Genomic DNA, 143,808 nt, shown 5'->3' with positions numbered 1-143,808 from the left:
GCAATTCTTCTTTCTGTTTATAACAAAGGAGTTTATTAAATCTGTTTTTTTTTTTTTTTTGTTATATTTATTTATTCTTTTGGTGACTATTCTTCCTCTCTTTTTTTCTTGTTTTTTTTTTCCGACTTTTGGTGGGTGACAGACTGGCCTAAGGATCACAGCTTCGAGTTCTTTTAACTAGAATTTGAGGTTATATTTCTGATTGATTGGTTTAATGGTCCTAAATCTCTCTTTGTGCGCATGCGTGCGTGCGTGTGTGTGTGTGTGTGGTCCTAAACCTCTATTTACAAACTATCATATAGTTTCTGCACTAAAAGAAAAGATGTCTAGAAGTAAATATATTTCTTGACCTATATGCCCCTCATAAGGTTAAATTAAATAAATCCATAAATTAAATATATTTTTTCATAAGTGGGTATTTCTTTTGCAGTGTGATGCATTTCTCTTTCCCCAAATATGAGCCTCTGTCGTCTGTAATTTGTATATCAATCTCATGCATGTTCAATACTTATGTATGTGTGTTTGTGGGCTTTAAGTGAACATCGTGTAAATCATATAAGAGCCATGCTGGGGTGAGACAAAGGGAGACACGGTGACACAATGACATGGTGTCATGCACATTACCGTAGGTGCTTTTCCACGAGATATGAGTAAAAAGCATCTACGGTTATGTGTGTGCCACCACATCATCTGTGTCACCCTTGTGTCTCCGTTTGTGTCATTCCAGCATTTTCCATCATATAAATCTTATATTTGTGAACAAATGTGTTATGCTTTTCTATGTATCTTTAATTCTTGTAAATTGTAACTATTGCTTCTCCTTGTTATTTTTCATCTGCATAAAATTATTATATCCAATGAATTTTTTATAAATACACTTTGAAAATTGAATTTTGTATCAGAAATATCCATAAAAAAATTATTATTTTTACCATAATACCCTCAAATTCCAATTTTCAAAGTATATTTATTGCACTTTAACGTATGCCCAAAAGGAGCACATGTTAACAAAACCCATTTACATCAATGGGTACCGTACTAGAAACTGTTTTATGTTTTGGAAGTTGTCCTTTTTGTGTGGCTTTTTGAATAAATTTTAGGGACAATTACCCCAAAGACCTATTTTTTTAAAATATGTATCAAAAAGTCTCTTATGAAAAAATATGAACTCTTTAGTACTAATTTTATCAAATATTATTTGAAGCGAAAATGTCGTAATTACCTTTTCAACGAATTTTGAGGTTGAAAGAAATGTGTTTATTTCTAATCCTATGTTTTAAAATTAATGACATGTCCCTTGACTATGGTCCTCCCTTATATAACTATGTATATAAAAAATATCTAAATGAAAAACAAAATTCATATTTTTTCTTCCCAAAACAAATGATTTTAAACTCACATGGATAATGATGATGATGATGAAGATGAGTATGGTTATGATCATGAACATTAAACTAATTTGATCTATGTATATTATATTATTAAAAAATATAAATAATTAAAACATTATTTTAAAACTAGACTTGAATGTTCATCGAATTGATTCAACCAAAAAATTAGCAACTCTTCTTAAATGAGTCAAATAAAATTATATTTAATTTATAAAAATATTTTAATAAATAAAAATATTTATTTTTTATTTTCATAAAAATTTTAATAACCAGTTAAATTGATCAAGTTTTTTATTTGACTAGCTATATGTTTTTATTAAATCACTTTGTATAATTGTTAAAAGGGTATTTTAAGTATTTTGCGTAAAGAAATCTTCAAAAGATCTTTAATAAGTTTATTAAGTGGGACTTAAATGGTCTGTATTCTTTTTTAGGGGCTAATCAGTATATAATATCAATAAATTGTCTCTCACAGTCATTGTCCCTAAATTTTATGTACCCCAATTGTTGGATTCTGTTTTTCGAGAAATATTAACCTTTAACAAATTTGTTGGAGTGCCCAACGGATACTTAAACTTTGCATAAAGCAAAGCAATGTCTGAGCATTAAAATGGGAATAGATACTTAGTTATTTTGGTAATGGTTATCATGTGAAGTATATGGAACATTTCTCTGGATGTAACACCTAACAGTGGCGCAAAGCATAAAACCTTTAAGCTACAAGAAACCATAATTGCTTTACCATTTGCGTTTGATATGTGATTTTAAAATATTGAACATTTCTCTTTTACCCTCAAAGAAAAAAAGAGAATTTCTTGATGGCATCATGTTTTGATTTTTCAAATTTTAATTTTAAATTTGGGTGCTCGGTAGCTAGGGGCGGATTTGCCCTCACAAGAATTTTCAAAATCTATGAATTAGTGAGCTATTGCGACAAATTTTAATGGTAGATAAAAAATCTACCACTATTGCCCCTATATATATATATATATATATATATATTTATTTTTTTTTTCCTTTCTTAATTGACCTTACAACTTTTTTTTTTTCCACTCGTAGTTATCCCCACAAAAAAAATTTCTACTCTTAGTTGCCCCTACATGGGCAAAATCTAGGCTCCACCCTTATTGGTAGTCATCCATTTTCAAAACCTTGGATCAAACTAAAAAATCTTTTTCTTATTATTTTATTTTATTTTTACTTTTTAATAATGAGTTTTTTCACGAAATCTGGAAAGATGTGGTGTTAGATTACTAATATGCTAATGGATTGCCAATGTGATAATCCATGTGGGCCAAACAAACCTTACTAAGTTTTGAAATATTACTAAGTTAGCAAGGAAAGTGTTTATCTATAAATATTTTGTAAACTACTGGTTGGGTCAAAACCATCGGTTCTCAAGGAATGGTCCTAAATACTCTCCATCAAACAGAGTAATATTCTTTTATAACATAAAAAATAGAAATAAAAATTATTTAAGGATTTTGATGCACTTCATCAAACATACGCACAGCTAAGATGATTGCAATAAGTTATAAGTTACGTTCTTTTTATCTTTTTTGTTTTTTTGTTTTTTTGTTTTTTTGTTTTTTTTTGGTTTTGTGTGTGTGTGTGTGTTGGGGGGGGGGGGGGGTGTTAAACAATTTGAGATTTTTCAATACATACTTAACGTCATCATGATTTTGATAGGTTGGTGTGGTTTAGGAACACCTTAACAGTTGGTAGGGCAGGCTGGTACTGTTGGACCTATCTACTCATACAAGATCTCCAAGTAAGAAAAAACACAGTAAAACATAGTGTAGTGTCATATGATTTTCGTGTTCGAAAGATCGATACTACATGGATTGGAGTCGTCATCATTCATCTTTTTAAAAAATTGTGTGAATGATCATCTGAAAATAATTTTAGAAAAAGTTGATTTTTGTATCGTATTGACTTTCATACGGATAAAGACAATCGGTCTACCTGAAGTCTAGGTAAGGGGTTCGATTAAATATTGGGGAAGATGTTAAGCACTTCTCCTCTCTCTACCTTAGGTGGTAACCTTGAAAACATGATCATTTTAGGAAAAATATAAAAGAAATATAAAATTTGAGAAAATGATGATTTTGTACCTATAAACATAAGAGACATTGATTTTAGCTTAAATCATGAAAATCAATTCATTGAGAGAAAGAATCTTGATCATGATTTTGCCTTAAAATCACAGGTTATGGGCTCACTCTTATAAAATGAGAATGACCCAATTACCTCTAACCTCAAAACGATTTTAGTGGCGGATGCACATACGAATTCAAATCAGGTTCGATACTTTTCTTGGGGAATACTTAATTTCTTAGACACGTGTCTCAATCTTAGGTGAGGACAAAAATGGTCTCCACATTAAGGATTTGATTTTGGACCATGGTTTCAAATTCAACATCTCACCGTGCCTCCCCTTCCATACAAATGAGACAAGTTGGTTAAATACCCATTAAAATTTATAAAAAATTTCTTTGAAAGGATGAATTAGTTAATAAAAGATAATAATTTTATATCACAAAAAATGAAACACTATTGATTAAGATCTACTTGAGATTTTCAAAATATCAAGTGAATCATCTCGAATGAACCAATGTGATGGATGATGAGTGTTTGCAAGTGGAAGTTTGTGGAATTGGATAAAAAGTTCTAAGGGAGAAAATCATGTATGAAATTGGGGAATTGAATAATTTTCAATCTTCACAATTCTTGTTCAGGATACAATCGTAGCAAGGTCACAACACATGATGAAGGTTAATAGTGGTGGTAGTCGCAATTGGAGTAAGGAGGAGGAGAACGTGACATGATGGGCACCTGAAAATGGCGTGGGAAGAGGATTACGATTTTTGGAGAAACTTACTTTGATAGATTTATTATAACTGTAGGCTTAACTTTTTGCACCACCAAACACCTTCACATTTTTGGTGTATTAGTTCAATTTGTATCATTTGGTAATATAACCAATACCAGGACTCATATTCAAATCTTTTATCAAGTATTGTGATTAAGGATCACTAGCAGCTAAGAGTTGGTGTAGACCTACAAGAACATTTCTCGACTCCCAGCCTTGATCGACCATTCGTACTTAAGAGGGCATGGCAACTTATCAACAAGTCACGACCACATTTTTCTATAACATGATACATCGGAGGTGAAGGTTTTATGCTGACGAAGTGATTTAAGTGCCCTTTCGCCTTACTGATTAGAAAACCAAACCATAAAATAGTAACCAACCAAATCCGATACTAGCATCCGTAAGCGACGGTTGCACCAATCAAATGGCTTCATGTGGGTCTATGACTCTTCCAAGACCAACATGATAAAATGTTATGACACCAAAGAGATATGGACTTAACTTTCGACACCACCAACGCCGAGGTATGTTTAGCATATTGGTTAGGGTTCATATGATCCCGTTAGGTCTTAATAAAGAAAGAAAACCATGCACTATTAGTAACCCTGAAATACTAAAACTTATTATCAAAGTTCAAAGTTCAAAAACAACTACATGACAATAATTATTCCCAAACACTCTAATTCAGTTAGAAAGATTAGATGATCTGAACTTGGCTGCACGTATCTTATCATACTTTATCAACTTCTTTGTCTCTGGCATCACCTCCTTCACAGCTTCATCTCCACAAAACCTCTCAACCCACCCCACAAGTCCTGGCGTCTTTGTCTCATCGAGCAACGTTCAATCCACTTATCTGCTCTTTGGCCCTCAACCAACCCATATAACACCCAAAGGCAATATCAAGATACCCAATTCTCTCCCCTCCGAAAAACTCCTTTCCTTTGCTACATTTCTCAAATGCTTCTTCCAACAATCCCAACACAGAAACCACTTGTTCAACCGTTGTTGCCTTAGCCTCCTCTCCTTGACCTCTCAAGATCCCAGATAATGATTTGAACCACTACATGCAACAAACCCACAATCATGTTAGATGAATTAGATCTGGGTTGAGTTGGTTTCAAAACTCAGTTTTATGTCTCGTTTCGAATGATTCAACTTGCATAGACAAGACCGAGTTACCAAACAAGTTAACTCGTCTCAGACGAGATAAACTGTTTAACTCGGTTTATAATGATTTATTCATGTATATCGAAATGAAAATAATTAATAAAATAAGGTACATTAGAACAAGTTCGATTTGAACTTACCGAACAAAATTATAAAAGAAAAACGAAGTTCGTTGATTCAAAATTGTCATTTTGAAAGGTTTTAGTGGGCTTTTTCCATCATCTTTGATGATTAAATACAAAAAAGAAAAAGAAAAATTAAAAATTAAAAAAAATATTTTTTTTTAAATGAAAAAAAAAACCCAAAAACCTAATCTCCATTGATTTAGCCTCTCACAAACTCAAAAGGTGATGAATTTGAAGAAGAAGAAGATTGAGGGAGAGAGAGAGAGAGAGGTAGATGGTGGAGAAGGAGAGAATGGATAGAGAAGCTAGTTTAAAATTTTCAATCGATAGATGAAAAAGATGGTGAGTGTATCTCTTCTTTCTTTTTTAACTTAAGTGGATGCGGAGAGCAAACATGGTGGGTGCCAGTAGCACGACTCTATAGAAAACCATTTTGGTTAGGAGTCCAATGTGTCTTACACGGGACACATGGATCCTCACTCTTGTGAAATTTGGAGCAAAATACAAACCTTGTCATCTATGTAAGCAGCCCAGAAGTGAGCCATGGCACGATCGTAAGGGTCAGAAGGGAGAATAGAGGGTCCAGAAGTCCAGACCTCATCAATATATTGGACGATTACGAGGGATTCACAGATGGATTTATCTTCGTGGATGAGGACTGGGATCTTCTTGTAGACTGGGTTTGATTGGAGGAGGAGATCGCTTTTGGGTCCGAATTTCTGTTCAAGGAAGTCATATTTGATGGATTTGATGTTGAGGGCAATCCGAGGTCGCATCACGAATGGGCTCGGCCATGCACCCAAAAGCTTGACTTCGCTCCCTGCCATGGCTAATTCTTTGATACCTCTCTGGAGAATGTGTGGGTGATAAATATATTGGTGATTGTTTATTGGTAGAAATATCTAAGACTGGTAGCTTTGTATGCAGGATTCCTTTGGCACGCACATGAACTGATTCTTGTTTTTTTTTCTTTTCAAAAAAGGTAATTGATGAAGGATTCCTTTGGCACATGAACTGATTCTTGACGTTTTTTTTCTCTCAAAAAAGGTAATTGAATGGGCCATGGTGGGGACACATTTTAATTTATATTGAAAACATGCATTTAAAAATGATCTCGTGCGAGTTATTATCTCGATATTTATTATTTCAATATTGTCCATGAACAAATAAGATATTCAATGTGAATCATCATGTTAATATATATATATATATATATATAGGGAAATGTTCAGCAACAAACATTTTGGCAAAATATTTTTCAAGACATGGGTTAGAGGTTATGGAATGGGCTGATTTTTGGTGAGGATGATCTCTACGGTGAGGAGATCATCTTCACCAAAAATCAGCCTATTCCAAAACTTCTAGCCCCAGTTTAGAAGCTGAAAAATCGTGGACCGTCCATTTTTTGTAAATCATTTTTTATGGGGTTAGAAAAATTTTGGAATGAGCTGATTTTTGGTGATGATGATCTCCTCACCGTAGAGATCATCCTCACCAAAAATCATCCCATTCCAAAACCTCTAACCCATGTTTTGAAAAATGTTTTGCCAAAATGTTTGTTGCTGAACGGGACCCATATATATATATATATATATGGGCTGATTTTTGGTGAGGATGATCTCTACGGTGAGGAGATCATCATCATCAAAAATCAGCCCATTCTAAAACTTTTAACCCCAGTTTACAAGTTGAAAAATCGTGGACCGTTCATTTTTTGTAAATCATTTTTGATGGGGTTAGAAGTTTTGGAATGGGCTGATTTTTGGTGATGATGATCTCCTCACCGTAGAGATCATCCTCACCAAAAATCAGCCCATTCCAAAACCTCTAACCCATGTTTTGCCAAAATGTTTGTTGCTGAATATTTCCCATATATATATATATATATATATATTGAAACATACATTTAAAAATGACCTCGTGCAAGTTATTATCTCAATATTTATTACCTCAATATTGTCCACGAACAGATAAGATTTTCAATATGAATCATCATGTTAACAGGGACTGAATACATAGAGCCAAGGGGAACTTCATAGAGTCAAAGCAGCCACAACCTTCTAGATTTCATGGACAAAAGGCATACTCAAAAACATAAAACAAAAAATAAAATCTGAGTTTGATCTATGGTGTCGAAAACAGATCGTTTTTGAATTCTCAAATTTAAAATTGAAATCCAATGATGAAAATTATCTTTTTTTTTTTTTTTTTTTTCTTTTTTAATTCTTTCCTGAATAACTTAGTAAGATAAGTGTTATTATTTCTTATCAAACCTTGTATTACAACCCACATCTAAATACCTATAATACCTATGTTATGAAGAACGAAGGGTATTATAAGTATTTATTTGTTTAAAATGACTTAAATCCCACTGAAGATTTGTGGAGTAACAAAGTTGACAAAATAGGGGAGTTTTTGCAATAAAAATGGTCCACTAAATCTCTCTTAAAATAATTCTTTTAAAATTCTAATGAAATGTACGTGAAATATCATATGATTAATATTAAAATTTTCTTTATTTATACATAAATTTATTTTTATTTGAACTAAAAATATGGATATATAACAATGTTGCTGAATTGTAAATTATAAAGTATATAATGTAAATATAATAATAGCACACATGCTCCATGCTTGATGTTTAATGCAATTGTGTATCAAGTTCTCGTGTAGATATCCCACTCTAATATATATGTTCAAGTTCTATATTTATATCAAGTATAAATTGCTTTTAGAGAAAGTCAAGTGTCATGACATCTTAACAAGCATATTTTGACGAAAATATGTAATTGAAGCATGGTTTCAAACCTCGTCCGAGATCGAGATATATCACTCGAGTCTTCTCGATATCAAGCAGGGACGAGATGGACGGGCAAGTCAATATTTTGGATCAGATTTAAAACCCATGTTCATTTTTCAAAATTTTGAATGAGACATCTCAAAAGTATTGAAAAACTCATCCGAGAAGACTCAGTATCTGACATGGACTAAACCAGACGCGAAACCAAGTTTTAAAACCATGGTTTGAAGTGGTTTTCTATTTTTAAATGAGGTCTTATATATAATAAATAAAAAATATTTTCCATTGTTGACTTACTCTAACTGACTCAAATGACAGAAGATAACTATTGTTCATCCAGTCAACCTCAAGTCCTTTAACGATGGTGCTGATGAGGTCTTCCAAACCCTAGGAATCCATGTTTTATAATTTGTTAAAATCCCATAAAAGGGTATGTAAAGGAGAAAAAAAGAACGATGCTTTGAGCACATGTGCACTGGAAAGAATGATTGTAATTCTAATTTAAGAGAAATGCAAGAGCAAAAGGTGAATAAAGACAGATTAAGATGGTAAAATTCATACAAATGCACTTTAATAACAATAGAAGATTTTTTATGACCTCTTCACCTAATCAAAATATTTTAGTTTGATTTAAAAATAAAAATAAAAATTGGCTTTGGCGAGCCTGACGTACCATCTCACCCGGCATATGCACAACAGTTAAATGACCACCTTTGATTCATTTGTTAGTTTTATATTGCAATTTAATTCATTCAAATTGGAGTTAGTCTATAATCGTATATTAAGATCAAGATCCGTTCACAGAAGAAATAACAAATAAAGAAATCAAATTCAGATTCCAATGATCCAAACAACTCGTATCTATGATAAAAATCAGGCTCTATGATTTGGTTGGAAAACTACGTCAATCAACAAAAGCTTCATCCATTTCTATCATATTTCTCTCTACTTCAACTTCAACAAAAACAAGAAATAGGCAAGAATTTTGTTAGGCCACGTTGAGGGGCCTTAAACCAAATCCCAAATATTTGGGATGAGCTGGGGACGTGAGTTGCATACAACAGTGGCTTGGATCGTGGCCTTAACTTGCCTACCTTAATAAAAGCATTGGCTGCTTAAATAAGCAAACCATGTACATATTGTCGAAATAAAAGAGTCCTATCAACTAGTAACAGAAAGCGTAAACACACGTAATTAAAACAGAAATAATTGCAACGTGATCCATTCCACTACTGCACGTTAGGCCACGATCCATGCCACTGCTGTATGCAACTCACGTCCCCAGCTCATCCCAAATATTTGGGATTTGGTTTAAGGCCCTTCTCAGAACGACGTGACCTAACAATACCGCCCTCATCAAGCGGATCCTTGTCCTCAAGGTCCATATTCAGAAATTGTTCAAGCAACGATTGATGTGTCTCCCATGTGGCCTCTTCTGCTGGTAGACGTTTCCACTGAACCAAGCGCTCTTCCTCAAATTTATTTCCTTGTTTGACCTAGCAAGTGTCCAAAATCTGTTGAGGTTCCAGTATAATTATGTTGTCATCGGTCACTGGTGGTAGTTCCGTATAAGGCACCACCAGATCTCCCACGATTTTTTTTAGCAATGACACATGGAAGACCGGGTGAATTCGAGCTCCTGCCAGCAACTAAGCTTGTAAGCGACCGCTCCGATTTTCTGCACGATTGGATATGGCCCATAAAATCGACTAGCAAGCTTTTGGTGGACACGTTTGAAAATCGATTGCTGACGGTAAAGATGCAACTTGAGAAACTCCATATCACTTACTTCGAAAGTCACATCCCGCCGCCTTTGATCCGTTGTCTGCTTCATATGATGAATGGAAGTCTCCAAATTCACCTTTAGTTGACGCAACAACTCATCTCTGGACACGAAACTCTGGTCCACCTCATGTACCGAAAAATTACCACTATGGTTATTGGGAAGAAGAGGAGGCAAACGACCATACAATGCTTGGAATGGAGTCATTCCAGTAGATGCACGGTATGTCGTATTATACCATAGTTCAGCCCAGGGAATGTAGGTGCTCCACTTGCGCGACCATTGATGAACAAAGCAACGAAGATATTGTTCAACATATCGATTGGCCACTTCTGTCTGTTCGTCGGTTTGCGGATGATAGGCAGAGTTGAGTTTTAATTGAGTCCCTGACATTTGAAAGTATTCCTGCCAAAATCGACTAATAAAATTTGGATCCCGATCGCTAACAATTGATTTAGGAAGGCCATGCAACTTGATGACCCCTTCCACAAATTTTTCAACCACGTTCTTAGCAGTAAATGGATGGGTTAAAGTTAAGAAATGTGTAAATTTACTTAACTTGTCAACGACTATTAAGACTATATCCTTGTCGTGGGATGTTGGCAATCCTTCAACGAAGTTGAGAGTAATATCATCCCAAACTTGGCATAGAATGGGCAAAGGTTGTAGGAATCTAGCAGGGAAAAATGTCTCGAACTTCATTTTTTGGCATACCTCATAGTGCTTAACATACTCTTGGACAGCTTGGTGCATTTTAGGCCAATAAAATTGCTGAGCTAGCCATTTGAATGTCCGTAAGACGCCTGAGTGCCCTCCAATTTTGGTGTTGTGTGCCTCGTACAACAACTTAGTACGCACGTTCCACACGAAGGGATAACCACTCTTCCTTTAAATAACCAAAGTCCTTGGCGCTGTGAATATGGTCCTTCGGGTTGAGCCTTGGCCACCCGATCTACAGACTGAATATAAGAATCTCCTGCGTAAGCATCTTTAATCTCATCCCACATGGTTACAGCGGTTATGTGTAGATGATGAAGTATTGGGCTGTTTGGCTTGCGTGAGAAGGCATCTACAATTGAGTTCTCGCAGCCTGGACGATAAATAATTTCATAGTCGTAGCCCATTAATTTGGCTACCCACTTTTGCTGCTCCGGCGTCATCACACGTTGATTTAGAAAATACTTCAAGCTGCGTTGGTCGGTTTGGATGAAGAATTTTTGTCCTAGTAAATAAGGTCGCCACAATCGTATGGCCTCTACAATAGCAAGCATTTCCTTGGCGTAGATTGACCACAACTCTTTTGTAACTCCAAGTGCATGACTCGTATAGGCAATGGGCTTGTCTTGTTGAGTTAGAACTGCGCCAATGGTGAAAGAATCATTGAAATTAGGCATAGCCAAAGTAGGAGTGGTGGTCATTGCTTGCTTAAGAGCTGAGAAGGCTGTTTCGGCCTCTTCATGCCATCTGAATTTTCCCTTCTTGTGTAGGTTGGTGAGGAGTCGAGCGATGAGACCATAATTTTGAACGAACTTCCTGTAGTCTCTTGTCAAGCCTAAAAAGCCACGTAATTCAGAAATATTAGTAGGTCGGGGCCATGCGAACATGGCTGTAATCTTTTAACATAGTCTCTTGAATAGTTTGCTCGTCCAGTCCTTGCAATCTTCAGGCTTGATTATTCCAAATGAAGTCCATGGTTAATTGCTTCCAATTACAAATCAAGAAACCCAACATTTCCAACCATTAGATGCCTAGGATTAGATCAAGAACTGATAAGGGTAGAGAGAAGAGGGTAAGGTAAAACTCAGTGTCTTGTAAATTCACCAATACCTTATCAAATTGCCCTTGACATTATCAACGTGAGTTTGAGAAGCTCGGCAACAAGGTGCGTAGATGGACACAGAAGGCGTTGGTGGGGATGTTCATGGGCGGCTTGAAGGCTGAGATTTCTAATGGGACTCGGATGTTTAAACCACAATCCCTCAAGGACGCCATTAATTTAGCATGGATGAGAGATAAGCAGCTTGCACGATAGCGGTAGTTCATACGACCACCACCTAGAAGAGCTCCTCTAGCTCTTCTACAACCCACTTGTGTAGCTCCTGCTACCCCGACTGCTTCAGTCAAGCACTTGTCATGGGAGGAAATGCAGAGGAGAAAAGTGCACGGCCTCTGTTTTAACTGTAATGAACAATTTACAGTTGGGCATAAATGCCAAAAACCTCAGCTATTACTCTTGGAGGGCTACGCAAGTGTTAGCAATATGCTTTGTGAGGACTTCACTGATCAACTAACGGTGGGATTTGACCAAGGGGGAAATACGAGAGAGGTGCAAGAACCAGAACTTGAGCCTGAAATCACGCTACACGCATTGACGGGATGGACTGCCCCAAGAACCATGTGTATGATAACAACAATGGGCTCTCACGAAATGACGGTGTTGATCGACAATGGATCCACACACAATTTCATTAGTGAGCGCTTGGCAAGCACGCTGCATTTACCCGTAGTACCAACGAAACCGTTCGTTGTTCGAGTTGCTAATGGCAAACGGCTAAAAATTATTTTGTCATTTATTTTTATTTTTCTTTTTTCTGTGTTTGAGACCTATCAAATTCTTTCAAACTTTACAAATCCAGTATACATTAATTGCAATTTTTAAATCTATCTTTAAATGGATCCACCAAGTAAATTTTAAGTCCAATATCGGCTAAATTAGATGATCATAACTAAGGCTGTCAATGGATAGTCAAAATCCGAATTTGAATTCGAAAAATTGGTCATTATTTGAAATTTTTGAATATCTAATTTGGATTCAGATATTATTTTAAGATTCAAATGAGTTTCAGATACAAATTCGGATGTTGCAAAATCTGATTCGCTAATATCATATCTTCTTTGATATAAATATGTATGTTATATATTCAAGTAATATAACAAAACCCGTTTTAGATATTATTATTAATTTATTATATAACAAAAGACAAAATTGTTGTCTTTCCAGGATTCCATCTGTCTCCCACCCAATTCATCTTCTTCCTCAACCTAAACGAACCAGCAAGTGGGTTTGGAGTGCGAACTCCTTCAACTTATGTTGACATCCATTTCTCTTGACAATAAGTTGATGGCCATTTCTCTAGTGAGAAGCGTGTAGGTACTCTCTCTTCAATCTTAAATTAAAAGCCTTGTTTTTTTTTTTTTTTTTTCCATTCAAATCCATTTTCTTCATCCTTGAATAAAAGTTGAAGTAGGATTCAATCACATCTTCAATGTTATTCATACAACCATTGATTTTTTGTTCAAAATTTTTAATATTTTTCTATTTTTCAAAAATCAATTTTTTTACTTGATGTTTGAAAGTTGAGGATGACTGCTATTGAAATTGAAAACTAAGGGTTGAGATTGGTTTTGGAGAGAAGGAAAATCTTGGTACATGTTGAAGATGATGGTACAGAAGGAATCAATTTTTATAGTGTTTTTATGGGATATCCGATAGATTTCTCAAATTCGAATTCGGATGTTGGTTCATAGGATCCGTTGGATTTTGAATTCGGATTTGGATGTTGTAGAAAATTTTCGGATTCGAATTTGGATATAACACTATCCGATAGGATAGCTATCGGTTGACAACCCTAATCATAACCACTCAAAACTAGGGGTGCAACTTGGTTTGGGTAGGTTCGGTTTAGAGTAAAATCAGAACCGAACCGACCTTGGTCTGTTCCATTATATATGAACCAGAACCGAACCAAATTAGTCTAAAACCGAACCAACCCAAACCGACTTCAATTCGGTTTGGTTTGGTTCGGTTCCATGGGTTAGAAATACTAACCTGACTACGTGTAACCAGCAATTATAGAAGTCCAACACACGACATTTCTTTCAGGCATTCTATCAAACACTTGACGAGCATCATCTGTTCGACCACATTTCGAATAAAAATCGTAGGTCGTATGTCGCTGGCCGTAGAGAGAGAGAGGGAGAGGGGGATGAGCCGGTGGCAGCCAGTTGCAGGTCGCACCGTTGCAACCGCAGAGACGACGAGAGAGAGAGAGAGGCAGTCGCAGGTTGCAGTCGGTGGCAGCCGCATAAATGAGAGAGAGACGAAGTGAGAGACGATGAGGGTTGCAGTCTGTGGCAGTCGGTGGTGCAGAGACGAGAGAAAGAGAGACGAAGAGAGAAACGAGGGTTTCGTTTGAAAAAAAAAATAACATTTTATTTTTTATAAATAGAATCGGTTTCGGTTTGGTTCGATTATTTATCAATCATGAACCGAAAACCGGACCGAACTCATCGGTTCTTATTTTCTTTAACCCGAAATCGAGCCGCATTTACTTAAAACCGAACTAACCCAATCCAAAATTCATGGATTGGTTCGGTTCTCGGTTTGAACCGAATTAAGTTGCATCCCTACTCAAAATTATCATAATTAAGAACTTCTCAAGATCCGGTGTGCACCAAACAAAGAATAAAACATGAATCGTTGTGTAAATTACGATTCAATGCATCCATAGACCAATCGGCCCGGTTACATTGGGTGCTCAATAGTCGTCAATTTTCTAAGCCTTAAATCAAGTTCGAAAAATTAAAAAAAAAATCATTTTTTTAAATCTAATTTTTCATGAAATCTAGAAGGTTGTGTTGTTGGATTACAATATGATAATCCATTTAGGCCCAACAACCATTTTCTAGATTTGAAATCTTAAAATTAATATTGTGGGGCAGAGCTATTCTTAAAATTAATATTTTGAGACGCACCCTAACTCTATTAGCCAAGATTAAATGTGATCATACAAATTAACCAATAATAAGAATTCAAGAAATAATTTATTTACACTCTTGAAGAAAATCAGGCAGTTTTCAGTCTTGAATCTACAAGGAGAAGACCTTCAATAATTATTCTAAAATAAATTTTGATTTAAAAAATGAAAAGTTTGGTAAATAAATAAATAAAAAGTGACACCCAAAATTATTATTTTTTGCGATCATAATCGGTCCAAGGGACTAAGTTGGTTACCATCCAATAACACATTATTATAGTTATTCTAATACAAACATGGCTTTAAATCTCGTCCGAGACCGAGACGACTTGTCCGATACGTCTTGGTACTGTCCACTAGCAAGATGGGTAGACACAAATGCATTGGAGAAAATTTAAAACCACAGTACATTTTTCTCATTGTTGAACGAGATGATTTGGTCTTGTTCATGGACGAAACAAGACATCAAAACAAGTTTTAAAACCACGAATAAAAAGTTGTGAAGTTATGCCCTTTGAGCTAGGGTGGTGGATATAATGTTCAATATAATCTTTTGTAATTCAATCTACATCAAAACCCAATGAACAAGGCCTAAAAGTCTTCTGTCGTTCTAATTAGTTTTAAGCTAAAATGGGAGTGTACACATGGCCCACCTATGTATCAATCTAGGTACCTCATAGATAACAATGGGCCGAAAGTCTTGCCAGCCAAGGCAATCAATAACTACGCCACAAAAAATTATCATAATTCATGATTATATTTGGGAAGAATTTTGATTATTCAATCTCATTTGATGCCATTAGGGGAGCAAGTCATAATAGATATAGGAATTAACTCGAACAATATCGAGAAAAATTGGATTCAATTGTCAACTGATCTTTTTGAAATTAGAATTGATTGAATATTAACTATTTTTGGGGTCAACTTATGAGGATTACGTCTTTATAACTAATGGTTCGGTCATTGATCTATGGATAATAGACCAACCCGCTTATCGAAAGAGATAGACATACGGGACAGTAGGGAAGACTCGATGAGTCAATTTCGACTACGAAATTTTTTTTGGATCTTCATCTATGGACACTTTTTCTAACAATGAAAGTGAAAGGTGAAATAGTAGACGCATACATGCATGGAATCATTCAATCCTTCTATCCTATGAGTTCACATTATAGGTCCACAGACAAACATATGTAAAGGTCTTGCAAGTTGCAGAGCACATTTTGTTTTAATGTAGAGCAAATGGAGTGATTTCAAGACCTTTTATTTTTCGGGCGATGATGACCACAAAGACCCGATTTTTTAAAAATATGTATCAAAAAATCTCTTCTAAAAAAATAGACTCTTTAAGTACTTATTTTATCAAATATTAGTTTAGAAAAGGAATCTTGAAGCAAAAATGTCATAATTACCCTTTCAATAATTTTTGAGGTTTAAAGAAACGGGTTTATTTGAAAATATGTGAGGTCTTTTGATGTTTTAAAATTAATGACATGCCCCTTGACTATGGTCATCTCTTATAGAAAAACGAAAAAAAAATATTGTTTTCTCTTCCAAAAACTAGTGATCTTTAACTCTCTTAGACGATGATGATGATGATGATGGAAATGAGTATAGTCATCATCATCAAACTGATTTGATATATGTATGTTGGATTTATTAAAACATACAAATAATTTTTGAGTAATTAAAACATAATTTTAAAATTCAACTTGAATGTTCATAGAATTGATTCAACTCAAAAATTATCAAGTCGACTTAAATGAGTTAAATAAAATTATATTGAATTTATGAATAATTTTTATTATAAAAATTTTTATTTTTATTTTTCACATAAATATTAACAACAAAATAAATTGGTCAAGTTTTTCATTTGACTAGGTATATTTTTAAATCAAACCACTTTGTAAAATTGTTAAAAGGGTATTTCAGTTATTTTTTCTAAAAAATTTTAATAGGTTAATATTTTATTAAGTGGGATTTAAATGATCGATATTTTTTACTAAGGGACTCGTCGGTACATATTCTTAATAAAGAGTCCTTCACTATCATTGACCTTTTTTTTTATTCCATTGTGTGTGTGATATATCTAAAGAAAAACAAATGCTTATTGAATATTGGATCCACCTTCAAGTTGATAAACTTGGAAGAAAACCTGTTCTAAAAGTAAAAGATGTGGGGGGACTTTGACAGCTTTCTATCTTTGAAAGAAATAGTTCCCCAAAGGTGTAGAACAGCTGGGAAGATTCAATTCTAAATAAATTTTTTGAGGCCTAAATTTGATTTGTCACAAATCGTATTATTTAGTTATAAAACCCTAATAATTTAGATTTTTTTTTTTTCTTTTGAGGACTTCTTATTTAGGTGGGATTTAATTTGATTAAAGTCTTTAGGTAAAGTTCAGCTAGCTTGACTAACATAGTTACGTGTCAGAGTAATCGGCTATAGGTGGTTACTTAGTACCATGGTTTTAAAACTCAGTTTCGTGTCTCGTCTCATCTATGCCAGATATCGAGTCGCCTTGGATGAGTTTGAGACATTTTCGTTTAATAATGAGAAAAATGAACGTAGGGTTTTAAATCTCATTCGATAAATTGACTTGTCCCTCTGTCTCGTCCATGCCTGATATCGAGACAACTCGAGCGATACGTCTCGGTCTCAGATGAGTTTTGAAACCATGCTTGGTACGTGGAGTAATTAATTGGCTATAACTGATTTTTTCCCCCACATGGCGTGGCTAGAAGTATTATTCAAGGTGGAAGCCTAACTAACATGATCGCCCTAGAATTTTTCTTTTACATATTAGTCGGTCATCCCGACCTCTATTATGTTTGATTTGATACAATACATATTATATATTTAAACCCCCAAAAAAAAAAGATAATGCTTTATGTTGTCTTTTCTATGAAAATAAAATAAAATAAAAAATCTTTAATTTCAACCAAATTAAACGTTTGTGGGACAAAACTAAGACTGTCAATGGATGCTTATCAGTTCGGATACAGTAATATCTGAATCTGAATCCAAAATTTTTATATGTTATCTAAATTAGAATACGACAGATGTTCTAAAACTTTATCTGAATTCGAATCTGATTATCTTATCGGATATCGGATATCGGATAATATCCAATTAGAATTCGAATAATTTGTATATAAAAAAACATAATTTTTCCTTATTCAATTGATTTTTCATTATTAAAAAAGCTTATTATATATTATATTATTTATATAAAAAAATTAATAAAATAAAATATTATATATCATATATTATCTATCAAATATAAATATATAAAACTATCCGAATTCGAATCCAATATCCGAAATTTTCAGATAATATCCAATTTTTCGAATTCAAATTCGAATCGGATTCAAATTTTCGATTATCGATTGACACCCGTAGACAAAACAGCCTAATCAATGCTTGTCTTCCACTAAATAGGTTTGTCTTCCACTAAATATCACTGAGGACCTCTTTTGTCATTTATATTTAAATTCAAAGGTTTCTTTTCTTAGCAAATGCTCTCATGGCCTTACATTCCCAAAATGTCATGTCCACGATCTTTTGGGCCCACTGTCTTTCATGGGCTAAAATACAATGGTTAGAATTTTGTCAATTAAAATCGATTAGGCCCACAAATGTGTGGTCCAAACATTAATGGATTCCACGACAGCATAAGTTATCTTTAAAACCAAGATACCAGAAACAGAAGAAGGTTTCATTCCTTATCTATGAAAGTTTATATGATTATGGTGTCCTTTTCCGTACCTTATCCATGAAACAAAATTGTCTCCATCATCCCTACCAAATCCTTTGCGGCTCCTTTTTTTTTTCCTAAATTTTTCTTGAACAACTCTTATAAGTCATTACTGGAAATACCGATGGGCCAACAATATTGGATTCAACTATCATGATCTTGAGTATTTAGTAGTAGAGGGATCAAGTAAAGTAACGTAATTGTAAAAAATATGAAATAGCAAAGAAAACTTAAACTCATAAAATACAATGATTTACGTGGTTCAACACTGTACCTACATCCACAGAATAGAATAATCACTATTTTCTCATACATTTTACAGTTTTAGAGATCTTTATTTATATAATCGAAACTTATCAAAATAATTAAAACACCCCAAAATAGAAAATTCTTAAGAAAATATTACACGATGCCTAGATGTTCATACAAGACATTACACAACAGTACTAGCCGCCGTTCAAATAGCACAAGTTTAAGTGCCTAGGTGTACATACATGTATCATATGATATAATGACATTTTTCTGTAAATTATAGTACCACCTCCGCAATAGTCCTTGGATCAAAACTAGAGTGTTGAGGCAACTTGGACGGTCGGATGATGTAATTTAGGACACCTGAATAGGTTATAATATCACATTGTGTTCATTTCTATGGCTGTAATGCACAACGTCGCCTATACACTATGCTACAGTACGATGTAACGGTTTTTTCCCAACCGTGTGAAGCTTACAACAATCTCTCACAGCTATAACTGATTCCAGCCTCAAAAAATATGGCTCAAATACAAATCCTGATTTTCTTAGTTGGATTGAAGTCCTAGTCAATCAAAATCCTATCAATTTCTTGACCAAATCCTATGGGTAGGATCTACGTTACTAGATTTATTCCTAATAGACCGAACCAAGAATCAGTACGAAGTGAACTAGTTTGCGACACAATTCTTAGAATTCTAAGAACGAGCAAATCAAATAGTGAAGATACAATGCATTGTTTTTTCAAATCCTAGAATTTTTTGCATTCCACTTAGAAAATTTTAGAGAGCTACTATTTGCACCCCAACTTTTACTTATTACACTCCGGATTTCTTAAATTACCTACCACACCCTAATTAAATATTAAAACACACCATTCAAACATTACAATAGTTTGGTTCTAATTATTATTTCAACATTACAAATCCTTATAACAAATTGAAAAAACTTACAATTTGGATGGGGCCCATATAAAATTCTAAATCTAACCAATAGAAATCTATAATATAATTTTAAAAAAATAGATATGGGCACCCCAACTTTTACTCATTCTCAACCATTCACTTAATTTTTTCAATTTTGACTTTATAGTTATATTTACAACTTTTATACATGACAAGCAAACCAAGCTAACGAACCTAAAACAAAACAAGAAAAGAAATTCTCTGGCAGAGTGACGAATCATCAAACCATAGGGCCCATTTGAAATGGAGGGTTTCCATTTCTTGCTTTTTGGACCGAGCACAAAGTCAGGAGCCAGGAAGGAAGCACAACCTGGCAAACATTCACACTTTATGTGGTAGCCATTCGTTTTATATGAGCTGTCTAGTGCGACAGAACGAGATGGTTAGACCGATTCATCTCGGTATCTTCCACTAAGGAGTAATATTTTCAATGTGTTGACTCATCAGATATTTTGAAAATATTGATAGAATTAATAAAACTTGCTCGAGTCAACTGGGTTTTTATAGTTTTTTAATAAAATAATTAATTTTGAATAATATAAATACTTATTATCTAAATAAAAAAATATGATTGTTTGACTGACTATCTTCTAAATCTAATTATTTTATAAGATAAATTATAATTATTTGAAGATAAATGTATTAATAAATAAATCTTAAATTGAATTAAAGGAGAGGACTTGACGAGTCAACTCAGAATCCGACGGAATAGCAGGTTCTAAAGCCACATGCTCATTTGGTTTTTCTTAAGCTATTTTAGAAACACTCCCTGTAAAATTGGTAATATTAGATTTACTCCCATGCAAAATGCAAAATTAAGTTTACCCCTCTTGACTGTAACAGTAAAATTCTGATTAAGTTATTTTAGTATTTAAATTACATTTTGAAAAAAAAAAATTCAAAATGTCATCGCTAAATCATCAAGAATATACGATCTTGACTTACAGTCAAGGGGGGTAAATCTAATCATGTATTTTGCAAAAGGCGAGACCTAATATCATCAACTTTACAGGGGTTATTTCTAAAATACCCTTTTTCTTATGCAAGCCAATTGCCTACTATGACTTTTCTAACTCTGACCTCTCGCCAACTTGACTCAGCATAGGACGCCACCTTTCATGAGTCCAACTTGACTCACTCCCTATGCTAAAAGACGCCACTTTTCATGACTTCGGCCCTTTTGCTAAAGTAAAGTCATCGTCACAGTTCAACTGATTTGACCTCAAAATATGATTCCTTTGGATTGATTTCCCATTGAAATTTAGTAAAACTCAGATCTGGGACTGATAAATTTGGGGGTCAAACTCAAAATCAATTGGCAATGAATGGAGAGCCCATGAGCTTATAAAGAAAGAGACAAGGTAATTTGTGTTCGATGTGGGATTAAATTCAACATGCCCTGCATGTGTAGGTCGGATCGAGTCAAAGTACGTGAAGATATGAATTGGATGACGTGAAGGAGTAAAAGATCCGCTCTGATACCATAATGAACTTAAGGGTCCAACTCAAAATCAATTGACAATGAGCAGAGAGACCCAATAGTTTATAAGGAGAGAGACAAATCAATTTGTGTCTAATGCGGGACTAAATTTAACAGGGTCAATCTAAGATCTTATCAATTTCTCGATCAATTCCCATGGCTTAGGACCCAATTGAATGGTGGGTCTTATTCCTTCGATAGAGACCAATCACACCGAGCCTAACATGGACAGTTTTGTTAATTAGGGAGACCTTCAATACACGTGAGTTTCTATTATTAGTCGATCCAAAATTATCTGAAATCCTAGATTGACTTTTCTCTGAGTAAATAAAATTTTCATTTCTTAATCAAGCACAAAGGAAGGAAGGAAGGAAGCACAACTTTGCCAAATTATAATGTCTTTACATGGGAGCATTGGATTATATTTATATGAGTTTAATCTAAAATGATTGGATGCCCCATACGGTGATGCAACCCAATTGCCCACTATGACTCCTCTCACCAACTTGACCCCTTCCCTCTGTTTGCTAAAATACGCCCTCTTCATCACCATCCTTCCTTTTGCTAAAGTAAGCCACATACCCCCTTCACACCCTTAAATATGAACCTTACCTTCTTCCACCACATTCCTCTCTCTCTCTCTTGGAAATATGGGAATTGTGTCGTGTCCCTTGTCCTTTCATACAGATGAGAAATTTGAATCTCAGTCTAACCATCTTCACTCAGAATCAACCTCTCTCTCTTCTCAACCAAGTCTCCCATCTGTTGCTTCCCTCACTTCCCAACACCACCCTTCTATAACACACCACCAATGCATCACAACTCTTAAAGGCCACTCTTCCTATGTCTTCTCCCTCGTTCTTGCGGGTAAATTTCTCTATAGCGGTTCTTCCGACAAGGAAATTCGAGTATGGAATCGTGATATTTTGAATTCAGAATCTATCAATGATAATTCAACAAACAATATCGTTTCTATTGTAAACGGTGCGGTGAAGTCACTAGCAGTGTCTAACAATAAATTGTTTAGTGCTCACCAGGATAACAAGATACGAGTATGGCAAATCGATAAAGACGACACCCACCACACCAAGAATAAGTGTTTGGCCACGCTTCCTACACTTACTGATCGTGTCGTGAAACTAGTACTACCCAAGAACTATGTCGAAGTGCGTAGGCACAAGAAATGCACATGGGTCCATCATGTCGACGCCATATCTGCACTGGCCTTATCGAGAGATGGGTCCCTTCTTTACTCAGTTTCATGGGATCGAACTTTCAAAATATGGAGAACCACCAACTTCAAGTGTTTGGAGTCGGTTAGCAACGCCCATGACGATGCAATCAATTCTGTTGCTTTGTCTAACGATGGTTTCGTCTACACAGGATCGGCAGACACTAAAATTAAGGTGTGGAGGAAGGTCCATGGGGAGAAGAAACATTCACTAGTAGCTACACTAGAGAAACATAAATCTGCAATTAACGCGTTAGCGCTAAGCACTGATGGGTGTACTCTGTATTCGGGTGCATGTGATCGATCAATCATCGTTTGGGAGAAAGATAATAGTGATGGCGGTGGTGTTCATATGGTGGTTGTGGGTGCGCTCAGAGGGCACACCAAGGCAATCCTGTGCTTGGCCGTAGTGTCAGATTTGATTTGTAGTGGATCGGCAGATAAAACAGTTAGAATTTGGAGAAGAGGTGTCGATAAAGGTTACTCATGTTTGGCAATCTTGGAAGGACATAGAGGCCCAATCAAGTGCTTGACTATGGCCATCGATCCTTACAACTCTACAAGCCAAGATGGTAATTCTTACCTAGTTTACAGTGGCAGTTTGGACTGTGACATCAAAGTGTGGCAGATTTTGGTGCCCTTTCTTTAGTAGGATTTTGGGGTATCTATGTGTGGGTTTTTTTTTTTATATATTATTTATCTTTTTCTTTCTTTTCAATCTGTAAATAATGGTGAGCTTATTGTAAATTTTTTCTTCTTTTTCTTTTTCACCAAAGTTAATATTATTATTTTGAGGGGTGAGTTCTGAAAATGATCATCTGTAAGGATTCTACTCCGATTTTTCGAGGGGTGGTCTCTTTGATTTGTTCAAGTTTCAATAGTTTCAAGTGGTGATTTGTTTGGAAGGTTGTAATGTACTCTAAAATTTATGTGAGCTTAATAAGAGTTTAATTATCAACTAGAGCTTTAGCTGTACTATTGTTAATAACTTGAAATATTGCCCTATACCAGCTATTTGGGGTCAACAACATGAACAATATTCTCCATTCAATGCAATCCTAATGCCCGACATTTTCGGAATAAATTATATGAGAATTGTAGTGAAGTACCTACGAAAAAGCATATTTTTTGTACTATTTTTGCAGCTTTTTATCTTTCTAAAAAGAGTCCTGATGAAACGGGGCTGACATGGCAAGGGCACAAAACCATAGATCATTTTCATCGGGATACACAAGAAAAGATGTATGATTATGTGTCCTTGCCACGTCAGCCGTGTACCCAACCGCATATCAAGACCGCATGCATTACTCTTTTCTTATTACTGGATTTATTCACCTAACGCCTATAATTCTATCCTTCTAATCTCTATCAATTACTATAATTACATCATCTCTATTTCCAACTTTTTGTGTGTGCTATTTGTATCCATCAATTTTCTTAACTTCTACTCTTTACTGTATTAATTTTTCACATTTTCATTGTATCTATTAACTCTAAGCACTTTCTTGTAAATTCCGCAAGTTTCAAATGAAGAGATAAATCCTACACTTTTGGACTAACTTCTTTACTCGCAGTTGTTCAATATGTCTACTTCTCACACAACCCAAGCAATATTGTGACGTGTTGGTATCCATCAATTTTCTTAACTTTCATTCTTTGGTATTTTATCTCTTACAAACAAGTTATATTAATTTTTCATATTTTCATTGTATCTATTAATTTCTCATAAAGACATGTTTGATCATGATCATATTAGGAGATCGTCGATTTTTTACACCGACACCCCAACGCAATCAACCTTTATCGAGGATTTTGGATTGGAAATGTAATGTAAAGGGGACAATATGCAGACAGACTCGTAACCATGCTTGAAGATGTAGTTGTGGGCATTGTGGAAGCTATCACTCTGTTTATTTTATCTTTGGTTTTTTATTTTAAAGGATGCCTGAAAGTATATATATATATATATAGGTGCGGAGGTTGGGGGGAAAAGGTGTCATGGCATACTTTGCCTAGTTCTTTTGTGGCATGAGCCATTAATTCTCCCATTTTTCAACTATTTTATCTTGAATTCTATATTAAAGATGGTTGAGATGGGGGGACCTAAGGAGACAAAGGGCATAAAAGTCATTAAGTCCCGGAAAAAAAAAAACATTAATTCACTCTCCCCTCATCTATGTTCTAGAGATCACATTCTCGACTCTTTGAAAAAGTCACATGGAACAACTCAAAAAGAATTTTGTTTCTCAGAAAATGCTTTGATTCCTAAAGTAGATATTGACTAAACAAGGGAAATTAGGAATTAAAATTGGTTTATTTTACCAACCAAGAAATGGATTTTAGTATTTAAGTGTGTAAATTACAGCGACCCCACCTTACACCAAATAGTGGAGTTGGCAACATAAATCCTTTTTCGTCGTTTGTCAATAAAACCTTTGGAATTCAAATAAACAAGGATTAGATTTACATTCGGCATTATTTGACTTCTCTTTATACGTTTGAAATTCAAAACAGATATGAACTCATTTTCAATAATAAAAGACGTGACATTAAACAAAGTTAAATGGAAGTATAAGATTCATTTAATTGACCCCAAATATTGGGATTAGGCTTCAAAGATGATGATAATGATGTTCTTAAACCCCCATTCCAAGACTAACTAGGTTTACCAACCAAGAACCTCTCAAATACCAAATATTTCTAATGGTTTAAGGAAGATTCCCTGTATAAAATATGTATCTGAATATATTTTACAGAGGTCCTTTGCATAAAGTTGAGTGTATAAATATTCAAGAAATTTGAAAACTAGGGCTGGGGTATGATTTATATTTTTATAAGCTTATTTTAATTGATTTTATTAAAGTTTAACATGTTGAGTCCATTCATCCTAATTGAGAAAATCTTTTTAAATGTCAATGGTGAGATGATACTGTTGAAATACGTACCCATAACCAATCATCAATAGCAACAAACAATGGTTTATCGCCATTCAACCCAATCTAGAGCTGCATCAGGTGAAGAGGTTTCGTGTTTGTTTGTAGTGTTTAAGGTTATTTAATTACACTTGTTAGAGCTTCAAATCCTCGACCATTTAATTAATTGCAAGTGGAGTGGATGTTAGGTAAAAAGTCATCTCCCATGCCAATATTTTCATAGCCTAACTTTTTCATCCTTCCCTTTCAAACTTGCATTCTTTATTCTGTGTGAAAAACATTCATCTAAAAGACTTGGGACACAAAGGGGTCCATAACCCCAATCCATTACTCCTAAAGATGATTAAAAAAAACAAAAACAATTTTTTTTTAATTTCATTCATATTTCATGTTCAGACATATCCAGCCATGTAAAAGTGCCCAAGTCATGAAAAAAAGTATGTTTTAATGATGTCTTTTAACCTAAAAGATTGAATTTAAAATAGAGAATTGGCCAAAATCAAGATCATTAGTCATATCATCATAGAATTGTGTCAAAAGGAATTTAATTCAGAGAAATGAGCAAATCGAGTATTATTTAAAAAATATATATATCTTATACAGAACCTGTTTCAGTTCCTGTGCTGCAGAAAAGGATGGAAATAAAAAGAAGAAGAATAGTGGCCAAGACCCTATACAAATAGCACCAACTACTCCCTACCAAGCAAGAATAAGAGCGTAGTAAGATTAAGTTATTGACTTGCTTAACCATATCAGGAGTATACATGTCACATGTTTATAGTGTCCACACTTATTGTACAAAGATAAATTAAAGTATTAGTTGGATAGTTATAAGCAATAAATTATTTGGCATCCTTAAGGTACATATCTGACAATTGATCATATCGTCATTCATCGTGGCACTTGGTGCATGCCTGTTTTACTAGAAAATTTTTATCTAAAGGTGATTTGCAATGAATTATTTGTTTCATTCGACAAACCAAACGACTAATTCAATTATATTAATATAATATTTCATAAATTAGATCTTGTATTTTTTTTTATAAATATAAATTATATTAAACAAAAGCCAAGAAGAATGTCGAAGTCAAGAAGACCTGCCAACTAAAGAGACAAGACAACCAGAAGAAAGTAAGGGTGAAAAGAAAAAAAAACAAGAGAATAAAATCAAGGGATCCACGTCTGTCCCTAATAAAAGCCAAGGTAACTGCTTTTGAAATGACATTGCATTTTGAAAAGCATACTATTTAAGATAGAATTGGTCGAAAGAACATGATTCATCCAACTGAACTCAAAATATTGGGATAAGGCTTTGATGACGATTTTACCACGCAAGGATTATGCAGACTAAAACACATTCCATGCTCGCATCACTTTGGAGTCAATCTTGAGTACGTTCCACTCAAGGAATTTAAGGGGATTTTCCAAGTTGTTACCGCATTGAAAGGGCATATGTACCTAAACTAACAAATGTAAGCAACATTTGACCAATTAAGACACTTGACAATGTACAAAAACAGAAAATAATAGAACAAAGTCACCAAACTTAACAAGCAGCTTGGAAGGACTACATTTAACTTCCAAACTTTCATCCAAGTATGACCATCTTTTGCTAACCAACCACTAGGAAGAAATGGTTAAGAAGCTGCAATTCATTGAAAAGAGACTTGATAAAACCAAATCAATTGTCCACGTGGAGCAAAAAATACTCTTTAATCTATTTCTGTTTCGTTCTTTAAAAAAATTGCCCCATTTCAAAGTTTTCAATAGCCACATAATATGACCTAATGAGGGTCAAAACAAACTTAAAATTGGGTCATTGTGAATTATTTACAGCGGTACCTTTGCCGGTGTACCAGGATCACGAGGATACTTCCTTGGGGTTGGACGATCTTTTAAGCAAACAACAGCAGTTCGCTGTCCATATGGGCTGTGTGATTCCACTGGGTACAATAGAAGACATGTTAGTTGAGCATGGACAAGTGTGCTAATAACGCATGTACCCTGTAGACACAGAAAAATATTGTGTGAACTGTGTCCTTATTTAGAAAATGATAGCTAAATAGAAATGAAATTTAATTGGAAGTTTACATGAGGTAGATATTCAACTGATGAAAACCACGGTTATAAGCAAATTATTAAATTTCAGCTTGAGGTTTATTTCATTCAGCCTGGAAACAAAAATATTTCATAGAAATATTTTGATTAGTATGAAAATTAAAACAATTTTAATGTAAATGTTGAGGAAATTTCCATTGGAACTGTAGAAAATGATAAAATGGACATGAAGACAGGCTCATGAATCATAAAACTACAATAAACCATATGAAGTGTAGAAATGAAACTGAGTTCTGCTACATCGGGCACATGCATTCAATACCCTGATAACCAAAACAATTATATTCTACACTGAATATATGCCTTAATATGTAAGACACTTGCTTAAATGAATAAACTATTAAGTATCTACATTCACGCATTATTACTGTTTTTCTATAATAAAAAATTAAAATATGTATGAATAAATTCCTAATCTATCCAACTAATTAGAACATGGAAGACTAGATTTGCATACTTATGTGAACATGTTAATAGGCTTAGAATATATATAAAAAAAATATGATATATAAATACTTAACGAATCATAATTTATTTTTGCTAATGAATGAATATTATTTGTAATGTAATTTAAAAATGTCCCTAAAAGTAAATTTATGTCTTTTGTTACTTCTATTTACATTTTTATAATAATTTTTTTTAAAAGGACGCCAGTTGAATTTTATTATTTTCAAAACATTTCCATCGAAATCTTGTATTTTTATATCTGAAAATTGATTATAGAGGTCGAACTTCACTGTTCACATAAATATTTCACAAAATGAATAGTAATTTCCAACTGAAATATATACAAAAAGAAATGGTTGGTTAAATTTCATATTGAACCTTGTAGGAATGAAAATATTTCAGTATATTTTGTGGAAATATGTCAAAATTTAAATACAATGTTTATAAGCTAATTCCATACAAACTAGGGCTTAAACAGGTTGATTCGGGCCGGATATGTGCATGTCCATATCCATATCCGGATCTAAGTCAGTTAAAATCATATCCAAGCCATTTTGCTTTCATTGAATCCATATCCGGATCCGATCCGACCGAATTAATTTATTCGGATAAGATAATGTCAAACACTTCAAGGTTATTTCAAATAAAATTGCTAAAATGTGGTCAAATGGTGACTTGATCTTAACACCTCTCCATTTTGAAGAGAGACCTTGACCACTACACCTAACCATTGTTGGTTGATGAAAAATAACTTAAAAAATATAAAAATACAACTTGAAATGTAATATATCATTTGGGTCTTGGCAGATATAGGGATGGATCCATATCTAACTTGGATCAAGGGACATCAACCCATATTCAAATCATATTCTAATTTGGATATACTTAAAGGAATCAAACCAGCTAAATTCGGATTCAGATCACTCGGATTTCGGATAAAATCCGTCCCATTTTAAGCCTTAATATAAACACCAAAGGGTTGATCTTTAGCATCCAAAAATGCTAGATTTGCTAGACTTCATGTTTATGCAAACTAGGAAACAATTAGCCATCACTCAATAACCAACAAGGGGTTGGTGAGATGAGCAGGACCTTGCCTTGGGAAGCAGATGTCCTGAGTTCGAATCACGTCACCCCTTGTTGGCCACCACCCTAGAGCTTTAAAAGGCCAAGTACACAAGGCATGTGCTGGAAGTGGTGACGGGCATGTCCATGGGATTAGTCGGATTAAGTCTGAATACCCATGTATCAAAAAAAAAAAATAATAATAGCCATCACTCAATGTAAGCTGATCAAAGAGAAAAATACCATTTCAAGTAGTTTTACATAATATAGAAGTAGGATAGAACTCATTGACAGTCACTTGGGAAAATGATATATACATTGTAAATTTTCCAATTACCAAGCTAGTAACAACCCAGAATTTATATCAACTTAATTCCTAATATATGTGAAATATTAATGAAATATCAGAAAACCAGACCTGGGCACAATTGTAACACAGAAGCCCCCAATAACTGAATTGCTTTTTCCGCATTCTTAACTTCCTCCTGTCCCAGGCATCAAATAGCAGAAAATGGAAAAGAACTTCAATTAACCTAGCACAGTTGTGATAGAAAGGGCATTACACTATGTTATCAAATAAGTATTGTATATTGTCATTCAGTCATATGTTTCATATTTTAATCCTCAGGAATTAAGGTTGCATGATGTTTCATCTTTCTGCTCTTCCAAGTTTATAGTTGTCCCTCGTGTATGAAGTATGGGTGTGTATCTGTACATGCTAATATGAAGGGGATTTTAGGGTCGGGGTCCAGTAACTCATGAAAAAACACATGATCCAGACCATATAAACACGAAATACAATGGTCAGGGTTTCTCCTCGAGATAAGTTTTTTTTTTATAAGTATAAAATATATTGAATAAAGTATGAATCCCAACCATTGGATTTTGTGTTTACACAATCAGGATCATGTGTTCTCTCACGAGTCACCCAATCCCGGCCCTTTTTTTATGCTATCAAATTAGTTCACAAGAATCTAGAAACAGATTTTCTCCATTTCATAGTGCACCTACTCCAATCTTCCAAGCACCAAGTCACTATTACCAATGTGAAAGGAGATTTTTATAAGCTTAATAACTCAAAACTGTGTAAAAGAAAGCTCTCCTACAGAAATTAAAAATGGAGATTCAACTGTAGTGCTATGCCATCTTATATATGGAAAACAATGGAACTCTTGCAAAGGTCTTAGTACACAGAATATGATAATGGAATTCTTGCAAAGGTCTTAGGACACAGAATATGATCTAGGACAATAAATAGAGACGGTATAAATATGTATTATGTTTAAAACACAACCTGACAGGCCAATATGGAGTATATGAGCAAATCCCTTTGATTATAATGGAAAAATGTAATTGGTTATGGAAAGAGAATTGCATACCTGAGGATCGTGGCCTTTTGCAGCTACAAACAAGCCACCAACACGAACAAGGGGAAGGCAGTATTCAGCTGAAAAGGGAATCAAATGTTAAAAACAATAAATTAAGCAATAAAACAGTTGAAGAAAGACGCATAAAGAAAATCAGGATTAACTTATCAAAACAAATCAGGATTAGAAATTTACACCAGACCTAAAACTCTCATTTCTGCCACAGCTCTTGCCACTGCTACATCAGACAACTCTCTGAAATCAAGACTTTGGCCCACACTCTGTCCTATAACACAGTTTGGAACATATGTTTGCGGTTTTTTTTTTTTTTTTTTTAATTTAAAAAAAAGAAGCAGGTATGGGATGGTATAAGTATAATAGTTATAGAAAGAATGTAAATGAAAGGCAGCAGAATGAAAACCAGAAATATCCCAACAAATAGGTGGTGAGATAGGTCATTCATGTCAAAATGTATAACGTTCAGAAGCTTCGTCCTATGTGGTCAGATTGAAACAGTCAATGTAAAACTGTAGGATCTAATATTTGTGCACCAATTCTTCCACCATGAGGACAGCATCAATATCAAAGAAAAATATATAGAAATGAGATAAAGAAATATATCGACAAGTTTCACGGATTAACTGCACCAGATTAGGCATCACAAACTGTTATAGGTAAAAAGTGGCCGGCAAGTTTCCCTCGGCCATTTTTCTCCTATAACACCTATGCAACAAAGACATGAATATGAGTGTCGAGGCCAACATTGATACGAAGTTCAGGTACACTGACCCCAAAAAAAAACACAGTACACTGACATGTCTGTACATTTTATTTTATTTACTGTAAAGTGCAAGATAAATACATTAATAAACTTCAGCTCATGTTAAGCATAGAACATGGAAAGAATACATGCATATAAGGTGATGTCTTAAAGTCATATAAATATATGAATAAACATTTGCATCATGCAAGGACTCCATGAGTTGCAAATGGGTTTACAAAGAAACATTTTTGGCACCTCCTATTCCCAGGATTGCACATGGCATGGAGGAAGATCCTTAAATCTACAACCACAGAGGAAGATCCAATAAGTCGAAGAATTTGGTGACTAGGCATTATAATGAAACAAAGCATTGCCCAGCAGGATCTACTTTGGCTCAAGAACAATATCCCAAGACTAGTGGGTTGATTATGCATGGAAAATTAAAGACATGGGATAAAATCAAAATGCATACTTGGCAAAAACTCAAATGAAGATATTGATCATCCCTTGTATTAAGAGTCGTGATAATCTAACTACCCCACGTGGCATACTCAATCGACACCCCTGAAGTGGAGAGAACTTTCAGCCCAACTCTCATTTACTTACGTGGCTGTCACGTAAGATTCTACCACATCAGCCACAATAAAATAAAATAATAACGCAGTTTTCTTCTCCCCTTTCAGATCTGAAAAACCCTCTCTGAACAAAAAAAATCCTCTTCCAAATCTGAGTGGATTGGAAACCCCTTTCGTCTCTTCGTCCTCTCCCCTTTCAGATCTCAGTTTTCAAAGAAAAACAGAGAGTTAGTACTCCCCTTGGATCTCTCTCTCTCTCTCGCTTACAGTGCAAGTTCTCATCTTCTTCCAAGCTCAAAGACGGATCTCAGAGTCGATTGAAAGGTAAATATTCTTTCTCTCACTCTCTCTAAACAAAAGTTCGTTATTGGTGTAGAATTTGTACAATTTTAAGAGTTCTAGGGCTCATCTCTGCTATTTTAGATTCTCTTTTATAGCTTGCTTGTTGATGACATGAACCTGAGTTTGATTTGGTGTTCATTTTTCTTCTAAAAATTACACGAAATTAGACAACTTTGTGTAGAATTTTAGGTTTTTCTCTATCTAATGTTTGAATCTCATCTTTGTTATTTTAGATTCTCTTTTATAGCTTGCTTGTTGTCGATGACATGAACCTGAGTTTGATTTGGTGTTCACTTTTCTTCTAAAGATTACACAAGATTAGACAAGTTTGTGTGGAATTTTAGGTTTTTCTCTATCTGATGTTTGAATTTTAATGTTGGAAACTATAAGGGATAATTATTTTCTGGTAAAATTGAAAATCTATGAAATTTAAACTTCCATTTGTTTTCTTTAAATTCAAGAACTAGAGGCTTTTGCACTGGCAATAGAAAGACATTATTGAAATCTTTCAGAAGATACACCATTTTATCTATAAAAAATCAAAAAAAAAAAAAAAAAAAATCAAGACAAATAGGATTTTGAATTTCTGATTTATTAATTTTCAAGGTTACTGTGAGCTTTTTTATCCCTCTAATTTAAGCTTCCATTTGTTTTCTTTAATATTTATTTGGAATATAGGATATGGAAGGGTTATCATTGAACGATAAAGGGAAAGAAAAAGAAATGAATGAGTTAGAAGAAATTTCACACAATTTGGGTAAAGATGACATAAACTGGAAAAGGGAATGTCATTCAATTCAATGGATGACGCCTACAATTATTATAAAACCTATGCCAAAAGTATAGGATTTGGTATTAAATATAGAAGCATGTGGTGTGATGAAGACAACAAAGAAGTGATAAGATGCACGATAAGTTACGTTAGGGAGGGTAATGTGATTCTCAGAAGGATTGTTCAAATTCAACACAAGTTTCATTGAAAAAAGGGTGTCAGGTTAGGGTTAGGGTTAATGTGAGAGGACATAAAGATAGTCTATGGCATTTAACAATAATTAATCTCGAACATAATCATTTGGTTAGTCCAAAGAAGTCAAGATTTTTTAACTGCAATAAAATATTGGATGAGCGGGTGAAAAAAAAACTTGAATTAAATGATACGGTTGGGATACCAATATGCAAATCCTTTCTTTCATTTGCTACATGAGTGGGGGGCATAGATAATTTATTATTCAGTGAAAGAGCTACTAGAAATTACATCGATGGTGCAAGGTGTTCGACACTTGGTGAAGGTGATGCTGAATCAATTTGATGGTATATTATGCGCATGCAAAAACAAAATTCAAATTTCTACCATTCAATGTTGTCAAATGTGATAGCATATGCGATTTAGGATTTCTGGTTCATTATTCCGTGACATACAAAACTATGCGATCGCATATTACTCCAATGGGCAATGATTTGACTATTGGAGCATTAAATTCAAGTTTCTTTAATCTATCTTCTCCAACAACTACCCTATTTCCACCCCCCTATTCAGCATTATTCTAAGTTATTTCTTTTATCCTTTCGCTCACATATCTTCTCTTTAAATCTTATTTTTACGTTATTTTTTCAAAATATTGAGTTTATGCATTCTAGCATAAGATCATAGTATCCAATGATTAAACTATTAAAGTAGAATCCACTTTAATTATTTAGAACTAAAACTTGATAATTAAAGCAGGCCACTTTCGTATCATGAATGGTTTATATATTATTAACTATTTAGCTTCTTGAGATCTTTTATTCTTGTTACTAAATGACTAAATGTAATCAATTTGAAAAATGAGTGCTATCCAAAATCCAAATGTATTGTTATAGGTTTGTTTTTATTTTCTTATATTTTTCTAATTTTTTTAACATTTGCCCTTTTTTTTCTTATTTTTTACTGTTTTTATTTATTTTTTTGAAATAAAAAAAAATTGTGAAATATGCGACCGCATATTAGGGGGGTCAATGGGTCGGTTCCTAAGGAACTTAAAACCATAACCCTTATATTAGTTTGGTTCTGGTTCTTGTCGGTTCCAAGGCTAATTCCAAAATAAATGGAACCGGAACCGACAAAAATCACGGGTACCCATCGATTCCGGTTCTCAAGAATCGAATGAGAAAAAAAGTATTTCAAATCATTATAAAAAAAAATTCCCTTCAAAAAATTAACATATTATCAACAAAATTGTTAACTTCGTTATAATTTGTCATACTTAAGATACAAATGAATTATTTTTTTCAAAAATAAAAATTTATCTTTGTTAAAAGTAATAATTTTTTAGAAGATTAACTCATTTTAAGTTTCAATCATAATTTATATGAAAAATTGAAGAATTTTATATAACATGCATTTATTTTTAAAATAAAAAATAACTTAAATTATCTATATAGTATGGAAAGAAATGAAAAAATAAATCAGTTTCAGGTACCCATTGGATAGAACCTAACGGTTCTAGTTCCTATCGGTACGGTTCTATTTTAGACCCGGCTCAAATCGGTTCCAATAAAAAGGGATCCGAAACCGGAACTAGGATATTCGGTTCCAACTCCAATTCAGTTTCGGTTAAATGGGTACCCATTGACACCCCTACCGCATATGTCATATGCGATTTCGCATATGGTCGCATATGCTATTTGATAACACTGCTACCATTTGATGGACATTGACGGCGAGGGACGTCTAAGGCATGTGTTCTAGGCCGATGTAAGATCTCGAGCATCTTATCAATATTTTAGTGATGTCATTTCATTTGACACAATGTAACAAATAAATATGATCTGCCATTTGCACCCGTTGTCGGAGTCAATCATCATGAACAATCAATTTGGTAGGGTTGTGGGTTGCTTTCAAGTGAATCAATGGAAAGTTATATATGGTTGTTTACCGCTTGGTTATCATGTATATCTAATGCAATAATTACTGATCAGTGCAAATCTATTCAAGGAGCTGTGTTTGAGGTGTTCCCTATGGCTCGACATCGTCTATGCTTGTGACACATAATGAAGAAGGTTCCCGAGAAATTGTGTGCTAACAAAGAACGTGAATCTATAGTTTTTAAGTTGACAAAGACAATGTATGACTCATTAAAAGTGGAAGAGTTTGAGCTAGTATAGGGAGAGATGGTTGAAGGTTTTGCATTGCAAGATTATGAATGCCTTCAATCCTTATATGAGATTAGACAAAAATGGGTACCGGTATATTTGAAAGATCAATTTTGGACAGGAATGTCTATGACTCAAAGCACTGAAAATATGAATGCATTTTTTTTATGGATATATAAGTACAAAGACTTCTTTGAAGCAATTTCTCAGCCAGTATGAAGTTACATTGGAAAGAAAGTCTAAAAATGAGGCTTTAGCTTTCATTCATTTCATAAAGAACACGAATTAGTCTCAACTATGCCTCTAGAGGAGTAATTACGCTCACTTTACACAAGCAACATATTTTCAAAATTTCAAGAAAAGGTAAAGAAGGTGGAGAATTATCGACACATACTTGATTATCAAAATGGACCTCTTTATTTCTATGAAATAAAAGAAAGGGTGCTCATTGAGGTGCTTAGTCAAGCCATTATGAAAAAAATTGAAGTTTGTTTCAATGCAAAAGAACATGAGATGCAATGTATACCGTTCATTTGAGTCTCGAGGTATTGCATGCAACTTGTATTCTTGATTTTCATGATGTCGAAGGGCTTCCATCCTAATACATCTTACAACGATGGAGAAAAGATTTTAAACGTCTGCATGGCCTCAAGAGTCGAGAAAGTATATTTGCATGTGCCCCGATGGAATGTTATGATGAAATGCATTGTCATAAAATTACAGAGTTTGGGACGAAATCAGAAAGGAAATACAAGTTTGCCTTAAATGCGATTAAAAAATTAAATGAAGAATGCTTAGCTTTCAATGAGGAGGATTCTGATAGTCACCCAAGTGGAAGTGTTGGGCATGAAGAAACAAATAGGACCAAAGTTATTGATCACATTCAAGTTAAGCAGAAAGAGCGACCACGTGAAAGAATGAAGTCAACAGTTGAGAAAATAGTAAATGTCAAGAAGAAAAAAATGGTTAGTATTTTTTTTTTAATTTTTTTAATATGTTAAAAAATAAGATTCTAATTTAAAATTTGATAATAGGCACGAAACAACTCAAAGAAAAAAAAAATCAAAGAACCATGAGACCCATAATGACCAACAGGTTAGTCTTTGTTGTGTTTAGTAGATATGGCTTTTATCTAAATACAACTAATTTACTAACCATAGTGTTAAATGAATATGATGTGTATAGGTACGGGTGGGAGAAATGAACAACTTCAATCAACGTGAGATATCTATTATGCAACCAACCATCGGAACACAAGAAAGCCATAATATTGCAGCGAATTAAATAAATGGTAGCAGGTACATATATGTATTGCACATTTTTTTGTGGGTATAATTTATTTTTTAAAATTTGTAGGAAAATTCAGAGTCGATAGGCACCAAAGCCATGATGAATTGAACTTTCATCAATCCTCCACATTCGTTTGTACTAATGGATGACCAAGGCAATATTACTTTCCAGCAGCAACTCATGTTACAGGAGTGGATGCACAATTTGGTAATATCAAATAATATTGAGCATTTTGAGCATACATTTTGTTAAACTTGCATATGAGTTATTTTGTAATTAATATTAACAATATTTGCGGATCACACACTATGTTATGTATATGCTATCAACATTATTTTTTGAAATGAGGCTTCTATGATACATTCATGATTGTGTTTTTGACAGGAGGTACTTTTATAAAGTCAGTGGCAGCATAGGAATCACCATCTCAAAGCTAAGGTGTCTACTTTTTTTGGTTGTCTTCTAAAGAGGTGGCTTCAAGTTATACTAAGATGGGTAGGCAATTTTTGTTTAAGGTGGCTTCTTGTTATTGATCACCTAGGCTACAAGTTTAGGGACTATTATTTTGATGATTTCATTTCCAAATGGAATTGCCTAGTTAGGGTGTATGTTTTCATTCTCAGTTACTGTTTAAAACGTGTCATGTTGATTTTTGGAAATTCGGGTCCCAGCAAGCTTTTGGAAATGCCTCTTAGACTGCCCATGCAATTTCAGGTTGTCCACGCCCTCTCTATCTTGTTATACCTTTCAGATGAAACCTGAACCACAATATTGGAAATTGATGTGTGTAATATATCATATAATTGATTCGATCTATGATATTTATTATCATTTATGAATTTGTGATTGTTTAGTGACCCAATTAAACTTACACGTGGTGATGTACTCCTTGCAATTGTACCTAGACATCTAAGAACCACCGAAGGCAATTATGAAACTCAAACTTCTCAGGTCCTCGATTAGTATGCACTTTTTGTAAGAACAACTCTGAATCTATTTGCTGATGGGTCTCTCAGGCCTCCTCCATAGGAGGGGAAGGGGTGGTAATAAGAAATTGGAAGGGTTGAACCCCAAAACTTCTCTCATGAACTGAAAAAAATTATTGAGGATGATGAGATGGCTTTAGAGATACGAAAAATAGAGGTTGACCCCAAGACTTCTTCCCTCATGAACTACAAAATAATATAGAGGATGATGAGATGGCTTCAGAGAATAGACAAATAGAAACTGAACCCCAAGACTTCTTCCCTCATGAACTACAAAATATTATTGAGGATGATGAAAGGGGTCGATTGTACTCTATAAAAATTAAGCTCCCTTGAGGGTGGTATCCCAACTGTATCATTCGATTCAAGTTGTTTTTTCACCCGCTCATCCAATATTTTATTGGAGTAAAAAAATCTCGACTTCCTTGGACTAACCAAATGATTATGTTCAAGATTAACTGTTATTAAACGTCATAGACCATCTTGTTGTCGTTTTACATTAACCCTAACCTAACATCCTTTTCTCGATGAAAGTTGTGTTGAATTTGAACAATTGATCAGAGAATCACATTTACCCTTCCTAACGCAACCTATCGTGCATCTTATCACTTCTTTGTTGTCTTCATCACGCCGCATGTTTTTATATTTAATACCAAATCTTATACTTTTGGCATAGGTTTTATAATAATTGTAAGAATCATCCATTGAATTAAACGTAATTTCCCTTTTCCAGATTTATATCATCTTCACCCAAATTGTATGGAATTTCTTCTCATTCATTCATTTCTTTTTCTTTTTCTTTTTCTTTCTCTTTATCATTCAACGACAACCCTTCCATATCCTATATTCCAAATAAATATTAAAGAAAACAAATGGAAACTTAAGTTAGAGAAGAAAAAAAAAAGCTCAAAGTAACCTTGAAAATTAATAAATCAAAAATTCTAAAGCTTATTTCTCTTGATTTATCTTTATTTTTTTATTTAGTTTTTAAATAAAAGGGGGTATCTTCTGAAAGATTTCAATAATATCTTTCTATTTCTAGTGCAAAAGCCTCTAATTCTGAAATTTAAATAAAACAGATAGAGAAGCTTAAATTTCACAGATTTTCACTTCTACTAGAAAATAATTATCCCTTATAGTTTCCAGTAGGGCTGTCAATGGATAGATATCCGATCGGATAGTGTTATATCCGAATTCGAATCCGAAAGTTTTTAGTACTATCCGAATTCGAATTCGAATCCGATCGGATATCACTAACGAATATTCGAATTCGTATCCGAATAAATTATCGGATATCCGATATTATCCGATTCGAATACAAAATCTACAATTCGAAAATTATCCGAAATTTATCCGGAAAAAAAAAAAACAAATAAAATCAAATGGGTTTTGAGAGAGAGAGAGAGATTTCGACCGATTCGACCTGTCAATGGACGCCGATGCCGAAGGTGAGCCGCCGAGAGAGATTCTGACAGTGACTGAGAGGGGTTGAGATTGTGGAAAACGATGAGGGCTGAGGGCTGAAGACGATGAGGTTTTACCCTGTAAAAAAAATTGATTTTCTTATTTTTTCAACTCCATTCGAATCTGAATAAAAAAAATGGGGTTTTATTCTACGTGTGTGTGTGTGTGAGAGAGAGAGAGAGAGAGAGGGGTATCAATGGATAGCCGAAGAAGACGATGGTTATGAAGTTCGCACCATCGAAAAATGGGTTTTACCGAGAGAAAAGAAGAGAGAGAGAGAGAGAAAATACGTACCTGCATGCTCGCCGGCCGGAGAAGGAGCTTGCAACCCCACATGGTCGAAACACCATCGTCATTCCATTTACTTCGACTGGTTCGTGTGGGTTGAGAGAAGATATAAAAACAAATTAAGTTTTTGTTGTAAAACATGAATACACAGCTTATATATACATATATAAATGTTTTGTTGTAAAACATGAATACAAAATACATATATTATATCGGAGCGGATATTATCGAATCGGATATCGCAATATCCGAATTCGTATCCGAAATTCATTTGAATTTTAAAATAACATCCGAATCCGATATCCAAAATTTTCGGATAATATCCAATTTTTCGAATTCGAATTTCAGCTATCCATTGACACCCCTAGTTTCCAGTATTAAAATTCAAACATCAGATAAAGAAAAACCTAAAATTCCACACAAAGTTGTCTAATTTCGTGTAATCTTTAGAAGAAAAGTGAAAACCAAATCAAACTCAAGTTCATGTCATCAACAAGCAAGCTATAAAAGAGAATCTAAAATAGCAGAGATGAGCCCTAAAAACTTTTAAAATTGTACAAATTCTACACCAATAACATATTTTTGTTCAAAGAGAGAGAGGGGAAGAATATTTACCTTTCAATCGACTCCAAGATCCGTCTTCGAGGTTGGAAGAAGATGAGAACTTGCACTGTAATCGAGAGGGAGAACCAACTCCCTGATTTTTTTTGAAAATTGAGATCTGAAAGGGGAGAGGACAAAGAGACAAAAGGGGAGAGGACGAAGTATCGAAAGGGGTTCCCAATCCACTCAGATCTAGAAGAGGGTTTTTTTTGTTCAGAGAGGGTTTTTCAGATCTGAAAGGGGAGAAGAAATCTGCGTTTTTATTTTACTTTATTGTGGCTAACGTGGTGAGATCTTACGTGGCAGCCACGCAAGTAAATGAGAGTTGGACTGGAAGTTATCTCCACGTCAAGGGAGTCGATTGAGTATGCCACGTGGGGTGGTCAGATTATCACGACTCTTTTATTAATGTTCACTAGGCTTAAGAATCTTCGGAGTTCCTTCAACTCTCTAAAGCACTCGCCTACTAAACAGAATACTCAAAAAAAAATTTATCTTAACTCTTAAAGGTATACCCATACTCTTCGAGCTTGGTTATAAATGAACTATCTTCTCCCATATAAAGACTTGGGGAGGTGAAATTGATGGTTTCGATCAAAATACGTGACAATGATCCAAGGGTTAAAGAAATTCTCTAGAATACTCTACAACTTTCTACAATCTAGAACCATCCTAAAATATTTAGACCCTAAGTCTAAAAATTTCCTCTTACATTCAATTGGGGACACTGTACAATAAATACAATCTAATAGAAGAACCCTCGAGACTCTTTCAAAGAAGTCCACAATGTTCCAGCATTCTCAAGCTCTAGTAGAAATTTTCAATTTTTTTGAACTTGGTGGAAGCTTAAACCTTAGGTTAAATGACAAACCCATGACAACAGTAAAGATTTGGGACAGTTTTTATGTGGTTACATACAAGGACAACAATGGCATAGCAATAAAGGTTTGGGACAGTTTGTGGAGAATCAATTACCTCAAAACAAGGGATAAGCTCAAATGCTAGCAAGTGCTGCATAGACTACCTTAAAATCAACCTTACCCAAAAAACAACGACATATAAAACCTGCACACTCAGTTGAAAATTCTGGGATTGTTGATACCACCTATTTGGGTTCAAAACCCCCAGCCTTGAGTTACTGGTCACATTAAGAAAACAGGCTTACTCGTTGGCAACATCAAACATTTTGAACTCATAAAAAGAAGAAGAAAGAAAGAAATATGCATAAAAGGTATTAATGTATTTCTATCGTACTCAAAGTACCGACTCTATTTCAGAAGGCCAGGTTATCATAAAAATGTCCAACAATGAAAAAGATATCCTTCACTTTAATATAGATAAGCTCCATTCCTGACACAATTAGGGTCTCAGGGATCACATTTATTTATGGTGAATTGCTGATCATGCTTGCCGTAGGATTTGAAGTATTTGCCACACCAATATCACATTCCTTGTAGCATATTTTCTCAGACACATGAACTTCTGACATATGAATAAATCAAAACTCAAAACTGACAGACAAGGTCAGTACTTCATGTCATTACATAATGAGTAAAAATTAAGGCTTTGACCAATATACCATCTAAGACAATGGTAACTTATCAAAATTCCTAGTTTAAGAAAGATGTTGATAAGTCTGCAATGCCGTTACTCTGGAGATGTTACTGCTTAGGACTCAACTTAACTTTACCATAGATCCAATATAGTTGCTCGGAAAATGATGACAGCTTTTGTCACCAGGAAACATGTCGATTAGATTTAGTTTCTTTGCTCTTTGTTAAAAAATTGGGAACAATATAAATGAATGAAACACGTTTTGTAGTAAAAGGGTGAGTTTTTGTGTATACAGGACTCGCTGAATGCATGATTCAGTTCATAGATTGGCCGCACACATGTCAATTAAATCCTCCTTGTTCTTCATCATACATTGGCCAGTAATTATTAGTACCAACACGCATATAACAAACTTACCAATGGAAATACTTTACGAAATTATACCTCTGCTCTTGCACGTAAAACTTCCACATTAGACAATCCAGTAACACTAATGGCGTGCTTTAAGAAGATACATCTTTTATTCATCGATTCCAAAAGGGTAACTTTCCAACCTACAAATCACAAAAGTATCGCATACCCATGTTTCAATCTCCAACAAAATGTACCAAATTAAAACTGAAACTCTCATAACTTGTTCTAGAATGACCAATAATTTAAGAGACTAAGAACTTGAATTCTTATACATTGGGTTGGTTGGAGAAATATTACTTGGGCACGCAATAGCGAAGATCAATCCAGGAAGGCCTGGGCCACTGCCTACATCGACGAGCTTAAGATTTTCGCATGAAGAACTACAATGCGATAGATAGGAGTTCCGTATGGGAGAGATGATTGCCAGTGAGTCGTCAACGTGCCTTTTCATGACCTCGCTCGTCTCTGTGACAGCAGTAAGGTTCATTCTCTGCGGAATACAAAATCGAAACCTAATTTAGAAGGCAAGAGAGAGAAAGTTACAGAGAGAGAGAGATGATACCTGGTTCCATTGCAGAAGAGCATCGACGTAGAGAGAAATCTGATCTTTTTGGTGGGAAGTTAGGGTTTCAAGGTGAGGAGAGGTGAGGCTTGCGGAGGTGGTTAGGGTTTTTCTTCTGGGTGCCCTGCAAGTAGAGGAGATAGTTACTTTTGAGGTTACGAGGCGTTTGAAGAAAGTCGGTTGAGAGAGGGAATGAGAGACGTTGGGGATCCTGTTGCACCAAATTGACATTTTCGCGCGCTCCTTAGGTCCCTAAGAAAAAGTTATTAAAATGGCAACCTACGCTGTGTTCGGATCATGCTAAACTCATTTTGACGTCTCGTCCGTGAACAAGACTGAGTCGTCTCGAGACGTTCGAAGGAGCTTATCATGCATCTCCCAAACCATTGGCTAAATTCAATTACATTGATCCTCTCCTTTTAGTCAAGCTTCGATCCTTCTTTTGTCATGCATTCATTCTCTCTCTTCTGTGTCTTTTAATCTATTTTCGAAAGCACAACCCTATTTTCAACAGTAGCAGTGTTCCTTGTCGCTAAGGTATCTCCTTGTGGGGGGTAGGGCCAATGGTCAGGGCTTTCTTCATTCATGGTGTACTGACCCTATCTTCAAAACTTTTGAGTTTTTCTGTTGGATCGATCGCTTAAGATCTTTGATCTCTACTCAGACTCAATGATAAAAATTGGACCACTTCTTATGGATTCGTTAAGAATGATTTTGATCTAGTTCATGACATATTAGAAAGTAGAAAGCGTTCAACAATGAGAAAAATGAACATGGATTTTAAATCTTGTCCGATACATTAACTTGTTTGTTTGTCTCATTGTTGGGTGATACCAAATTGTTGAACAAGACGTCTCAAACGTATCGAAAAAACTCATCCGTGACGAGACGTCAAAATGAGTTCTAAAATGATGTTTTTGAATTGAGAGAAATTGAGAGAAAAATAAATGAGTTTCTTCTGTTTGGATTGCTAAATGGGGAGAGGAGAAAAGATATGGAGAGAACCCTTTAAAAAAAAAATTATAATTTCAATTTTGTCCTTAAATTTTTTTTTTATAACATTTTAAAATTTCAAAATTTTCACCATTTCTCTCCTGTCAATCCAAAATGAGAGAAATTGAGTTTCTCTTCTCTCCATTTCTCTCAACCCAAACAAAGTTTTAAGATGTAGTCACCTCGAGTCATCTAATGGGTGAGTCATCTCGTCTGGACTTGACTGGATCGACACAAATTAAATGTTTGCCATTTATTTGAGCTTGTAGCATCTATTTAATTTATTTTATAACAAGAAAATATGTACTATTTATAATTGTATTACTATTGGGGGAATATAAAATTTTACCCATCTTTGAAAGCTATGGTAGTTGGACCAAAAAATCGTTACTTTCTGACTCAACCTATATAATCCATAAAGATCAAATTGAGTTATGATGGTTTGAATCCAAAAGCACATAGTCCATGGTCCTTGGTAAAAACGATTGTAAGCACATGTTTTAACAACCTAACTTATGTTAACATCTTGTTGACATCATCTCTTATTTGAAATTTTGAATGAATCACGATTTAGAATGGTGTCTACATGGGCACATTTTGGTTGGAGATTAAACACATTGTGTTGCGTGCTACATAGAGAACAGTTTCATTAGGAGCCTGATGTATTTTAATAAACTCCAATCAAAACAAGGCACCTTACATGATCCATATGCATATGCCATCATTTCTGAGTGTCATACACACAAGGCTTCATGCGATATAATTCAAAAAAACTATGGGCAAGTAAACTAACAAGTCAAAGGAATGAAACACACCTTTTATTTTATCAAAATTAAAATTGACTTAATCATCAAAATGTAATTGTGGATCTACAAGGACCAAAAAAACACCAACTCGAACTTGAGATGAGACAGTACTAGTAGGACATTATAAGGACTTTAACCAAACAAATTTGATACCCACAAGTATAAAACAAATTAAATGTTATGAAAGGTGAATTTGCCTGACATGAGATGACTTGTTCAAGTGATGATGCAACTTTTTACATACTTGTGTGACATGTGATATGATATGATATAAGGCTAGCATTTGGTTGCCAAATTCCTAATCAAAGTGTTTTGTCCTGTATGAGTTAAAAGTTTCATAATGGGCTGATTTTTTGTGAGGATGATCATGATTTTTTGTGAGATTGATCAAGGAGACCATCCTTAAAAAAAACAACCCATTCAGAATTTTCTAACCTCAATTTATAAATTGAAGAATTGTGGACCATTAATTTTTACTATTAGTTTATTAACCACTTTCAATTAAAAGTTTCAGAATGGGTTGATTTTTTGTGAGGATGATCTCTATGATGAGGAGATCATCCTCACAAAACATCAAATTATTCAAAAACTTTTAACCCATACAAGACAAAACGTTAACTGTTGAACCCGACCCATGATATAATTCTATAAGCATTTTTGTAGTGGACCATGCAAGTTGTGTGGTCTAATTAGAGAAAACTTCAAATCATTTTGAACATGCATTTAATATTTAGAATTCAAATCTTTATATTTTCTTCCACAACAATGTGTCTATTTAATTAGTGTCATGCGACAGGGTGTTGGATGAGATGTAAAACTCAGAGATTAATTCTGATGGATAATATTGCCTTATGGATTGGGCAAAGCCCAATGGATCATGGTCAATCCACTAGAGTAAGATATACCCTATTCCAAAAAAATAAATAAATTAGAATTTGACTTTGGTATTCACATGTGAATGCAACACGTGTTATCAAAAGTTTATTATACCTACGCCATAACGATCATAAAATAATAAGTCCACTCTCACCTTTAATGGGCTTTTTTTTTTTTTCAATTATGATAGAGATTTGATTCTTATTTCAATTAAAATAGCATCAAACGGCCTCAAAAGGTACTTTTGGATTTTTTTTTTTTTAACGAAATCCGAAAATCAAATTGAACTCGGCCCAAGCCCGTTAGGACTGAGCATGGTTTTAGCCAACTTAAGCCAATAAAGTTAACACTTGTACAAGGTTCTACTTGACTCTTTAGGGCTGGGCCTGAGTGCCTGACCAGTCTCAGGTATCACAAATATTTTCGAAAAAGGGTATTTCGGTCTTTTAGCTAGTACGTCCCTTCCATCTGAAAGCTCGTAGTTTCACTGCCAGGGACACAGGTCTCTCTCTCTCTCTCTCCGTTCGTTATAAAAAACACAAACTAATATGTGATAAGTCATAAGTGTCCTTTCTTCTCCACGAAACTCTCTCTCTCTCTCGCGCACCGAAGGTGTTAGGCTTTCTGTATTCGATCCTATCTTGGCTTAATCGATTGATTTTTCTAGGGTTTCGTTTCGACTGAGAGAATAAATGTCGAAGCCCCAGGTCACCATTACACTGGGGCGTAGTGGTCAGGTATCTCTCAACTTAATCCTTCTTACTGAACTTAGGTTTTGTCAGCTAAGATTAGGGTTATTTGGGACACTTGTGCTTATATTCATGATTTTTCCCGCTAATTTACGATAGTTGTTGTTTAGCTTCTCTCTCCTGTTTTTTGATGCTTTTGAACTATTTTTTTTATTGTCTCGATTTATTATTTTTTTTCAGTACTTTAGGTTTTCGGATGGTTTGTTAATTTGGATTTGAACCGAATTGGTCAACATTTGTTACTTTGCAGGTTGTGAAGAGATCAGCTACCATATCAGATGGTTCTTGTTCTGATTTGGTGCAATTGACTGGGAGTAAGCGATCAGTAAGAGAGAGATTGGGGAGCAATGTGAACCAATCTCAAAACAAACGGTATCGAAATATTTTGGTCGATTTACATTAGTTCTGGCATCAATCAGTTTTTAAGAGTAGATCTCGTTCTAAGGTCTCAAATGTTTTTTTGTTGCTAGCTTTAATTGCCAAGTTAACTTGCTTGAGTCATCTCGCGTTTGATGATTAATATTTATTTATATTGGAGTAATTATAGATTTTTATATAAAATAAGTTAGACTAGGAGATACTTAATTACAAAATCATATTTCTATTTAGATAATAAATATTTACATTATTAAAAAATTAATTAATTTTTTAATCAAAAAATACAAAAAACCGCTCGACTCGGCGAGTTTATTAACGCAGCCCAAAATTTCAAAATCTTGGATATTGGACGAGTCAATGTGGACGATTCACATTGAAAATCTTGGTCATTCACAAAAGATACTGAGTCATCTTGGTCACGTATGATTTTGAAAAACCATGGTTGTGTTATACTAATTTAAACGGGATAAAACTTTAGGAGGATTCAGTGCCTGACTTGATTTTGGGGATTGCAGGTAGCATGTGATTTGGTGTTTATCTAATGATGCAGATTGCCATTATTACCTTATCCTGACACTAGTTAAATGTATGAAATGAAAAGTTGGTTTTGAAGTTGTTGTCTTGCTTTGCTAACCACCATTAAACATCTCTTTAAGATTAAAAAAATAAAAAAATCTTTAGCATAACAATAAGCTTTGAACAAAATGCCAAAATTCTTGAAACAATTCTACAATGGTGGGTTCATTTGGTTTGGCAAATTGATGAAGGTGGATAATAAACCTAGCTGTGTGGTATTTTTTGGAGAGCTACTATTGGCACCCCAACTTTTACTTATTACACCTCAATTAAAAATAAAGAAAATAAGTGAATGGTTAAGAATAAGTAAAGGTTGGGGACTTGGGGTGCCAATAGAGGCGCTCTTTTTTTTTTTTCTTTTTTTGTTTCTAGATTTCTATTTTTTGGGTTTAGGATTTAATATCAGCCTAATCATAATTGTAAATGACTCTTAGAATTTATTTAACAAGGGTTATAATTTTTTTTTATATTATGTATTAAAACTTTATTAGAAAAGTAGGAAAAAAGGGAAGGAGGTTGAGGTAGCCCCCAATACAAGGTAAAAAAACAAAGAAGAAAAACAAAAACAAAAACCAAAAAGCAACAACCAAAACACCACAAATGCGGATCCATGACCCTAAAACTGCTATAAAGCACACAAGGAATCCCACTTAAAAACCAAATCTTCAAAATGCTTGCTACAAAAGTAGAGCAAACCCAGGATCTCCATAATCACTGTATGAGAGGAGCTCTCTTTCCCTTGAGACACCCTTTTTCTCCTCTCCTTCCAAAGCCTCCGAGAAATGGCAAATGAAAGAATGGCCCAAAGATATCTTTTTCAGTTGGAGAAAACATTTTGAGTCCACCCTGTCAAAAGAAAGGAGTGAGGAGGAACCCAAACCAGCTGAAAGAGATGGAGAAAATGCACTCAAACCCCCAATGAAAAGGGGTAATGGATAAAGAGTATGATCAACGGACTCCCTATCTCAAACATAGACAACAAAAATTTGGGTGGTCCACCCACGACAAATCAGATTATCTAAAGTTAGGATCCTCCCAAGAGAGGCTAGCCAGGTAAAAAAAAGCAACATTTGAGGGGACGAGCAGGTTCCAAATAATGGATTCGGAGAAGAGTAAAGCAAAAGAAGGTAGCAAGGATTTATAAAATTAACGAACATAAAAACTATTATCCTCACTCTTTACCCATTCTCTTCTGTTCTCCTCATTCTCCCTGAAATGATGGGAATTAAGAAGATCCAGCAAAGAAGCCCCCTTAGTTATCCCCCAATCATTAAAGTTTCTTTTGAAACTTCAGTCCCAAGAGACATTGCTCCCAGTGTGAATTAGGCAACCCTGCACCGTTCAATTCTTCCCCAAGGAAGCTGCAAAAAAAGAGGGAAACTGTGATGACAGAGAAGAGTTGCCACACCACCTATCCTCCCAGTGAAATCATAATTTGAGCCAAGCTTTGTAATGTTTGAAGAGTGTGTTTTAATCTTTAATCGGGGTGTGATAAATAATTTAAGAAATTGGAGTGTAATAAGTAAAAGTTGGGATGCCAATAGCACATCTCTATTTTTATCACTCTAAATTTTATCAACATGCAAACTTTGTACATTCTGATGGACTATATTACTTTAATCATCCTTACGAATGTCAAAAGAATAGGGTAATCTATAATGGTGGCCTCAATTTAAACAAATCTTGTGCAACATTACAAAGATAGTCTCTTGCCTTGATAATGTTTACTGTTTAGGTGTTATTTGAAATTTGAAATTCTTTGACACAATCATAATTTGTGATATTTCCCAAAATATTGAAACAAAGCCATATTGGGTTGTCAATGCTACTTATGTGAGCATGCTTTAGTTTTTTCTAACAAAAAGAATACTGATTATGGCTGGTGCATCATTGTTGAAGTACTTGTAACTGTTTTTGCAAAGCAGTTGTGAAAACATCTGTTTTAATTTCAATATCGAATGCTTTTATTTTTTCATGCAGCCAACGGGGAGATGGTAATAAATGGAGCTCAACTGATGACGTGGATGGTAACAAGCAGAGCACTTCTGGGTGTCTACTAGACAAGAATTTCTTTACGATTGCCTTTTTGGTATTTCTGATCTGCTTTTCAGGTTTCCCCTTACTGACTTTGATGCCATTAAATGACTAAAGGTGCCCAGATAGGTCGGGATGACTTGCGATATAAACTCATGCGCAAAAAGATGTCTAAGCAAACTCAAAGTGCTGGTGGAGAGCAAACCAACATGGACCTCCGTGAAAAGCTGTCAAGGACAGTTCAGCCTCCTATGAGAACTGATCCCCGGCAGAAAATGCCTGTACCGAAGTCAAACGGCCTTTTGGGGAAAATGCCCTCTTCAAGGAGTGCTGATGACATGATGCGGATGGACTCATTGAAAAAATCTGACCCTGCTTGGTCTCTGAATGGATTGAGATGTAGATCCCCTGATAGAATTTTAGGCACTTCTAGGGGTCTTTCCCCTCCAAGGAGTATGGGTAGGCCTTTTGGTGCTTCAAGACCCACTCCTCTTATGCGAAAAGATGTTATTGATGCTTCAAGGCCTTCATATTTAATGACAAAATCTACCTTACCTCACGAAGCTGCAAAGAATGTTTCGCAACTTCTTCCACCAAGTGGCAATGGCATCATGCAGAAGAGTTCATATACAGTACAACTTGCTTGACTTTTACTTGTTTTTTTCTCTTTAGTGTTTCTTCCCTTAAAACTTAAATGGTTCATTAATAGGACTGCCTTTCCATATATATATATATATATATAGATATGGGTAGCGTTTGATAGATAATGTTAGGGAGACAACGTTTATCCTATATGGCTTAAAAGTTTCGGATTGGGCTGATTTTTTGTGAGGATGATCTCTATGGCAACCCCATCAAAAGTGATTTAGAATTGTGAACCGTCTATTTTTTACTGTTAATTTGTAAACCACTTTTGATGGGGTTAGAAGTTTCAGATTGGACTGATTTTTGTGAGGATGATCTCCTCACCATAGAGATCATCCTCACAAAAAAATCAGCCCAATCCAAAACTTTTAAGCCGTATAGGACAAATTTTGTCTCTCTAACGTTGTCTGTCGAGCGCTACCCTATATATATATTTTAAACCACTTTTGAAAGGGTTACAAGTTTCATATTGAGCTGATTTATTTGCGAGAATAATCTCCTCACCATAGAGATTATTGTCCCAAAAAATCAGCCCATTATGAAACTTCTAACCCATATAAGACAAATGTGTTGTCTCCCAACATTGTTTGCTGAAGGGATATACATGGGTTCTGTTCGGCAGCCAACGCCTTTTTCCTATATGAGTTAGAAGTTTCTGAATGGACTAATTTTTTGTGAGTATGATCTCTATGGCGAGGAGATCATTCTCACAAAAAATCAGCCCAACCTGAAACTTCTAACCCCATCAAAAGTGGTATTCAAATTGTTTTTACCGTTAATTTGTAAACCACTTTTGATGGGTTTAGAAGTTTTGGATTGGGCTGATTTTTTGTTAGGATGATCTCCTCACTATAGATAGAGATCATCCTCACAACAAAGCAGCCCAATCCAAAACTTTCAAGCCATATAGGACAAATTTTGGCTTCCAATGTTTGCATAATATAATGAGTGTGGTACTGGTAGCATTTTCTTGTATCTTACACACAGTGTCTGTATTTCCATGATGATCCTTGGGAAATGTCAAATTCCATCTGTAGAAATAGCTCCTTTTGTGGAAGTCAGGAAAGATAGGATATCATGTTTGTCTTATTTAACTGCATTTTTTTTTGTTTTTTTGATATGCAATCTAGTTAGTTGGTAGTAATTAGGAGGTGATGGCGGGTCTTGAACCCAGGTAGTGGTATCATGTTTTCTTCATGAGCGAATGACTAGTTCTTTATTGTTGATGTAACCAATTCATTGAAAGATTGCCCTGTCTAACAAATTTTTCTTAATCTATTACTTGCATTATTAAACATGGTTCACATAAATTGAACGTGTCTGGCATACGATCAAAAAATGAAAAGAAATCCTTTTTGGCAGATGCATGTACGGAATAGTATGGATATCAATTTAAATTCTAAGGCATTGCTGGTAGGCAGTTATTTTTAATTGTATTATTGTTAGCTTTAGAACTAATACCGAAGTGCTGAGTTGGAAATTCAAGTTACTTGCATCATGAGTGAAGAAAAATTAGCACTAATATCAAATGTGTAATTTTTCACAGTATATTTCTGCCAAAAGAACGACAATTTGTTGATAGACTATGATTTATGGATTACCCAATTTTTTCCATTTCTCGAGGCTTAAAAAGCTTTCTTTCTGCACACATCTGACAAGACTAAACTTGGGGTATTTTACCATTCTTATTCTCATTTGTCCTTTTGGTTGGTTTTTTTTTTCTTCTGTAGGGTGGGGAACCTGTTACTGTTGCTAGCTTGCTGCATTCACTGGGTCTGGGAAAATACGCCATTCTCTTTCAAGCCGAGGAGGTAAGTAACATGCTATGACTCTTCTAGGTGCATGTGCTGTGACATTTGTGTACATAATCATACTTCTGGTTGCAGAGAGAGGGTATTTGGTAAGCATTATAAACAGGCTACTAGCAGATACCTTGCATCAGAGCACAAATCCATTTTGCTTCAATAATTGAACAATCTTTGCTCGTCCTCACCCTTTTGAAATGTGTGTTGGTCACTCCCCATCTTGGCTACCCGTCATGTATTTCTTTGGTGAGGCTCTGAAAGAAGTGCTTAGGATGTGGAATAGAGACATTTTTATTGAATTTGGAAAAGCCTAGCTAGTCTGAAACAATTTTTGTAAAAATGTCCCCTCACTTGTGATGGGTGCTTTGAGATTGGAGGGTTAATTTTAAGAAAATGAAAACTGTCTAGAAGAAACACCCTAGAGGCCAAATGTGGCTCTACTTGTTTTTGGAGGGAGTGATGTACAAATACAGAATCTCATCCTACAAACCCCCAGGAGGAGACAATCTCATGTATAATCGGCCATTAATAGGTGATGGCATGGAAAAGACACATCTACGACTTTTATTCCTTGGTTGGAGATTGTGGATGCTGCCTTACTCAAGAATGCTACAATTTACTGGCAGACATTGGGGACTTGGTAATAAACTACATAGTAGGCTGCTAGGTCCTTTGCCTGAATTATTTGCTAATCATTTTTTCAAGTATGAGTATTGTGAAAAGTTGGGTCATACAATAGGTGAATGATTATACATTTTCCAGTGTAGTTAAGGGTGAAAGGCACAAAGGCCTTCTAGTGCTTGAGGCGCAAGCCTGAGTGAAGCAGAGCATAATAAATTCATAAAATTATTAAAATTAAATAATGAAAGATGGGGCTTAGACCCATTGCTTAGTTGGTTTGACATATTGCAAAACAACTTTGAAGTCGTGTGTTGAAGTCCAGCTTACCCGTCAAAATAAAAATAAACAATGAAAGATGGGATTTAGATATATTACAGTTATAATATGGATAAATATTAGTTTTATAAACAAGTTGAATTATTCAGCATTTCAAGAAGAAGAATGATCAACATTTGAAAAAAAAAAAAAAAGTGAGGAAGAAGAAGAATAATAAGGAAAAAAAGAGAGTAGAAGCTAGCCAACATGTGTTGTTGCTGCTATGATACAACAACTAGGGTCAAGGTTTTAAATGTCATGTTAGAGGAATGTTTCTGTCAAGGATTTATTTTTATTTTTTTTGATAAATCAAAGGTCTTTATTGATAGTATGATTGAGGAGACCATGAAGTAAAGTACAAACGAGGAAAGAAAGATAAAGACAAGCAAAGAACAAAGAGACAAAGACAACCAAAAACAAAATCGACTAAACAACAATGCTACACACCCAATACCACTTGGTTATGAAGTCTTCGAAGTAAACCCCCTTTGACTCATAAAAAAGCTTGCTCCACAAGAAGATAGTCCCCAAAATAGAAGAAATAATGTCTTGAACCGAGGATTCCTTCCCCTCAAAGGTCCTAAGATTTCTTCGCTTCCAAATTTTCCAGATACATTTCAGTGTTTGAACCATGATTAGGGCTATCAATGGGCTGGTTCTTGGTTGAACCCTAACCTGGATGTAGAAAGGTAGGCTGTACCTTATACTAGCCCTTAATCCCTATCATACCTAAGCCAATTAAGCCAAAATCCGGTCTTAACAGGCTCGGGACAGTAAAAATGAGAAATTATAAAATTCAACAAATGAGAAATTATAAAACTCAACATTTTTAATGATAGAAAACATTATAATTTTCAAAAACATACATTTTTTATGTGAAGACAATCTAATATGAAATTGGTGCTTTATTCAAACAAAATGCACTTAGTTTTATTCATTTTTAGTGAGGCATGCGCCTGGTGTGCCTTCCGCCTTGCTGAGGCACAGTCAAAGCGTTGTGCCTCACTTATACTGCCTTGCCTCACATGTATTAAGACACCTTCAGTGCGCCCTGCCTTGACTACAGAGATATTTTCCATCCATAATGAACATTTTTCAAGTTTTATCACATGTGAACTTTTTTATTTCGCCACCCAGGAATGCCATGGATATGCATGGGTTCGGTCTAACTAGTTGTTTCTGTTTACTGGTCAAGCCTCATAATTCAAGTTTGATACATACAGACAATTTTATGATTCAACCAGAATCCTATTTATGAGAATCTACATTAGTTGCATGGTTCAATCCGAAAATGGAGCTGTAGCTATATGTAAGTGACACTTATTAATTTGTTGCTACATACATGCCAACTTAATTCGGGTCTGGGAGTTTAACTTGTTCATCATATAGAATTTTTTATGGAAAATTAAAAATATTTACAATATACTATGGGAGCAAAAATCTACCAAAAAAAAAACACTATGGAGTTTACAAGTACCTTGCTGCAGCCAAGTGTAGGATATTGGTAGGATTTGAACACAATCATGGTCTATTCAGTCTCCCTAATTAGTACAGGAACAATCTTATAAAGAAAGACTGTGAGATCATTTGAAGATTTCAGGGAACGATATATTGAAGAAATGTGATCAGTAATTCAATAGAATTATTACAGGGACTGTTATATTATTTTATGGAGGGTCGGTGCATCAACAAAAAGTAGTGGAAATTCCTAATACTTTAGTACTTATATTATGCCTGTTATGAAACTGTTTCAGTTAACTAAGGAAACTCTAGTAATTTTTCTAGTTTTTTGCCGCATCTCATATTATATCTAACATTCTTTATTTTAACTCACAGGTGGACATGACTGCATTGAAGCAGATGAGGGACAATGACCTCAAAGAGTTGGGGATTCCAATGGTATTTTCACTTCATGATCTTTCTAGGGTTAATATAAGTTGCGTCATCAGTTTGACCAATTGGTTTAGAATGCAATCCAATTTATAAATTGTCTCATCAGTTCTATAGTATGGCAGAAAAGGATTTATATTGCCGACGATACCTGGGATAAGGTGTGGATGATGATTACCGTAGTCTAGTATTCTATTATCTAGAAATGTTTCTTCATGTCCTATTTTTCCTACTTCTCTACATCTTCTCGTACTATCACTATCAGTATCATGTAGATTTGATACGATTACATAAAGTCCCAAGGATACTCAACTATCCTGAATGTGTTTTTGCCCTTGAGATACACTACTAAGGAAACATCAAATCTGGAGATTTGAAAAAAATTGAGGAACCAAGAAGTGCCACTTGGCTACATGGAGGGTTGTTCCTGCGTCCTAGGTTCAAACCCCTTGAATCCATTCTTCTTATGCTAACAACTAATCACTAATCCTATTATCTGTCCTAACCAAGCATTTACCTATAAAAAAGAAATAAAAAAAAATTGGGGAACCATTTGAATAGAAAAAGAGTATGGAACCATTTGGAGTGCTTCAAAAGTGTTGAAGCACCATGCCTCATGGCCTATAAAAGTAATGCAACCAGGCTATGTAGTTGTCCAAAATCCAAATAATAAAGATTATAGTGAATAATGATTCATGGTTTGAATTAAAATTTCCTTGCTATATACCACATATTACACTTGAAAAAAGAGTGTGGAAGAGAGTATGGAAGGGAGTGGCAGTACATTACGAAATAGTTCCTTTATAATTGCATATTTTGACAACAGTTTGATCTATGTTATTTACTGAAAATGTGGATTGCAGGGACCAAGGAAGAAGATTCTACTTGCAGTCTTGCCTAATTCCAGCCGACGACCATAGCAAGTATAGCAGGGGAGTGATATATACTTACAGGTTAACAAAAGCAATTTTTATGTCATGGGGACATCCAACAATCCTGTATATCAAACTAATTTTCTGTATAAGGGTATGAAGCGCTTCCCCTCAACTGTATGGATATTGAAACAATTTTGATTAGTAGAGATTGTTGAATGCCTGCAGATCTCTCTCTCACACACACACACACTCACTGCTGTTATTGTTTGATTGCTCTCTAATTTCTGTACCTGATTCTAATTGATGGTTTACATCAAATGTATAATTAGTAATTGTAGCAACTGCATGCTAGTACTGGCATCTGTTAACGATGTGAAGTTTTTTTTTTCTTCTTCTCGGGAGTCTGGGCAACAAGTGATAAATAAATGTTTTAAACAGTATAGACAGTGGAAAGGTCAGTTAAATCAGGTTTAAACAATACAAAATAGAGAAAGCCTTCAAATAAATCAAGTAAATGTCCTTATGTTCTTGTGACCGAAGCTCATTTGCATGTTCATGACTGAAAAATGGATTCAGTGCAAAGATTTTGTTGTGTCATCAAGTTTGTGAAGGTCCTTTTGATTTTTAGCCACACCAATTCCTATATGTAAATAACCAAATAATTGCACATGCTTGATGTGGCGTTAGTAAAAGTTGGTTTGTCGATAGTGATTCTTAAAAAAAAATAGAATATCATCGTCAAGTCATCCCAACGTTCCTTAAAAAAACTGTCTTTATCCCCAAGTTTTAGGGTGTTTTAAACTAGAGTCGTGCAAGTTAAAGCGGATAGAATGTATGGTTTTAAAACGTGGTTTCATGTCTCGTCTCATCTAGGCCTGATACCGAGTTGTCTTAGATGAGTTGAGTTTTCCGATACGTTCGAGACCTCTCATTCAAAAAAATTCAATGTGAGGTATTAGATATTGGTTGGTCTTGTTCAACTTTGATACCAAGTTAACTAGGGTAATACATCTCGAGCTCGAACGAGCTTTAAAACCATGATAGGAACCATAATTCTTGTTCTTCACCATCATATGGTTCTGTTGTTGCTCATATCATATTCATCAGAGCTGTGAGACAATATATTTATTATTAAAAAAAATGCATAAATTAAACTCCTATAGATGAGGATTCAATTTGGATAAATTCAGAAAAGTTTAATATAAAAAAATCAGAAAAATTTTCAGAGGTTATATGTTCCCAAAATCTGCTATATCCTGATCTTCTTGAAATTTATTCATTATTAAAAATGTTCACGAAATTTTAATTTGATAACTACTTTTGCAATAATTTTATTATTTAAAATTATTTATTTTTATTTTCATAGAATAAAAATAAGACAAATTTTTAATTACGAATCGTAGGGCTTTACCCTTGTTTAGAGGGAGCCCTTCCAGAAATTCTCAGTGGCGCTGGGCCAAACCCAGGCCAAAGAGGGGGTTTGGAAATAGTTTTCAACCAGCAATTGACGCGCCTCGGTTATTACCTCACTAGCTGCGTCATTGCCCCAAGCGCAAAGATACCTTACAATTCTCTCCCTCCTCCCTTTTTATAATCCAACTCTACCCTCTCATACCTCTCTCCCATCCGATGTGGGACTAAATAAATTCTTATTTATTAAAACCAAAAACCACAAATTAATATACAATATGCATAGATTTTCATGAACTCAACAAGCTTTAACAGATGGAACACGAGTAGTAGAATTAGAAGACAAGGAGCTCTCCTGCTTGCGCCCACAATCCTTACTGTTCCTTGCAGCCAAAGCAACAAGAAACTTATTTGACGATCCACCTCCATTAACGCCCACAGAGGAGATCGCTTTCTTACAGGCGTGATCTGCAGGGAATCGATGTGCAAGACAAACCTTCAATTGGCAAATTTTGCAGGTACTGTTGTTGGAAAAGGTCAAGACTTGTTTGCATCTCTTAACAGGACATTTGGGTTTCTTCTTCTTTGATGGGTCACAATCCCTTGAATTCTCATGACTCTGCAACATCATCTTGATCTCGTCTTCATTGTGTGTCTCTGTAATCTCAATTGATGTAGAACAGATAACACAAACAATAACTTTTCTGCTATTGTGATCGGATTTTGGGCATTGGTGGGATTTGTACGATCTGTGTTCCAAGCAAAACATCTGTTCGAGAAACACAAGAAAGTTGTCAAATTTGAACGAAATTCGAAGATATTTGGGGTTGGATTTGGAAATTAATTACCTTTGTACATCCATCGCACTTGAAAGGAAGGAAATCGAGTTGATTGCATTCGGAGAGATTGCAGTGTCTCCCGAGATCCGGAAACGCTTCTGTTCCTCCTCCCATCTCTGTCTGTCTCTCTATCTCTCTGTCTCTTTCGAATGATCGAAATAGAATACGTGAGGAGGTAAGAAAAGCCTTCAAATTCATTTATAGATTTCCATTAATGGCTTGGAGCTTAAGAAACGTATCGCCGTGTTATTTTGAAGCTCTCTTCGTTTGCTATTCGTAAGAAGTATCTGGTACTTTCGCGAGTCCCTTAAGTTGATGGTCTCCTATAGACCCACAATCTACTTTTTAGTTTGACATCATCAATGATCATGGTCAAATCATGATTTGATCTGTTTTAAATCAATCAAATCATGATCGGGATTCGTGACATTTTCCGACCAATAATCATCATTGACATCCAAATGCCTTGACTAACAACAAATGATTGGTGTCATGTTCTGGATCATTCACAGAGAATATTCTATTTTAATGTTCCGTTGATCAATTCCCATCCAACAGTTAAACAATAAGTGATCCTAAACCTCTTAAATACATCAAGTTAATATCAAAGTCTGTATCTTTGAACTCAATCCCTGATCATTGATCATAGATGAATCAATATAGTTTAATCTTGATTGATGGCTCTCGAGATACACACTATAATAATATCTCTCTACGTTGTGAGTTCGATACTTAGTATGAGTATTAATTCCTCATGGGCTACCCGCAAGACAGACCCTCACTTACCTAGTGTGTTTGATGTGCGAGCATTCATCTTGTCCTTGAAGAGGACCATAATTTATGGACTAGCAAAGGCCCATATACGGGCTTGGTCCACTATCTACAGAGATACTCATTATTAAAAAAAAAAAACCTTTCTTTCTAAATCTTCCTTTCTAATGTATTTTATTTAATTAATTGAGTACTTTTATTTTAAAAAAATAAACTCTTTTTTGCTAGGTGGTTAAGAATCAACATGAAGGTGAGCCTTACCAATTTAGCTAAGTGAGAACCTTTATTACAAGACAAACCCATGTTGAATATCATTATTATAAAATAACTTTCTCACTTAAGTACTTTCTAGACAATTTACTAAAATGTTAAAAGTTGATGCAATATTTGTGTTATTCTCCTATATTTTCAAATTGATAACATATCCTTTGATTGCATTCTAATGCGAAAAATTAACGAAAAATGATCCAAATGCCCTTATTTTCAACTTCATGTAAGATCTTTTCAATATATATATTTTTTTTGAGTCATGATTTTCTAAGTCCCACCCTCTGGCATATTCTCCCATATTCTCTTGGCGTGTTATATGTTAGAACCATAGATTTTCTTTTCTTTGGGATACACAATTGCACATATTTATGGGAATTTACAGTTGTGTATCCCGTGAAAAAATTTATGATTGTAGCACATGACACGTAAGGAGAGTATGTTAGAGGGGGGAGTCAGAAAATCATTATTAATTTTTTTTTTTCCTCTAAAAAAGAATTGTTTTCAACTTTTAGTATAAATCTTTCACTAATGCTGGAGTGACATTGGATTTACTACGGTTTTTACATTTTTGACGTGGAGGTGCACACATAACCGTAGATGTGCTTACTCATATCGTCAAAAATGTAAAAATTGTAGTAAATCCAATGTCACTTTAGCACAACTCTAAATTTTTATACCTTATTCTCCAACCTTAAGCTTCTATCTCTTTCAACCTTAAAAACTCAAGAAGATTATTGAAAGTTGAAAATGATAGATTTTAAGAGTAAAATCAATGGTTTTTGAATCAGATGTTGAACACGAGGTCGAATGAAAGCATGTAGGACATTTTCTATATGTCTTTCTGTGAAGACTGCAATCAAGGGATATATCATCATCAGTCCGAGAATATGGGGGTATCTCAAATATTCACCAAAATTAGAGGGGTATCTCTAAATTACACCAGTTTTTATTATTAACTGATCACCGAAGAAGGAGACTGAAAATGTTTTCAAATGTTCCCTCCTCTCCTCAAACAAACCTCACACATCAAATATTTTCCTCATCTCCTTCTCCTTCAACTCCCACAAATCTTCCCCACACTCAAACGCAATTCTCACACCCAAACAACCCCTTCAACACCACCATCACAAGATTCTCTCATTGCAGAGCTCATCTTGAACAACAACTCAGAAACCCTAACCCTAACCCTAGAAAAATGCAGAGTCCAATGGTCCCCCAACCTCGTCGACCGAATTCTCAAACGCCTCTGGAACCATGGACCCAAAGCCCTCAAATTTTTCCAAATCTTGGACCACCACCCCACCTACAAACATTCTCCATCCTCCTTCGATCACGCAATCGACATTGCTGGTCGATTGCGAGACTACAAGTCCTTATGGACCCTCGTCTCTCGAATGCGTAAGCGTCGCATCGGTCCCACCCCAAAAACCTTTGCAATTATCATCGAACGGTATGTCTCCACTGGCAAAGCCGATCGAGCAGTGAAAGTTTTCCTATCGATGCACGAACATGGTTGCATTCAAGATTTGCACTCTTTCAATACTTTTCTTGACGTGCTCTGTAAGTCTAATCGAGTAGAAATGGCTCACTCGTTTTTTAAGGTTTTTAAAGGTCGATTTAAAGCTGATACTGTTAGTTATAATATAATTGCAAATGGTTGGTGTTTGAAAAAGAGAACCCCAAAAGCTTTAGAAATTCTTAAAGAAATGGTGGAGAGAGGATTGGGTCCAACTCTCTTGACGTATAATATATTGCTTAAAGGATTCTTTAGAGCTGGGCAGATTAAAGAAGCTTGGGAATTTTTCTTGCAAATGAAGAAGCGAGGGTGTGAGCTTGATGTGGTTACTTATACTACGGTCGTTCATGGATTTGGGGTCGTGGGTGAGATTGATAAGGCTCGAAAGGTCTTCGATGATATGGTTGGGCAAGGGTGTCTTCCTTCGGTGGCGACTTATAATGCTTTAATTCAGGTTTTGTGTAAGAAAGATAGCGTTGAGAATGCTATTGTGGTTTTTGAGGAGATGAGGAGAAAAGGGTACGTGCCCAATTCCACGACGTATAGTGTGGTGATTAGGGGTTTATGTCATGTCGGGGAAATGGATAGGGCAATGGAGTTTATGGGGAGAATGAAGGATGATGAGTGTGAGCCGAATGTGCAGATTTACAATGTTGTAATTCGATATTTTTGTGACGAGGGAGAGATTGAGAAGGGTTTGGAGGTTTTTGGGAAGATGAATGGTGGAGATTGCCTGCCTAATTTGGATACTTATAATATTTTGATAAGTGCTATGTTTGTGAGGAAGAAAGCAGATGATTTATTGGTGGCGGGGAAGTTGTTGATGGAGATGGTCGATAAAGGGTTTATGCCTCGGAAGTTTACATTTAATCGGATATTGAATGGGCTTTTGTTGACTGGAAATCAAGGGTTTGCAAAGGAGATTTTGAGGGCACAGAGTTGGTGTGGTAAACTTCCTCGACAGTTCAAACTTTGACGCTCAATGGTTAGATTGCCACGTATTGTTGTGTATGGTCTTGTCTTAAACATTACTATTAGAATTGTAATTTAATTTATTCAATATAGACCAGATGAGAATAATAGATCTGAGATTGGGTTTAGGATGTCTGTTTTTGTGCTATTGATTCGAATTTCGAAATGCTTTTATGATCCCTAGTTTCTTGTTAACATTCATTATATTAATTATATCAAATGCTTGTGTCCTTCTATAGTATTAGCAGGTCTAGTTAAGTAGTTGTAGGCTTGAAGTCATGAAAGAGATGAATACTGGGTACAGTCATGTCTGGAAAGAATCTTGATGGAATTGGATTTGAAATCTGGACTTTATAAGTGGTTCACGCCTTTGTCTTGGTTTTGTAATTCTCTCGGGAAACAACCTTTCCTTCTCAAATGCATTTTCAAAGATCTAGAAAAAAAAAAGTTAGAAATGTGAAAAAGAAATGGTTTTTTTTTTGTTCTAAATTTTTTGCCCAGAACTAGAATAATTAAAGAGTTCTCAAAAGTAAATTCAATTCTCCTATTTGGATAGGGGAAATATGGGACTTGACAAAAAAAAATTGAGAAAAAAAATCCAATAAACAGAGTATTCATGAATAGTGCATCCAAATTAGATCTGTGGATTGACTTCCTTTTTAAACCATGAGTTTGGTAGGGTGGTCCATGGGAATAGAAGTCTTTATGCTTGTAATGAGTTCAATTTATTATGTTAATGCATGTTGATCAGTAGGCAAGCCTGTACTACCCTTAGATTTTTCATGTGTTCTATATGAAGGTTTTACAGGGGGCCAATAAGAGTGCTAACCTCAAGCCTTAAATACCACATTCACTACGGTTCTTTGGCAGCCTTGAAATCCAAGAAGTTGTCGAAGAACTTACATGACAATCTGAGTATGAAATATCGGCCCCTTTACATTATGATTAAATATTTAAGTGTAGCCGATGCATTGTATTAGGCTGTATGGTTGTTAGATTGGAACTGGAGAAGGTAGAGAATATTCAGGTATGCATTTTGATTCCAAGGATTGAAACTAAATTGAGATTCTTCAAAGAGTGAATTTGGAACATAAGACGAAGATTCGTAAAACTGAGGGGACCATAGTAATTGAAATCATGAGGACTCTGGAAAGGTTGATGATAATGACCGATGCTTGCCTTCCTTGCTTGAAGTCGCAATTTTTTATTTTAATATTTTAATTTCTCTTCATTCTTTACTTTTTATGGGCATTCTGATAGTCCCACATTGCCTTAGAGTTCAAAATTCCTTGAAACAAGCAAAAACTCAAAAGATGTAGTAGGGATGCAATCACCCTGAAGGAAGATGCTTTACGGTGATAAATCTTCTCCACTGTACTTAAATTGAATATCGATTATGTCATCTTGAAAGGAGGCCCAAGCACCAATAGTTGATTATGTTTAGTTCTGTAGTAATGTGGTTATCTGGCACAAAATGAAGTTTCTTGGTAAATTAGTCTCCAATGCAAAATCTAAACCCACTATGGAAACTATAAATTTTGACTATATTATGGGATGTTCTTAGGATTATTGGGTGGAGGGGGGCGTGGTTTGCAATTGATTATCTGAAGTGGGTAATGATGCAATTATACATATTAATTGGTGTCTGGGCTATCTTTTTTGAGCAGGCAAACCTTATATTTTATACCCAAAAGCATAGATTTGAAGCTGAATGAAGTCATCAGCTTCTATTATTTAAAAAAAGCAGAGCATTTGTGTTGGATAGTTGTTCAACCACACCACTCTTGTTCTTATAATCTAAAGACTTTTTTTTTACTTTGCTTTAGGTGAAGAATTTTGGTGTAAGCGAACCGGCTCATCAAGCATTCCCCACCTTAACTATGCCGAAATAAATGATGCCATCTAAGAACTAATTGGGCTGTGGTGAATGGACTTGTTCGTATGGTTGATTGATTTCATCTTTTTTTTTCATTTCAAATATTGATGTGATGATAAGAGTATCAAACACAAACCTTAATCGTCTTTTTTATTTTTTTACCATTGCTGATTATGTCTTGGTTATTAAGAATTAAGGAAGTTGAAGAAGATGTAGTCTACTATGTCAAAAAAAAAATGATTTTTGTAGAGGCAAATTTGAATTTTACCTCAATCTACTCTGTTGTTTCAAAGGTGCTCCTTGCCTCCCTCCTGTTAGCACTAGTGTGATACCTGCCAATAATTCTCCGACAATCAAGTTAGAATTGTAGAAATGATGTTATCCTTGTTTGCTCTAATCTCAAGGATTGGAAAAATCCTCCCCTTACCTTGGATCCTCCCTCAATTATATAGGATATCTCTCAAGATTAGGGTTTCCCCTTTATTCGGGTTCTGATCTTGGGGAATCCCATGATCATTGGGATCTTAAACTAAAAATGGAATCCTTCTTATCATGCTCTGAGAGTCTTGGGATTTTTCCTAGAATTTTGAAGTGTGATAAGGTAGGCAAAGAATCACGAGAATGTTATGATTTGGTACATCTTGTTAGTTAGGGCATATTTCGATCTATGCCCTACCCTCTCAATGAGTAGAGCTAAATTATTGACCTATCATGTATATCGCTTGCCTTTCGTTATTTTTTTTCTACTCTTCAATTCATGTCTTCATTATGACACATGTAGGGTCTTGATGAAATATCGATTTTACCCTTTATAAATTTGATTTATAATATTAATATGGATAGATTTGGACTTGAGATTTGAGAATGAGTGGAGGGAGAACATAACTATTCTCTCTTTCATGTAACTTGGGGATGAATACTAAAGAGTTGCTATGGCCATGTACCATAGGGATTTAGATACTTCTTTCTCCACCTTTTATATTGAAATTTAAGTTTAGCTCGATATAATTGAAGCAAAAGAAAGAGAATGAGGTGCCATCATAAAAAATGTAAAAATCTTATATACATCTTTGAAATCTTTTTTTTTTTTTTTTACCAAAGAATGTGGGCATCTTAGAGTATTCAACTAATCTTCAAGGAATGTACAATTCCCTTCCCTCACAGTGACTCTAAGGCAAGATTCGACATCTGCTTTGTGAGGCGCGTGGGCTTGACCATTACACCAACCCTCGGAGTTTAATTAGAAAATATTTGTGTCACAATTGAAATTTTCTGGAAAATTGTGGTAAATTAGGAATAACCTAGGATTTTGGTGGCCTATTTGCCTATGATGTGCCTATGATGTGAAAGGTGATTTGGTGTTGACCGTTGTGTGGCTGTCCAAAACTATGGGGCGTCACATCTCTGTAAATAAGATGCACTCCAAGTCCTACTCTTTAAGTCTTGACCGTCCATTCCTTTTAGGTGTGGCATCCTTGTCTCTTGGTTTTTAAGACAACAATAAGAATAAGAGATCTTTATCAATCAGGTGTTCGATCTCTCTCCAAGAGAGCCAAAGAATTACTCTAGACTTGGATCTCTCCATTCTACTTCCACGTGTGTCTCATTTCTTCCCTTTTAAAATAATAATTTTATTTTTTAAGATTATACAAAATGTAATAAAATTTTCCATTTGTAAGTTGGTTGTATTGTACATAAAACAATATTGTTAGAAATTTTTTGCTAAAATATCTAGAATGATACTTGTAGATGGAAATATCGATTCACCTCGATTCCAATTCTTCAAGTGCCAAGGGTGTACCCACAAGTACACTCCAACACCCACTTGTGCATTAATTCCTCACATTAAGTAAACTTAGTGTGAGGGGGCGAAACCATCAATAACTCCAATCCATCTTGAACCCATGTCGGATTCTACCTTCATACCTAGATTGATATAGGCTTTGAAATTACATTAGTCTTGGATCACGAACCTCAGACTTATACGTAATCTATTTCATTGAAGCATTATATTAATTTATTGTCTTGTATCTCAAGATGACATGTTTTGTGTGTGTGTGCGTGGAGAATGTCAAAATATTCTATCTAAAATTAAAATTAAATTTTTATGAAAATTTAAAATTAGTATTTGTTAATTTGAAAATTTTCTACAATATTGATACAAACATGTTAACTAATCGTTTGATTGCTTCGGTAACAAACAAGTATATCAATGTGTTTGGTATGTTATGACCTAAAAAGTGTAATATAATTTAATTGGTACAAATGATGTCATTATAAGTAGTAGTTAAATGACTATGACCCCTTTATAATATTCTTAATCCCATCATAACCCCTTTAGAAAATTCCAAACCTAAGAATCAAGGTAGAGTAAAGAATGTAGGTAGTTGGCAGCCGACAATAAGAATCAAGGTTTAAAATCTCATTTAAATGCAATATTTCAATAAATAGGAGAAAAAAAAATTGATATGGTCTTGACTAGAACATTTCAAGACAATCTAAAACATTATCGAAACATCAATGTTTCATTTGGATCTCGACCAAATTCCGAATGTTATATTGAAATATCTTGAAATAGCGTTCAACTTTGAGATACACTGTTTTCAAATTTGCCTCTTACCTTATTCTACTCTAAAAGATTAATATAAAATGACTTAAATGACTTTACCTTCAACCTAACAAAAAATTCTTGATTTTCTCAAAAAAGAAAAGAGGTTTAGCTTAGTGTGTGTTTGATAACACTTCTGACATCTAAATGGAGGTGGTCCACATTTAAAATTTAAACATCAGAAAACTTTATTTTTGTTTGTTTCATTTTAGATTTCAGACTTCAGAATCGAAATTCAAAATTTTTGAATTAATGATGAGAGGACATTGGATGAAATTTTTGAAGTTGATTTCTAATTTCTAGACTTCAGACTTCAGAAGTGTTACTAAACATAGTCTTATTCTTGAGAAAAAAGACTGAAGGAGATAATTTTTTTTTTTTTTTTCTGATAGATAGATTTTGTGTAAAATGTTTTTAGCTAAGATATTAGAGATGATTGGTTTTGAGAAGAAAAATTGACAGTTGTTAGTTAAAGGTTGAAGTACTGGCAATTAAGATCATTTTTGTATTACTCTATCGGGAAAGACTGAGGTCAAGGGATATGTCATAAGTTTAAAAATACAAAGAGTGTATCTCAAATATTCATTAAAATATAGGGAGGTATTTCTAAATCCCACTAAAATAAATTACGAGTCGGTGCGCAATACGCATCACCTTTACTTCTACATTCTCAATCTCACTGCCTTATAAATGCTTCTTCGTATATAAAAATTCAAATTTCTCGCTCTCTAAATCCTTTTTGTAGATCGAATGCGTTAGGTTTCAGCAGAATTTCAATTTGACATCCATGAATTTCTTTGAAATTAGTTGTAGAATTTCGTGGTAACAGAGATAATAATAAGGGTTTCTACTGAATTTGAATTAAAAATGCCGTCACATGGCTTCTTTTCTAAATCATCATCAGGGAAGAATGAGGGTTCAAATCAGCAGCGAAGAGATCCGTACGAGGTTCTTGGTGTCTCTCGAAATTCAACAGATCAGGAAATTAAGACCGCTTATCGAAAAATGGCTCTCAAGTAATCCTCTAATTTTTATATTTCTTCACAATTCTAAAAGTATTTTCTTTTCTCGAAATTCTGAGCGTTTTATATTTGAATGTTTCTGTCGTGGGTGTGTGATGGTGTCAAAGGTTCGTTTTTTTTATATTAATTTCTTGTAAGTTAGTGTGAATGTGAGTAATTGTGTGATTTTAACTGCAAATGAGGCCATGGGTTTCATCGCAGCTTACTATCAAACGTTCATCATCGTCATCATTTGCAATGTTTCATCTTAAATTCTTAATTATGTTTTTGGGCAACATGAATCCTATTTGACCATTTAATTCTATAATGTAACTTTGGGTCTGTTTCTACTTTCTACTAATTTCAAAAAACACCATTTTTCGGTCTTAATTTCACCCATTTAGAGTGGTAGATCCCTTAGCCTGTATTTTCACTGTTGCCCATCATCGGTCTTGTTGTACATGACCAAACCATTACAACCCCTTATTGGAGCTATTTCTTGATTCCCTCAAGTGGGTTTTGTCTTTCCTAGCTTCTCTTGTTTCGAACGAGAGTTGGTTGCTCTCACAATGGAGGACAATGTTTCGACTTGATGAACTGTCCATCTTGTTGAAAGTTCAGTGACCCATTGCAGCTAATTAAGCAAAAAAGCCATGGATTCTTTGATGACATCTCAACCTTCTTAGGATAATATTGGCTTTTATCTTCTATATTTATCCATTCATCATGACCGTTGGGCTGTTATGGATTCCCAGGAAAATGGTATCCCTGGGAAAAAAGTGTATTAATCCATAGAAGATTGGAACCGATCTCTGGTAATCTTCTATTTTCCTCAAATCCTATCGGTCATGTTGATGGCAGAGCCTCAACTGTGGGTTGAGGCTATCCATTAGAACATTATCGTTGTTATAAGAAAAGTTGAAGTACTTGATAGAACCTAGTATCAAAATAAGATAGATTATTTTTGTGCCACAACCTATCTTAAAATTTATGTTTTAAAAAATAAGATGTGGGCAGCTCAAATTTTAAGTGTCTGGTTGAAATTAATAAGATTATCTTTGGGAATTCCTACCAAATGTTTGCATGCCTATAACCGCATAAAGTCTTCCCTGATATGTTAAGGCAAAACTCTCTACCAAATGTTTTGCATGTCAATTCCTACCAAATGTTTGCTATTCTGCCATTTTGTGTCAGATATATTATTTACTGATGCCACTATAATATAATTTTCAGGTATCATCCTGACAAAAATGCAAATGATACAAAAGCAGCTGATATCTTTCAGGAGGTCACATTTTCCTATAATATTCTCTCTGATCCAGACAAACGACGTCAGTATGACACAGCTGGTTTTGAGGTAAAATATTTTGGCAGGCATATAATTAGTTCTAGTTTCACATTCTCTCATTGTTCTTGCTATGATTTGGGGGTCGCCTGATATGACTTTTGATTGGGTTGATGTTAATAATGATGTAATGTGCCTTTCTTCAGGCGATTGAATCAGATAACAATGAAGTGGAGCTAGATCTTTCAAGTTTGGGAGCTGTGAACACCGTTTTTGCTGCAATTTTTAGGTAGGTCCATTTTTTGAGTGAAAACTGCATTTTTTTATTACTTCTGGGGGTTTCTGATGTACTCATAAACCCTGGGCCACAAAATGATGCACTCATATCTGGTGTTATTTGTACAATACACTAGTAAGCTTGGTGTGCCAATTAAGACCGCTGTATCAGCTACTATCTTGGAAGAGGCTTTGAGTGGATCGGTAACCATTTTTCCACTTCAACTGGGGCAACCTCTGTTTAGGAAGGTTAGGTATTTTAACCACTTTTTGTATCTTCCTTTAGCTATCTTTTAACTTTGTTAGTGGACACACGTGAAAGCATTCTCTTCTTTTTACAGGTTGAGAAACAATGTGCTCACTTCTATTCTGTAACAATAACAGAACAGGTAGCACAAGCAGGGATTGTTTGTCGAGTCCAATCACCGGACAAAAGCAAATTCAAGGTTTGTGCTAAGTTTAACACTTCCCCCCCCCCCCCCCCCCCCCCCTCTTTTTTCTTCGAGTCTCTCAAGTTTTCAAAACATCATCTCCCTTAAGCCCCAAATTGATTATTTCATAACTTTCATTTCCATCTCACAGCTGAAAACATATTGTTCTTTCCAAACTTATTACCTCTCTATTATCGTCTAGCGTTTCTTCATCACTGAGACGTACAAGTATTTTATATTATTGTATAAAATTCTACACCTTTAGCTTGTTATTAATGGTTTTAGTTGCTATGCAGCTATTATACTTTGAGCAGGATGAGAATCGTAGATTACACCTTGCATTACAGGTACTCAACATTCTGAGTTTTTATTTATTGATGTAATTGGAAGAATCTGCTGGAGTAAATAGAGATGAAGTTTGGTTAATATGGAATTGATAACCATTTCCAGATTAAAGTGAAGAAACTAGAATACTCACAAATTTCAATTTTCTTGCGTCCTTCTGAACTGCAAAGCACATGAATTGCTTTGTCCTGTTCTCTTGATCCTCATGTATGGAATCATGTGGCTTGAGCTTTTGCCTCAATAGATTCATCTGCTGAACTGAGCTGAACAGCATGTCTAGGGGTACCTTACAATGATCATTTAAATTAGCTTTGAACTAACTGTTGTTTAAGCCCCCTTTTACGTCACTCAGTCAAACTGTTGAGGATTAGGGTTGACAGACACCGTCCTATCTGTTGGGTTCACTTATTCATTACCTCCACCTGCAATTAGAATTGCTGCCCTATCCTAAGGGGCTATTTTACTATATAAATCTAAAAGGGAGCTCTTTTACTACATAAGTCTAAGATGATGGATGAAATGAGTATTCTATTAATTAAGCTAGCTTGATTAAAAAAAGTTTAGGCTATTGGCATTGGACCAGCCATGCCTTCTACACTTCAGGGTAATGTCCCTAACCAATGGCCAAAACTTCTTGTCATTTGCCACCAACAAGAGAATAAATGCCATTCGTACCAGATTCAAGTCACTTAGAAATGGTCAAACACATGATGTCACAATGGACTTCAATATGGCAATGTCATCATAGGGCAGACAGGTTTGGATGAAAATGCACTTAAACTTCTACTTGCTTATGCTCAAATGTGCGTAAATATGCATCCACACAAGGTTCAAAATCTTGTTTCAAGGCAATTTTCAGTTAGGAGGTAAACCGAGATGATCTCAATCGAAACATCCTTGACATTGTGCAACAATCTGAAACGTTCAATGTTTAGTTCCAGTCTCAGCCGATACTGTGTTCATCCAAAACATTCTGAAATCGAGTGAAACTTTGAACAATGGTCATATCCATGCATATTTATTTTTAATCCCGTCTTTTGTCTCATCAAATTTACCTAGGATGATACTTGTGATAACGTACATGGATAGGTGCTCGGCTTTGGCTCTAGCCTAAACTGTTTGTGTTTCTTCTTATTCTGCATGCACACGAAATAAATACTAAAAAAGTCACAACAGAAGTATGTGAACATCAGTTACACAACCACCCATACTGGGATATATAGGCTGAGAAGTATCTCAAAAATTTTGATGACTTCAGCTCATGATGCACCATGGATCGTCAAACCGATAATTGATAGGATACAAATGACGCTCACACATTGTGGGAGTGGGAGCAATCTCAATCTGACGTTCTCACAAAAACCACACCACAAACTTCCATCAACCCATTATCAATTTTTTTTTCTTTACACATACAACTCCTTCAAAATGAACCAATTGAAATGACTAAGATGAGTGACACACTAACATATGGGACCTGCCTTAAGCCTACACTATTTGATTTCTAGAAGGAGATGATATTGAATGATCTCAATCCTCCTCGAATGATGGTCATGACGATTTTGGTAGAGAATTTGATCGACTGTTATGATGCTACTGCATCATCCCTCTGGTTGGAGAAAACTTGGCCTCGATGATATTGATCTTGCTGGACTTAAATCTTCTTGATCAGATCAAAATAGATAAATGGTGGATATATGCCGAGGCATTGATAGTTCTTGAAGGTGACATCAGATATTTATTTATTTATTTGGGAGTATATGATTATGGGAGGTGGTGGTGGGCAGTGGAGGGGAATGTGATCTAGTAGATGAACAGGGAAGTTGGACAGTTAGTAGAGGTAAAATGGTGATGGATGATTATATTATAATATCATAATTTTCATATAATGCTACATAAAAGTTGGGTATCATTTGGTATACATGCTGTGATGAGAGTCTTAGATATGATCTTGGCAACTGGGACAACATTTGGCAAGAAGTCTATCAATTGGAGGGAGGCCTCAAGCCACTTGCTTTGGCAAAGAATACAACATTTGTTAGGAGAGACACACTTGACTCATGAAATACTTGGTCTTTGATGATAATTTCTCATCCTTCTCCGGGAGGATTTGCCAGAGATGTTTATATCGAATGCCAAACTCATGTAGCACAGATCCTCAAGAACAATTGGTAGGGTATGGGTGGCACTCATTCATTATGGGATCGAGCTCAATCACAGCAATGAGGAAAAACCCACTTTCCATCATTATCTGCACCCTATCCTAAATAATGAGGTGGTTAACACAAGTAGTCACACCCTCACACACAAGAACTTTCAATACCATACATTTATATTGGTTCATTATTAAAAGATTTATTTTATCTTATTTTTACACGAACACAACTCTTTTTATGACATCTCCACTTAAGTAAAGCTACTTGCTGTTCCTACTCCTTTGATCAACTATAATACCTAAGCAACTACAAACTAACCTACGAAATTAGCTTTGAAATCTGAACTGCAAATAATTCCAACAAGGGATAAGAACAATATAATTAAAAGACAATGAATGGTCATGATGCTCCTCAATGGATGACCATGATTGTAATGTAAGTAGGTAATCATAATGGACGGCTACAATTCTCCTGCACCAAATTCTCACCTTAGTGTTTTAAAGTGGCTGGGAGAGTATACTTATGCTTTGAATCATTTCTACTTGTCAATCATCACCGTAGTTCTCTGCATGGATTCTATTTGTTTCACTAGACTACCATACGCTTTCTCATTGAAAACACCTAGCTGGATTTTCTGAATGTGAATGCATTTGACAACATATTTGGAATTTGAGGTAATCCCATATTGATTGTAAATGTGAAACCTACATCTATCAAGAAAATGAATTATTTTGGTTTAAATAAACTTATAGGCTAAGCTTTTTTGTGTAGGAGGACAGTGTGAAAACAGGAAAGGTTACATCCGCTGGGATGTATTTTCTAGGTTTCCCCGTTTACAGATTAGATGAAGCAGTCAACGCGGTGAGCTAACAGCATCACAAATTGTATATAAATCAACTCTTGTGATTCAGATTACACCCTTATCATTCATTTCTTCCTTCTTGGTCTTTCAAAATTTGGTGGCTTCAGATGGCAGCTGCAAAGGATCCTGATGCCGCTTTCTTCAAAAAGTTGGATGGATTTCAGCCATGTGAAATAACTGAGCTTAAAGCAGGCACTCATATATTTTCTGTTTATGGTCAGTTGTGCAACTTCCTTGACCCACTCAAGAATTAGGCTTTTCTTGATTATTCACTCTGACGTGCTGAAACTTCCATCTGTCTATATTCTAAAGGTGACAACTTTTTCCAAAGCGCAAGCTACATTCTGGAAGTTCTTTGTGCTGCGCCATTTTATGAAGAGAAGGAACAACTCAGGGCCGTCGAAGCTCAGATTTTAACAAAAAGGGTGGAACTCTCTAAGTTCGAAACCAAGTACAGAGCGGTTCGGACTATTGCATGCTACTTTTTTCTCTATACTTTGAACCCATAACTCTTTTTTTTTCCTGCTTATATTTATTTGAGAGTGAAATACAGGTCCTGGCACAATTCAACGAGTTGACCAGCAGATATGCACTGGAAATGCAGGCTGTGAGTATAATCCTTAATTGATTATTTTGAAGTGGAGCTCATAAAAAAAAAATTTACATTATCGATTCTTCGTTCTTTTAGATTGATGGGCTTCTTAAGCAAAGGAATGCAATCCATGCTTCATACTCAACTGCTTCTCCTCTGAGGCGAAGTTCGAGTAGTTGGAAGATTAGAGGTTCCTTTAAGGGGTCTAAAAAGGAAGGAGAGCATCAAACAAAACGTAAGAAACCTACAATGAAGGATAGACCAAAGAAGAAGAAATGGTACAATATCCACTTGAAGGTGGACAAGACAAAGGCTTTTTGAATGGGTAATCCAATGTAACTCTACATTGTTACCTATTGTGTCTCGCCACGTTGAAGAGGTTCGTCTTCCTCGTCTTGTAGGATTGCTATATTTTGGATGTATTATGAGGGCTAAGTTTCGACCAACAACTTTTGGATGATGTATCCATTGTACCCTTGAAATTTTGTGTTAGTAGTTGTGCATGTGTGCCATTAATATGTGGATGCAGGCGTTTCACTTTCCTTTCCTACCAAAAGGCCAAATGAATCAACTATTGGTGATGGAGATGATGGCTCTTATACAATTTGTTAGTACTCTTTCATGTAAGGGATGCAAACTAAATGTTACTATAAAATTCTTTTCTTTTTGGTTGCCTTTGGTGATCCTGTTTTTTTTTTAATTATCTTGTAATGTCTATAATCAGTCAATGAATTAATACATGGAGCTCCTTTCAGATATTTAATGGCTGCAGCAGATTTGTGTTCTTTAGCTCATCTAAGAGCTGGTTCAAATAATGGATGATTCAAATCGAAGGGCATCTGCACACCTTGTGGTGTTGACATGGTCAGCGTAGTTTTTGAACTGCGGAGTTGTTCCATGCTGAACTTCAGTACCTATAGAAGTGGATGCAAAAAAAAAATTGAATCTGCCTCGAGATCTCAACTCCAATTAAGATCACACATACAAATCATGCAAAGAAAAAAAAAAGAAAAAAGAAAAGGGTAAAAATAAGAGATTTTACATGGTTAAACAAGTGTCTACATTCATGGGAGTCATTCCACTATAATCCATATCCTTATTACTTGGGTTTCCCTATTTACAAGATGACTCTTATGCTGTGTGTGGATTGAGAGAAATGGAGAGAAGAAAATAAATGAGTTTCTCTTCATTTCTCTTGTTTGGATTGTTAAGTGGGGAGAGAAGAGAAGAATTGGAAAGAAAAAAAAGGCTTTCTTTCTCTCCAGAAGTGGAGAGAAGAGGAGAGAAATCCTTTTAAAATATTTTATAATTCCAAATCTTCTTCTAGATCTCTTTTTAAGATATTTTATAATTTCAAAATTGTCCTAGGTTCTCTCATGTCCATCCAAACATGGTGGAGAGAAATTGAGTTTCTCTTATCTTCTCTCAATGAGTATCTCTTCCTTCCACTTCTTTCAATCCAAATTCAAATTCCTATTTTTTCTTTACAATGTATTTCTTTCTTTTAACACTGTGTTTGGGTTGAGAGAAATGGAGAGAAGAGAAGAGAAGAGAAAATAAATAAGTTTCTCTCCATTTCTTTCGTTTGGATAGTTGAGTGGGTAGAGAAGAGGAGAGAAAAAAAAAAGCTGAGTAGGAGAGAAAAAAAAATTGAGTTTTCTTTCTCTTCAAAAGTTGAGAGAAATTCTTTTAAAATATTTAATAATTTCAACTCTGTTCTCTCTTAAGATATTTTAAAATTTCAAAGTTATTCCAAATTCTCTTGTGTCAATTCAAACATGGTGGAGAGAAATTGAGTTTCTCTTCTCTCTCTCAATCCAAATATATCCTACATAGATAAAAACCCTCAACTTAAAAATGAAACATAACCTTAATTAAATTACAGTTAATTGATTGTTATCTGAATGGGAAAGAATACTACTACTTTGAGATTCTTTGCTAGATTAGGTAAGTTGTAATCCAGTGATGTTGTCAAATGGGTAGATGCATCCTACGTAGTTCTCAAGATGAGTGTCAACTTGATCCTCTTGCCTATGATTAATCACACGTGCATCAAGATTTGTATTAGTTGGTGTAATATGAACGGTCGGTCTAGATAGAAGTAATGATTTTTATTCTCCAAACATTATAACTTCCATATTTTATGTATCTCTCTCTATCAAATCAAATTGGGTCGAAAAGATGATTTTTTTTTTTTTTTCAAAACTTCACGTGTTGAAAGAAATCTTCTCAAACCCACAATGCCATTAACCCAAATTATCTCCATTTTCGCATCAAAAGGGTTCTCTGTATCAGAAATGGTGGCATTGAGTGATGCCCACACAATTGGGTTTTCTCACTTTAAGAGATTTGCGAATCGGATCTTCAATTACAGCGAATCGGATCTTCAATTGATCCTACTAGATTCGCACAAGGATTGAGGAGAGCTTGTTCGAGCTACAAACTTATTAAATTTGAATTCGAATTTCAAATAAAATCCGTCTCATTTTAATACCCTAAACAAAATGGGTTATGATGATGATTTAAGATTCAATTATAGTAGGGTATTGTTAACTTGTGCCCCAAGGGCACGCGTTAAGGTGCATTAAGCACACTTGGAAAATTGATTATTATTTAAAATTCTTTGAAAAGAAATATTTCCTAAACAATAGGTATTTTAGAAATATCTTTCGGTAAAATGGGTGATCTTAGGTTGGCTAACTTGTAAAATGCAGTAAGTGAAGGTTGCCTTCTCTTGATAATTTTGTTGGAATTTTGGTAGGAAAAAATCATATATTAATCAGAATTATAAAGGAGTGAGTAGAGATTCTCAAAATTCAAGAAAGAGATTAAAAATATATTACTTGCTTGCCTCGTTATAATTGTATATTTTGATACAAATATCTATAATATAAAGAATTGAGTGAATGATACTCAATTCTACATCTAATCATCCTGACCGTTAATCAATATCAGATTCTATTTTCAAGTAATAATAGAGTTAAAAGCATCACATCTGTGTCGAACTTCACCCAATCGTCCAGTCTTCACTCCATAGAAACTAAGCTTCTCCATTGCAAGAGAAAATGCCTCAAAGAACGCACTCTGGTTCGCCGCGTACCTCTCTACGTAAACCCTTGTCCTCGGATCCACAAAGATGGCCCGATCCGAATCCAATAAACCCAAACCCCTCGGCAGATTCTGATAGTACATGTTGTCGAATTTATTCGGTGTCATCACATCGTTGAAAGCAGATATCGATGGATTCGATACGTAGCTCGAACAAGCTCTCCTCAATCCCTCTGCGAATCTAGGGTTTAAAGTAGGATCAACTGGAGACGATTTACTGTAATTGAATATCCCATTCGCAAATTCCTTACAGTGAGAGAACCCAATTGTGTGGGCACCACTCAATGCCACCATTTCTGATACAGAGAACCCCTTTGATGCGAAAATGGAGATAATTTGGGTTAATGGCATTGTGGGTTTGAGAAGATTTCGTTCAACACGTGAAGCTTTAGAAAAAAACCCATCTTTTCGACCCAATTTGATTTGATAGAAAGGACCACCAACCATGGTTACGAGATCACGTGTTGCGAGAGCAAGAATGTCAGAGCAGGAAACGATGCCTGGGCAGGCGAGTTCGAGAGCGGTTTTGACGCGGACGACGACGTCGAAGGCGTCACCAGAGAGGGAGAGATTGATGTCTGCGTCACGTTCGGCTTTGTTGAAGGAGTTGGAGGAGATGAGAACGGAGGCGTCGCAGCCTTCAACCATACAGTCGTGGAAGAATAGACGAAGGGTTCCTGCAGCGGTGGTGGGGTTCGTGATTTGTTTGTTGGTGACGATTTCTTGTACGATTTGGTGGACCCTTGGGCATGATTTGGCGTAGTAGTTGGTGGTGAGAAATGCTTGTGATGAAGAAGTAATGGAGGTGAAGAAGAGGAGAAAAAGAAGGAAAGGTAATGCCATGGCGGATGGTGTTTCAGGGTTTAAGACTTGGTTTCTAAGAGAGAGAGAGAGAGAGAGATAGAGAGATAGAGAGATAAGAGGTTGTCTTGTGGAGGAAAATGGGTTGTCGATAGTGGATTTTATATTTAGGGTAATTTAGACATATACCCCTTAAGGTTTTTGTTAATAAATTTGAGATACTCCTAGTTTTTCAAATTACTGATATAGTCCTTGCCATTGGACTTCCAAGAGAGAAGAACATGAAAAGACCTAAATCCCCTCACCTTCAACCTCTCGTAGAAAATGGGTCTTTTTAAAATAAAAAACACTTTCTAACTTGATAAGATTTTAACTCTTACCAAAGGTCCTTAGAGCTCAAATAGATTATCACATTGGCAATTCAACACCATAACCTCTAGATTTTAATTCTTACTAAAGGTTTTTGAGCTCAAATAGATTATCAAATTGGCAATTCAATACCACAACCCTCTGAATTTCATGGAAAAACTTAAAATACAAAAAACAAAATTTTTTTGGGGTCTTAATTCAAGGTTTTGAGAATGGGTACAGTTATCAAATTATACAAAAGTCCTAAATTTAAAATTAAAATTAAATGATGAAAGCTAATTTCTTTTTTCAAAGTTCATAAAATTTTGTCGTCTACAACCCACGGATCATGTTTTTGGACACCACAAAGTTGAGCTAAATTAGTAAGACTAGGTTGATTTCAAAGAATATGTTTATAGAGAACTTCTATTGCCACACTCACTTTTACTAAGAGGACACTAATATTTGTGCAAATTCTTATTTATTTCATATGAATTGTGGTGCTCTTAGCAAAAGTTGGTGTGGAAATAGAATCTATTTTTTTAACCTCTTTATTCTATCGACTTCATTCTTTTGTCAAAAATCTTTGGTTTTTTTTTTTTTTTTCCAAAATTCTATTGTCATTAGTTTTTATGGAAAGATCTATCTTGTTCTTGAGAAAAATTGAAAGAGAAAAAAAAATCTTTAACGTGAAGATGAGGGAAAAAATTTGTACCCTAGATATTGAAGATGGTGGATTTTAGAGAGAAAAATCAAAGAATTTTTTAACTACAAATTAAAGGTATGGGTATTTATGTCATTTATTATTTTATCTCAATCTTCCAAAATTGAGGTAAAGGGGTATGTCATTAATTTGAAAATACAAAAGTATCTCAAACATTATAGAAAAAATCAGGAGTATAATGTTAAAATCACCTTTTTTTTCAAAAGAATAAGACAAAAAAAAGTGGTGCTGGAGCTACCTCAAGAGTGACGTGAAAATGGCAAATACGTATCTCGATAAATATCATCTATGGTGCTACACACTACCACGTCAGGAAGGTGAGATATGAGGTACAAGCTTGACGTCACTTTAAGATTATTAAAACTAAAAAAAAAAATGTTTTTGGGAGATAAGAAAATAAAAAGAAGTAAGTTAGGGTAGTGTCGGTCATCATCAATTTATCTGGGAAAGAATTGAGATGTAGATAGTGGAGGTGCACGTGGCTGTCCTATAATCTCTTCTACCCTAAAATGATTAGTTTTAGTTTTAAACTATTTATAGAAAGTTTTACTTTTGTGGGTCCACTCAAATTAACTTGATTGGTGATTGTCATAATCTTTTAGTGGAGAAGCACAGGTTTCTTTCAAGCTTTGGCATCATAGGCTTGATGTCCAAACCCTTTGATGGAGTAGGAGCTCTACATTAGAAAGAAACTTCTAGAATGCTCAGGTGGAGTGGAGTCCATGGGGGTGTGTGTATGTTAGCAGGAATTGACAATTTTATATTGGAAAAATTACTCAATGAACCCTAATAGAGCGATTTTTAAATCTTTCTTTCTTAATGCCCCTCTCACCCTATGTTAAATATCATTGAGTCGACCATTCAAATTGTTGATATTGATCTTTGATTCAATTGTTGAGATCAACCTTTTACAATTGTCAATGTTAATGATTATAAATTGTGGATCTCGATACTTGAACATGAATCATTGAGATTAACAATTCCAATGGTTGAGAACAACGATTTAAATACTAATCTTAATGATTTGGATGATCAAATCGTCAAACTTTCAATCTTGAACAATTGAGTTTGACATTTTAAAGAGGAGTGGGTGGGGTGAGTTTGATGTTCATGAAACTTTAATGAGTACGACAGTCCTGATAATGTCTCTTTTGATATACAATATAGTCTCTATAGTAGATTCTAATTAACTTAGTTGGTAAAGTCTTTGAGTGATAATACTAGAGACCTAAGTTCAAACCCCACTAACTCCGAATTATTTAAATCATTAAAAATAAGATTATCGATCCAAAAGAAAATGTGAAACTCTCGATAAATATTAGTTGGAGTAGTAATGGGATAAGTTTTTTTTGAAAATGATGGATTTCATGTAAAAGTTTAAGTACAACTATTTTTTATTTGGACCACGTACTGAAGTCGTATTAATTAAAGACTTTGTGTCACCATCTTTGTCCCAATTTGTCTTAGGGAAACTTACTTAAAGGACCTTGATGAAGGGGCCTTCTTTTCAAATAATCTCTAAGTTTTGTGAGGTAACTTGATAGTCCATATTGTAAAATTTTTATTTTTTAATGGCCCCTCAACCTTATCTCACATAATAATGTTCTTGAAATACCCAAACTACCATTTTTCTCATCTTTTTCACATACTTAGATTTTTCAATGGTGATTACAGTCATTTTCGATGATTTTTATTTATTTATTTATCGTGAATAACAAATAGAAATAATATAATTCTAACATTTAGATTTATTATTATTATTATTATTATTTATTTTGACGATTTATAACAAAAATGAAAAATGAAGTTGAGATTTTAAAAATTTTATATAACGTCGAGCTCACCACTTTTTATTGTTGAATTCGACAATTTTAAAAAACGTCGAACTTGACAATAAAATGTAGTGAGCTAGATGTTGATAAAACTCATCTATTTTCATTTTTTTTGAGTTTTTCTTACTAAAATACAAGGAAAGATCGACTAAAAAATTGGCATAATGATTTGCATAGATGATTTCAAATCAAAAGAATCATTCTTGATCAATTTTCATCCAAAGATGAAGAAAAAAAAAATTGAAAAAATCCTAATTTTATATATACGTTTTTAAAATGCTTGAAAAAAAACCCTTAAAAATGACTTCTTCTCCCTTCTCAAATTCTTTCTACTCGATTGGAATATCAAGGTCCTAAAACTTAGGGATTAATTAGAAAGAAATCCCTCAGTCAGAAATCCCTCAGTCGGGTTCCTTTAAGTAATTTTTCCTTTATCATATGATTTTAGTCCATTAAAAATCAATATGACCAATGAATGTGATCGACTATTAACAACTCACTTATAACCAATTGAATTTCTTCGCATAAAAAATCTTTGTTGCATTTTAAACCTATAAGTGTACTCCTAAAAAAAATTAAAAAAAAAATTGGTGCGCTCATGATCATCTTTTCTTTCTATTCTTGATTAGTCAGAGTGTCTGCTTGGACGGATTTGTTATAATATCATTCTTTTGTTGAAATGAATGAAGTAATTATTGAAGTGGGTTTGAAAAAGAATAGAAAATTTCTCTGAGGCACGTAGTTTACTTCATTGCATTATAGACAAACAAAAGCCCCTACTACAACAATATATGCATATATATTTTATATTCGAATTGATTCTTAATATATTTTTTATGATGATTACAGCTAATATCTCTCATACTTTTAAAGTATATAATATCAGTAACATAAATAAAATTACTTCTCAGTCCTTTATTTCACTCACGAATTTATCGATGTTCTTGTCTGAGCTTCCACCTTCACTAACTGCCTCTTTAGCCAATTCTTTCCATTTCTTGGCATTTATTTTGATCAATTGTCTTCTCTCTCCTTCCATCACTTCCCCAATACATCTTTCAAGTTCATCCCTTCTCACAATACCCTTGTCATCAACCTTAGCTCTCATTCCCACTCCCCACACCTCTTCCACAAACTTAGCATTAGTTGGCTGATCAGTCCACTGTGGCACACCAACCATTGGCACACCCAAACTCAATCCCTCCAATGTAGAGTTCCACCCACAATGTGTCACAAAGCAACCCATGGCCTTGTTGTCTAGCATCTCTAGTTGGTTGCACCATGTCACAACCAATCCCTTCTCTTCTTTTGTTGAGTCTATGAAATCTTTTGGTAATTTAATTTGCTCGGACTCCCTCAAGACCCAAATAAAGTGCAGATTTGTCCCCTTCAAACCCCATGCTATCTCTTCAATCTGATTCCTTCCTACTTCAGCCATGCTTCCAAATGAAACATACACCACTGACATGGGTGGCTTTCCTTCAAGCCATGTTAAGCAATCATGATTGGTGGTTGGGTTCCAGAGATTAGCTCCATAGTGTGTATCATCACTGATACGCGTGTCTAGGAAAGCTGATGGTATCATTGGCCCAACCATAATCACTGGCCAGAGCTTTGACATCACTTTTGTCACCTTGTTCATTATAAATAATTTATAAAGATATCAGAATAAATAATTAATTGAAATGGATTCCTATGAAACATTCACACACAAAATAAGCCACAAGGAAAAAAAATTAATGGATATGTTAAGACTTTGATGCATGGGATGCTGGTAATGTCCAAAAATAAGTGTTTTTCATAATGTCTTTAGATTGTAGGGTGAATTAATTTTAAACATGCCCCTCCAACTTGTTGTGTAATATTTTGTTAAAGGGGTTTTTTTTTTCCTATTTTAAGGAGTTTTACATGTTTTGGTAACTCTTGGTGTAGACACCTCAATTTGATCGGGCCCTCACTCGAAGGGACCCAAAAACAATAATGTTTCGATAAATTCGACCCACGGGCCTCAATGGCCCGAATCATCGAAAAATGATATTGTCACCGAAACCTAAGCCCTAACACCTCTCAATGAGTTAGTAGGCTCACCAAAAGGGTTCGGCACACTCCCATCTACCCCGCTCCATGCGAAATACCGATTTCCCAACAAAAGGGGGCCAACGGGCCACTAAGGCCCAAAACATCAAAAGTGGAAACTACGGTTAAATCAACACCCCTAAGACCACCCCGTGGTCTCGAGGACCCGAAAAAAAAAGGGGTCGTGGCCCATCCTACAGCTGTTCAACATCATCGCCCCGCGCTTACATACGAAAATCGATAAATTCCCCAACGGGCCCAAAAGCTCGATTCGCCAACATGTGGCATTTGTGATTAAATCAATGATTTCAAACAAAAAAAAAAAAAAAAAAATTTCAAAATAATAAAATGTGAGACTTGGGATGCCTACCCCTTCATCCAACCTTCACCGTTCCATCTCCAAATCCGATATCCAATCCAAAACAACCCACAACCCTTCTAAACCCAAGCCCATAAACCACTATCCATACCCAATTCACTAGCCGACCCATACCCATCAACCATTACCCACATCAACCAATCAACCCCTTAACATCAAAAGATGACACTTGTCATCACCATCCTTCACCTCCTTCATCCAATCACCAACCCATCATCATGCTCTAAACAACTCATCTAACCCATCTCACCTCTCTCCAAAATCACCTCAACCCATACCCTACCCTAACCTAACCTATCCCCATCCTCTAACATCAACAACCAACCACACTTCACCCATACCCTAACCCATCACCATTATCTAACATTATCAACCACCCACATCATCACCCATACCTCTACCCATCATCTTCCTTAAAATACTCCAATAAAATCAACTCAACCCATACTTCCTTCATCATCAATCAACTAACCCATTTCTCTCTCTCTAATCAAACAACCCCCATCAACCAATCAACCAATCTCATCACCCCACCCCCCCCTCATGATTGCCACATGGCATCATCTCCTTTCTCCTCCCAAAAACCAACTTAACAACCTCTTACACAACCCATTCTCCTAAATCTACACACCTCACCTCATCAACCAACCTAACACTCATTCTCTAAACACCCCCTTACACCCCCACTCCACCACCAACCATCACTCATGTCAACCCACCAAACACTCTACCCAAATGGATTTGGGTAGGATCCAACCCATTTGGATCTACACCTCACCCATTTCACTCATTACATATTTACCCTCCATTCATCCACCTTAAATTTCACACCTTTCACTCCTCAATCCTATGTCATTACCCCTTCTCTCACATTTTAATCCCATTATACCCCCAAACCCCCTCCAAACACCTATAAATACCTCTCCTCTCATCCCAAAAATGGTGACACAAGTCTCCATAAGAAAAAAATCTACTCTATCTACTCCTCCTCACTACTCTCTCATACACACTCTAAGAAAAAATAACTTCACTCTCAACTCACTAAGGACTAAAGAGAATTCAAAGAAAAGAAGAAGAAGAAAAAGAAGAAGAAGAAGTCCAAGAGTACAAGGTGGAGCAATCAACACCCCCCCCTTTTCCTCTCTCTACCCTCCTCCTCTTCCCTCTTCTATCATCCCCCTCTTTTCATTTTATTTTAAATGAGTTGAGCATGAATGGACCCCAAGGCTTGGATCTACAAGGATCATCTCCATCGATGAGATGATCCTATGATCAAGCCAAAATTAAATCCCTACTTAGGGAACAAATGTACCCATGTGGCACACTTTTCACTTTCTTTTAAAAATCAAAATGACTGAGTTATTTGAGGTTACCGCCACGTGGCGGGGAGAAAGGGGTGCGTAACACCTTCCCTTTTCTCCAACCGAGCCGCTTGCCCGAACCTCTAGGTTTGATCAACCCTATCCGTTGCAAGTCACTAACGCCAAAAAAGGTGGAAATTTTTCGATAGGTACACACCGGGTGACCATTCACACCCCTTTTCAATTTGAATGGTGGCGACTCCAATATTTAGTAGTTGTGGCCGTCATAACGATGAAAATCACGTAGCTACACTTGGTATTATAAATAGAGATATCTAGAACTGAAAACTCATGAGAAAATAGTGATTGTTCTTGTTCTGTTCCGTGGACATAAGCACACTGCCGAATCATGTAAATTCTTGTGTTTTATGCGATTGTGTTATCTTTGCTATTTCAATTTTTTTACACACGTTTTAGTGAATGCTTGAGATATGTCACTATGCTTTCAAACTTATGACATGCCCCCCTTGATCTCAGTCCTCTACGTTATATTTGTGGATTATACACAAGAGGTGATTCAGTGGATTCATCTCCATGCCAGGGGATTGCAGGAAGGCAGATCTCTCCTTTTTTTTTTAGGGAACTTTAAATAATTTTGTAACTTTTTCCCTAGAGGCAATTTCATATTTTTATGAGATATAAATTCATAGAAAACTTGTTTCAGGGTTTCTAGGAGGGCATTTCAATTTATCTGAGTGGAAGTGAGATCGAGATATTTTAACCCTGGTTCTCATGAAAATAGTGGAAGGATCTCCTCATTACTAAAATTTTACGCAGTATACTATTGTCTTTAATTTTATTTTTTATTGTTATGGTTTCTTGCGCCTATTTTTCTATATTCTCTTATTAATACCGAAAAATGAATTAAATACCCTCGTCTTCAATTTTTAGTCAAAAACCTTTTATTTTTCTTTCTAGAGAGTGTCATCTCCAACCTTTGTGCTAAATTATTCAATCCATCATTTTCTAGTTTTTGTACTTGAAAATTGAAGTGGATAAAATATTAAAGTTGAAAATGAGGGTACAATTTTTTTTCCCCTAAGATATAAAGATGACTGATTTTGTGAATAAAATCAGAAATTTCTCGGTAAATGTTAAAAATGAAGGCATTTGAGTCATTTTTCATTAGTCTACTAGAGAAAATCACGATCAAGAGGAAGCAATCATTATTTTGAAAACATGGGGTATCTCAAATATTCATCAAATCGTGGAAGAGGTATGTCTAAATCACCCTAAAAATGTAATCTAAATAATAAAACACAATGGTAAAGCCTACTTGGGTGGGAGGAGGGATAAACATCTCATCCAAACTCCAATTAGGCATGTCAATGGATATTCGAATTAGATTCGAAAAATCGGATATTATTCGAATTTTTTGGATATCGAATGCGAATTCGGATGTTATTTTAAGATTCAAATGAGTTTTTGATACGCATTCAGATGTTGCGAAATCCAATTCGATAATATCCGCTCTAATTTAAATATATATGTTATATATTCATGTTATACAACAAAACTTATCTATATATATATATATATATATATATATATATATATATATATTATATATATATATATATATATATATATATATATAGTCTTGTGTATTCGTATAACACAACAAAATTTAACTTTTAAATCTTTATCTTCTCTCAATCTAAAAGGCACCAACAACACATCAATGGTAAGAGTGGATTTCGACTGTACAAGTATCATAATCACCATCTTCTCTGGCTGGTGAGCATCTAGGTAGGTACTCTCTCTCAAAGCAAAACCCTTTTTTTTTTCCACTATGCGAACTCCATAACCACCATCTTCTCCGGTCGGCGAGCATCTATGATTCCAGGTAGATATTTCCTCTCTCTCTCTCAAAGTAAAACCCCATTTTTTTCCCTTAAAAATCTATCGGCTTCAATCTCAAACTAAAATAATCTTAATTTATTTTTTGAAAATTCATATCTTACACGTTGATGTAAAAAATACTTGATGTTTTGTTCGAATTTTTCATCATTTTTTTTTTCCAGAAATCAAAGTTTATTTGATTTTATTGAAAAGAATAGGAAAATCGATTTGTTCTTTACAGGTTGAAGATGATGGTATAGATCGAATCTATTTTTTGTTGGATTTTTATCGGATCCGATATACTTTTCAAACTTGAATTCAAATCTTGGTTAGTGATATCCGATCAGATTTGAATTCGAATTTGAATTCGGATATCACTACTTCTTTTTTTCTGATTCGAATTTAAATGTAACACTATCTGATCGGATACCTATCCGTTGACAATCCTAGCTCTAATGATCCGCTTTATTGCTTTCCTCCTATCCCTGCAACTTTATTTTCTTTACTCTCATCGTCCCCCATTCCGACCCTCTTTGTAATAACCCCTCTAACTTTACAATTTATCGTTTTCTACACATTCAATCTCAAATATTTTTTAATAAAACCCCTTCAATTTTGTTATTTTTTCACTTTTATCGCTTTATCACCAAAGATGATGACAGTGCCACAGTATCTATACATAGATACTCTTATGAACGGTGATAAAACCCCTTGCATATGCAAGGTTCCATATTTGAAGTCTTCCAAGTTAGCTTTCCTCTTAAAAAAAAAAACTTTGTTGAGGGAGTAAGAAATTAAAGAGAGCATGTGAAAAGATTAATGTGCACTCACTTGGTCTTCCAACTCTTCGAAACTGTTCAAAAGAACCCAATCAGCTGCTTCCAAATTGGTAAATTTATCCATGATCATTGCCAAGTAAGCGGGGTATGATGCCGGCGACACAAGAAAACTTGGCAAATCATTAAAGCCCAGTGGAGGAAGCCCAGGAAGCGACACTGGCACGTTTTCGGGTATAGCCAAGGGCTCGCGGCTGGCACGCCAGTACAACGAACACACAGTGGCAGAGTTAGTTAAGAATGCAGCTCCATATATACCATGTTGTTTAGCAACATCAAGAGCCCATGGAAGAAACGCATCGTATACTAGGCAATTCACTCGGTAGCCCGAGTCATCAAGTTTCGATATGAGTTGGGATAATGTCTTGGAACCGATTTTTTTGAATGACTCTACATAGGCATTCACATTTGGGGCTTGGGCGAACCCACCGTTGTCGAACCCATCAGAGATGGGCTCAACCTGTACTCCTAAGGCACAAATGGACTTCACAGTGTAATGGGTGGTGGCAAAGGTGGCTTTGAGACCTTTGGAGGCTAATCGTTTGGCAAATTGGAGGAGTGGGTTTATGTGACCTTGGCTAGGATATGTTAGCACTAGAACATGCCCTCTCCCCTCCCTTTCTTTCTTCTCCATTTTTTTTTTCTTGAAATTTTGATCCCTCATTGGAATTGGACTTATTTATAAGCCTGGATCGACTTTGAATCATGATTTTAAAATTTGGTTTTGTGTCTCATCTCATCCATGCCAGATATCGAGTCGTCTCAGACAAGCTTTCCGATACGTTTGAGACGTCTCGTTCAAAAAGATGAAAAATCAACGTGCATTTTTATATCTCATCCTAAAATTTGACTTATTCATCCATCTCGTACATGCCTAATACCGAGATGACTCGGCAATATGTCTCTGTCTCGATCTCGATCTCGGTCTTGGACGACTTTTGAAACCATGCTTTGAATGGCTATTGTCCCAATTTTCCTTAGCTTGGGAGCCAAGTTTTGATATGGCATTGCAACATTGGAGATTTGTCACCTATAAAGAAGATAATTGGAGGATAGAGCTGACTATAGTTTCTTTTGAATAAGATAAGGAGAAAAATTATACGATTACGAAATATCTTATCAATAATGTAATGGGTAAATTACACTCCAACCCCTTGTAATTTGGTATAATTTCATATAGACCCCCTAACATTTTGATAAATGCACTTACCTCTCTTTTTAAATTCAGATGTTATTTTACCCTCTAATTTTATCTTTTTTTCCCTTAAAAAATAAAATTTAAAACAATAATAAAAATGCACTGTCTTAACATTCAAACTCTTGGGCATGAACCCATTTTTTCACAAGAATATTGTTGTTTATTGACAAGTAAACATTTTAAAAAGGGTAAAATGATCTTTATAGAAATAAAAATCATTTTTTAACTGCTTGCATTGATGGCAAGTAGCTGGAAGAGCGGGGTAAGTGAACCCTTAGATTAATATAAGGGAGGTAAGTGTAATTGTCAAAATGTTTGGGGGTTCAACATAAAATCATGCCAAACCACAAGGAGTGAAAGTGTAATTTACCTTAATGTAATTTGGGATCCCATTGGTGGGAGCGGATCCTCTGTTGTAGTGTTTTCCTGCAGTTCCTGCGATGAATTTGAGCGATTGTTCCTCTTTAAATTTAAGAGTTTAATGACTGTTCATTTTCAAAATCATTGATCGTGTTTTAAAAAAAATGTGAATTTTCAATTTTTAAAGCTAATCTATGCTCCAAAAACTAGAGGATTGTGTTGTTATTGAGTTTAAAAGTCATCAATTCAACATTATTCTCAATGGCATGTTTTTTTAGGATAGCAACATTAAATTGTGGCAAAAATCATGCTCGAACGTGTGTTAAAATTGACATTGAATTTAATATATTTCAAAATATATAAAAATATTTTTTAATTTCTATTTAATTAAATTGCCGAAAGAAAAAAAAAAGTTTTGTTGCCAAATACGTTTTTTTCTCTTTATTATTTTAAAAAATAAATTAATTAAGACAAACATAACATTACCATTAGAGTTTCTCGTTTTTGTTCTGACTATTTTTTTTTTTTAATCTTAATATGCAATACTTTTTTAAATTATAAATCCAATTATTTCTTAATAAATTAAGAATAAGATTTTTTGAAACTCACTTTTTAAAACATTGTTCTTAGAATAGTCTTTCGTGTTCAAATTTTCTTTCCACGGGCCTAAGCCATTTTTGTATGATTTCGCACACAGACATACTTCAAGATGCATAAGTAATTAAATATGCAATCCCACTCAGCTACTTTTTAACTTAGAAGAATACAAATATTATTTTCCTTCGTAAGTTGCTTTCAAATAATGTGGTTCTTAGTTGAGATGGTAATGAGGGACTTAGTATGCTCCCTAGGTCCTGACTTCGAGTTTTTATATGTTCCTTCATGACTACTTAAATTATGTCACATGACAGGATGTTAGATGGGACGTAACACTTAGGGGTTAATTTTGATGGATAAGATTGTTATATGGGTTGAGTAAAGTCCAATGGACCATGGTCAATTTGCTAGACTCAGAAATAGCATGTTCCCAAAAAAAACAAAAGAAATTGTAGTCAAAATATCAAGAACTTTCCATTAAAATCTTTCATAAGATAGGCACATTTTTTTTTCGGAGTCGTGTTGGAGGTGCTGGAGATATGAGTGTAAAAGTATTTATGATTTGTACACACGTCCACGACAAGAAGGTGAGATATGAGGTGCAATCTTGAGGTCACTTCAACATTATTCTTTCGCTAATGCTTTAAGATTTTCACTTTGTTTGTACGTGGCTGATGTGGTAAAGGGCACAAAATCGTTGATCTTTACCTTGTGTATCCTCCCCAATGGTTTTGTATCCTTGTCACGTATAGGTCGAGTGAAAATTTTCTAGTTAATCTTAAAAAAAAAATTAAAGTTAGAAAATTACAACTCTTATCTTCACTCTTTTTTCTTTTGAGTCTTAATAAAAAGATTTGCCAGGTAGCATACTCAATCAACTCATTGACATGGACAAGTTTGAAAATCGTAGATCTTTCCGTCTTGAGATACACGGCTCCCAAGTCAATTGAATATGCCACCTAATGAGTCATTTTATTACGACTCTTTTCTTTTTAATAAGAGTCGTGATAATTTGACTACCCCACATGGCAAACTCAACCAACTACCTAATGTGATTAGGGGTGTCAATGGGTCGATTTCGATTCGGTTCTCAAGGAACTTAGAACTATAATCATTATAGTAGTTCAATTTCAATTCTTATCAATTTTGGGTCCGATTCCAAAATAAATGAAATTGGAACCGCAAAAATCATGAGTATTCATTAGTTCCGATTCTCAAGAATTAAATGAGAAAACAAATATTTCAAATCATTATTAAAAAAATATTCTTTAAAAAAAATTAACATATTAACAACAAAATTATTAACTTAATTATGATTTGTTATACTTAATATACAAATTAAATTTTTTTTTTTTAAATAAAAATTTATCTTTGTTAAAAATGATAATCTCTTTTAGTGTAACTCATTTTAAATTTCCTATAATTTATATGAAAAATTAAGGAATTTTATATAACATGTTTCTATTTTTTAAATAAAAAATATCTTAAATCATTTATAGTATGAAAAAAAAAATGACAAAATAAATCGATTTTGGGTATTGCGGATACCCATTAAATAGAGCCTAACGGTTCCAACTCCTATCGATATTCAATTTAGACACGATACTCTCAATAAAAAAAAATCCAGAACCAGCGTATTCGTTTTGGATTCTGTAGATGTGACAAGTTCAAAATCGTAGATCTGCATTGCTCGAGAAACAGGATTCTCTCAAGACACATTTAAAAAAGAATCCAGAATCCGGGTAATCGTTTAGAATTCCGGAGTCGTAGATCTATATTCCTCGGGAAACACAATTAGCTCCAAATACATCTTTTTAAAGGCCGTGTATCCTGAGGAGCGGTACTCGATTGAGTTTACCACGTGGGATAGTCAGGCTATCATGATTCTTTTAATAATGATGATTTCCAACTCACCCTCAAGACTTATATCCCATACGCTCTCTGACGTGGCAGATATACAGCTGCACATATTTACGAGGATGTAAAGTTGTGTCTAGCAAAATAAAAAAATATGTATGATTCTAACCCGTGCCACGTCAGGGTGACTCATTTATTTTAGACAAAACGATTATTTCACTCTGTCGATCTGGCAAGTGCGCAAAACCGTAGATCTTTTTCCTTGTGTATCCCGAAGAAAAAGAACTATGCTTCTTTGCACTTGCCAAGTTTCTGTTCATAGGCCCATTAAACTGGGGCTTAGTAACATTTGTATTACCCATTAACTAAGAATGTCTTCAACTAGGCCAATTATACGAAATATTGTTATTACACACAGATTGGGCCAGAGTTGTAAGGCCCGTATATTATACTGTATTTCTCCTTCCATCTCAGCTTTTAGTTGGACACTAAGTGTCCAACATCGTTGAACCTTATACAAGTCCTTGGAAAAAACCAAAAATATTCCTCGATTAACTTAGTCATTAACACTTACAAGTAACAAAAGCTTGAGCACTTCCATAAACACAAAAAACACACTGTTATACACACACGCACACATAAACACGTAAGACGCACACATACATACATAGACATAGACACGTGTTCATGGGCACTTGGTTCTGTTTCCGTGAGTGGTCATGTTCATGTAGCAGCTCCCGCACATTTCTCTGTTTCCTGAAGTCCCAGGAGGAACACACTTGCACCTCACGCAGCACGTGCCGCATGCTCGTTTGCACACGTTCGGCCTCGAATGGAGGCTGCATCGAACACCACATTGTCCATCGCAATCTGAAACAACAACAACAACAACAACAATCCGATTAACAAACCTTATAAATGGGCTTTCCAAAACTAAGCAACACTTGTTGGGCCTTGTAAAGCCCATTATGTATATTTATAAATGAATAAATTCCTACCTATATCCTGCATAAGCCTCCTATTCACACCTCTTACCACTCCTATCTTCTCCATATCACCTTCTACAGAAGAAAACTGCACCCCAAGCGTACGTTAGTATTTTGATTAAAATCCAACGGTTTAAAAAGATGACTCAAAAACCACTATTTACCTCCGCGAAGCAGAATATGAAAACTGCAACAAGAAGAATCACACGCAAAGCCATTTTCTCCAACCACTCAAAACACTTCGCACTATGTGGTTTAAGCAGAGGCAATGGTAGCTCTTTATAGAGATTTATTTTCAACAGTAGGACAAAAATACCCACATTCTTAAAATATTTACGATCAGACCTAAAACAGATAATTCTTTCCGTAGTTGGATCGTTTATAATACTATTCGATTCCAGCACATTCATTTAATAATCACAACTCAATGATTTTAATAAGTTGCAATCTAACTTGGTCCCACAAAAAAACAAAAAGGATACAATTGTAATATTTAACATTTCCAAGGATAAAAATTACCTGAGGTAGTGGAGGCGATATGACGTTGATCTGTGTTCTGTTTTCTAACTCAAAATATCCCTAATTGCTGAGCTGCACAACACGACAAAAATTGAGTAGTACGTAACGTATCATGTCGTATGTTTACGTCTCCGACAAATTTTTCCAGTACAAATCTCAAACGACGTTTGGGGTACATGATCAAACACACGGCTGAGATAGAAGGGAAATTTAGATTTCCTAATCTCTAGGATTCAATTCAAAAGTGTTCAACGATATTTTTCGGTATCGTCATACGAGTAGTAAAATTGAAAATATCGCGACAACTGGAACAATGACCTGGGATCCAAAATGGGCATCCACGTCAGCAACTGTCACTTTCGAGGTACAATTTAGAGCTGGTTTCCATTAGATGGACAGCTGTAATTGGATATTCTGAACGAAATAGTACGGTAGTTCCCCCCACTCATCTAATCACGACAAATGATCTTTGTCGTCAGGAAAAGAGGTCTTACTAACTCTCAACAACTATTAGAAAGGCCTCGAGATTGAAAAGTAGTCCTCGAGATTCAGTGGATGAGGCTTAGTAATGCCTTTTTCCTCACTATCTTAGTAAGGAAAGGGTTTCTCATGACGGTGGAACGGTAGGGCAGGGTAGGGATGTCAAATGCATCGGTGCATTGGATTCCAATTAGGTCGGGCTTGATCCGATAACAATTGGACCTAAGTTGACCTATTGATCCTAGGTCCAAGCAAAATATTGATAGAATAATAAATAGAGTTGGGAATGAGTCCATATAAGAAACGGATTGGGTCGGATCAAATTTAATCCAAATATAATGTTTACATTTGATTGTCCCATCATCAATTATAATACCAAATTTTTTTAAAGATATCTCATGGTATATATTCCATTAATTGGAATGAATAATGTTGTAGACACCTCAAGTTGAACGTGAAAGTGTATGGGAATCATAGATGCTTTCACCGAGATACGAGTGAAGAAGTATCTATAATTCCTATCTACTTTCACATCAAGATGTACGATATATTTCCATTCTCACTACCTCTATCTATATTATTTATAACTTCAACTCATCTTAAGTACAACTTACAAGGATCATGATATATAACATTAATGCTTTGTGAGAAAAATTTTGATCAAGATTTTAAAAATTGACTCCATAAATCATTTTGTGAAATTTAAATTCTAAAATACACTTTGTAAACATGATTTTGAAGGACAAGTTAGAGCGCATTTTTTCAAGGGTACTGTAACAGGAGAACAAGATCACATAATAGAATAGGCGCTTGTCACCTGAAAATGTACATCAATGTGGGACCTTTTGGGTTGGCAATGGGTCGGATAATATCCTCTTACTTGACTCATCCTACTTGAGTTATTTGGGGTATAGGTACAAATTTTTAATTTGATTAAGTATTCGAATAATTTATCCACAATTATTTTTATCCAAATATTATTAGAGGCGGATATGAATATGCATTCGGTAATTTGAAAATATATTTATCCGAGTTTAATATGGTAAATTCACAATAAAATGTACGTGCCACCCAAAATTAAGATTTTTCCATCATCTTCACAGTGAGGTATGTATATCCAACTTGGATATCCACTTGAAATTTGGGTCTAAGTCAAATACAAATATCATTTAAAAAAGTGGATAAATAGTCAGATATGGATAACCAGATATAGAATTGAACGAGACGTCTCAAACATGGAAATAATGAACCATGCTTTTAGAAACCTTCAACAAAATGAAAGATTTCGGGGCTGGACAATGGTGGGTTAATGGATGAGCTCGACTTGCAGATTTAAGCAGTAAGGAACTTAGGATAACTGATGGCTCAGGGCAAGCTTAGGCCTCAAGAAGGGCCCAATAATTATTTTCTTTTTTCCATCCATCAAAAACCACATCACAAAGAAGAGAGGGCAAGTGTAGTGTTGTGACCTTGGGCTTTTCTATGGACTCAATTGAGCTTTAAAGGGACAAATAAATGTCCACAAGAGGGAAAGTAAGGTACCCCAAAGGGAAAGTAAGGTTCTCATGTTTTTCATTTCATCATACTTAATAAAATCAATTTATTTCATTTTAGAGATATTGGAAGAAACCCTTTGTCCAAGCTATTCAAGTCGCATAAGACGAGAGTAGATCATATAAAATTGGTTCCCGTATTTTGTGTACAATCATCAAAAGGAAATTTTATCCATGCAAGGCAACTGTGGACGCTAAATTATGATTATCGATTTTGCTAAGTTGGTTAAAGTCTGTGAGTGTCGATACCATGACCTGGGATATAAAATATTCACCTTCACCTACAAATTATTAACTAATCTCATTTACTTAGAGAAAAAAAAATGCAGTTCCTTATTTATAGAGTCAAAGGCGGATTCTGCTGACACGTGAGCCATCCAATCTTGGTCAATCGATTGATACTATTTGATACGAAATTAGTTTTTGAAGTTATATGATAAGGGTTGTTTGTTTCTCGGCAAGGCATATTAAACACTTCGAAGAGAAAAAAGGGAAAGAAAAAAAAAAAAAAGCCCCAAAATAATCCCACGGATGTCTAGTGTATGCTTGCATCCAAATACCCCAAAAGGATTTAATAGTTGATGGGTTTTGTGGTCCATGAGCAAAGTCTATTAATGAGATCATTAATTGGGTCTACAACATGGTTTTAAAACTTTGTTTCATGTCTCGTCTCGTCCATGCCAGATATCAAGCCGTCTTAGATGAGTTTTCCAATATGTTTTATTGAGTTTAGTCCCACATTGGACACAAATTGCCTCGTTTCTCTCCTTATAAGCTCCCAGACCTCTCCATTAATTGTCACTTGGTTTTGAGTTGGACTCCAAAATTATCATAGTATCAGAGCGGGCCTTTCTTTCCTCCATGTCACCCGGTTCATATTTTCACATGGGCCCACACCTGTTGGAGAGTGTTGAGTTTAATCCTACATCAGACACAAATTGCCTTGTCGTTTTTCCTTATAAGCTCCTGGGCCTCTCCACCCATTGTCAATAGGTCTTGAGTTGGAGCCCCAAATTTATCATGTTTTAGACGTCTCGTTCAAAAATGAGAAAAATATGAACATGGTATTTTAAATCTCGTTTAAAAAAATGACTTGTCCGTCCATCTCGTCCATGCAAGATATCGAGATGACTCGGGCGATACGTCTTGGTCTCAGATGAGTTTTGAAACCATGGACTAGAAAGGTGTTGGCCATATACTTCTGAATCTATAGACTTAAATTTTGTTTGCTTTTCAATCACAGGTTTATTTGGTTTGTGGAGTCGCCCTTCTCAAGTTCAACTTTTAAAAGTTGGCAATGAGCTAATCACAATTCCAATATGTGACTGCTTTATGAGAATTCACCTTAGAGTTGGTCAATAACTCTATACTATATACTCTTAGACCATATGATGTAGGTCTTTCAAGAGTTTCGTGGCCCACCCATATCAAGTGGTGTGGATCCATGGACCACTACTATTTATTGCTGGGGTGATACAAAGGGAGACACAAGAGTGACAAAAATGCGTGGTGTTGTGCACATTATTGTAGATGCTCTTCCGCGAGATACGAGTAAAAAGCATTTACGGTTTGTGCGTGCCACCACATCATTTTTGCCACCTTTGTGTCTCCATTTGTGTCATTCCAGCATTTTCCTTATTTATTATTTGAGGAATAAAATATATTTAGTTGAGATCCGATTCAAATTTCTATCTGTATATACAAACCTGCACATATATTGTAACTTCTTTGAATTATCAGTTTTCACTCCCAACTCAGCTTCCAAACAGGCCATTGATCAAGATAACTACCCACCCCCACATTTCCACCAAATAATTGACTAGAGTCTACAATCTAATTGAGTCCACTCGGTCGATTGAGTATGAAATTGTAGGTCAAGTGAGATAGATGCGTGGGCTCATACCACAAAAAACAAAGAATAATGATTTTCTAACGTCCCCTCTGACATATGCCCCTCATCATAAAACTATACATCATTTTCCTCGGGACATGTAGAACCATAAATCTTTTTCTTGTGTATCTCGAGGCAAGTGATCTATGGTTCTGTGATGGGGCGTATGCTAGAGGGGGCGTCTGATTATCAGGACTCAAAAGCAAACAATATTCCACTTTAAAATACATTATGATTAATCCCTAGAAAGCATGGTGTCTTAAGATTATAAATTTAAAATAATATATAATCTATTAATTAAAAGAAAGATATAGGACCCATCATTTAGTCATACCCCTCCGGGTTTTGATGAATATTTTCGATACCCTTTTACGTTTTCAAACTGATGATATACCCTTCAAAAGCTTTTGCCCAAAACGCCAATCGTCTTAAATTCAGTTCGGTTTAGTACAAATCATTTCCAAATGCCAAAATAAAATTACATTTTTCACCGGATTTGTGACACAATACAAATAAAAATTTTGTACATACCACCTAAAAAATTCCAATGAAAGATTTGCAAGACAAAAAAGTATAGTAAACCTCCTCATATGTTATTCGACTCTAGTCCTATGTATCTTCATTTCACAGATTTGATTATCCTTTGTTGAATCTTTTGCAAGACTCGATAGATAGTTTGATAAATCAATGATTTCTTTTTTCGAGTTTCAAAATACGATCAACCAACAAATCAAAATTTTCAACAAGAGATTGAAGATGAGGGAAAATGAGAAAAGAGCCATTCTACACTAGACTTCCTACAACACTGAGCTGATGTGGTGGTGTGCACAGAATCATAGATGAATTTCACTCATATCTTGAGGAAATGATTCTATGATTTTGTATATTCTACCACACCAACACAATGTTGTAAGAAGTTAGTTTAGAATTTTACAACATAAAAATTGATTTTTCAGGAGATTTTCTACTGAACCACTATGTAGCAATAATGTTGTTTGTTTAGCAAATAGGACATTAAGATCAAAGGTTTTTTAAAAAGAGTTTGAAGACATGGGTATTTGTGTCATTTTATGTTAGTCTCTTACAATAGATCCTATGGTCAAGGAGTTAGTCACTAATTTGAAGACACAAAGGGATATCTCAAATATTCATCAAAACCCAAAGGAATGTGTCTTAATCATCCTAAAGATAGTGCCTAAGCAATCAACTTTCCACTTATCTCCTTTTGTTCTCTCCAAAAAGATTGAAGAACAAAACCCATTTCAAATCGACTTTCTTTCTTATCCCTGCTCCCTTATTAATAAAGCAAAATTGTTTTCATTTCAAGTTTAAATTTTGAATTTCAATATTATGTGAAAAAACATGAAAAAATAAAGAAGACAAGGATTTTTTATATGGTTCAACAAACGTGCATACGTCCATGGGCTTTGGAAGTCATTTCACTATAAATCTCACAGTTACATGGTTTCCTCACCTTCTCTCCATTTTTCTCTTTTTTATCTTTCTCTCTCATTCCTTTCCATTTACAATGGCCTCAAGGCCTTTAAATAGAAAAAACCTTAAAAAGAGTCTTAACCCTAATTAAGTTACAATTGACCATATTACCCCTTATCCAAATTAATAATTATATAAAAAGAAAAATAATCCTCTTAAATTAGGATTCTTGCTTAATAAAATAGATTCATCTTCAAATGATGTCACGGACTTGTCTCGAAGTGCTCGTTGATAGTGTTGATGGACGATCCGGATGGGAGATGATTTTATCCCTCCACAATAAATAAAAAAATTCATAAGAAAGTTGATTAAAAAAGAAAAATCTTTTTAGTATCTTTTTCTAAATTACATTTTTATGTGGTTAGGTGATGCAAGAATGTATTGACTTCCTAAATTTTCAATGAATGATTTGCAACAACAAAAATATTGTAAACCATTTGTAGACACCCCAATTTGAACGGGCTCTCACTCGAAAGGGCCCAAAAACAGTGATTTTTCGATAAATTTGGCCAACAGGCCTCGAAGGCCCGAAGCATTAAAATTTGACATTTTTGACAAATCAAAGCCTCTAACACCTCTCAATGGGTTAGTAGGTCCACCAAGAAACTCGGCATGCTTCGCTCCATTCGAAACACCGATCTTCCAACAAAATAAGCCAGCGGGTCTCAAAGGCCCAAAAAATTAAAAAAGTGACAATTTCATTGAACTAAGGCCCCCAAGACCACCAAATGGTCTAAGGGACCCACCAAAGGGATCGGACCCATACTATGATGACCCAACCTTCACCGCTCCATCTCTGAATCCAAAAAAAACCCAAGCCCACCTAAGACCCATAAACCCTCAATTATTCAAAATCTATCTTCCTCATCTTAACCCTAACCTAAACCTAATCCCACACCACCTAAAATCTAAAACCAACCTACACCCTCAAAATCCATTTCAAAATAACCCTCAAACAATTCCTAAAATCCAAAACCATTTCTAAAACCCACAAATCATTATCCATATCCAATTCATTATCCAATCCACAACCCTAACCCATAAACCACAACCCACATCAACCAATCACTCTTTTATCATCAAAAGATGACACAAGTCATCACTTCCTCTCACATCTCTCATCAAACCACCCACCCCATCACCTTTATCTAAAACATTAACTACCCACATCACCTTTTCTCTAAAAAATCACATCAACTCACACCCTCCCCTAACCTACCCTCATTACTCCCTATAAACCTCCATTATCAAACACCATCAATCCATACCCCCCTAACCTATCCTCATAACTCCCTAATCCTTATTATCTCAAATCAAATACCTCTAACCCCATACCTCCCCTAACCTATCATCATCATACCTCTCCTTAATCTACCATCATCATTTCCTATAAACCATCTCTACAACCTAAACCTACACCCATTCTTTCAAATTAAACACTCAACCTCTCCCATCAATTAAATCTAAACCTTTAACATCCACACATCTTGCCACATGTCACTATCTCCCTCAACCTCCCAACCATGCTCTTACACCATCCATTCTCTTAAATCAAACACCACTCAATCAATTAACCACCCTCTTAAACACCCATCATCTCATCTCACCAAACACTCCACCCAAATGGTTTGGGTAAGATCCAAACCATTTGGATCAAAATACAACCCATTTACCTCCATTACATAATTACCCATCTCCTAACTCCTAATTTCATACCCCCCACCTTTAAAACCTATGTCATTCTCTACTTTCCCAACCTCTCACCCCATTATATTCCTCAAACCATCCTCAAACATCTATAAATACCCTCCTCCTCTTCCCAAAAATAATTCCCAACTCTCACAAAAATTCTCTTAAAAGTCTCAAAAAAATCACTCTACTCTCTACTCATCTCTTCACTACTCTCTCACACTAACCTTAAAAGAGTTACATTCTTATAACTCACCAATGATTCAATTCAAGAAGACATAGAAGAAGAAGAAGGAAAGAGAGAAAAGAAAAGAAAATCTTGAAGCTTTAAGGTGAGTGCAACAAGAATAACCCCTCTCTCTCTCTACTCTCTTCTCCTCCCCTTTCTATCATCCCCTCTTCTCTTCATTTTGTTTCAAATGGACTTGGGATGAATGGACCTCAAGGCAAATGATCCATTAGGATCATCTCTTTCAATGAGATGATCCTATGATCGAGCCGAAAATAAATCCCTCCTTAGGGTACAAATGCACGACACGTGGCACATTATTTTTCACTTTTTTTAAAATCAAAATGACCGAGTTGCGTAGAGGTTACCGCCACTTGGCGGGGAGAAAAGGGTGCCTAACACATTCTCTTTTCTCCAACCGAGCCATTTACCCGAATCTCTAAGTTTGATCAATCCTTATCCATTGCGAGTCACTAATGCCAAAAATATCATTTTAAAAAAAAATGTACATCGGGTGACTATTCACACCCACTTACAACATGAATGGTGGCGACTCTAATTCTTCGTAGATGTGATCGTTGTAATGACGAAAATCATGTATCTACACCATTTACATATGTTGTTCAACAAATCCTATGCATTCCTTTTTTTATATTTATAATAGGATTATCCAAACTTAGTGGGACCAGGTAAGCCAAGGCTTGGACCAAGGCATATGGGTCTCTCCCTCGGGCATGTGCAACGCCCGAACATCACACATACCTGGTAAATGAAGGTACGCCCTCACAGGTGGCCTTGAGGAGACATTACTCATATTGGGTATCGAACACACAACTTATGGACTCTCACGACTTATTGGATTCAAAATTTCCATTGAGCCAACCCCTCAAGGATAATCCTATGCTTTCTCATTTAGATAGATAGTTTGATAAGACAAAAATTTGTGGCCAGATTGTAAATGAAGGTGAATAAATTACAATTTTTTACTTTTTATCTTAACAAGAAAACACTACAGAATTTTTATATATCACAAAAATCAATTAAGCACATAAATGATTTTGCTGGAGATTTTTAGGTGACTACTAAGCGGCAACAATTTTTTTCACTAGCTAAAAATCAAAGGTTTTTAACAAAAGATTGAAGATATGGGTATTTCAGTCATTTTATGTTGGTCCTTTACAAAAGTCTGCGTGGTGAAGGGTAAGTCATTAATTTGAAAACATAAAGGGATCTCTCACATATTCACCAAAACTCAAATATAATGAGTCTCAATCATCCTAAAGAAAGATTGACTCTCCACTCTGTCTCCTTTTTTTCTCTCCGAAGTCCAAAGACTGAAAAACAAACCCATTTCAATTTCAAATCGACTTTCTTTCTTATCCCTTCTCCCCAATCGATAAAGCAAAATTATTTGTGTTTCAAGTTTGAACTTTGACATGCAATGTTGTGTGAAAAAAACATATTTTTTTGCATTGAAATCAAAAGAAGAGGAGCAAAAAATTTATTTTAGGAGAATGGTTTTTCTCATTTATGTCTTTAAGAAAAATTTAAATTAAAAAAAAAAAAAAAACCCCAAGAAGCAAACATGTTTTTAGTTTTGTTTTGGGAATATTTATTGGCTCAGGCTGACGACTGTTACACAAGCTATTAACAGTGTCTATAAAAAAAACTCGGAAACTCTGCCGTAATTTCTGACTCTGTCTGAGACTGTCTGACCTGGAATTTCACAGAAAGGCAGAGTGACAACGAGGGAGAGAGAGTCTTCTACTACTCTTCATCGTTTTTCACTCCATCTTTCTACTTCTTCTTCTTCATCTTTGGGTTTCTTTGTTTGGGTGTTTATTTCTGTGTGAGAGAGAGATTTGAAATGGCGACGTTCGCAGGAACGACTCAGAAATGCAAGGCATGCGAGAAGACAGTATATTTAGTGGATCAGCTCACAGCTGATAACAAAGTCTATCACAAGGCTTGCTTCCGTTGCCACCATTGCAAGGGTACTCTCAAGGTAAATTCTATCTGTTCTAGAGAAATATTTTGGATCAAATCATCTCTGATGCTTAGTGGGCCTCCTTTTGTTTGTTATCAAAGAGAATTAACCTGTTTCTTTGAATTTTTATTTGGGTTGTCTTGTCTGATGATGATGATATCTTCTTGTACCTCCTAATATGTTTCTACAATTGATTTATTTTTTATCTATTACGAATTTATAGGCTTTATGGGTATTTGAGTTTTATTTTGGGTTTTGGTCTTTGATGATGATGGTGATGATCCTTACTTGTTTTACCCAACATGGGGTTTTCTTAATTTTGCTCCTCTTAGATTCTTTCTTGATGGGAAATTTTATACTGGATTTGGTTGATGATGGTTAGTAGCCTATGAGATTTAAAAGTCTTTTTTTTTTTTTTTAAACTCCCTTTTGATAGGTAAAAGACTTTCAAGGTTTCTTGTATTTGTTCTTCAATCTAAATTTTGTTTATGTTGGGGTCTTGGATCTCTTTGTTTGATATATGAATCATGTTCAATTGGGTGTTTTTTTGGATGTGGTTTCAATGCTTCGAGGGATTCCATATTCCGTGTACGTGTCTTTTCTATTAGAGACTCCTTGATGGAATTCTTGACATCGGGTGGAAGTCCCTCAGGAAAACATATAGATTAATTTAATAGTGTTCTATATATAGGATTTTTACTCTTGATTTTGTTCTTAGTTTCGGCTTGAATCGCTTTTGTTCATTACCTCGAGGAGTAACCATGGCAGATGTGTTCATGGTGACAAGGAGATGTTGATAGTTTTAAGGTTGTGTTTTGGAGAAGTACACATAGAATCAAAGCCTCTTAGACATCTTAGTGTTCATCTTGCCAAAGTACAAGCACAATTAGCTCCAGCGAAACATAATTGTTTTAGATAATTGCAAAGGCTGAAACCTTACAAGATTCCGGCATATATGGGAATTTTGGGAGCATCGAAACAAAGTCAATCTTTTCTTTGTTAACAAAAGCCCCCAAGGTTTTTGGTACAAGCATTAGGCGTGTATAAGAATTATATGTTTCAGTTTCTCCATTTAAGATGGTTGCTCTGAGTGACATAATAGGAATCTTGAGAAACAGACATGCAAATTAGAAGCTTATCCTATTGTGGTTCCATTATCTCCAAACATGATGACCTTGGAAAACCCAACACAGCATCAGACCGACATGTCTATAGGTAGCTTATATGAGCAAAGGATAGCAAATTTGCATCCTAATCGGTGTTTATCAAGACTGCATGAACGAATCATGAGAAATGCCTGGAAAGAAGAAAAGGGTGGTGGATGTTCATCCTCGTCAGTAGTATTTGAAGTCCATAACAAATTACAATTTTAGTACTCTATCTAGTACTTAGAGCTGTTGAGAGTAACTGCCCCATCCATGCTACTATTCGTCTTTTGGTAATAATCTTTAAGCTCTTCTGATTGAACTATGGGCAATAATTGGTGGACATCTTCCATATCAAACTTTCTTAGATCAAGCTGACTGAAAAATCCCATCCACCATCGAGACTGTTAAATTTGGATGGAAATTTTTTTTCCTACTGCCTGGTTTCACTTTCTGATAACTGCCGATCAAGAAAGTAATCAGAGAAGACTTGAATGGAATGGAAGTGTTCCTCAAGATAGGATTATAATCCATCGAGGAAGGTATTATTTTTTCTGATTCATAATTATCAAATTCTCCTTTGTAAATGTATTAGAGTTCTGCACTTACTAAAATTATAAAGCATATAACCTACACGGTGTAATAGTTGCAATTCATGTTCATGTATTATAAAACCTTTCTTTCTCTTTGTGTGATATTTTTTTCATCATCCAATACTTAACGTAATATTATCTCATATTTTCAGTATTGCTTGTGCATTTCTTTTATCGTCAACTTCTTATTTTTTACGACTACTTAATGTTCTTTTTCAGCTCAGTAACTATTCTTCCTTCGAGGGTGTTCTGTATTGCAAGCCTCACTTTGACCAACTGTTTAAGATGACTGGCAGTTTGGACAAAAGTTTTGAAAGTAGGTGGAAATTAGTGAGTTACTTTCAGTAATGCTAATCATACTGCTATGTCTGTTTTGTATAATTCTAATCTCCATTTTACCCCTCTTTAGGTGCTCCGAAAGTAGTTAAAGCCGACAAATCTGTTGATCAGGTACTACAAGCCAAAGTTTGTAAATCTTTTTATTTTGATACATGAAAGCCAATGCAGAACTTAGAGGCTCTAATATTACATCGATCCAATATTTATAATAACCTCTTAAGTGTTTCTTGTTATGGGCTATAAATTACATAGGGGGGCAACAACAAAGTTTCGGGTTTGTTTGCTGGAACTCAAGATAAGTGTGTTGCTTGCAAGAAAACTGTGTACCCAATTGAGAAGGTAAACCTGATTCTCCTTATTTTACATGTGCTAATGGATAATTTAATATGAAACAGTTTTTTGCTTATAATTCCAATCATCTCTTCCCCACACCAACTTTCATGTGAAAGGTTGGTCTGGAAGTATCAAGTAAATGTTTGCTTAGATCTTGTTTGATTTATGACACAATTTCCCTTTAGCTTTCAAATTTTCCTAGACTCCATTTTCATAATCAGAATCTTTGATACCATTAGAATGATGTAGTTTTAAAGTTAATGAACCACGTTCACTATGATAAGGACTCCTTGGTTTCTAGGTGCCTGTAAAGCTCCACAATATGTACTTGACTGTATTCACCCATGATTTAATTGTCGTCTTTCACAATGATCTTGCCCATGTCAATGTGTTCAATGATAATGAAGTCCACAAAATCCCGTACATTCATTGAGCACTCGTAGTTTGAATTCTATTTGAAACTTCTTCATTGGTAATGTCCAAATACTTGAAAGACAGCCAAAGTAAATTTTTTTTTTTTGTGAACGTGTCGATGCAACTAAAGACAAATTCTCAGTTTCCTCTTCTTTTTTATCGATAAGCTGAGGTTGATGGGAACCCTCCCAAAGAAAACACTACTAATGTGTGTAGTTACAAAGCACCACCTTGTTATTTTTTCCGCTATTCTTGTGAGAGGAGAAGCTTTTGTATTGTTTTCAAATACTAACTCTGTAATAATAAATTAAATAATCCAAAAAATTCGATGTTTCCTGAAATGCTGGTTGTATCAAATATAAAACAATGGGATATAAAATCCCATTTGAAGTTTTGCATTGGTGAACCCGATGTTTTATTTTTCTTTAGAAGCGTTGACTACTTGACTTTTGTTAACTTTTTCAGGTAGCGGTTGATGGCACATCATACCATAGAGCTTGTTTCAAGTGCACTCATGGAGGATGTGTGATCAGCCCATCTAATTACATTGCCCATGAGCACAGACTCTACTGTAAGCACCACCACTCTCAACTCTTCAAGGAGAAGGGGAACTTCAGCCAGCTAGACAAGCATGAACACCTTAAAGGAGGGGTGACTGAGAACACAGTGTCAGAGAGAAGCTTGGGAATCTGAGTAATCTTATATTGGAAAGTGGTCTTCATTTTCCACCATAGCCATTTGAAGTGAGAGCTAAGGGTAACATCTACAATGGTATGCAGAGTTTATGGGCTAAGTTTTATGCCCTTGAGAGATGAACTTCAGCCAAGGAGCTTCAGCTTCTTGTTAGTTCTTTGAGATGTGAGGTTTTAATAATAAAAGTAATAATAAGTGGTGGATTCTGCTCTTACAATAAACCAGGTCTTCAGCCCAAGCCCTTTGTAGCCTGTGCTTTGAAGTTTTGGTCATGTTTTGTTGTAACAGTATTTTTCTGTTCGTGACTTCTCATTATCCTCTTTTTAATGATTTTGTCATGTTTGTTGTTAATTTCATTGTTGCAATAGTACCGCTGCCTATGTTATTTAAGATTATTCCAGCAATTCTATTTGAATATGTTTATTGATCTGGTCAAGAGCAAGAATTCAACTACAAAATTTAGATGCATGTTTGAGATCACAACTTTCTTGGAAGGCCCGGGACCAATAATGCAATCTCTTATGTTCTCTTCAAATTTTGATCACGTATTGTCTTCCATGGCAGGGTTAGGGATTATATCATATGGAGATACATGTATAGAGAGGGAAAAAGGGGAGGGGTGGGGGTGTTGTGTATGAGATGTCGTGTACTCTGTTGGCTCTGAGCAGAGTTGTGGGGTGGGTGCAGGGAACAGTGCCTCCACTGGGGGTCCTGCTGCCCGATCAGTGGGTGGGGGTGAGGGGTCCCCTCCCAGGAGGGTGGAGCGGAGTCCCAGGCCCAATTTTTTACGGTTATGTAAAGGACAATCATGTAATATTGTCTTGGATTTTTTTTTTCTTCTATTTTTGGGAGATAAACGTGTTTTAACAACTCTTGAGTTTATAAATAGAGATCTCTATGACTGTAAAACTTATGAGAAAGTAATGATTATTCTTATTTTGATCCATAAACGTAAGCATACTGTCGAACCACGTAAATCCTTGTGTGCATTTTTGTCTCTGTTGTTTCTTTTTTTCAAATTGTGTGTGGATGGGGGTTTGGGGGAGGTGGAATTAAAGCTTGCAAAATCCATGAGAGAGGTAAGTGAAGGGAGACAGAAGCAAGTCATGTGGGATGCCGTTCAACTAGCTAGACCATTGTTTCAGATGCTTAATCAATCTCCAGTCTGATATTATCAACATGAGAATTCTAACATTTCAAATATGCAAACCCATGGAACATAGAATCTTGAAAACCATAATGTTGAGTCAATCTATTTGTATCATAATTAATTATTTAGCACATCTATTTGGGTTGAGGTGCATAAATCATGTTTCACTGATCAGTATTGCACAGTAGATCTCAAGCATGTCTCAGTAAGTGTTTCTTTCAATCAGATATATCAACTTTAATAACTGACAACAGAAACCAAATACTGCAATTAAATTTCTCTAGATGCTTGGATACGAGAAAAGCAAAAAACAAAAAAAAAGCAAAAAAATAGTTTCAGTTTATCAACAGAAACCCACTGTCCAGATAGAAAACTACAAATGTACTTAAATAGATCATTGTACAAAATCTAGTCAGTGGTGTCTTCTTCATCTTCAAAACTCAAATTCAATGTTTGTAACTTGAAGCCAGATCCTTGTATGACCTCAACCAAATTCGAAGCAACCCCTGTAGCTTGAACTGTTGTCTGTTTTGTTAACTGAACAGAAAAAGTGAGGTCATTTTTTCTTGCACACAAGTATTAATTCCTAATTATTGTTGCTTAAGAGTTAATCGTGAATTCCAGGGAATTGGTTAGTAACCCAACTCCATGTCTCCATTTTGCACCATGTGGCACACTCATTCAAGCCTACCAATCATGGGTGTTTGGCCCTTTTGTGATACACCAACGAACCTGAAAATCAGCCTGATTGGAGATACAAGCACTGTTTTTTTCCCCTCTATTATGTTCATAAATTTACAATAGGAAATGCTCAAATCCAGTGGCTTAGAAATCATCAATCGGTTTGATTTTTGATGTCCAAGTAGGCACAAGGGTAGGCTGATAGCTCCATGTCAGTAGGCTCGAGAGAATGCCATGTGAAGGAGACCTGAAGTTGGGTGGTCATCTCTTTACCATTTATGCATGCCAATATCAAATGAAGAAGTTTGTACGTATACCTCAACACTTGCAATACCCTCAAGGACTTGAACTTTCAAATCATTGACACCCTCAATTCCCTACACAGAAAATAAAAATAGTCAGTCTCCAAATCGAAAAATATAAGAGATAAATATCCTATTCATTCTGAGATCAAAATCCTGTAATGCACGCACACAAGTGCATAGAAACATAAACATAAATACATGCATACAAGAAACGAAAATGAGCATTCCAAAGCAACTTTGGGCTTTAGACCCATAGCTCAGCTGGTTTGACACATTGCAAAGCAACTTTGGGTTCGTGGGTTCAAGTCCAACTTACCCATAAATAAAAGGTCCTTTCACTTCATTGTGTAATAATTCCCTAAAATTTTTGGACTAAATATTATCTTGCCTTTTGTCTTCAAACTCAAAAGGGCATGGACATTTATTTTCTTATTCACACCCTTTTCTACTACACTTTTTCTTCTTCCACCCACCTACATCACAGCCATTAGCTTCAATCCCTCCATCTACAATTCTCACTGCTTCCTATAACCCTCCCTTCAACTATTCTCCTCATGTCCCCTCTTCACTTCTCTTCTCTTATGGAGTATGCATTGGTTGGATAAAAAATGCAAATGAATGCGCAATCGCTTTTGATTCTACATACAAAAAACCAAGGGCAATGCTTATCCAGAAATACTAAGCCTGATGTTATCTCTCAATAAAAAATCAAGAACACTACTCTCCACCGCAGGACACGATCTATAAAATGCATCCTTAAGACAGAAAAAAAAGAAATGTTTAGAGTGAAGGCATAAGAATCCATACCTCTAAAGCCTTGGTAACAGAGGGGACAGCTGATTCACTCATTGTTCCATCTGCCTTCAATTTTGAATCAAAACTACTGTTAGAAATGAGACTACGTAGAGCCGTAAAGTGTGAACAATGTATTAAGTAGTAGAAATCAAAGTAGTATTAGCTTTTGTTAAGATTTGTTGTGTGCCAAGTATTACAATGCATCACAATCTGATACTCTAATACCAATTATCAACAGAGTTCCATTCTTTATCACTAAGAAATCAGCCCATTCCCTTATAAAAATGTGATCTTTTCATTAAATTCAAACAAAGAAACATTTTTTACAAAGGACCAAAGAAAAAAAAAATGATGGGTTGCTTAGTTCTTCTGCCACAACTCACAAATTATGAGAATCCAAACAAACTAAAAAAAAAAAAAAACAGAAATTAGAAGGAAAGAAAGAAACCAGGGTTTTGAGATATGGTACCTGAAAGAACATGGTGAGCAAGTCTGAAGGCGAAACTGGCACTGAAACGGGCTGGTCAGCTGTTGAAGCTTCTTCCTTCTCCTTCTCCTGATTCTCTTCTTCTGGAATTAGGGTTTCCTCTGCAAGTGCTCTAATTCTTTGGAAAAAATCAGGGAATTTCTTCTTCTTCTTTGTCAAATACAGAGAATGATTCACAGAAACGTTATTTCTTCTTCTTCGAAGATGAAGAAACGAAAGGGAAGAAGTCGAAGATGAAGAAGGATTAGAAATTCCATGAGAATTGCTTCTGCTAATCGAAGGATAAAGAGAGGTGAGTACTGCAACGGCTGCCATTACTGTTCTTCGAAAAGAGATTTTTTCCTCATCTGCTATCCACTAGCTTTTAGCTTTGTTAGAAATTCTCTCTCTTATACAGACAAATGTTTGTAGGATCGTAGTTGCTTTTTACTTAGGTAGACACAATCATCGATCATGACCGTTCATCTCCTTCTTCAACATCATCTTGTACATGCGGGAGTACGATTGCTACTTGACTCCCATTTAATGATACGCAACGTGACTTTCGGATTACGTGTCAAAGAAAGTGAATGCTTCGTGTATAGGTGGAGTGAACCAAAGGTTAATGATCAATTGTAAAAAGAGTAAGGTTGCTATCCAACTCTCAGATGTACAATATCAGAAGCAATTGGGTCGACCCAATTGCTTATCCGGTCGGTCCTGGATCTCATTGGGTATTAAGATCTAATAATAATCGGATCAATCCGGATCAGATCATACTTGATATCTAAAATATATAATATCATTTTTCGGTTTAGATGCCAATCAGATCAGTACTACTTGATTGATCAAAAATCACTCCGACAAAATATTGAATCAGAACATTATCGCAACCCAAATCCTTGACCTATATCCAAAGTTATCAGAATGGATCGGATTCGGCCTGAATCCGATCCATTGACAACCCCCTAGGATCACATACATTCAAACCTTGTTGCAAAATCAAGTCTAGATCCCAGTGGAGTGGAACTTCTTACCATTGGATCTACCTTGATTCAGTCCGAATAGGATCCATTGACAGCCATATTAATGGCTAACATGTCTTGGATTGTATTACAAAACCCACAACTTCCATGCAACAAACACAATTCAATATACAAACATGATCAAGAGAGCTCCAATGGTCAAACTAACTTCACTACAGACTTTTCATTGCCAATATATATAAAAAAGGCGATAAATCAGAGTGATGGGTTTAACCATTATTAATTTTATTTTTTTTGTTGGCAAACATTTCATTAATCCCCACTTCAATGCACGTTTGATCAAATTGAGAGATCAAAAGAACAAACTTGTTAGCACAAATCAAGTTTAAATTCATTGGGTTTGGTTCAGATTAGACCCACTAATCCTACCAAGTGCACAGATCAAATCAACTTGTTCGGTTTCAACTCTACATTAGCTCTCATTTATGGAAACAGAAGCTTTCGTTCCATACTTGGAGAACACCTCTGTTAGAACAGCCTTCTCCTTAATCTTCAATCTGCAACATAAACATGAAAAAACCAAAAAAATTATGCCCTCGTCGACTCTGGCAAACATTGGAAGCTTAATGGAATATATGAGTATATACGTACCTCTTGGCAGACCCTGAAATGCTTAACTTATGGGCCTTCGCAAATTTTCCTTTAACAACCAGCTTTTGCTTTTTCTTGACAGTCAGACGCTTCTGCTGTTGCTTCAACGATAACGAAGCGGTTTTATCAACCAGTGTTGGTATCATGTTCATGTCATCAGAGCCATCTGATAGGTTAAAATGTTCAATACCCTCTTCACGGGGAGTTACTACTTGGGATGAATCTAAGGAAAGATCCTCCATATCCAAATCTGCATCTGGGTCTTCTACAATACTGGGATGATGGCTTAGTTCAGGAGGCGTAGATATGTATGAAACCTCTGCTGAAGGTTCAGACATGTTCGAAGAGGGAGATGGATTTGTTATCTCACAGGTTATCTGCTTTTGTATCTTACCAAAAGTAATACTTTGTCTGGAATACATCTGTACGAACCTGAAGTAATGGCAATGAGGTTACATGCTAGAAATTTGCAGATTTAGATAATAGTTCAAAACCAAGTTTGCAAGTCAAAAATCTCATAATGCGCTAAGATAAGGCCTGGCTTATCAAAAATGCCATCAAGATCCGACGAAAACCATCAAATGTGACTTCAAGAAGCTAAAGTTGGGATTAAACATTACCATGAGGAACCAGTTACTCTTTAACCATGCTATATACTACATATGCGGTGGAATTTCGTTTGGTATATTTACTTTTCAATCTCAACGCAAGTTTCATGAAGAAAGGTCGACAGGACTTAAAGTTTAGAATAAGAGAAATCCCATTAAGGTCCCATATCCCATCAGAAGCTTTATTATAGGGTTTTATAGCAGAAGACATGGCTTTGGACAGAGGGGAATGGAGGAACAGATTCGTTTAACCAACTACAAATCTTTAGGACAAGGCTTTGAGGAAGATGATGATTTATTGGGACCCACTTTAGTACTGGTCGAATTGTGTTTATAATATGCCCAATGTTATCTATTATATAGCCCATATTTTGCGTTCTAAAGTTAGTCAACACTCAACAGCCCTAAAATGGGTCACAATAACAGCCCTAAAAGGAAAGAGAAATTGTGTTCCTAATTTGGTTTTTGTGCTCATGAGACAGCATATTGGTATGTCTCATTTACATTCACAACGTTTGTTCATGCTGGTTGGGCAACCTACATGAAGGTCTTATATTAGAAGAATAATAGTTTAATATTTTAGAGACCAATAGTTGGGGTTTCTATTTATTTGTTCTATTTAAATATCCAAATTTTAGAATTTTAACAGTGGCATTCTATTTTAGATGACTACTGTCGTTAGAATTTAAGAGTTTAAATTTCTCTTTCAGTGATTTGTAGGTGTGCAAGCTCTTCTTTAAGACACCTCTCCCTGTGTGCAGTGAGATTTCATACAAGTAGGTAAATTAAGTAGTGTGACTTCATTCAATCTCTCTACTAAGCCCCCCAAAAAAATCCCATAACTTCTACATCCACCACCCTCATAGTATTAAAATTCATCCCACCTAAAATCCTAATCCAGAATCATAATTGTCAACCCTTAATTAAAACTTCAATTTCCAGCATCATAAACCTCTTGATATTGAACAAATTAAACCCTTAGCTCTTTTCAAACTACCAAAATCAAAATCCTAATTCATCTTGCATCAAAGTTCTTCCATAATTGGAAAATACACACAAAAAAACAGGGAAAAAATTAGAACATCACTGCCAAAGTGCCTATTAATAATATGATAACATAGAAAGCACGTGTTAATACAAAATCAGTATGTACAGTGTTGCCACTTGTCTATGTCCCCAATTTAATATTCAGACGTAATATTCCATTTTTCTTTTTAAAAAATTCAACAATAATGTGCTACAAAAACAAGAATACCAACAAAATTCATGTTGACCAAAAAAGAAACCAGCCACAGTTAATTCATCTAAGTAAGCTTGACAAAAAAAGAAATACAGTTCCACTGCACAACAAAGATTAAAAAAAGAACAACTTTATTACCTATTGGCAACCTCCTTCGACTGAAGATCAACAAAAACAAAGCCCTTGCAAATAGGGTCCCTAGTCTTTTTGTTTCCAGAAACTGCAGGAATTATATTAACTATCCCAGGGAATCCTTTAAACGCGAACTGCAGATCCCTGTGGATATTCTTTTTCTTGGGAAGGTTCCCAACACGGACGCGAATTCCACTTGGAACAACTTCAGCTGCTGCAAATCTCCAGCATAATTGTGCAAAGTCAGTCTTTACTGGTATGGAAGAGTAAATAATAAAGGCAACACAAAAGAGAAAAAAAAAAAAAGTGGAAAGAATTACGATATCCTAGGATATGGTCAGTCTATTAGACGTGCCAGGGTATCCTAGGATATGGTCTTTCCCAGATAAAGGGTATTGTGATATAAAAAATATATGGTCATAAGGAAGCCAAGTTTGTTCCACTACACTAGTTGAATTGTTGATTGCCCAAAGATCTATTCAGAATTCCAAGAAACCCCATAAAAAAATCTCCAAAATTTTATTTTATTTAAATGTTTTGCATGGTCTCCAAATTTTCAGGATGATGCTTGGATGATGATGAAGCAATCGGGAGTCTAACACAACTCTTGAGGCAATCAAAGCAAACCCTCACTATTTTTGGTTTGAGAGTACCGGGCATTTATATTAGCATATTGACCTTGACCATCAAGAGTACAATCAGATGGTTTATCCATGTCAATTGAGTAGTTTGTCTACTTTTTCACCTCGTGACTCGTTCTGGGGTAGCAGAAGTGTGTTTCATTAAAAATTAAACATCAAGAAACAAGAATTTCTCCATGTCTGGCACTAAAGCAACAAAAACATATAAACATCTAGTTTAGAAGTTAATACAGTTATGTCTCTTTATGTGTCAAGCTCAGTACTTGGTAGTTTTGCCAGCAGTGATTTTCAATGCTCAATGAGGTTTTATGCTAGGAAGGCAAATCTTCAATGGAGCCCTTATTGGTTTATTGCAATTGAATGCATTTATTCTTTAAATGTTGTAGTGACTTTCTTTTTATTCTTTGCAAAACAGATATGGAAAATGACTTTGATGATCATGTGAGGTCCTTCCTGAACTCTATGTTAAACAAATTGGGCCTTTGGATTGAAAAATGAGAATTTTGATTAAAGTTTTCCTCTCTCATTTTCTCTCCTTATAAGGGGCTCTCCTACATTTTACATCAAGGTGACCATTTAATAAATTATTTCTATCAATCAAAGAAATGCTAAACTGAAATGGGCAAACAGGTCTAAACTTATATAGTAAAAAATTACACAAAAACACTGATAAGAAAGTAAACCAACAAAACCCAAAGTACACAAATAAAAAACTAACCTTTCTGCACTTGAAGCCGCTCCTTAGTACTAGAACTTAAGGGATTGTTCTTAAGTTTATTAATATTTGCAAGCTGAGCCCTCCTACTCTGCTCCATTTCTTCAAGCAGTTTATCCTCAATTGAAGTATCAAACTCCTTTCCATCTCCAAATCCAGACGGCTTGTTCTGAACCCATTGTCTCATACTCTCAAAAGGTATAAAACCCTCCTCTTCGTCCTCCTCCTCGTCTTCATCCTCATCATCATCAAACCTACCCGTTTCCAAGAGATTTCCATTGCTTTTTCTGCGCTTCTTCGAAGCAGAAACAGAGAACCCAGTTCGAACCTGATAGAGAAAAACAGAAAAATAAGATTTGGGTTCTTCAGAATCGTTGAGAAATAAAGGAAATTGAGTTTCTTTTCTGTTACAAACCTGTAAGAGTAGATTCTTTGAAGAAGCATTTGAGTAGAGAGAGAGGGAGAAAGAATTGATTTTGAGGGTTTTTTTGGAAATTAAAGGAGAGAAGGAAATGAGATTTTGAGGGATTGTAGGGAGAGGGGAGGATGAATTGCAGAGCAACCGAAAGGATTCCACGCTTAACATCTTCATCTCCAAGTACTCGTTCAACGTCTCTGTGTTCTACTGTGCTGCCATTGCCAACCTTATCATTTTGAGTTTGAAAACTCGTTGAGTCGACTCGAGAAAATGTTGAGAACCGGTTTTGCAGAAAAGATATGAGTTGTTTGGACATGCCCCTTGGCCTCAGTCTTCTGTGAGAGATTAATGAAAATGATGTAAAAAACCCTCATATGTAATCTCTAGCCAAAAATTCTTGATTTTTTCGTCAAAAGCTAATTTCAAAGGGAAAGAGTTTTTAATCTAAACTTCAACTTCAACTTCAGGACTCCATCTTAAACCTTCAATCTTGAAGATAGGATTTTCGGGGAAGTTGAAGAGGGTGAATTTATTTTAGAAAAAATCAAAGATTTTCGACAAAATGTTGAAATTAATGGATTGAAGACAAGGTAGACTAGATAAAAAATTAAATAAAAAAAGAATTTACCTCAGAATTTGAAGAGTTTGACGATGATAAATTTTTGGAAGAAAAATCAATTTTTTTGTTCAGAGATTGGGCGTTTAGGTCATGGTGTTTCATTGAACAAGGGTTAACAAATCTTTTTATATAGGTGAAATCACTCTTACACATTTTTTTTTTTTTAATATTTAACATATAGTATCCATTATCATTTTCGAGGGAATTTAGGTCATGGACATTTTATCAAATAAAGAGAGTAGGAAGCCAGATTAATTGTGATGTTCACATTTTAAAACTAGTTATCTTATATGGCCTATTATCATTTGGGTGAATTACACTTTGACTCCTTGTAGTTAGGCATAATTTCATGTTGACCCCATAATGTTTTGATAATTGCACTTACCTCCTCTTTCTTTGGATGTTGTTTTACTATTTTACCCACTCATTTTATCTTTTCTTTTACCTTAAAAATTAAATTTTAAAACAATATTTAAAAATGCACCCATCTAAGTAGGGGTGCAATTTGGTTTGGTTTGATTTGAGGTCAAATTGGAATCAAAATGACACAAGTCAATTCCACTAAACAAGAACCATAACCAAACCAACTCAAACCGAACTAAAGTCAGTTTGGTTTAGTTCGATTTAGTTATATGGATTGCCAATATTCTATAAATTGTAAGTAACATTTTTTAATATAAAAAATAAATATATAATAAACATAAATTTTCATACAATAAATCACTAATCTATCAAAAAAAAAAAAGTCATTAGTTTATCTATAAAAGATCATTAATTTATGTCCTAACTCCTAAAATAAAATAATTATTATATACATATATATATTTATTTATTGAATAAGGATTTGGTTCGGTTTTATACAAGCTTAATCCGAGAATCGAATCAAATTAATCAATTATCCATTTTCGTAGTTCAAAATCGAATCACAACTTGTTCCAAACCACCCCCAAAGCTATCAGTTCTCGATTTGAATCAAACCAAATTGCATCCCTACATCTAAGCATTCACGATCTTGAGCATGACCCGATCTTTTCCGGGGATATTTTTGTTTAGTAAAAAATAAACATTCTGGAAATGGTCAAATGGTCTTTACAAAAATAAAAAAAATATGTTTAAACTGTTTGCATTGAGGGCAGGTAGATCGAAGGATGTAAGTGAACTCCTTAGATAAAGTGTAAGGGAAGTAAGTGTAATTGTCAAAACATTAAGGGGTCAACATGAAATTATGCAACAAAAAAAAAAAAAAAAAAGGGGTCATGGTGTAATTTACCCTTATCTTTTTCTATGTCGCGAGGAGACTGTCACCAGTTTGAAAGCATAGGGATGTCTCATATATATACCAAAGAAAAAGAAGATATGTCCTGTCTAAATCACCAATAATAGATTTATTTGACTCATTATGTTTGTTTGGTTGCAATAATAAGTCTCTTCTCAATTATAATGTTTATGTATTTTGTCTCTCTAATTCCAAGGGATTGGCCTACTGGCAAGCCGAGCCTTGATAAGCTCCTCACAAAGAATAGGTCAAGTGTTCGAAATCCCACGAAACTATGAATTTTTTAGGACCACTCTCCAGTGTCTGGTTGACCCTCGACTCAAGCTGCTGCACATAAGACGATCCAAGGGGGCGGTGTGTGCGACCGCAGGATTAGTCCCACGGAACAAAAATAGATACACATTTGAGCTTACATGTGGGTTTGGCCGTTTTGACTAACTGGGCTAATTCCCAATCCTAATCTGACCCGATAATTAAATGGGCCTAGTAATAGTATCCTAACCCGACCCAAGATGAGAACTTTGAAAGGGCAATTCGTTCAATGGGAACAATAGGTACTGCAACTGATTGACAATTCAGCATTTAAAGATATGTTAGGTGGTTGCAATTCGAGACTAGGAGTTAGGTTCTGTTGTGGACCACTGGTAGGTACCATTATTGTAGTATATTATATGTTTTAGTAATTTAATTAACATTATAGTTTAAATTTTAGAATTTGATTTTTGTATATAATATGATTCAGATTATAAAAATGATCTAGCCATACTTCTCATAAAAAATGGGTAGATAACATAAATAAGGTAGACCCTATTTCTTACAATTTTGAAATGTTTCTTTCAATTTTATTGTGACGTGACGATTTTGCTTTATACATAGTATTTGTTATCATTATTATAGAATAGACACAACAAAAGAAGATTATGATTTTATATTATAAAATCAATTTTCTAAAATAATGTAGTCAAACATGATCTTAGATTTTGATTATCAGTTGTGATTATCTAATTCTGACAATCTATAATTGAAAACCAATGAGCGATTGGCGCATTGGCCAAGGAATCCCTTCAAGAAGGGAGAGGCACTACATGAATAACTAGAAAATTCAACAAAAATTTTGACAGGCCTACAAATTTTAGAAACTGAAATTCTTGATGTTCCCAAATTTGACATCTTAAAGTTGTTGAATTTCTCTCATCCTTCATTAATTTGACAGTTTTGACCCGTCAAAAAAAAAAAATTTTGACAATACAAAATTCGACGCCAATTTGATCCCTTGATCCGTCGAATTTTATGTTTGGGCTTTTTTGACATTGTGAGGTCTTGAATTTGAGCCCTCTCATTAGCCACCGACAAAAATAAAATCCCAACTTACCTGATATATGTGGTTTGAGTGAGATATGGTGCTCTAACAGACCAGTTGCCTCACCCATGCTCTTCAGGCCAATGGGTCCGGAACACCCATCGTAATTAATAAATAAATAAAAATAAAAACAAAGACAATCCACAATTGAACTTTCAATTAGTATCTTACAAACGAATCGAAAAAACTAATTAATATTGTTGAAATTATTCAAAAGAGAGAAATTTTTTGAAAGTTAAGTAAGAAAAGATTTGAAGAATATATGTTTCCTTAGATGAAGACCCCAGATTTTAGGGTCAAGGCTTTGATGAGGATATTGCCAAACATGCTTTTTTTTTTTTTTTAATTCAAATCAATTGGTGCTCTTTTTTTCTTTATTTATGTATTTACAAAACCATCATTATTTACCCTAACAATATAAGATAACTTGACCTAAACCCTTAATTTGACGCTATAAGTAATGGTTAATCCCATGAGCCCATTACTAATAAAGTATTGGATCTGTCAAAATCGACCTAGCCGACCAAATTCAAAAAGAAAAGATTAAAAAAAAAAAAAGAAGCAAGGGTCCATCACTTATTTTCAGTAAGAGTGTCAAGATAGGAACTACTACAAGAATCCAATGGTGTTGATCTTCTTTCACCATCATGTTCAAAGCAAATCCTCCTTTCTCCTTTGTCTAATAAGATAAGATTTAAAACTCTTCTATAATTGATTGGGGGTTTGTTGTGAGAGTCAAATAATACAACCACTTTAGGTCTTGTTTGGGACCGCGGCAGATCTAGTGGAAGTCCACTTCTCGTTTACAAAATTGTCGTTTAATAAACTTTTTTAGAAAACAAGTTTTTTGAACTTTTGGATAATTTTTTTGTTTCTTTCCTTTTCAACTTTGGGCGGGAAACAATAAAGCAAATCGATATCAAATTGTAATTTCAAATCTTTAATTTTTTATTTTTTATTTATTTTTATTTTTTTTAATTTTAAGGGCCTAAATTACGAAAAACGATACTAAAATTCCTTTCGAAACACTAGATTAAATAATAAATTTGGTTAAGAAATAGGACATATTAAGTGAAAAAATAAAATGAATCCCAACTAAACAAGGGAAGAAAAATAAAGAATAGAGATATGTTTGGCTTGGTATGTCTCCAAATTTCCTCCCTAAGATAGGAGAGAGGCCCCCACGCTGTCTACTTAGGACATGTAAAGAGACCCACACATTAATATGTCTTAAATAATAGTCCCCAACGCCTGTATCATGCCACCAAACATTGTAGACTTTGTACAAAATCCCATCTTTATCATTCAAGGACTTCTATGACATATATTAGATGAGCTACACTCTTAAAGTCTTCCCTCATAGAAAATTTCAATACTTTGACCACCATTCGGAATTGCAGGCATGTGGAGAGAGAAAGAGAGAGAGAGGGATTGCTTTATTTAAGAGGAAAGAAATGCTAAATTGAAGCCGTTTTTGGCTAATGCGCGGACGCCCTATCACGTGTTGGCTCACAGTCCAATAAACGTTTGATTTGACATGTGGCACAATGACATCAGCAATACCCGTAACTCACATATTTATTTTTTAAGATTTCAAATCTTAAAATAAGTCGATGGACCCACATTGATTATCACATTAACAATCTAACAACACAGCCTTTTAGATTTCATGAAAATATTCATATTTAAAAAGAAGAAATTAAAAAATATTATTTTTTAAGCTTGGTCCAAGGTGTTGAAAATGGATAGCCACCGTGTACCTAAATTTAAAAATAAAATTCAATGGTGAAAAATAATTATTTTATTTTTTTAAATTCATAAAATTTTGTCTTGTACAACTCCATTGCATTGTATTATGTTTTTTAATGTCACAAGATTATCAAATTAAAATAATTTGCTTTTTTTCACTATAGGCAAGAGAGAGAAAAGGGCGTCAAGAGTGTTGGCAAAAAACAACATGCATTTAGCATCACTCGAGAAGTGAAATATAAAATAAAACGTTTGAATAAGTGTTGGAATGGTTTGTAATATTGAGGCAATGACTTTAGCCAAACTTTTGTAATATTCGAAAAGTTTGTTTTAATCTTTAATTGGGGGTGATAAATAATTTAAGAAATTGAGATGTAATAAGTAAATGTTGGGATGCCAATCATAGCTCTCTAATATTATTAGAAAAATTAAATTATAATATACTCCTCGAGATTCTCCAAATATCACATGCTAAAGTAAGAAGAGAGATTTACTGGGCAGACCTATCTATTGTAATTTTATTAGAAAAATTCCCTTACTTTATCAAGTTTGTTACCCGAGCAAATCTTACTTAATGAATCAAGCTAGCATGACTAACTTGGGAAGATTTCAAATCTTACTAAGGGTCATTGGGTCTACATGCATTATCAAATTTTCAATTCAACACCACAATTTTCTAGATTTCATAGAAAAACTCATATCCCAAGAAATAAAATTCAAAAAAGGATCCTTTCTGAGCTTAATCGAAGGTATTGAAAATGAATGCCTACTAAACGCTTAAATTTAAAATCAAAATTCAACTCTTTTATTCGAATTTTTTAGAGTTCTTACCATTTTGTCCTTTATAACCCTTCTTTGTGGTATCAAATCATGTTTTTGATGTCACAAATTAATGTGGTTGGAACCACTTCGAAGTATTTTAAGTAACAAATTAACCCCATCAATTTGAATTTTATGATGTGGATCACTTCTATAAGGTTTCCTGCGTAACAAACTTGATAAAGTAAAGTTTGGTGGGAAACAATATAAACTACGATCACTTTGGAGATGTCAGAACTCCAAGAGAGTTTTTGTAATAAAAAAGCAATAGTTAGGTCTGTTGAGTAAATCTCTCAAGTAAAAATACACAATCACATAGGCATATGAAAAAAAAATAGGTAAAGAAGAACATGAGACTCAATTCAATTTAAACCAGGGATGAGTTGTACTTATTTGAATATACGATGGTTTCAACCTAAGAAGCAATATGAATCTATATTTCACTCAAGTATTAGAGTATTTTAATAGATTTTATGTAGAAAACTAATTTAGAACATCATTTATTCTATGGGTGTACAACTTAATTTATTTAGACAAATCCAAGAAAAACGTGAAAATAATCAAGAGTATAATAAAAAATCATCCTTAAAAATAATCATCTTCAACTTTTGTAGAAATCTTATCTTTTTCTTGAGATTTAAAGGTTGAAGAAGATAAACTATTGAGATTGAAAGGTAAAGGATTTGCTTTATAGAAGAAAAAAAAAATCAAGATTCTTTAAAAGAAAAAAGAAAAAAGAAAAATGAAAAATGAAAGAATGTTTACTTGGTTCATCGGATTGTTTGATATGAAGTTGGATTAATGCTACTGCTTAACTTGTTAGTTTGAATATTTAGTTGTGCATTTATATAATTCAAGCATACAAGTTACAAATAACAATTATAATGTTAAAACTCTTGAAGTTAAACATGTAAAAATTTTAGAATTATTTATTTTATTTTATTTTGTTAGTGTGCGCTCTTAGGACACACGTTAAAGAGTAATAAATACACTTGGGAAAGTGAATTTATTGCACTTTAACATGTGCCCTAAGGACAGACGTTAACAAGACCCTTATTTTTTGTTTTTTTGTTTTTGAAGATTAATGGGGGGTTAGGTAAACCCCCAACTAGAAAAAATAGCATTGAATTTATCATAGTTGTGTCGATGACTTGAGACATCCCTGTGGGTGAATATAATCCAACTAATAGAACGGAGATAATAGGTTAAAAAATCTACAGTTCGATTACATTCTCTATAGGTGAATCTAAACTCAATTTTGGAAGAGGACAACTCTAGTCTTAATGGCTTTAACCAACCTTTCTTCTCTTGAACGACTACTTAAGAGTCTTACATTCCAAATTAATTCTAATGGTAGTACAAACTGGCTCCCTATAAACTCGTGGTTAAGTGTAATAGGAACTTGAAAATATAGATGGAGAGAAGCTTTGAAGCGGGCAGTCTGCTTCAAAATTTTGTGTGAACCCTCTCCATTGAATTCCACGTGGCATTTTAAAGAGGGAATTGGAAGGATGTGAAATAAATATAAATTGCCACGTGTTTTTATAACGACGAGGGTTGCTTCGAAATTTGAAGAAACTGGCCACTTTAAAGTCGGATTCTCAAACTGTTGAGTTCGGAAGATGATGACGTCATATATTAAAAAAGAAAACGACGTCATGCACGTAATCCAATAAACGGGAATTGTCTTTCATGTGAGATGGTACAAAACCGATTAGCATTAATTACTATATAACATTTTAATAAACTCCCAATTTTTGTTTAATAATGTATCCAAATTTACTTTCATTATAAAGTCTTCTAACAGTTTTTTTAGAGAGATTTACTGGGCAGACTTAACTGTGGCGGCAATTTTATTACACAAAGTCTCCTACTTTTATATTTCATGAATCATGCTACCATGACTAACATGGTATGATTTCGAATCTTACTAATGGTCTCTGTGCGAACATGGATTATCATATTAGAAATCCAATGACACAGAATTGTATATACCATGGAAAAAACAAATTAAAAAAAAAAAAAAAATTAGAAAAACAATTTTTTTTTTTTAGATTGATCATAAGTGTTAGAAAATGAAAAATTAATGAACTTCCAAATTAAAATTAAAATTCAACGACGAAATTTAATTATTTTTTTTAAAAGTTCTTAGAATATTATCTTTTATAATCTTGTGACATCAGATCATGATTTTGGATGCCACAAATTATAATGGTTAGAATCCACTCCAAGTTATGCTAATTACCAAATTTAATCGCATAAATTTGAATTTTTGACGTAGATCTCCACTCCGAGGTTTGATGTCACAAACTTGATAAAGTGGGGTTTGGTGGGTAATAAACCTCATAAAATAAAATTTCATTAGAGGTGTCAGAATTTCAAGAGAGTTTTTGTAATAAAAATGCAATAGTTGGGCCTTCCAGGTAAATCTCTCTTTTTTATATTATATTATTAAGAGTGTTGTGGATCTCAAGAACCATCGTATGAATGACTAGTCAACTAAGCGTAGACTTGGAGTAGACGAAGAGAGTACTCCGGATCAAAAGTTGGTTCGGATTTCGGATATTATCTCGGTCCACCCAAGATAGAATAAATACATTTGAGTCGTAAATCCTCTAGATTTACTTCTGGGGAAGCCCTAAAATGCAAACCTTCATGACTTTCTTATCGATTCGTGGCAGTGCCAAATAATGCCACGTGCGATAAACAGTCTGATGGAGGATTCTATCACGATTCTTATTGGAAATATCATCCAATCTCTTCCTTCGGTTGACCATTCTTTATCCAACGTCGTTATACCTTGGAAAATTCTTAGATTTAGCGCGCGACGCGAGTATCATCAAGAGAGAGAAGAATCATATATATAAACAGCTATTTAAAGCTGTTACAATCTCTAGAAAATTTATATATTTATTTTTTCCAGAAATTTTAAAATATTATAATCGATCATACATTAAATAGACAAACAGATAGAAGCTTCACACTCATCCTAAAGCTCTATCTTAGATTTTACGTGTCAGATTGCATGAATAGTGATCTTCGATCATGTCTCTATCTTGCTCTGATTGCTTTTCCGATCTACTCTGCTGTGAGGACGCCGGAATCTTGACCGATAAATCACCAGAAAACTCACCAGATCTTGAATCTCAGGCAGATATTGAAGAATCGATTGCCGGATTCGTCGAAGGAGAAGGAGATTACTTGCCTGGATTCGATTATCCGGAGAGGTTTCATTCTAAATCGCTTGATGCTTCAGCTCGTCAGGAATCGATTTCATGGATTCTCAAGGTATTCTTGAATCCGATTAACTCTTTCTTCATTTTTCGCTAACGTGCGCAGGTGGTTACTGTCACTTAATCACAGTTAGAGAGATCTGAGATTTTGAGATCATCTTGGAGAAATTACAGAAACATCTTTGGCAGCGACGCTGGATCTTTTGGCGCCATTTTTTTGTATTTTTTTTATATAAATTAATCTAATACTCTAAAATACGTAGAGGAGGTGATAACCAATCAGATGCTGCGCAGGTTCAAGCGATCTATTGTTTCCAGCCGTTAACGGCGTATCTTTCCGTTAACTATATGGATCGGTTTCTCGCTTCACGTCATTTACCGGTAAGGTTCCGTCACTTCCGTTAAAATACTAACGAATGTTTTCAATAATTTTATTTAATATTTATTTTGTTTTTTGAAAAAAAAAAAAAAAAAATTGCTATCTGCACTTAACCTCGGACTTGATGTAATCGCTATAATAAGTTTCTTCGTATACTTTTTTTTACAGATTGAAAAACCTTAATCTTTAAAATGCATTATTATCTTGTTAGGTGAGCTAAATTTTTTAGATGTGGTTGGAGCCATATGTGAACGCGGCTATGTTTAAAGCTCCTTTGATGTATAGTTTTTTTGTGGATTGATCGATCAAGATATTTTACTTGTCTCATTTCTATTTGATGATGGTCAATTTTAAATAATTGTAGCGGTTTTTGGTTGGCCAATGAAAATATAGACTGCCATTTAACAAAATATTTCATTTATCACGTGGTTCGGTTATACCCCACACTAACGAATTGAATTGTGTTTTCAAGTTACCGTCTGTGCACAATAATTAAACTTTTACTTTGCTTTTGGGGTCTTAATTGTAAATTAATTTTGCCTTTATTTCGATAGTTTAAAACTTCATATAATCTAATGGGTTTATTAATATGTGCCCTAAGGACACATGTTAAGATTCATTAAATACACCTATATACTAATTTTCATATAAAAAAATACTTATTTCCAAGGTATATTTAATGCATCTTAATGTTAGGGCACATGTTAAAAAACCCTAATTGAATTTGATTTATAATAATAATTATTATATGTTAATATTATAAAACTTATAATTTTATTTACATCATAAGATGGATTAGATAATAAAAAAACATTTCAATCTAGAAATGTTGGACCAAATGTGAGTGAATTCACATTGAAAACTCTTTTCAAAAATGATACTTAGTTGCCTTGGATGATTCATCTTGATGTCGAACGATTTTTAAAATAACAATATTACAGTGACAATGCAGGACACTGTGTTCGACACTGAGTTTTTGTGGAGCTTTGCTCAGAACCTATATGCTTTCAATCGTATCTTGAGGAAAAGCATTTATGATTCTTTGCACAGCTCCGCTTGATTGCAGTGCTGCTTTTCTTTTTAGAGCCACATTTATATGTTTATTTTTTTCTCTGTTATGTTATGAAAAAGATATTTATATTAATATCTATATATTTTTTTTAATAATCTCAGCAAGCAAATGGGTGGCCCTTGCAACTCTTATCTGTTGCTTGCTTATCCTTGGCTGCAAAGATGGAGGAATCTCTTGTTCCTTCTCTTTTGGATATTCAGGTATATTTGTCTCATTTAATTATCTTTCTCCACATTAAATTCCTGAATTCCTCTATAATCATCTTTAATTAAACCCATGCTTTTGTGTAGGTAGAAGTTTCAAAATTCATCTTCGAACCAAGGACAATTCAAAGGATGGAACTTCTCGTTCTAACTACCTTGGATTGGAGACTTCGATCTATAACACCCTTCAATTTCATTGATTTCTTCGCGAAGAAAGTTGATTCAACTAAAAGATTTACGGGGTTAATTGTCTCACGAGCGTCACAAATAATTCTAATTAGTATAAGAGGTAACATAACACTTGAACAAATTATCAGATAAATGCATTTTTCACATTCATTTGAAATATAACTCATTTTTGTTCTTGTTATACAGAAATTAATTTCCTAAACTATTGGCCTTCGTCAGTCGCTGCAGCGGCCATTCTTTGTGCAGCTAAAGAAATTCCATTTCTATCCCTTGTTAACCCTAGTAATGCCGTATCATGGTGCGACGGACTGAGCAAGGTATATATGAACACAATTGTGATCTTAATAAAATGAAAATCAATATCATATCGAACACATTTTTTGATGCATTCCAAAATATTCCCAAATCATTCAATGTTTCTTATTGGGCATCAGTCGATACTAATATTTCAATTTTTTTTTATTCAGGATAGAATTGCTAGTTGCTACAAATTAATGCAAGAAGTTGTTGGTGAAAATAAACAGAGAAAGCCTCCCAAAGTCCTACCACAACTCAGAGTCACAACTCGGACTAGAATTGGTTCTTGCGACTCATCATTTTCACCTTCGTCATCCTTTTCATCGTCCAATAAAAGGAGAAAACTAAACAACTTGTTATGGGTAGCTGATGATGATGATGATGAGATGGAAAAATGAGAGATAAGGAAAGAAAATAATTGATGGGTGTAGGTTTTCTAGAATCCTCATTAATTTTTTGTTAGAGGGTTTTTAAGATTAATTTGACTTGTTGAAGATGTAGATAAGTAATTTTGTATGGTTGGTGTCATTAAATTTAGTGGTTTGGTGATAGGTTGCAGATTCCCAAGGGTGGGAGGAGAAATTGTTTATATTTGTTTGCAAGAAAGTGAGAGAAAGAGATGTGATGAGTGGTTAGTGGAGTGATGGAGTATGAAGTGGGGGTGGATTGAGATTTCAAAGGCAACTTCAAAGGAGGGGTAGGAGATGGTGGGGACAAGTAGGGTTTGGTGAAAATGAGAGAAAACGACAAGTGGGGTTCATAGATTTAAAAGGGATTGAAGTTTGAGCTGTTTATGAGAGATAGGTCAAGCTTGTCATTCAGGCACCATCATTGCTTCAACAATGGAAAAAAAGGACACAGTGAAAGAGACATATATTGGCTCCTTGTAATAGACTTCGAGTGCTCTCTGTGTCCACTCCACGCGCTTATCTGGTTGTGTGTGTGTGTCAGACATGTAAATGCGTGTTTTTTTTTTTTTTTATAGTTTCTTTTTAGCAGGAACGCTCCTCTCCTCTAATAGCCTAAGCTAAAGATTGGCCTAACCATACTAGAGTTTTGCTTGTTGTGTACACACGTGTATTTTCACACGTGTTTTTCTCCTTTTGGGATGGAGAAGAAACCATTTCTTTCATTGGCTTTTGTTTTTGGCCTAACTACACAAAGGTCTTTGGGGCCTTTTGACGTGTGTTTGTATTTGAGAGAATCAATAGAAATTTATGTACTTCTTTGAATAATTGAGATGCCTCGTTATTCATATGGGTAAGTTTTACATATCTCTACGAGTTGTTCAATGTTTGATAAGTTAAATCTTGCATATCCTCTTGACTATATTATTTTACGAGAGACTAATATAAACAAATGATATTAACATCAACGTCAAACTCTTGCAAAGAAAATCATTGATATTTTGTTGAAAATGCTGAAGTAACATTGAATTGTCGACATGGATGTGTGTACAGAGTCAGAAATGCTTTTTATTGAGATACAAGTGAGAAACATCAATGATTATGTGCACACAAATGTGTGAAACGATGTCAATTTCAATGTTACTCCAGCACGACTCATTTTTTCTCAAAAAAAATTAAATCTTCTACTTTGATTTTGATGATAAGACCATTTGATAATCTTTACAAGATTTGATTAATTCTATTATTTCATATTTAAAATCGGTGAGAAAAAAATAAAGTCTTTATCATAAATGACTTTTGCAAACTAGATAAAGATTGACGATTATAAATTTTGGATCTAGGATGAGGAATAAAGAATTTTCAAGAGAGAAAAAAAAAAGTGGTAAATCAAAGTTTTTGTCTATACTTAAATAGGTAAAAACACAGTGTAATTTTGGTGAGAAATCAAGTTTTTTTTTTTTTTTTGGTTAAAATAATTGAAGATTGTTCTTTGAAAAAAATAATCAGGAGGGTGAATCAAAGTTCTTATCCTATGTTAAATTGGTTGACGACAATCAAATTTTGGAGAAAAGTAAGAATTTCCTATTAAGAGATTGAAGATGAGATTACATTTTATGTTAGTCTCCCATATGAAACAATGATAAGGGCATTAGGTCATCAATTTGAAAATACAAGGTATCTCAAAATATTCACCAAAACCCATAAGCTTATACCAAATTTCCCTATTAATATGTTAACTATTACAATGAAAGTAAATTTTCATTAATTTATATATTTAACTTAATAAATATAATATAACTTTACTATTATAATGAAATATAACTGACTATTGTTTGGGGAAATTTATCTCAATTAATATGTTTAAAATATATAATAAAAAAAATCTTTAGATTTATTTATGCATTTAAAATAATTGATATGTATAATAAATAAAATGTGTAATTTCCAACTTTATAAATATGGTATAAATAATACCAATCCTCCGATAACTGACGGTTCTGTCACAACCGTTAGTTAGTGAAAAATGTGACAAGGACACAAAGTTGGACTGGTGGACTACGGACCTTTTAAGATTTTTATCAAATGTTAGGAATTTAGCGGGAGAATAGAATGGAAAATTGGTCCCTCAATCAATCAAAATCTATCTCTGAATGTGACTCTCACCTGCCAAATTGATTGTACACATATTGGATTGTTACGATGAGAGGGAAGTGTGGGCACTTGTACAATTTGTCATTAATTCAATTTTTGTTTGATTATTCATTGTAGTTCCTTGCAATGTGGTTCAACGGTTGAGAGTGCTCTACTTGACAAAGAGATCAAATCTCTTCGTTGAAACATTGAACTTCTATGATCGACCATACTCAAAGTCACAGATCAGGCTGAAAAAAAAATTTATTTTTTTACAAATCTGATCCATCTAACTCATGAACTTGACATGAATGAGATGTTATTTTCAACATTGGATTTTGCAAATGAATAACGATATTCTGATACCCCCTTTGACACGTCCTTGTTGATGTGGCATGTGCTAAATCATATGTTCTTTTCTTGGGATCCAAGTTCATGCCAAGTCAAAAGGCGTTAGACAATCACTACTTTTTACAGGATCCGTTTACACATAAACCTACTCATAAAACTACAACATGTTTTGTTTTATATGGGCACACAGGTACGGAATGGAATGATCTTTATGACGAAGAGATCATCCTTGCCAAAAATCAGCCCATTTTAAAATTTATAGTCCTATTTTACAAGTTGAAGAATTCTGGATCGTCCATTTTTTATAAATCACTTTTGATGGGGTTAGAAGTTTTGGAATGTGCTGATTTTTTGCAAGGAGGATTCCCTTATCATAGAGATCGTCCTCACAAAAAATCAGCCTATTCCAAACTTTTTTACCCATATGAGACAAAAATATTGTAGTTTTATGAGTAATTTTATGTGTCTATGGATCTTGACCCATATATATATTATCCATATAAGACAAAAAAGGTGTAGTTTTATATGTCTACGGATCATATATATATATATAAGGTCCCGTTCGGCACCCAACCATTTTTGTCTTACATGGGTTAGAAGTTTTGGTGTAGAGATCATCCTCACCAAAACTCAGCCTATTCCAAAACTTTTAACCCCATAAAAAATGATTTACAAAAAATGGACGATACACAATTTTTCAACTTCTAAACATGAGGTTAGAAGTTTTGAAATGAGCTGATTTTTTGTGAGGATAATCTTCTAACCGTAGAGATCATCCTCACCAAAAATCAGCCCATTCTAAAACTTCTAACCCATGTAGGACAAAAATGGTTGGACAAATGGTTGATATATATATGGGAAATGTTCAGCACCCTAAGTTTTACCACACACTTTAACAAACATTTTTTGTCCTACATGGGTTAGAAGTTTTGGAATGAGCTGATTTTTGGTGAGGATGATCTCTATGATTAGAAGATCATCCTCCCCAAAAATCAGCCCATTCCGAAATGTTTAGCCCCATGTTTACACGTTGAAAAATCGTGGACTGTCCATTTTTTGTAAATCAATTTTGATGGGGTTAGAAGTTTTGGAATGAGCTGATTTTTGGTGAAGATGATCTCCTCACCATAGAGATCATCCTCACCAAAAATCAGCTCATTCCGAAACTTCTAACCCATGTAAGACAAAACACATTTGTTAAAGTGTGTGGTAAAACTTAGGGTGCCGAACGGGACCCTATACATATATAGGGTCCCGTTCGGCGCCAATCCATAAATCAGTCGTTTTAACAAATGTTTGCAAGCCGTTAGATAAGTTGCATTCGGACGGTACAGATTGAATGGGGAGCCGTTTTGCGTTTAACTTAAAAACGTATATGTTATTTACACCGCCGTCCTTAAACTTAGGGGCATTTACTTCTACCTCCCTAAATACTTAAAACCCAAGAGAAAACGAACAGAGACAGAGTCATCTCTTCTCCTTCACCTTCTCCCTACTCTCTCTCTCTCTCTCTCTCTCATCTCCTTCTCCCTGATCTCTCTTCAAGATTGATACCCGAGAGCAACGAACAAGATTCTTTACAAAGCTGAAACCAAAGAATTGCAGAAAATACAAGAATCCAACATTATACGACTAATAATGCTCCCATTTTCGATCTTCAGCGTTCTACTTTGTTGGTTCCACATATGAACAGCAAAACTTTCCCTACGAATTTGCCCGAGCTTCCCCGTCATCCATTTGGAATGAACCTTATCCCTTGGTCCATGAAAGATGCTTTAAATCCTACTCCAATCGATCGGATAAAATGTTGATGGCAGCAACACCGTGAAATTAAATCCGGGTCTTCCCCTCACCCTCGAAACAACTCTTGAAACCAAATAAGGCCCATTGTGACCCCATTTATTTCCATTGAAGGTCAATGCAAAATCCTCTGTAAATTTGAAAATGAGAGGATGATTCTTGTCGAAGATCATAAAGGCATTGTTCAACCGACTCCAATTTCTCGTCTCAAGATCAATGGTTTGTGCTCCAATTATGTTTCTCAAATTGGAGAAGGAGACAAGAGAGAGAGAGAGAGGGTCGCACGTTCAAGCAGGGAGAAGGTGAAGGTGAAGGAGAAGAGAGAAGTCTCTCTCTCTCTGTTCATTTTCTTTTTGGGTTTTAAGTGTTTAGGGAGGTAACACTAAATATCCTTAAGTTTAAGGATGGCGGTGTAAATAATGATATATTTTTAAGTTAAACGCAAAACGGCTCCCTATTCAATCTGTGCCGTCCGAATGCATCTTATCTAACGGCTTGCAAACGTTTGTTAAAACGACTGATTTATGGAATGGCGCCGAACGGGACCCATATATATGTGGGTCCCGTTCAATGGCTAACTTTTTGGCAAAACATTTTTCAAAACCTGAGTTAGAAGTTTTGGAATGGGCTGATTTTTGGTGAGGATGATCTCTACGGTGAGGAGATCATCATTACTAAAAATCAGCCCATTCCAAAACTTCTAACCCCATCAAAAATAGTTTACAAAAAATGGACGGTCAACGATTTTTCAACTTGTAACATTGGTTAGAAGTTTTGGAATGGGCTGATTTTTAGTGAGGATGATCTCCTCGCCGTAGAGATCATCTTCACCAAAAATCAGCCCATTTCAAAACTTCTAACTCATGTTTTGAAAAATGTTTTGCCAAAAAGTTAGCCATTGAACGCTACCCTATATATATAAGGTCCCATTCAGCAACAAACATTTTGGCAAAACATTTTTCAAAACATGGGTTAAAAGTTTTGGAATGGGCTGATTTTTGGTGAGGATGATCTCCAGGAGATCATCCTCACCAAAAATCAGCCCATTCCAAAACTTCTAACCTCATGTTTACAAGTTGAAAAATCGTGTACCGTCCATTTTTTATAAATCATTTTTGATGGGGTTAGAAGTTCTGGAATGAGTTGATTTTTGGTGAGGATGATTTCTACCATTCCAAAATCTCTAACCTCACGAGATCATCCTCACCAAAAATCAGTCCATTCCAAAACTTCTAACCCCATGTTTACAAGTTGAAAAATCGTGGATCGTCCATTTTTTGTAAATCATTTTTTATGGGGTTAGAAGTTTTGGAATGAGTTGATTTTGGTGAGGATGATCTCTACCATTTTGACAAAATATTTTTCAAAACATGGGTTAGAAGTTTTGGAATGGGCTGATTTTTGATGAGGATGATCTCTACGACAAAAAGATTATCATCACCAAAAATCAGCCCATTCCAAAACTTCTAACTCCATCAAAAATGATTTTAAAAAAATGAACAGCCCACGATTTTTCAACTTGTAAACATGGGGCTAGAAGTTTTGGAATGGGTTGATTTTTGGTAAGGATGATCTCCTCACCGTAGAGATCATTCTCACCAAAAATCAACCCATTCCAAAACTTCTAACTCATGTAAGACAAAAATGGTTGGCCAAAATATTTGGTGCTGAACAGGACTATATATATATATATATATATATATATATATAGGGAAATGTTCAGCAACAAACATTTTGACAAACATTTTGGCAAAACATTTTTCAAAACATGGGTTAGAGGTTTTGGAATGGGCTGATTTTTGGTGAGGATGATCTCTACGGTGAGGAGATCATCCTCACCAAAAATCAGCCCATTCCAAAACTTCTAGCCCTAGTTTACAAGTTGAAAAATCGTGGACCGTCCTTTTTTTGTAAATTATTTTTGATGGGGTTAGAAGTTTTAGAATGGGCTGATTTTTGGTGATGATGATCTCCTTACTGTAGAGATCATCCTCACCAAAAATCAGCCCATTCCAAAACCTCTAACCCATGTTTTGAAAAATGCTTTGCCAAAATGTTTGTTGCTGAACAGGACCCATATATATATATAGTCTTACATTCAACACCTTATGTTTTGCCCTACGGTGAGGAGACCGTTCTCATATAAGATAAAACACGTATGACAAAACATAAGTGTTGCACATAACCTTGTATTTAGAAAAAATATTGGCCGTAATAATTTTAAAAGTAAGAAAAATGAAATTAAAATATTCTATTAAAATATTAACTAACTAAATTGAATATCGGTAAATTGATTTCTTTTACCAAAAAAAAAAAATCAGAAATATTGAAGCGGGACAAGATTTTTCATGCGTGACCATACGCATTAACTAACTAAATGTTTGGCATATTAGTGTGTACGGAACCATAAATGTTTCTCACTCGTATCTCGATGAAAAATATCCATCCACGTCAGTAATATTTGAAACGACGTTAATTTCAATGTTAATTTAGCTTTTTTCCAAAAAATCCATAGCAGAACACTATTGTTGCGGTACTTTGTGGTGCGTAAAAAGTAATTTTCCATTTCAGGCAGAACATGTGAAAACAAGACATTTCATATTCTCATTAACCGATGAATGGCACGTGATTTACATCACGTGTCACTTTCTAGGTACGGATTGATGTCAATGGGTACCCGCAAAACCGTACCCGATTGGAACTAGAAACAATATTGGTTCTTTTACGAAAACCACAAACGCATTGAACCAGATCAAACCGTTGGTCTATCGGGTTCGACTCGATTTTATAATAATACTTGATTCAAATAGAATTGAGATTCTATAAGGTTATATCTTTTTGGTAAAAGGCTATAAATATTTTTTATATTGTATGTTTAGAATTATATTTTTATAAATTAGATAATATAATATATATATAAAAAAATCAAATCATTTAGTTTACCAAATTTCAAAATTTATTTATGAATCGTACCAAATTCAAAATTGATGTATTGGAAAATCCCTGTACATATAATTTATCAAATTTATTTGGAACAATTAATTTTTAACCTAATTGAGCCAAATAGGCTCCCCACGTCATAATTTTGGAAAAATATTGTTAAATTTTGTGATTGATACCAATGTTTTTAAAATAGAAGAGATAATTGAACTGAAAATATATCACTTGATTGTACTTAAATAGATGAATATTATTATATTTAAAGGCACAACATGATAAAATGAGATGTGGGTTTTTTAGTATACGAAATAAGGAAAAATATACATAATCGAAAGCATAACCTAATCGAACCAACTCTCTTCATGTGGTACGTGTTAGAACCATATATTAGGGGGTTCCTCGAGATACATAATTACACATCCTCATAAATATGTGCAATTATGTATGTTGAGAAAAAAAAAATCTATGGTTCTAACATATGTTACCAGGAGATTATGAGGTGAGTTCAGAAAATCATTATTCTTTTTTGAATAATGATTTTTTGACTCATCTGTCCGGCATACTCTCTTAGTGTGGTGCGTGATAAAATCATGGATTTTCTTCATCGAAATACACAATTGCACATGTTTATGAGTATGTGCAGTTGTGTAATCCGAGGAAAGATAGACTGAACCTGGTCGGACCACTGGTTTGGTCTTGGTTTTATAACACAGACTTACACAGCAACCAAAAACAATCAGCTATTACGTATGTAACCATCAAAAAAAAAGAAAAACACGTATGTACTTGTCTCGCACAACACCCGTACGTTACACATGTGCATGCCTTTGCATGATATATTATATTGGGAACCTCTCGTCACTTAACACGTATCCTTACGACATGTTACACTGTTTCTGTAATTATATATTTATGATTGATGTTATCCCCCTAAGATCGATTTTTAAGCCACTTTATTAAAGTTATTAAGTCGGTTCCAACACTGTGGACCCCCATAATCAACGGCGTTGGACCCACTGCATCATTACAATTGTGGAACTCTTATTCAATCAGATATCATGTTGGCTCATTGTTGGGAAAATATCTAAGCAGATTTTCTTAGAAAAATCCAAACTGTTTTTGTCGCAAAAGATAAATTAATAAAAGGTTTTGTTAACATGTGCCCTAAGGCACACGTTGAGGTGCATTAAAAACTCTTTGGAAACAAGCGTTTTGGGGGATTTTTTTAATAAAATGAAAATTTAGGACAATCTTGGTAGGAAAATTAATTCTCTATTAATGTAATTTAATATGTGCCTTATGACACACGTTAGTAAAACCCATTAATAGAAGAATTGTGATGAATGCACGCAATTCGTATGTGGCTGATGTGGTAGGGGCAGAGAATCATAGATCTTTTTCTTCAGGATACTCAAGAAAAAAGATCGATTCTATGCCGTTGCCACGTCAATTGTGTATCAACCCCGACGCATTCATTATTACTCTTGATAAAAAATATATCATCCATGACCAAGTAAGAATGGTAATCTAAGCCTCCACACTTTAGAGTTGGTGAGATGGCCAAGATCATGCGAAACAGAGGTCTTGAGTTCAAATTGTGTTTGAATCCCCCCTTCTTAGGAGCCACCCTTGGAGATTTATCCCAGAATTACTTGGCACGATGAAGGTTTGCACGTGTACCTCGAATTAGTCGAGTGCTCTAATAGGTCTGGATATATAGTTTGGTTCGGGAAAAAAATGGAATGGTAACTTCATTAAAAAGAATGATTCTATTGCCAAACCAACTTTTTCAAAGATCACCCATGAATTAGGACACATCTTGGGTGTTCTTAGTAAAAGTTGGTGTGGCAATAGAAACTCTATTAAAAAATTAGTTAATCAAAATAATTTATCCCTACCACAATCCCACAGTTTCCATAATTACCATTTCATAAAAACCAATTCCAAATAATAGTGTGTGAATTTTTTATTACCTTAATAAATATTTATTTAACTTTTTGGAAAATTCTCATCCAACTGCTTCTGATGTATTGGTTAGGCTCATAACAAATGGGCTCCTATCCGATCCAACACCATGTAGTCAAGGACATCTAAATGGGCCATTACAGACATAAATAGTAGAAGAAACCTATGGAAATATATATATATATATATAATATATATTATATATATATATATATATATATATATATATATATATATATATATATATATAGGGTCAGGTTCAAGGGCCATATGAGAAAACATATGAGAAAACTTTCGACGGTAAATAAAATTTTAAAATATGGGTTAGAAATTTTGGATTGAGCTGATTTTTTGTGAGGATGATCTCTATGATGGAAAGATCATCTATGATGGATGATCTTCTCATCATAGTGACCATCCTTGCAAAAAATCAGCTCAATCCAAAACCTCTAACCCTTACTTTGAAAAATGAAAGTTTTCTCATATGGCCCTTGAACCTGACCTATATATATATATAACCAACCTAACCTAACAAAGAAATGAATTATCTCTGCCTACCCTTATGGTTTTGTTTTAGTTTGATGAACCACCAATCCAAATATGAGCCGAGTTAGCTGACAAACCAGGTAATAAAGTTTAGGATAAGACTTTGACAACGATAGATATCACGTGTTGCCGTATCATTGGGCAAAATCAGTGGGCCTGACAAGATAAAACTTGGATTTTCTTTCAGCAATGGATACCCACCATTATTCCCATTTAAAAGGCCATGAGATAAAAATTGCAAATTTGGGTAAGTAAGCAACAACTTTTGGTGATAATTGACATATAATAGCAAGAAAGAAAGTCTCCTGTCATCCCATGAACATAAAATATTAAAGCACACAACGGCTACTTTTTTAAAATTTTGGGTTCCATGCTTGATACTTCTCTCTTGTCATCCCCACACTCTTCAAAGTGAGGAATCCTAAGATTAAACCCATATGCCAAAGACACTTTTCTCCTCCCAATGAAAGGTGAGAGAGAGAGAGAGGGGTAAGAAGGTAGAATCCTACTCTTTTCCAACCTTCTTTTCTTTTGGGGGAGAATTTTAGCTTTAGGTGGCCATGACAAAAGAGAGAGGAGCCTTGGATTTTCAGCTTTTAATCTTGCCTTTAGGTTGTAAAAACATGTTCGTGGGGTTTATGTAATTGTCGTCGGTAGGTCCCCGTATAAAGGAGTCAAAAGTTGGAATGATTCTGAACTCGTCGTGGGCATGGCTTATGCTTTTATACTGACTACAAAATAGCACCGCTCTCGAGTCTGTGGGGTATGACTATATGCTCGTTCCGATATACAATACATGTCAAAGAGAGAAAAAAGAAAAGTAAGGTGATCATACATGTGAAATAAACCCTAGTATTGGTACAGAGTTGGCAAAAGCTGCTCTTTATATCCGAACATAGCGGGGGCTATGTCGTGATTCGTGCGTGTGTATCACACTCAAATGCAAGAATTATCGTACTTCAGCCACTTAGAAGAGAATATCTGCAATATTGGATTTCTAGTGAATCCTTTCGAATTCTTGAGATGACTTTGCCCTTTAAACTATGGGGACCATCTTAATAAACTCAACAGGCCTACATGTGCTCAATTGTGAGCTTTCCAACTCACATTCCTCTCTTGACATGGGGTCTCTCCCTTTGAGGGAGCGTCTATGTACTGTTGTTTCTTTAGGTTCTTTATAATGGTGCCCCCACCACTATTCAAGGAGTGGAGACAAAAGAGTTGTCTGCTCAATGATCGGGAACGATATCTATACATGAGACCCCAAGCTTTTTTCTTCTTTAATTTTTTTTTTTTTTTTAATAAATCCCTTTAACTTTTTTTTTCTTTCTCCCAACCATAATTACAATAAGCATGCACAAAACCTTTTAGAAGGATATAAGTGAAATTAAAGCCATCTTTGAACTTAAGCAATCTATAAAGTTAATTGAATAAGAACTAGATCCCTAAACTTCAAATTAAGAGTGAAAAGAGCCTAGAATAACATCAATTTTCTAGTAGACTGATATCTTACCCATGAAGAGAAATTGTTTAGAAGTTAGAAACCAGTCCAAAAAGCTAGATTTAAGTATCCCCAAGAGTAGAAACTTGTTGATAGAGTAAAATTTGAAAAACACATCCAAGTTGAAGTAAAACATCCAGTCTTAGTAGTTTGACAGGTGAGTTGTATTCATCTCTTGAAGCAATAGGTCACCATATGGATTTTCGTCTAATAACGAGTTGTTCATTGTATGATCCAATTAATCTCATTAAACAGACTCACTATGTGTCACAACACCACAAAATAGTAGCCCCACATGCCCATTTCTTTGCCACTAGTTGTTGTTGGTATTAGGCCTGTAAATGAATTTAAATGGTAAAGCTCATAAAGGTATAATGATAATGTTATATATGGAGAGCCATCTATTTGATGTAAATGGATAACTGTCTTCTCCTGCTACACCCACAGTGTCAATAGTCGAAATTGGTGGAACTAGAATTGTTTCTGGTCTAGGTTGTCAATGGGGGCATAAAAGCATATTGAGTCTAATTGCCACTTCACTTCAGAAAAGATTCGACATGGGAGAGCTCCATTTCCCATGTATCTCGGTGGGAAAATTTGGACTTACTGCTCATTTTAATACTACATATTTTAGAGTGACATTAATTATCTCTAGTTGATGAAAGAATACCAAGAAAAAAAAAATGCAACATAAGAGTAACAAAAACATAAACCATGTTTGTGGGCAACAAGCTTTCACATATTCTTAAACCTATTCAATAAAGTAAACAAGCAACACAGATTATTTTTTTTTATAAAAAAAAATAGAAGTAAAAAAGGTAAACTAATTACTTGTTTTTCATTTCTTTTAAGACTTCAACACTAGGAGATTGATATGAAGTAACCAGAAGTGAAGGCCAGTGATAAAGGGTCATTAAATCTGTGATTCGAAATTGAACCCAATTCAAATGGTTGATCTAATGTCAACTGTACCTTATTGAGAGTAGATAAGAGGGGACCTTATTGATGCATTTATGCTCACAGACATACGTTATTTTAATACCTGACTCTTTAGCTTGTTCTTTCGCTCTTTTCAGACTCTCAATTTGCACATTGCTTTGCGCAATTGACTCTCCACTAGTTTATCATCTACTACATCATTTCTAAATAGATAAATCCTAAAAATTGGAAAGTTTTAGATAAAGATGCTTGAATCAACAATTCTGATTAAGAACAAATACATGAAAATATGATAAAGAAAATAGTTTTTAAAGTAAAAGACATCAACACTATTCCAAACAAATCATCTTCCCTTTCCCACAGTAATTTAGTGTATGGTAGGGACTTGTACAAGATTTCGAATTCTCACAAAACTTTAAAAAAAAATAAAAATGGAAATGATAGAGAAGATTCAGACATGAAGTTGAGTTAATTAGATTTCAAAATTTTCAGGTTCCAAAATTACTTGGTCATCCAAAGAAGACTGTTTTATAGATAAAAATTATTTCTTAGCCTCCATTGCCTTGGTTTCTACTCCAACGACTATAATAGCAATCAACTCTCATTCTTTTGAGCACCTTTGCTCTTGTTTATAGAAATCTCAAAAACTATAATTCAGTCTTATCTCACTGAAACCTCTCACAGTTTTCAAGTTACCTTCAAGACATATGAATTTGCTTTGTCTTTCCTAATGATTGTGGTTAGTAAGATTGTGATTGAGGGCCACATTCTGATAAATGAGGTAAGGTGAATCAAATTTAAAAAAAAAAATCAAGAACAAATGGAAAATTACCAAAACAACGTTGATTTTGTTATTATTTGATTATTACCTAAAAATAGTAATTTTACAAAAAAAATTTAAAAGTGATTTTGAAAGGTTGGATAGTCCAATGTTTTAAATTGCTTTGATAAATTTTGAAATATTACAATTATTTTGGTTGTAAAAAAAGAAAATCAACGTTGTTTTGGTAATTTTCCCAAAGAAGAGAAAGAAAGAAGATCAACAAACAACATTGGCACTGATGATGACACTAAATAACCTGGATATCCAATCCCCTTTGAGCCACAGGAAACATTGAACCAAGTTTCGAAGAATAACAATTTTATCTTTGTTCAGTCCCACATAGGTTAAGGACTTAGGGTTTCTGTGGGTTAAATATCTGTTGGGCCACTCCACTTGACACCAATTGATTTTAAGTAGGAATATGTCATGGTATCAGAGCCCATGGGCAGTCTGTCCATGTGCCAGGCCTGTGTTCTATTTCAGTTCGGCCGGACGCAACTTGACGAATAATTTTTCTCTCAACGAAATAGCCGACGATATGTAATACCACAAATTTGAATTTCTCGGAGATTATAACAGAGAGAAAGACTCATTTGATATGTAATATTACGGATATTATGGATAAGCATTAGAGATGATAAGTTGTTGAAAATTTTCTTGTCGGGGTTAAGCTGTTTATCCAATAATCTATAATTGACTGGGAGATATTGTGTGTTAGTGAGAGAATATGAATTTATTGATAAATAGAAATTGAGATTAGAGATGATTAAAGAGTACTAAATCGTTGATGTTGGTTCGAGTTGTTGCATTTCATGGTGGACGGGTAGAAATTTGAAAACGATTCGGGTAATCGGTTTTAAAATAGGAAAAACTTTTGTCAAGCCTAGTCTGACAAAAGCCCGTTTTGGATCTGAAATTGGAAGCCCAAATAAAAAGCCCAACAATTATTTTCCTTAACCAACCCATTAACAAAATAAAGAAAACCTCACTAGCTGGCTTGACCCAAATCAAGTCTGATAGGCTAAAGCCTGTTATTTGAATGGGTTGTAGTTCGGGCGTGGGTTCACACACATGGTCAAGTCCAAAGTCCAAGTTTGTCGTTCCCTTTTTAACCAAAACTGATCTTAAATTCAAGTCGAGGGTATAAAGGTAAATTCATTCAACTATTTTTGTAGTGAAAAATGTAATAAATGAAGCCTGAGGGATTGGCTTAATGGCAATTTCGGACGGATAAACAGTTAATGCCAATAGTTTGTGAGTTCGATACCTAATATGAGTATTAATTCCTCAGGGGCCACCTGCAAGGGCGCACCCTCACTTACCTTGTGATCTATGGACTGGGCAAAGCCCTAATGCAGGTTATAAAAAATAAAAAATAAAAAGTAAAAAGTAATAATCACATTTATTACAGACACACATTTTTCATGAATATCACATTTGCTCACCGTGATTTTGTGATTTTGGGATTCAAAAATGCAATAAATGTGATTCTCAAGCCCTCCTCAATCCTCAGTAACTTAGCTAAGACGGCACTTTCATGCATGATTTCAAAACTCGTTCGAGACCGGGACCTATCGTCCGGGTCATCTTGGTATCAAGCATAAACAAGACAGACGCACAAGTCAATTTCTAGAATGAGATTTAATACCTCATGTTCATTTTTGAAATTTTTGGACGAGACATCTCAAATGTATCAAAAATTCGTCCGAGACAACTCAATATCTAGCATGGACAAGACGAGTTGAGACGCAAAACCGAGTTTTAAAACCATGCTTTCACGTAACATTCACTTTATTCACTAGAGTAAAATTGGATTTATTTACTTATAAAAGAGTAAAATTGGATTTAAGTGTAAAATCGAATTGGAGTTAATATGGCAAACATAGCAAAAGTGAGATATTTGAGTAAATTGAAATCTTTTGGGTGTAAGAATTTGATGTTTGAAATAAAAAGATAAAAACCTTGAAATCATAAGTGGAACATCATGGAAGTAAAACTTCCTCAAAAATGGAATATCATGATGAAATTTCACATTTCATAAACAACAATTAACTCCCACCATTAACTATTAAGACTCTCTTAATAGTTATCTCAACAACCTTGGATTCAAAGCTGAAAGTTTGTTCATATGGTTTATATAACAGCTGAATTAAATTTATCAAAATCAGTTCTGCAAGTCTTCGACAATAAAAGAAAGAATATTTAGCTTAGTGATAAGAACTTGTGGAGGTTGTTCCCAAGGTCTTAGTTTCAAACCCTTGAATCCCTTCTTATGCTGGTCTGAATCTGTCTTAAACGGTTGAGTTTGCAAGAAAAAAGTCTTTGACAATTATCAACCTGAATTTCAATCCTGTTCAAGTCAGCTAATTTAAATCTTCTAAGATTAAAAAGCTTAAAACTTCGCATAAACATTAGAGATGATAATTTCTTGAAAATTTTCTTGTTTGATTAGAGTTTTGACCCAAAGATCTATAATTTCATGGTAGATATCTTTAGCTCGAGATAAACGAATAGAAGCCATCGTGATGCGAAACTTTCTTGGATTTGGGGAAAGGAGATCCTACATACAGACATATTTCCATAAGTTTCTCCATTTTCTTGATAAGATGGTGGTTCCAAATGCTTCAATGAAAAGGAGATTAGAGATGACTAAACACAGGTGTTCGTCTGATAATTTGTTGATGTTCATTTGGTTCGAGTTGCATTTCCAAGTACATGTTGTAATTTGAAAATAAACTTGGATAAAACAAGACTAACACGCAAATGTATTAAACGGATTAATTTGTAATTTAAAATATTTATTAAGGGGTTATAGTAAAAAAATTGTAATTTTGAAAGTGTAATGATTTTGGAAGTCAACATATAGAGTGACTCAAAAACTCAACTGACGTGTACCATGCAAGAACTGTAGATTTTTTCCCTTGGTATACACAATTGCACATCCCCATAAAACATGTGTAATTGTGTATTTTGAGGAAAAAAACTAGGGTTCTTGCACTCGCCAAGTCAGTGAGTTTTTGAGTTACCTTGTCAAGTTGATTTTTTATGAGTCGTGACTCATTTTTTTTTTTGTACTCACCTTTACTCCCCCTTCACATCCTGTTCTCAAAGTGATGATCTCTATCCTTTTGACCTAGGTCTTTAATTAAAGACTTAACACACAAAGTGATTGAAATGTCTGTGTTTCAACATCAAAGTGTTTCGAGAATAGGATATTTCAAAACCAATCTATGAATGGGTTCATCAGGGAATTTCGTGTGAACGAGTTTTTTTTTCCCCCTTAAGGAGTGATTCAAACTCAAGACCTCCCTCTTCCATAAGTGTTAACAATTTTATCTTTGTTCAGTCCCACATACGTTAAGGACTTAGGGTTTATGTGGGTTAAATATCTGTTGGGCCATTCCACTTGACACCAATTGATTTTAGGTAGGAATATGTAATGGTATCAGAGCCCATGGGCCATCTGTCCACATGCCGGGCCTTTATTCTATTTCAGTTCGGCCGGACGCAACTTGACGAATAATTTTTCTCTCAATAAAATAGCCGACAATATGTAATACCACAAATTTGAATTTCTCGGAGATTATAACAGAGAGAAAGACATTTGATATGTAATATTACGGATATTACAGATAAGCATTAGAGATGATAAGTTGTTGAAAATTTTCTTGTCGGGGTTAAGCTGTTTATCCAATAATCTATAGTTGACGGAGAGATATTGAGTGTTGGTAAGAGAATATGAATTTATCGATAAATAGATATCGAGATTAGAGATGATTAGAGTACTAAATCGTTGATGTTGGTTCGAGCTGTAGCATTTCATAGTGGATGGGTAGAAATTTGAAAAAGATTCGGGTAATCCGTTTTAAAATAGGAAAAACTTTGATATATAAAGAGGTTTACGAATTTGGCTCGCGAGTATGTTCGATTTTCAAACCTAGTCTGATAAAAGCCCATTTTGGATCTGAAATTTGGAAGCTCAACTAAAAGCCCAGCAACTATTTTCCTTAGGAAAATGCTGGAATATCACGAACGGAGACACAAAAGTGACAAAAATGATGTGGTAGCACGCACATAACCGTAGATGCTTTTTACATGTATCTCACGGAAAAGAATCTATGGTAATGTGCATGACACCCCATCATTTTGTCACCTTTGCGTCTCGTTTGTGTCACCCCAGGGCTACTCTTTTCCTTAACCAACCCATTAAAAAAAAATAAAGAAAACCTCAGTAGCCGGCTTGACCCAAATCAAGTCTAATAGGCTAAAGCCTGTAATTTGAATGGGTTGCAGGTCGGGCGTGGGTTCAGACACAGGGTCCAGTCCAAAGTCCAAGTTTGTCGTGCCCTTTTTAATCAAAACTGATCTTAAATTCAAGTCATGGGTATAAAGGTAAATTCATCCAATCATTTTTGTAATGAAAAATGTAATAAATGAACCCCTAGGGGTTGGATCAATGGCAATTTCAGAACGATAAGCAGTTAATTCCCGTAGTTCGTGAGTTCGATACCCTACATGAGTATTAATTCCTCAAGGGCAACCTGCGAGGGTGCTCCCCCACTTACCTCGTGGTCTATGGGCTGGGAAAAGCCCAATTACAGACCCAGTCCACTGTCTATAGAAATACCCTGTTATAAAATAAAAAAATGTAATAATCGCATTTATTAGAGACACACATTTTTCATGAATATCACCTTTGCCCAACGTGATTTTGTCATTTTGGGACCCAAAAATGTAATAAATGTGATTCTAAAGCCCTCCTTAATCCTCGCTAACTTAGCTAAGGTGGCACTTTCACGCATGGTTTCAAAACTCGTTCATGATCGGGATGTATCGTCCGAGTCATCTCGGTATCAGGCATGAACAAGACAGACGCAGAAGCAAGGCGGAGCTAGTAAGGAGCTGGTGGGGTCAATTGCCCTTACAAAACTTTGAAACACCCCTATATTTTCAACTAATTACATGCCCCATTTGTCTCCACTCCCTCTCCTCTCTCCCCATTTGCCCTCACACCCTAATCTCCCTCCAATTTTTGCCCCTACACCCTCACCTCCCTCCATTCAAGTTCTTCAACTATACAACTAATCATAATTTGCCCCCACTATAAGAAAATTCTGGCTCCGCCCTTGTGCACAAGTCAATTTTTAGAATGAGATTTAATACCTCTCGTTCATTTTTGAAATTTTTGGATGAAACATCTCAAACGTATTGGAAAACTTGTCCAAGACGACTCGATATCTGGCATAGACAAGACGCCGAATTTTAAAACTATCCTTTCACGTAACATTCACTTTACTCACTAGAGTAAGATTGGATTTATTCACTTTATAGAAGAGTAAAATCGAATTTAAGTGTAAAATCGGATTGGAGCCAATAAAACAAACATGGCAAAAGTGAGATATTTGAGTCAACTGAAATCTTTTGGGTCCAAGAATTTGATGTTTGAAAGAAAAAAAATAAAAACCTTCAAATCATAGAAAGTTAAACTTCCTCAAAAAATGGAATATCATGATGAAATTTCACATTTCATAAACAACAATTATGCCTCTCTATATCTCAACAACCTTGGATTCAAAGCCGAAAGTTTGTTCATATAGTTTATATAACAGCTGAATTAAATTTATCAAAATTAGCTCTTCAAGTCTTCGACAATAAAAGAAGGACTACTTAGCTTAGTGATAAGAACTTGTGGAGGTTATTCCTAGGGTCTTAGTTTCAAACCCTTGAATCCCTTCTTATACTGGTGTGGATTTGTCTGTTGAGTTTTTTTTTTTTTTAAGTCTTCAACAATTATCAACCTAAATTGTTCATATCCCTCCAAGCTAATTTAAATCTTATAAGATTAAAAAGCTTAAAAGCTGGGGAAACCATATTGCAATAACTCAATTAAAGAACTTTTAAAGATTCGCATAAGAAGACTGACATGGGAACCAAGTAAGAAAACTTCGCATAAACATTAGAGATGATAATTTCTTGAAAATTTTCTTGTTTGATTAGAGTTTCGACCCAAAGATCTATAAGTTCATGGTGGATATCTTTAGCTCAAGCTAAACAAATAGAATCCATCGTGAATGATGCGAAACTTTCTTGGATTTGAGGAAAGGAGATCTTGCATACGTTTCTCCATTTTCTTGATAAGATGGTGGATCCAAATGCTTCAATGAAAAGGACATTAGAGATGTCTAAAGACAGGCGTTCGTCTCATAATTTGTTGATGTTCATTTGGTTCGAGTTCTATTAATGCATTTCTAAGGATATGTTAAATTTGAAAAAAACTTGGATAAAATAAGACTAACGCAAATGCATTAAAAGGGTTTAACACTACGTGAAAACTGGAAAATCTGATAGAAAAAATTGATGGGCCAAGGCTCACGAATTTTAGAAATTGAATTTTGACGGTCTAGGACTGTCGAATTTGGGATATGAATTGGGGAACACAATATGTATTTCCTATACGATTCCACGTAATATTAGATATGACAAACTTTCATAA

The 143,808-nt window shown here is 34.8% G+C and overlaps 12 protein-coding genes, 1 non-coding gene and 2 pseudogenes across 21 annotated transcripts; 6 read left to right on the top strand and 9 right to left on the bottom strand.

The window, feature by feature from the left end:
• Positions 1-3,835: 3,835 nt before the first annotated feature.
• On the bottom strand, positions 3,836-6,556 carry LOC147401142 (glutathione S-transferase U17-like; annotated as a pseudogene). Its single transcript, XR_015178198.1, has 2 exons — positions 6,071-6,556; positions 3,836-5,329 (listed from the first exon to the last, which is right to left on the bottom strand). The product of XR_015178198.1 is annotated as a glutathione S-transferase U17-like (transcript).
• Positions 6,557-21,849: 15,293 nt separating this feature from the next.
• Positions 21,850-23,578, top strand: LOC147401141 (protein JINGUBANG pseudogene; annotated as a pseudogene).
• A 3,315-nt stretch (positions 23,579-26,893) lies between these two features.
• Positions 26,894-43,215, bottom strand: LOC147401140 (S-adenosyl-L-methionine-dependent methyltransferases superfamily protein). Of its 7 annotated transcripts, none has more exons than XR_015178345.1 (8): positions 42,490-43,198; positions 42,225-42,417; positions 41,958-42,067; positions 30,719-30,797; positions 30,529-30,596; positions 29,568-29,634; positions 27,611-27,690; positions 26,894-27,462 (listed from the first exon to the last, which is right to left on the bottom strand). XR_015178345.1 is itself a non-coding variant. In XM_086442301.1 (7 exons), the coding sequence occupies exons 1-7, from the start codon at positions 42,718-42,720 to the stop codon at positions 27,350-27,352; spliced, it is 861 nt and encodes a 286-aa protein (XP_086298427.1). In that variant the 5' UTR covers positions 42,721-43,166; the 3' UTR covers positions 26,894-27,349. The 7 variants fall into 7 exon arrangements, 3 of the variants coding, with proteins under 3 accessions (XP_086298427.1, XP_086298430.1, XP_086298428.1); XR_015178344.1 differs by having other exon boundaries at positions 27,384-27,523; XM_086442301.1 differs by lacking the exon at positions 27,611-27,690 and having other exon boundaries at positions 42,490-43,166.
• A 2,356-nt stretch (positions 43,216-45,571) lies between these two features.
• On the top strand, positions 45,572-55,276 carry LOC147401139 (uncharacterized). The gene is made up of 7 exons (XM_086442299.1): positions 45,572-45,901; positions 46,164-46,285; positions 48,848-48,894; positions 49,019-49,533; positions 51,277-51,357; positions 54,124-54,186; positions 55,041-55,276. Exons 1-7 carry the CDS (start codon positions 45,857-45,859, stop codon positions 55,095-55,097), a joined length of 930 nt encoding a protein of 309 aa, XP_086298425.1. The 5' UTR covers positions 45,572-45,856; the 3' UTR covers positions 55,098-55,276.
• Positions 55,277-56,449: 1,173 nt separating this feature from the next.
• PMZ (zinc finger (AN1-like) family protein) lies at positions 56,450-57,523 on the bottom strand. The gene is made up of 2 exons (XM_086442300.1): positions 57,311-57,523; positions 56,450-57,231 (listed from the first exon to the last, which is right to left on the bottom strand). The coding sequence occupies exons 1-2, from the start codon at positions 57,497-57,499 to the stop codon at positions 56,761-56,763; spliced, it is 660 nt and encodes a 219-aa protein (XP_086298426.1). The 5' UTR covers positions 57,500-57,523; the 3' UTR covers positions 56,450-56,760.
• LOC147401138 (U4 spliceosomal RNA) lies at positions 56,456-56,612 on the bottom strand. Its single transcript, XR_015178971.1, has one exon. It is a non-coding gene; the product is annotated as a U4 spliceosomal RNA (small nuclear RNA).
• A 1,492-nt stretch (positions 57,524-59,015) lies between the features above and the next one.
• OTP43 (Pentatricopeptide repeat (PPR) superfamily protein) lies at positions 59,016-61,071 on the top strand. The gene has a single exon (XM_086442298.1). It carries the CDS (start codon positions 59,335-59,337, stop codon positions 60,832-60,834), a length of 1,500 nt encoding a protein of 499 aa, XP_086298424.1. The 5' UTR covers positions 59,016-59,334; the 3' UTR covers positions 60,835-61,071.
• Positions 61,072-65,988: 4,917 nt separating this feature from the next.
• Positions 65,989-73,025, top strand: LOC147401135 (chaperone protein dnaJ 16-like). The gene is made up of 11 exons (XM_086442297.1): positions 65,989-66,330; positions 67,549-67,672; positions 67,807-67,889; positions 68,014-68,125; positions 68,218-68,322; positions 68,604-68,654; positions 71,580-71,669; positions 71,778-71,886; positions 71,983-72,131; positions 72,224-72,277; positions 72,359-73,025. The coding sequence occupies exons 1-11, from the start codon at positions 66,182-66,184 to the stop codon at positions 72,581-72,583; spliced, it is 1,251 nt and encodes a 416-aa protein (XP_086298423.1). The 5' UTR covers positions 65,989-66,181; the 3' UTR covers positions 72,584-73,025.
• A 2,052-nt stretch (positions 73,026-75,077) lies between these two features.
• LOC147401134 (Peroxidase superfamily protein) lies at positions 75,078-76,281 on the bottom strand. Its single transcript, XM_086442296.1, has one exon. It carries the CDS (start codon positions 76,211-76,213, stop codon positions 75,227-75,229), a length of 987 nt encoding a protein of 328 aa, XP_086298422.1. The 5' UTR covers positions 76,214-76,281; the 3' UTR covers positions 75,078-75,226.
• A 3,615-nt stretch (positions 76,282-79,896) lies between these two features.
• On the bottom strand, positions 79,897-86,405 carry LOC147401133 (UDP-glycosyltransferase 74F2-like). The gene is made up of 2 exons (XM_086442295.1): positions 85,565-86,405; positions 79,897-80,708 (listed from the first exon to the last, which is right to left on the bottom strand). Exons 1-2 carry the CDS (start codon positions 86,231-86,233, stop codon positions 79,983-79,985), a joined length of 1,395 nt encoding a protein of 464 aa, XP_086298421.1. The 5' UTR covers positions 86,234-86,405; the 3' UTR covers positions 79,897-79,982.
• Positions 86,406-90,105: 3,700 nt separating this feature from the next.
• LOC147401132 (gibberellin-regulated protein 11-like) lies at positions 90,106-90,890 on the bottom strand. Its single transcript, XM_086442294.1, has 3 exons — positions 90,732-90,890; positions 90,580-90,655; positions 90,106-90,451 (listed from the first exon to the last, which is right to left on the bottom strand). The coding sequence occupies exons 1-3, from the start codon at positions 90,783-90,785 to the stop codon at positions 90,267-90,269; spliced, it is 315 nt and encodes a 104-aa protein (XP_086298420.1). The 5' UTR covers positions 90,786-90,890; the 3' UTR covers positions 90,106-90,266.
• Positions 90,891-99,950: 9,060 nt separating this feature from the next.
• LOC147401131 (LIM domain-containing protein WLIM1-like) lies at positions 99,951-104,282 on the top strand. Its single transcript, XM_086442291.1, has 5 exons — positions 99,951-100,427; positions 102,367-102,463; positions 102,557-102,597; positions 102,739-102,825; positions 103,699-104,282. Exons 1-5 carry the CDS (start codon positions 100,290-100,292, stop codon positions 103,924-103,926), a joined length of 591 nt encoding a protein of 196 aa, XP_086298417.1. The 5' UTR covers positions 99,951-100,289; the 3' UTR covers positions 103,927-104,282.
• Positions 104,283-105,274: 992 nt separating this feature from the next.
• On the bottom strand, positions 105,275-107,730 carry LOC147401130 (Heavy metal transport/detoxification superfamily protein). Its single transcript, XM_086442293.1, has 4 exons — positions 107,327-107,730; positions 106,870-106,923; positions 106,075-106,134; positions 105,275-105,613 (listed from the first exon to the last, which is right to left on the bottom strand). The coding sequence occupies exons 1-4, from the start codon at positions 107,657-107,659 to the stop codon at positions 105,485-105,487; spliced, it is 576 nt and encodes a 191-aa protein (XP_086298419.1). The 5' UTR covers positions 107,660-107,730; the 3' UTR covers positions 105,275-105,484.
• An 814-nt stretch (positions 107,731-108,544) lies between these two features.
• On the bottom strand, positions 108,545-113,009 carry LOC147401129 (RNA-binding (RRM/RBD/RNP motifs) family protein). Of its 2 annotated transcripts, none has more exons than XM_086442290.1 (5): positions 112,712-113,009; positions 112,300-112,624; positions 110,947-111,151; positions 108,961-109,392; positions 108,545-108,866 (listed from the first exon to the last, which is right to left on the bottom strand). In XM_086442290.1, exons 1-5 carry the CDS (start codon positions 112,886-112,888, stop codon positions 108,782-108,784), a joined length of 1,224 nt encoding a protein of 407 aa, XP_086298416.1. In that variant the 5' UTR covers positions 112,889-113,009; the 3' UTR covers positions 108,545-108,781. The 2 variants fall into 2 exon arrangements, with proteins under 2 accessions (XP_086298416.1, XP_086298415.1); XM_086442289.1 differs by having other exon boundaries at positions 110,947-111,154; positions 112,712-113,003.
• Positions 113,010-121,435: 8,426 nt separating this feature from the next.
• LOC147401128 (cyclin-D1-1-like) lies at positions 121,436-125,165 on the top strand. Its single transcript, XM_086442288.1, has 6 exons — positions 121,436-121,825; positions 122,065-122,151; positions 123,323-123,421; positions 123,512-123,713; positions 123,800-123,930; positions 124,081-125,165. Exons 1-6 carry the CDS (start codon positions 121,583-121,585, stop codon positions 124,306-124,308), a joined length of 990 nt encoding a protein of 329 aa, XP_086298414.1. The 5' UTR covers positions 121,436-121,582; the 3' UTR covers positions 124,309-125,165.
• Positions 125,166-143,808: the final 18,643 nt, after the last annotated feature.

This window comes from Akebia trifoliata, chromosome 5 (genome assembly GCF_017979445.1).
Source record: "Akebia trifoliata isolate Shusen 1 chromosome 5, ASM1797944v1, whole genome shotgun sequence".
Classification (NCBI taxonomy): Eukaryota; Viridiplantae; Streptophyta; class Magnoliopsida; order Ranunculales; family Lardizabalaceae; genus Akebia; species Akebia trifoliata.
Note: the sequence above shows the minus strand (reverse complement) of the source record. Positions and strands in the feature narration are given on the sequence as shown.

Coding starts and splice junctions, on each gene's coding strand:
- LOC147401140 (XM_086442301.1), bottom strand. CDS start 42,720: ATGTCAATTTGGTGCAACAGGATCCCCAACGTCTCTCATTCCCTCTCT. Junction 42,068..42,224: donor CTTCGCTATTGCGTGCCCAA/GTAATATTTCTC, acceptor TGTGATTTGTAG/GTTGGAAAGTTACCCTTTTG. Junction 27,463..29,567: donor TGTGTTACAATTGTGCCCAG/GTCTGGTTTTCT, acceptor TATTGTACCCAG/TGGAATCACACAGCCCATAT.
- LOC147401139 (XM_086442299.1), top strand. CDS start 45,857: ATGTCGAAGCCCCAGGTCACCATTACACTGGGGCGTAGTGGTCAG. Junction 45,902..46,163: donor CACTGGGGCGTAGTGGTCAG/GTATCTCTCAAC, acceptor GTTACTTTGCAG/GTTGTGAAGAGATCAGCTAC. Junction 48,895..49,018: donor CTCAACTGATGACGTGGATG/GTAACAAGCAGA, acceptor AAATGACTAAAG/GTGCCCAGATAGGTCGGGAT.
- PMZ (XM_086442300.1), bottom strand. CDS start 57,499: ATGAATTTGAAGGCTTTTCTTACCTCCTCACGTATTCTATTTCGATCA. Junction 57,232..57,310: donor AGTGCGATGGATGTACAAAG/GTAATTAATTTC, acceptor TTTCTCGAACAG/ATGTTTTGCTTGGAACACAG.
- OTP43 (XM_086442298.1), top strand. CDS start 59,335: ATGTTCCCTCCTCTCCTCAAACAAACCTCACACATCAAATATTTTCCT.
- LOC147401135 (XM_086442297.1), top strand. CDS start 66,182: ATGCCGTCACATGGCTTCTTTTCTAAATCATCATCAGGGAAGAATGAG. Junction 67,890..68,013: donor GTTTTTGCTGCAATTTTTAG/GTAGGTCCATTT, acceptor ACAATACACTAG/TAAGCTTGGTGTGCCAATTA. Junction 72,278..72,358: donor ATGCACTGGAAATGCAGGCT/GTGAGTATAATC, acceptor TCGTTCTTTTAG/ATTGATGGGCTTCTTAAGCA.
- LOC147401134 (XM_086442296.1), bottom strand. CDS start 76,213: ATGGCATTACCTTTCCTTCTTTTTCTCCTCTTCTTCACCTCCATTACT.
- LOC147401133 (XM_086442295.1), bottom strand. CDS start 86,233: ATGAGGGATCAAAATTTCAAGAAAAAAAAAATGGAGAAGAAAGAAAGG. Junction 80,709..85,564: donor TCGAAGAGTTGGAAGACCAA/GTGAGTGCACAT, acceptor ATAATGAACAAG/GTGACAAAAGTGATGTCAAA.
- LOC147401132 (XM_086442294.1), bottom strand. CDS start 90,785: ATGGCTTTGCGTGTGATTCTTCTTGTTGCAGTTTTCATATTCTGCTTC. Junction 90,656..90,731: donor TCATATTCTGCTTCGCGGAG/GTAAATAGTGGT, acceptor CTTGGGGTGCAG/TTTTCTTCTGTAGAAGGTGA. Junction 90,452..90,579: donor GAGGCTTATGCAGGATATAG/GTAGGAATTTAT, acceptor TTGTTGTTTCAG/ATTGCGATGGACAATGTGGT.
- LOC147401131 (XM_086442291.1), top strand. CDS start 100,290: ATGGCGACGTTCGCAGGAACGACTCAGAAATGCAAGGCATGCGAGAAG. Junction 102,464..102,556: donor TTTGGACAAAAGTTTTGAAA/GTAGGTGGAAAT, acceptor ACCCCTCTTTAG/GTGCTCCGAAAGTAGTTAAA. Junction 102,826..103,698: donor CTGTGTACCCAATTGAGAAG/GTAAACCTGATT, acceptor TAACTTTTTCAG/GTAGCGGTTGATGGCACATC.
- LOC147401130 (XM_086442293.1), bottom strand. CDS start 107,659: ATGGCAGCCGTTGCAGTACTCACCTCTCTTTATCCTTCGATTAGCAGA. Junction 106,924..107,326: donor TGCTCACCATGTTCTTTCAG/GTACCATATCTC, acceptor TCAAAATTGAAG/GCAGATGGAACAATGAGTGA. Junction 105,614..106,074: donor AGGGTATTGCAAGTGTTGAG/GTATACGTACAA, acceptor TTTTCTGTTCAG/TTAACAAAACAGACAACAGT.
- LOC147401129 (XM_086442289.1), bottom strand. CDS start 112,888: ATGAAGATGTTAAGCGTGGAATCCTTTCGGTTGCTCTGCAATTCATCC. Junction 109,393..110,946: donor TCGAAGGAGGTTGCCAATAG/GTAATAAAGTTG, acceptor CCATTACTTCAG/GTTCGTACAGATGTATTCCA. Junction 108,867..108,960: donor ATTTCAGGGTCTGCCAAGAG/GTACGTATATAC, acceptor TTTATGTTGCAG/ATTGAAGATTAAGGAGAAGG.
- LOC147401128 (XM_086442288.1), top strand. CDS start 121,583: ATGTCTCTATCTTGCTCTGATTGCTTTTCCGATCTACTCTGCTGTGAG. Junction 121,826..122,064: donor CGATTTCATGGATTCTCAAG/GTATTCTTGAAT, acceptor GATGCTGCGCAG/GTTCAAGCGATCTATTGTTT. Junction 123,422..123,511: donor CTTCTCTTTTGGATATTCAG/GTATATTTGTCT, acceptor GCTTTTGTGTAG/GTAGAAGTTTCAAAATTCAT.